Below are 144,179 nucleotides of genomic sequence, written 5' to 3'. Positions count from 1 at the left end.
TTTCAATACGGTTAAAGTAAGATAGATCTTGCAGATTAATGTAGCCAGCGAGATGCTCTTTGGCAGTGAGAAGCAGGAGAATTAGCAAAGGAGTCTCCTTGGAGCCACTCCACGTCTTTGGAGGGAGATTCTTCACCTCTCACAGGGCTCCCCAGAGACCTGCCCAGCTGTTTCATATTTGAGCACTGGGGCACACTGCTGGCCTTGGCACATGAATGCCCATGCTGCTCCTGAGGACACCAAACTGTCAGATGAAGGGGGGGAATTCCTGTGCTGGGAGTAAAGCACAGCTGACTTCAACAGGTCAGGCAGATCTAAGTTTCCCTGGAGCGGTGGGAGCGCACATTTTTCTGTGGTTGAAATTCTGCAGGTTTTAAATATTCATAATAGTTTGATTTCCTAGGATCTCATTTCCAGCTCTGTCATCAATAACCAACTTAGAACTTAAAATCTGGTTGGGAGCTGCAAATTCCTAGACACCCATCAGGTTCAATCTGGCCTCTGACAATGTCAGAGAGGACATTAATGTCTAAGAATATTGCTGGTCAGTTTTGAAACAGTGTTGTGGAATTGTTTTGGGGGATTGGCAAAGGTGAGCAGATTAAATCCTAAAATCTCAGGTCAACAGGAAGGAGGAGGGGGATTTAGCTGAGGTTGCTGTCTAGTAAAAGAAAGAGTGTAATGTTATTTTCACAAACCATTAATTTAAGTATTCATGAGGTGCCACAGTTTCCAAGATATTAAAAGACCAGAGAATTTAAAATATACTTGTGATTTTTAATTCCAAATAAAATAAAAATAAATAAAAAATAAACGCAGAAAATTAAGATCAAATGATTCTTCATATTTAGTCTTTGATACTCTTTTGGTATAAACATTTATCTTGCAAAATGGAGGTGGGAATAATGCAATAATGTAGTTATTCTGAAATTGATATATCAGAGTTTTCTTAGCTTTCTCAGGTAATAGCTATCTTTTTGTCCTGTGTTTACACATCTCCTTGTTCAGAGGGGTTGTTTTCTAGAAAAAGGGTAGGCTGGGACTCTAATTGTTGATAACCATTCCAAAGTAGAAAACTAAACAATTTTCCAGTTGTCCACAAGACAAAAATTTCATTTTCTGTCTCCAAGCTCTTAGGTGACATTTGTTTGTTTTTTTTTTTATTATAAATGTTTTCTAGAGAAGAGAGATCTGGGAAAAAAAAAAAATAAATAAATAAAAATTAAAAAAAAAGAAGAAAAAGAAAATTAAAAAAAAAAAAGAGGGAAGGGAAGGGAAGGGAAGGGAAGGGAAGGGAAGGGAAGGGAAGGGAAGGGAAGGGAAGGGAAGGGAAGGGAAGGGAAGGGAAGGGAAGGGAAGGGAAGGGAAGGGAAGGGAAGGGAAGGGAAGGGAAAAAACAAGAAAAGTGTGTTCACAGACTGTCCAGATTCAGAAACTGGATTTCTGGAGCTAAATTTTACCCTGTGAATATAATTTTCCCCCACTCCTGCTCCCAGCAGCCAGATTCCTCAAGTGTGCATTACCTTGCCACAGACTGCACACAGCTCTACAGCTTTGTTCTTCCACTTGTTACCACTGGTGCATGTCATGCTCAGCATCACCATGACGTAACCAGACAGCGCATTGGGTGTCTTGCAAAGATCAGCCCAGGAGCTGAGTGTGCTGCTTATTTGAATGTATAAACATTCGTCTAGTAAGCTGGGACAGTGAGCTCACTTGTACCAGATATATCATTTGCTCCTTAATGTGTCCTGTTATTCACACAACTGTGACTCAGATGTTTTCAGAGAAAAAAAATAAATAAATAAATATTAAGATGTGAGTCCATGTGTGTCATCTTTCAGAAAAGACCCTTTCAAAGAGGGAAGCCTGGGTAGCTGCCCTGAGGAGCTTTATTCCCAGATATGTATTATCTGTAGGGGAAGCGGTGGTGGTGATGATCGATCCATGGAAAATTTGCTATAATACCGTAGAAAAACTGTTTCTGCAGCAGGCAGCAGACACCCGAGATAGCAGAAAATCCTTCAGAAATTCCAGACGGGTCTTACTCACTCGAGAAATGTCAAAGAGAAGCCACTCTGCCCGCAGCTGTGGGTTTCACGACACGAGGCTGCGTTTGCCAAGCCCGACCTCCAGGCTGAGGAGCTCCACGTGGCAGGGCAGGAACACAGCCAAAACCGGCCAAAAGCAAAAGCATTTTCCTCCAGATGGTTTCAGATGGAAGGTCCAAAGAAGGCTCTCTCCAAACCTAGTTTATAAACAAAACCAAAAGTACAACACATTATCTGAAAGACTCGAGATACTTTTTCAGCCACACTATCCTTCCTCCCACAACAAAGATCTGGGCCCTCATCAGTTGCATCACTAGGGATAAATAAGGCTATAGGGAGAATACCCATTCCCAATGTTCCTCATTTACAAGGGAGTTTATTGACGTTTACTATTTGGCACTGATTGCCATTCCTTTCATTAATTAACATGCATTTTTCTAACCACCACGTTCTGAAAAGGTCTCATACTGAGCAGGGCTAATATTTCAGCTCTGGTTTTAGGAGACACTAACTGTGAGTCCAAGTAAGGAACTTTCCTTCTTCCCCAGTGCTTGTTGTGACACAGGACAATGAGGCATTAATATAAACTCCCCTTCCATTCTGGCTTTTTGGGCTAATTCATCCCTTGATGAAGACTAGATCAAGCCCAAAGGTGCTGTGATTTCCATTTGTTTCTCTCTCTTAGCCTTGCCACTATGACAAGGAGGAGGAGTCTGGCCTGCCTCCATGCCCATGAAGGAGTCATTGGGGGCTTTTAGCAATGGTGTCACCCCATAAATGTGCTGTACCTATCACGTAGCTTTACATGGAAACTCTTAGCCACCATTGAACAGACCTAATAAAACTCCTTTACCATCAGTCCCTGCAATGAACATTTGAAGCTAAGTTTCGGAATCTTTTTCTCTTTCCTGTCTTCTCAGGAGGGCTGTGTGCTGCAGGACAATAAACTGGAGTCTCCACATCTCAGCACACAATGTATTTCCACTTCAGATGAGGACCTGAACAGGACAAAAAGGAGAGCAAAGCAAGGAGTGAAGTGGTTACATGAAAATGGTGAGGTCATTAAAAATTTATAGAGGAGGGGATCCAAGTGCAGTAATGAGGCATCACACAAAGGCAATGGAGTACTTAGCACTAAAATCCTTTCTACATGCTATCTGGTTACCATCTTATCAACATGACACCATTAGCGTCTGATAATAGTAACTAATCAGCTGTTCTGCTTCCTTTATTTTCCTTCAGAAAATATCTTCTTCAGTGTGCAGTCCCTCCCCACAACAATATCACACACTAAATAATGCATAGGATTAAAGCCCTGTCATTCAGCCCTGATGTCACTTCCTCCTGAAATTATATGATCTACCAGGATCCCTTTGAGCCTGCATGGGGTGCTGCTCCCATCACAGACCTCAAAATAAGACTTCAGTCATTATAGGTGACTGCCATCTTCCTTCATCACGGATCAGTTAAGTTCTGGGCAGCACCAGGGTTAGTGCTGGAATATGTTTTTTGCAGGATGAAAGGAAAGCGGCACGTATGGGTTCATCCCAGTGGATGAGAGGTCCGTGGGTTTGAGTGACAGGGGGTTCTGAGCATGAACAGACTATGTAAACTCACAGTTCACATTAAAATTGATATTTCTAACCCAGGGCAAGTGACTGCCATCTGGCTGAGAAGCGATATCACTTTTATATGCTCTAAGTGTGAGAATCCAAGCGGGTCTTTCGACATATGTCAGCAATGGTTTCCAGCTATAAAAAGAACTTCACTGTTTTGTTTATTTTGTGGTTGAAGCTTTGAACTGCTGCACTGGGACGTGGGATCCTAGGCTCCTTACCCAGAACTGCCACAGACTTCCCATGTGACTAAGACAAGTCCTTTCTTCTCTGTTTCATTTCCCCATCAGTAAAATGGTGATAAATAATTGACTTTTTGACTCAGAAGCAACCTGAAAAAACAAGAGAGAAGCAAGACCGTCATGCTTAAGATCAATCTGAAATTTTTTAAATGTCACTTCCTTGAGAAGAGAAGAGAAAGAGAAGAGAAGAGAAGAGAAGAGAAGAGAAGAGAAGAGAAGAGAAGAGAGAGAGAAGAGAAGAGAAGAGAAGAGAAGAGAAGAGATGAGAAGAGAAGAGAAGAGAAGAGAAGAGAAGAGAAGAGAAGAGAAGAGAAGAGAAGAGAGAGAAGAGAAGAGAGAAGAGAAGAGAAGAGAAGAGAGAAGAGAAGAGAAGAGAAGAGAGAGAAGAGAAGAGAAGAGAATGAAAAGGGAGTTTTGTTTGGGGAGGTTTCAGTTGCATTAGGCATCTTGCCCTTTTTAAATTAACATAAGCCAAATTTTGAAAAGAAAAATTATTTCAAAATGAAAATTCCGAGCAGTTTCTCCATCAGAAAGGGGATTAGGGAGTTTTTGTTTGAAACCCTTGTAGCCATGTGGCACACATAAAACACATAGCTTTTTAGTGGAGATACATGTAATTCAGCATATTTCTGCAAATATGACACTGATCTCCCCCCCCCCCAGAAATACAGGCAATTCTATGCTAGGTTTCTATTGATTGTCTATTTAGATGTGTTGTTCTTGAGGAAAAAATAAATAAATAAATAAATATATATATATAAGCCACACTGTAATTAATATTACAGTTATCTATGTATATAGATATCAAATGGACTTCTAAGCACTGTTTTACAAAGTATAAATCGAGGCTTTTTTAAGATCCAAACCTGTACTCAAGCTACTTGTAGGCAGTGATTCTGATGAAGAATTTCAGTACAGCCAAACACAGCTCATCAATTTTCAGCAAGGTGTTGACACATGGAAATAGCCTTAAAAAAAACAGTTACCACTGAAAATGTTCTTCAGACGTTTGTACTTGCAAGGTGCTGAATATTTCCAGGGGACTAGAGTAGAGGGTGGTAGAAATTCATGGTGTCTTTTAGGACAAACAAATTCAGGAACAGCAGTGCCTTCAAGGGTGAAACCAGTGCTTGCTGACTAGGCAATGACCTCCATGCATGGCCTCAGAAATCACACAGAGGAAATGAGATAATATGCACAAATATATGTACTTCTAGTTTAAGCCTGAGGATGTGGTTTCATCACCTTCTTCTCTTCCAAATGGAGAAGGGTGCATTTTGTATCATCCCAAGTATTACCACAGACAGATTGCCAGAAATGATGTTGGAGCATTCGAAGCACTGATTGAGTCACTCTGGGACATCCTTTCCCTTGAAATCTGAGGAAGCTCAGCATCTCTGGTTTCTGATGTGCCTCTGCTCCAGTTTCACCATCTCTAAAGGGGAGGTAAAAGCAGGAGGCTGTGAGGATTAATTCACTTATATGGTAAAAATAAGGCACAAATATTAAGACATATCAAAGTGCAAGTATGATGGTATCATCATTTCCTAGACAGTATTTCCATGAATAATACCATGCATAGAAGCTATTAGGCACATTCCTTTGCTTTTACTGTGTAGCAAGCATTTTGACAACGATGAAAATGCTCCCTGCTAATGACCTGGACTTGCACAGTAACAGACAGAAGGGGTGGGATTCATTGAGGCTCATGTCAGACTCCTCTTACTCTCAATGAAGCCCTACAATGTTAAGGCACGGTTCATCTTTCCTGACAATTCACCTATTTCAAGCATTAGCTTCAGAGGAAAAAGAAAAACACCCTGATAGTGCTTTTTTTTCCCCACTGACTACAAAGGGACCCTCATGGGAGCTACTAAGGTGTGCATGTGCACATTGCAAGTCATTTAAATCCTACCCTAACAAAATCCTACCCACTCACTACAGTGGATTCCTACTAATTAAGCTTGTTTCCTAACCCACAAGCACAGTGACCACATCAAAGGAAAATAAAAAATAAAAAAATTCCAATGATATTGAGGTTCATATTTTGAGAATCAACACTTCCAGTTTTACACTTTAGTCATCTGTGCAATAAATGAAGCCGTGACTAAAGCCTGTTATCTAAATTGTAACAGGGATCAAAAGGTCACTATGTTACATCCATTATATTTCCTCATCTTTTATATGAGAGAAGAAAACAATGCATGTGAATTGTTTACAATAAACAGCATGGGAATTTAAATTATGATGTAGGACAACTAATTTAAAGCCATCACTCCGGTGAGGTTTTTAATCAAATATAATTTCAATTCAAACTTTTAACATTTACTATGAATTAACTTCTAGTAGAATTACTCTTTCTTCCCTAGAATATACTTTATTTTATTTCTATATTTCTTTATTTCTATAACTGGCATTTGCCTACAAACATAAATCTGACCAGCGTGTATGCACTACAGTCAGCTGGCTCTCTCAAAACACCACTTGAATTTAGCAATGGACGTTAATGCACTCAGGAATTTTGCTTCATTCAGCTTATCTAGCTGCGTACATCCCGGCCAAATCCAATAAACAGCCTGTGAATAGGACTAGGCAGTGGTATACCTTTCTCCCTCCTAGCCGAGACCTCACAAAACTGGCAGTTTGCCACATGTGAGCCACAGAGCCAAGCCTAACACCTCAGGTCTGAAAACAGCCCCTTGCCATATGAATCCTGAATGCACCTTAAAGAGAAGCAACACAAAGTCACTTATTTTACTCTCGCTCCCATAACAGCTATAACACAGGCTGAATCCGCAGGTAGCCAAGATTGTTTTAACAAAGCTAATCCTCGTGAGTGCAGGAGAAGTTTGCTTTCAAACTCATGACTCATCACGCCTGCCTGGAAAGTTTGCAGTTCTGCAGATGCAGCCTCTTCTGTCCACTTGTAAAATATTAATTTCCAGGAAAACAAAATCTTTTCTGATTCTCCTCAGGATCAGGAAAGTGATCCCTGGAAATGTTTACAATGCCTGGTTTGTATTGGTGGCAGTCTTTTCTCAGAATTCCTCACCAAATAAAAGGAAAACAACTTTGTAGACATATTGGCTGTTCGTACTACTAAGGATTATCTGATAATTATTGACAATGCTACACAGCTTTTCATACAATGCATATTATTGTCACTACCTCGCCTTCAGTGCAGGAGAACTGCTTTAAACAAAGCCAGGCCCTAACTCTGGTCATGCGACATCGTCCAGATGCACTTTTTGGCAAGGGGGTCACTTGTGTCTACACCACAGACTGAGTGCCCAGGAAAGATCTGGTGCACCAGGACTGTGCTAGCCCACACTGCTTAATTACCTCATTCTCTGGCTCTCTTTTGGACCACCCTAACTAGCTCTCTCAAAGCCAAAGCTCATGCCAAAGGATGATCAGCTCTCAACAGCATGAATACAGCCAATCCACTTGATTCAAACTCATTGCCAGGGAGCTGTCTGTCCCTAGCACGTCCAGTTAGGACATGGAAAAGACAGTGACAGATGAGCTGAATTATCTCCCCTTAGCAAATCTGAGTGGCAACAAAGCACAGAGCAAAGGATTGTGTAACAAAAATCACATTGATCATTTCCCATCCTCTCTTCCCCATCCAAATGTCAGATCTAAGTTTAATTTAGGCATATGAGCATCTGCATAGGACAAAAGTAGTTCTTCCTCTTTTGCAGGCAACGGGGAGATCTGTTTGTGTCTCCACCATTCCCTACATCCAGCTCAGGAAATTGGTTTTATTTTGCAACAGGGACAGAGAAAACCACATGCTTAAGAGCTTTCCTAAACTGTGTCCCCTGTGCCCCAATCTGCCTGAGACAAAATAAATCAGGATTAGTAATTATGATGGGGCAGTCACTTGATCACCCAGACATGTGACAAGACAAAAGGAGTAAAACAGGACAAATGCTGGCAAAAGAAACATTCATGGATATAAAGTCCATACTCTGGTGCTGCTCACACAGGTTTTGGATTCACTGCCCATAAATGTTCTAGCAGGGATCTTTCACAGGCAGGCAAATATTTTCCAAAAGCAACAGTTTGAAAGGAACAGCACAGAACAAACTGAGAAAAAAAAAAAAATGGAGAGAAGTTCTACCAACAATGGATAGCATTAAGAGAAATCTTGATCATTTTGCAGGTATTTCCTAAAGCAAGAAGATGATAAGGTTTGGTATCTGGAATATGAAAGGGAATAGCTGGGGAAAAGATACTGCTAAAACACAGCATGAGAGCTGGATAGAAAATGGGAGGTGATGGTCTATCTCTTAGTCCTTCTGAGAAGAGGTGTTAGTGCCCATGGAAAAAATGATGGCTATGTGAGTGGCAGTAACTCCCCAGTCATTTTCTTTTTCTATCTCAAGTACCAAGGCTCCATGTCAGCATCCCAGAGTCAGCCAGCAGTCCAGGAGACATCTGCAGGAACAAAAGCAAATGTGAAAGTGGTGGAGAGGTGCTGAGACACCTGGCCTTTTGGCAGGGAAGAAAGGGTAGACAGTAACCCTGTAAGAAGGAGGCTGGCCTCATAAAGTGGAGCAAAAAGCAAGAGGAAGTAGAGCTGAGACTCTGGAGACCTAAAAAAAAAAAAAAAAAAAAAAAAAAAAAAAGAGGAGCATATCCAACCCTTGAAACAGGAGGAGCCTTGGAAAAGGGAAATTCAGGGCCTAAAGATGCCTGCCGAAGGATCCATCCATCACGAAATGGAGTGTACAGCCAAGTAGGTATTAAGTCTGAGACTTTTTTTGTGTTTTTATCTTTTTATGCCAAAAATCCCAGCTATTTGGAAAAAAAACATGTTTTTGTAGAATTTTCAGACATTTCCTTTGAAAAACAGTTACTGTTTTTTAAAGTCCAAAAGTTTTAAAATATTTCCCCAAAAAGATGTATTTTTGCAGTTCTAAGACTTTCCTCTCACAGGTCCATTTGCTGACATATTTTTTAAATGAATATATTCAGCAGGGTGTAGCTGACAAATATTAAGCATTTCAATACTTCCAAAGTGAGTTTGCATTCATCTTTTTCATTAGAAGCTGTGCCAGACTCAGATGGAAAGCAAACCTTTTTTTGTCATGCTTGATTAATTAACTTGTATGTATCACTTCTCTGTGAGTCCACAAGAAATGCTGAGATTGGGGGCTATTCCACTCCAAGAAGTCACAGCTAGGGTTAAGGTTTCTAGAACACATCACCTCGCTCACAAATGCAGACTAGAGAGATGAAGGTCACAAGAAGGTAAGAAACCTTCTTGACTTGATCCATGCCAGATCACATCCCACATGTTCTTCAAGCACAGTACAGTGGCTCAGAGGGCCACCTTGCCTTGCTTGCTCATGTTTGGCACAGTCAGTTGATTTAATAGAGAAGTGGAGAGGTTCTCCCCCATAGCGCTATGCAAAAATGCTTTTCTAAATCAACTTATCACCAGCATAGTGCCAGATTGCAAAATCAGAACCACAGAAGACAATCTTCTGTGAAGCTCAATAAAATGTCTTTTATTTTCTGAATTGTCCCTCCTCGCCTTCATTTCCTGCCTCCTTCATAATTCTGCCTGGTTTGCTTGCTTTTCAGTGTAAAGGGGAAGGGAGTGGGAATGGGAGAAGAGAAGTAGTTTCTATTTACTTGCTTGGATTTGATGATGTTTCCACAATTAATGTCCTTAAGAATTTTCTTCTTTCCTCAGGCAGAGGCAGCAAGGAAAACTGGGTGAGTGCTTTATTCATGGGACAGCAGGACAAGAAAATTCAAAAATATGCTTTCCCGGCAGATTATTATAGGAAAAAAATAGATAATGAAACCCCAAAGTGCAGAAAAAAATGAATATCCCTTTGTTTACATGTAGAAGCATAAAAATGAATAGGCAAATTGGGAACATTTTCTATAAAGTACAGGAGGAGAAATTGCTTGAGAAATGGCTGACGCCAAGTAGTTCTCTATGCTTGATGCGTCAGCATGGTCCTGGCAGTGGCCCTTAAAAAATAAAGCACGTGTTTGTGTGCATTCAACACCCCCTTTGGGAGACACTCTTTCTTCAGACTGCTGTGTGGGCTGTGCTCAGCACCCAATGCATACCACAAGTGCAATATTTGTGTCTTACCTACCACAGAGTGGTTGAGACCCTGAACACCTTGAAATGAGCCAGGGCTGTGGGGATAAAGGCTGGCCACACAAAAATGTGAACACTTTATGACAGAAATAGTGTAACTCGGGGAAAATATAGTCCAGCAAAGTGTACAGACAGGTTAAAGTTGAGGCCAACACCAGTATGCAACAAATGCAAAGCTAAGATGGCCATAGATGTCTCCCTGGAGGGTATGTGCAGTCAAGCAACAAGAATGTAGTGAAAATTAGATAATTTCAAATGCAGTGTGAATGCTAACAAACCCAAATTGCAAAATGCTCAAATAGAGAAGGCATCTTTGGTTTTGGTGTGGGGTGAGAGGATGATTAAAATATGGTCCTTAATCCTGTAAGACTAGCGTTAGCGGTTGATGACCACAAGCTACTTAAGTCCCACTGCTCAAATGGACCTCTTACCCTTCCCAGGAAGATAGATTTCTTTTTCATCCCAATGCGTAGTGGTTATTTGCTCACATTCAAAAATGGAAGCATAAGAAGATGCTCCTCCTGTCCTGCCCACATTCACTGCTCCTCCTGTCCTGCCCACATTCACTTCTGGTGCTCTAAATGAGGAATAGCCTGGTCCTGCATGTCAGAAGTAATGCTCTTATATCATTTTATACATAGAAATGAACAGACTTCTCAGATGCCACAGCAGCTGCAAGGCGAGCTGAACTGACAAAGATGTCCTGACTGTGTCGTAGATAGTCCATTGGGAATGCCCTTCAGGACTTGTCTAAAATGAGAGGGTAGGGGATGTTGCCTTAAACCTGACCACTTTTTGACAAGCTGATCTTATACTTAACAGAAACTTGGTAAGTGGAAGCACCATTACCTCAAGTGGTAATGGCAGTTGAAATTGATCTATTATGAGTCCTACAAATGTGAATGGTTACGCTAAATGCTATTAAAATGCATGGAACCTCTTTGTCTTCAATTATTAAATGGAGTAATTTATGAAACCTAATCTCAATAACCTCACTGTCCTACTGGCCATCCCTGATGAAAGGAAGAGTAAATGTACAGAACAGTGGTATTGATCTTTTCTTAAAGGGGGGAAGAAGAGGATCAGTCCTGTTAACCCTTCATTGAAGGAGAAAGTGGTTCATTCGTGGTTTCCTTTCCCCCCAGAGGTCATGTCCTTCTTTCATTTCTGGGGTCAGGTTTCAGTCTGACAAGTGGTAATTGATTCCGCTGCTGGTTAGGCTGGGGGTGAGTGGGAGATGAAGTTTCAGTGAAAACAAATAGCACTTCACAGGTCTGACCTTTCCTCTTCAAGCTTTTGTTGTGGTTTACTTGGGATGTGCTGCTTAAAGACTCTAAACCAGCGGTGTCTATCTTATAAAGTTTCAGATAGTCACTCCCAAGCTTTTGGCCTGAAGTTAAAGCTGGCTTTTGCCTTTGGATCTGCTGGCAACCTAACCTAGAGAGTGTTTTCTTCGTCTTCTTTCCCATGACTTTACGTAACATACAAGGACGCGGTCCAGCGGTAGCCATGACACTCTGCCAATGGACTGAGGTTTGCAGAGTAGCGTTTCAGTGTTCAGCAGAGCTGTTTGGAGACAAAACATGTACTAAAATATAATGCCAGCTACTGCTTCTCAAATCAAGCCATCCAAGGAGGTGGAAAAACTCCACCAACTCCTTCCTTGCTTCAGTCCTATCCTACCAAATTATTTCAGCTTGCACACATGCCCGCCGATGCTGTTTTACATAACTAATTTACTGTGGCATTTAAAGCCAGCTCTGAATCCAGTCCCTGTTGCTCAGTGTGCACTTCAGCTACATATGCACATCTTGTCAACTGTCCTGGCTGGAAAGTAGCATGGGATTGCAGGGCAATGATTTCAGGTATGCCCAGTTAATGAGAAAGCAAAAAATGTCATGACCTGCTTGTGAATCTATATTCTGTATATAACAGAAAGGAAAATAGCTTCAGGGGCTCTGCTCAAATGCTTCCAGTTAGGGATAACATTTCTCAAAAGTAAAGCTCTTTATTTACAAGCACGTTGTTATTGCCAAAGTCAGCCTTTATTTTAAGGTGTTCTCAGAAGAGTGCGCACAGCTCAAGTCTTAGCAGAAGCAAACAAAGTGTTGCAACCCCTGTAGTTTGCCAACAGTAACAACACGTTTGCAAGGGGAAAGGTTTACCAAGTCTTTCTTCCCCCCACCCCCAGCTCAAGAGTCATGAATTTCCGAGAGAGCCCTGATTTCCCTTCTCTGACGCCTGCAGCTTCCCCTGTTCTCCCAGGACAGCCACCATTCCCAGTAGCACCAGCTCCTCCCTTGGCTGGGCTACAGCCCGCCCAGCGCTCCTCTGCACTGCTGCCAGCCCTCAGCAGTCTTGCTGAGTGACAAGAGGAGCTAGAGCCAGTCCAAATAATGCTGGGACCATCTGCACGTCAGGCTTCCCAGCCCCTCAGCCAAGGCTATGCACTCGGCCCCCCTCAGCAGCTCCAGCCCTGCCACGAGCGTGCCTGCCTGGTGGGATCAAGGCCACGTGGGAAGAGGTGGTGAGGGATGCAACATGCAAAAGCATTTTCTAGGAACCGGGTAGCAAGCTAGTGGGTGAACTTTTCCTTTTGAACATGAATGTAAAGCGCCAAAGTCAGTATGCCAATGCCAGAAGAAACAAGGAGGCTGGCAGGCTCGGTGGTGCAGCAGGAGCCCATAGGGTCCTCACCAGCAGCTCTATCCCTTCCACAAGAGCCCCATATATGGCCTCTAATTCTTCTGTTCTGCACATGAAGAGCTTCTCAAAGGCACTTCAATATGTTGAATACCTGTTCTGGGGACCATATTGCCACTTTGCTCCAAGCAGTGGGCAAAAACATTCAGCACTTCTGCTTTTGAGGATTTCTCCTTGCTTCCCATCAACATTTTTCTCCTATTGTAAAAGATAAGTCACAGACCTATGGTTTCCCATGCCCTCTTTTGGAAGACCAAACTAGGAAAGAAACCTACTCTTTTGCCAGTATGTCTTGAAAGAAAGGTCAGATGTTGGCTGGCTGTGCAATAAACTACCGTGAAGCAAAACGAGACTCATTACATACTTGTATCATTAAACTACCGTGAAGCAAAACCAGACTTATTACATACCAGACTCATTACTCCATTTACTACGTGGAAAGACAATGTGCCTCAGCCACCAACACCATGGATGGTATATTCTCCAGCCCTTCACCAGCCTCCATCTCCCACCCGAAAAAGGTCCCCACAGCAACTCTGTTGTCCTACCAGCACCACAGCTGCACCTTGGGACATGTTCCCATGTGGCTGCCCAACAGGAACACAGCAGTCGAGGGAGGGTGGTAGAGGAGTGACACTAATAACAAGACTAACCACAATACTTACACATGGGGCATGTGAAGTGGGTGTCAAGCCAAGAGAGCAGCAGCTGCGGGAAGCTGTGCTGCAGTGAGATGACACTTCCAGCCACTCAGAGAGAGCAAACAATGGGGGATGTCTGCCCAGGGGTGCAGGTCCTCGATTTGGCCCAGAATATTCATGTTACAGTAAGGTTTGATTTGATTGTCAGGAGCGATTGCAAAAAGGAGCAGGAAAGTTGCAAGACTCCTTCTGTGTTAATTTAACCCATAAGCAATTAAAGTAAAAGAATGTAAATCTCTGTCCTTTAATCTGGACAAAGCCATTCCATAAACACTGGAACATTTCTGAAATGTGGGATTGAGGCAATAATTTATTTTTTAAAGGTCTGTATTTAAAATATATTGGAGAAAGTGTAACAGCAAATGCACATATAGTAAAATGCATAAAATGAGGGAAAATGACAAGGATCTTAAATCACGAGCTGATCCAAATTGTGCATCCAGATGTGCCAGGGATATTTTAGACTAATAAAATCTGTGGTACTGTATGTATCATACAAATACTTTTATATTTGAAGGAAAGGGAACCAAAGGACATTCTGGAGAGGATAGTCATAATTGCTGGGGTCAAATCCTGATCTATTGTAGCATAGACAGGCATAAAGCTAACTGAGAAAATATTTAAATGTTTGCTATAGTAGCCATGCATACCATGGGATATATATATTTAAATGAGCTGCACCAAATTTTCCATCCTGATGAAAGAAGGATTTAATTGGATTGCTAAAAAAAATAAACAGATGTAATAGAAAACATTTCTGAAAAGGAAATTCATGTTACAAAAAACCCTTGACTAATCATAAAGTGATGCAGCTTTGAAAGGAAATACTTTGATTGCATTTTTACTCCTCTGAGAAGTCAGATGTTTGGAAATACCCAGGATTTTTAAAAAATATTTCCTGCTGTGCACATAAAAACAGATTGTAAACTCAGGAACTAGGGTTTGATGCTTATCTTTCTGTTGTTGTTTTTTGTTTTGTTTTGTTGTTTGTATGTTTGTTTGCCTTTTTTTTTTTCCTCAGGTGAACCACCTGTGTTTCACAAGAGTAACTCTATGAACCAGGACAGAAATATTTCTGCTTTTCGATCCTAGGACAGAATTTGCTGAAAAGAGTGGGTAATATGAATTCTCTTTGTCTATCTTCCTGTTACAACTGCATGGAAAATAGTACGGCTATGTCAGTGTTTAACTTCAGCAACACAATGGAAGCTATTTGCAATAGGCATTCTGAAGCAGGGGGTATTTTAATAAGCTTTTTATATGTTAATAAAATGTGTTGGTTTTTTTTGTTGTTGTTGTTGTTATTTTTGTTGTTTTTGTTTTTCCCAACTGCCCTTAAAAATAAAGGAAAAAGTGTATTCAGTACCCTTTTTCTAATCCAAGTAGAAAGCAAAGTGATGCATGTGGTGGTGTCCCATGAGTTGCCTTGGATTTACATCAATGTCATTGTAAGCAAAATTTATTTCTGTGAGTTGAAAGGAATTGCAGAAAAGCAGAGAGGAATAAAAGGATGCACTCATACATTCTCTGTTTTATATTAATATTTGTCAGGTACTATCCTTTACATGTAAGTGAAAGGGCTAAAAGTGTGTGGTGATGCCAGCTGAGGAAAAGCAGCATTACTGTCTGAGCACAGAATGGTCTACATATCTGAGAAACCTTTAAAGGGAGTAGTCCAATTATCTCATCCTCACCCACGGGTTGTATACACAACAGACATTAGTTAGCATGCCATGCTTCCTTTCTTGAGTAGTCCTGTTGATGGAACAACAAAATGGGAGCAACAGCATTTGCGAAAGAATCTGGGCTGAGCCACACTCGTAAGGAGAAATATAAGAAAATAAGCTGTCAGGTCATGTCCCATAGTGGTTGGCACTGATGTGCCTGGGGTGGGAGCTGCTTGTCTGGTGACTCCATGCCCTAGTGTTTGTCACCAAGTTAAGCTGTCCACCTGCAGAAATAACACCCCTGAGTCACATCCCACAGAGCCCCAGGCTGGCTCAGTTACACAAAGGTCTGGTCCATGCCACTTGCTAGCTTGTCTTCTTCACTGAACCCTGGAGAACAGAGAAGAGGCACTGTGCAGAGCATTCAGGCTGTGTTTCCAACACACACCATGTATCTCCTAGACCTCATGTCTTCCCTGATGGCCAGGAGCAAGCTCTTCCCAGGCTCAGCGTTGGTCAGGGAGAGATGGGAACAAACAATCTCTTATAGCCATTCTTACCAATTTTGAGATGCTTTAGCATTGCCAAAGCAAAGAAAATAAAAGCTGCAGCCTGAGAATAATTAATGGTTTAAAGAGTACCTCCTAGGAGAACAATAAGTAATATTCTTAAACTGAAAATTGAAAGGTCATTCATCATCTTCAAAACTCAAGCACAACTTACAAATGGAGCCCTCAGCTTCACACACATATTTTTCCTTTTCACTCAAGACCCCTTTTTAACAGCTTCCCTGTTTTGATGTTGACCAAAAATCCTGGAATTGCTGAAGCCAAAGAAAGAACTTTCCATTGTCTTTGGTGAGTCTCTCTTCATTACAGGCCTGAAAAAATAGAAAAAAAAAAAAATGAAATCTGGAATTAAAAGTCTGACAAATGGTAGGTTCACATGCAAGAAGTTCAGAGCTGTTATTTCCTTTTTCACAGTGTGTGCAAGGTGTGTGTGAGACAAGAAAATGAGGTAAAAGCCAGTTCTGTGGAGGACATCTAGCAGTGGCCTTAAGTAACCTTCATGTGTGCTCTTCCAAAGCTGTAAGTGGCTAAATGGAGTATCCCCTGTTCCCCTGAGTGTTTCAGTCTTCCCCATCAATAACCAAGCAGCCCAGAAGCAATGCATACAAATGCTCATGGCAAATGAATGGGAAGAGAGCCTGAAAAAAGCTCAGTGCAACATGATCTACCTCCTTCCACACATGGGTGGCCTAGGAATATGCATCTCCCCGACAAAAAGTTGCAGAAAAAGGTATTACAAAAAGTGATACCCAAAACCATCTGAGTGGGGGAAAGCAACTCTCACTAGATAGAATATGAGCCAGATTACAAAAAATGTTCATTTTTTACTTAGGTAATAAAATACAAGGCCAGGACTCCAGTGATGAAGTAATATGAACGTGTTGTGTGAGGAGCTGTTCTGGGGGAAAAAAGCCTTCAACTAAATGTTTTCATAAGTGCTGTTGGGTCCCAAGCAGTTCTGCAAACCTGAACCTTATTTACATACTTGAAGGGAGGCTGAATTCTTTCAAAAATCTGGATTAACTCACTCACTGGGTTATGAGATCTACGTAACAAAAAGTTTTATAGAGCAGCACAGCCTTCTTTGCATTTCGGGTAGCACAGAGCACGCTGCATGAGCCCTAAATGCAGCAAACTCTAATGATACTGCAGTAATAGAAATACTGAGATATCCGTTGTTTGAATGCAAGACAAGAACATAGGGTGATGTATTATGACTGGAAGATAAAGAGAAGAAAGAGACCATTATCTGCACTTAATTTTTTTTTCTTCAGGAGGGAAAGTAAAAACATTGGAAAGCCTAAATGATTTCAGGCAATTTATCACAATTTTCTCTAGAACTGAATCCTCCTGTCCTTCTACACTCCAGCAACAGATGGTTGTGTGATAACATGTCTTTTAAAGAAGCAGAGCTATACAGAAGATAAAGTATTATTCAGTGGTCAGAAACCAGTAGAAACAGTTCATTTTCAAAAAATGCTTTAATTTGTTGATAGACTATTTGGGAAGCTGTCATTTTCTTGTTTATAAATATCGTTGTTGCTTTGACTTTTGTTCTAATTTGGGGTATTGCATCAGCTCCCGTAGGAAGGGGCTGTCCTTTTTATGTCCTTCTTATATGTTTATTCAGCATCCAATAACACAGAACAGGGCGTTGTAAATGATGAACTTGGTTCTCCTAAAATAAACTCTGACAATAACCTTCTCCCATTTGTTGCCAAGGTCCAGGACACATGATGCTTGGCATTTCTTGCTCTTCCCCACACAGCGAGAAGAGCAGTTTCAGGTTCTTACTGCTGCTCCCAGATGTGAACATAGCAGTTCCAACAGATTTAATACACAGAGAGTTGGCAAAGTACTTCCCACTGAGTCAATTGCAATAAAATCAGAATAAATCAAGTAGCCTGCCGCCTGAAGTGCCAGTCATCTCTAATGTGTAAGTTGCATTCGCAAACTTGTAATTTTTCACCTTTTCCATATCTAACATTAACCAAGTGAACAAAATACAGGGGCTCTTTTATCAATAATGCCAAATTATAAAAGTAGAAACCCACCTGGCAAAGGATGTGCTCTCACTTATTGTACATGAAAAGGGTTGCAAGAAGCACCACTGTAAGTTTGATTTGTGCAATTTAGCATTTCAAAACTTCATCAAAAAACAATCTCTGTTTTTAGTATATATCAGAGATATCTACAGCTATTTGTCTACAACTCACAGTGCATAAATCGCTACAGCACAATATACATGTATTTTACCAGAAAGCTTTAGGTGGTATGATGTATTTAAGTCTTACTAATCCATAATTTAAAGTACTAGAACAGCATTTACTGGTTAGTGGACACTTCCCTGTTAACTTGTACTGTATCACAGGACTTCAGGTCTGTACTCTCATGAGTTACTGAACACAAGAGACAGATCAAGTTAAAGTTTGTGTCTTTGTGTATACATCTATGGTCCTCTTGGCCTGACAGGTGTCTTGCTACATTAACATAGGTCTGCACAGCAAAACTGGTCTAGGAACAGCTTGGTTTTTACAACTGAAATTAGCAGCTCGACTTAATGACCAAAAGGAGGCAGTGGCTTCAATGTGGCAGCTCAGCTTGTCTTGCCTGCAGGGATATCTTACCCCATGCTGGCCACATTTTAGTGAAGTTAGTAAGAGCCTATATCCTTTGCATGATTTTTGTATGATTTTTGTTGAAGTGGCAAAATACCATCCACAAGTGCTCTCTCTGCTGCACTCTTGTATTGAAGGTCCAAAGGAAAGGTCTAGGATGAGAAATACCTGGAAAGGCTTCACTTTCTGAGCATCAGTACTGCTAAAACCCAAGCAAGGAGAAGGAGCATGCTACACCAAACACCTTCAGGCAAGCCAGGAAATGAAAACTGAGAACACAAAGGCCCTAGCCAGAGCTTTTTGAAGCCAATGGAAAACACATCTGTTGATTTGGACAGAAAATCAAACATATTAAAACATTTGGGGTTAAGCTTTTAAAAGGGGAAAGTATTTTTTTAGTATTATTTGCACATTCAAATTGATATTGATACAGGCAGTAGTTGCTTGATTTTCATGAACTTGTCAGTTTGCTCACATGAAAGTTAACAGAAAACATATTTCAGGTGTACATAACCATAAATGGGGGCTCATTTATGAAAAATAGTAATAATAATAATTTCACCAAAGCAGAAGAATTGCCTTCTGAAAGCTGGACCATAAATACGTGGTCTTAGAATGATATGGTTTGACCCAGTTAACCAGCCATTCAATTTAGATAACATTTGTTCATAAGGCAATTAATTCAGTAATTTTCTGGAAAGATTCATTATTTTGCATAAGACTAATGTGTAATCTACATGCATGGGTACGAATATGAAGCCAATTTTGCCCAAGCTGGAACAAAAAAAAATTCCCCTGCAGATGCCATGCTCTGAATAGCTTAATTCTGCTTCTTTATTCTACTATTATACTTTCTAACCTTTACCTTTTTTTTTTTTTTCAGAAACAAGTAGAAGCAGACATTTAAAATGATTTACACTCATGAAATTGTTTTCTCTGCTAACTTATTCCATTTCTCTGCTATTCTTATTCCTTTTTGAGGTAAATTATTTCTACCAGAACTCCTATTTTCTCCATATTTTGTCATTATATCTGCAAAGATTTTCATCTATTTACTGATGTAAATAGTTCTCCTCTACCAGCATAGTCAGTCTTATTCCAAATTTGATTATGTAGAGCTTTTAGTTTGTTGGATAGGCAGTTAGCCTTTTTATCGGTATCTTAGCTAACAATGAATTTAATACTAAAATGGTAGATCAATGTGCTCTGACCCAAACTGGGCTAGAAACCTTGAATTTTAAAGAATGAAAGGGAATCTACTCAAACACTTTTCAAGTGATGAAGAGTATTGATCTAAATCAATAGCTAGATTTCATTTTTAAAGGTTACGTATGGCTGAAAGCAATTCTTAACATGTGATGGATCACACCACTAATCTGTGCATTTATTTTTTTTCAGGATACAAATCTCTCTACCTTTATTCTGCTACGCGTTGCAATAATTTCAGAGCAAAAACACTGATGGATGAAGATACCGAAACACCAGCTTTCTTCCTCCCTCTCCAAAAATTATGCTTTTTTATTATAAGGGCAACACTACAATGTTTTTCAAAATACAATACACACTAAGATTTTTCATGGGTTTTCCCATATTGCACAAATGACTAAAAAGCTCAACATGTACAAGGGTGGCAATTCACATGCTAACTTCATCACTCTCTTTTTGGAACATTAGGCCCAAGGGATAGGTACTGTACAAACAAATGTCTTTCAGTCAGTACATTTTTGCTTTAAGAAAATCATGCTACACCCAAGAAATACCATATGAAAGCACTTTTGCTGATCCCCTTCAGCTTGAAATGACTGCCTGAATAAACCCAGGAATACTACAAAGTAGTAACAACAATAATTTTTCAGGACAAAATCTCAGTTCAATCAACGTATAACAGTAACTGGTGACATAAAAACACACAGTTTTCAGATGTAATGTGTAACTACCTTGTTTCTCCCATGGATCTTACAGCTTGATTTTGTAAAATGGTAAATCATTTTGGTTGTTCTAATTTTTAAGTGTTCACACTGATAGACATTTCTAGGAGTTTATTAAGAGGATGAATAGTCAACATTTTCTAAATTCATATTATGTGACTGCAGACAAGGAAAATTAGTTATAGTCTATAGCCAATAATATGTCATTCACTTATTAAGACAGGGATAGAAGAAGTTAGCAGTTGCAGTAACTGAGTCTTATGTGTTACAGACAAAAATGGCTATTCCCAATACTGCTAAATTAGACTTTCTTCCAAATATGTTATTTTCTAGGAAAAACAAGACCATCATAAGTACTTAAAAATGTTTTGCAATCTTTTTATTTGTTCTAGAAGAGAATAAAAACTATCATAGCATGGCATATGAATTATAATGATATTTTTGAGACACATTGAAGTCACTAATGAATTAATACACAATGTTTTGTGGGGAAAGATTACTTCTGTCTGTGGTGGTCACTAACATCTAATGAACATCAATGTCCAATGAAGGGAAAGGAGAGGAGAGGAGAGGAGAGGAGAGGAGAGGAGAGGAGAGGAGAGGAGAGGAGAGGAGAGGAGAGGAGAGGAGAGGAGAGGAGAGGAGAGGAGAGGAGAGGAGAGGAGAGGAGAGGAGAGGAGAGGAGAGGAGAGGAGAGGAGAGGAGAGGAGAGGAGAGGAGAGGAGAGGAGAGGAGAGGAGAGGAGAGGAGAGGAGAGGAGAGGAGAGGAGAGGAGAGGAGAGGAGAGGAGAGGAGAGGAGAGGAGAGGAGAGGAGAGGAGAGGAGAGGAGAGGAGAGGAGAGGAGAGGAGAGGAGAGGAGAGGAGAGGAGAGGAGAGGAGAGGAGAGGAGAGGAGAGGAGAGGAGAGGAGAAGAAATTCAGCTCACTCTGACACTTTTGGAAAGCTGTTGGCCTTTAATAACTAACAACTTCAACTAAATAACACCTTGATAAATACAGGGAAGCCTCTATTTTTTAAAAAATTATTTCTGTTGGAATTACCTCAAGGAAATTCAGAATCAAAGCCTGTGAGATATGCTGACACTTCCATTGTGTCGTGTAAAGAATATTTCTAACCCAGTTTACAAACAGCTCCCCTTTTCCATGTCATATCTGAGTAGGAAATCCATGCACTGTGGACACAAGACTTTCTGTCAAACCATACTAACTCTCACTCAGCAGAGTCCTGACTTTTCCATACCTTCACCAAACAACTAACATTGAGCAGTGGTTAATAAATCCTGAGTGTTAAAATAAGTCTCAGAATTACAGAATCATGTTAGCAGATGATAAACATCAGTAGATCAGGTTCTAGAATTACATGCAAGTGGGCCAAGTTTCTAACAACATTTCTCTCTAGAGAAATATCAACACAGAAGCAGTTTGAGAATCTGAACCTTGCTTTTCAGAACATATTTTTCTAGATCATTTTTCATCTCCGGTATTTCATTTTTGTGCTCTGCCCTTAAGAAGAAGACGTACATTTTCTATGTTTTTCCACTGACCCTTTCCCTAGTGTAGATTACCACACAAGTTTCAAAACAACCAGAAAAAAATAAATAAAAAATAAAAAATAAAAAATAAAAATAAAAAATAATAAAAAAATAAAGAGGGAAAAATACGAGCAGTGAATCACTAACAGGAGCAGTAGTAGACCCCTCTGGGATGGTTTTGAACATAGAGAATGTAAGGAGCCCTGGGAACATACAGGATTTTAATGGAAAACATCATAGATGATGGCCAGGCAAAAGGAACAGAGAGACAGGATGCCGCTGACAGCCCAGCAGCCACAAGGGGAGGCATCGTAAGTGAGACCGGAGGCATAGACAGCAGCAAAGCTGCCCGGGCTTTTGGAATTGAATGCAACAGCTTAAGCAGAAAAATAGTTTTCCTGATTCAGGGCTACAGCTAAACTTGCCATTCCTGTGAAGGCTGTTTTACAGTTTGTTACCATGTAAAAGAAAGAGGAGCATGTAGCAATCACACCACCACACAAGGGGAACAATACAGGATTTAACATAACCCAAATTCCAGACTTGGCAGCTCTTGATATCTCTGGTTTCAGACAACTCTAGGGCAGGCTAAATATTTAAGAGATAGGCCAGAGAGTTCTGCACCCTGCTATGTCTGCTTTCCTGCTATATAAATCACTTAAAAAGACGTGAAAAGAATGAAGATCTGTTGACTGCAATAAAGCTTATATGATTTACACATCCTGAAATTCTGGTTCACTAACTTTTTTTTTTTTTCCTGATGATTGAAGTTCAGTCTTCACAGCTCCTCATATCATGATATTGTGGGACCTGATTCTTTATTATCTTTGATTTACTAGTAGTAGCAAAAAATCACTGTTACTTTCCACTTCCCATTTATATCCATGCTCATTTACAGGCAACTGGAGCAATAAGACGTTAAAAATAAAATAAAATAAAATAAAATAAAATAAAATAAAATAAAATAAAATAAAATAAAATAAAATAAAATAAAATAAAATAAAATAAAATAAAATAAAATAAAATAAAATAAAATAAAATAAAATAAAATAAAAACAGTTATCTTTCTCCCAGTCTCACAACTAAAGCTGTAGAAGAAACAGTCTTGGAAAGCAAGAGCAAAAGTGCAAATCCAGCTCCCAGGTGGGTTGCTGTCATTCATGCAAGTGGCCATGATCTACTATGATCCCAAGAAAGGTAGGTGGGATTTCTCTCTCCTCTTCTTCTCAAATTAGATCATAATTATCAGCAAAGCTTACACGTGACTAGAATCATCAAAGTTGAAACAAATTTGCAGAAGACTTGCTCTAAGTTGTTTTGTTTGTCCAGTCTAGCTATCTTCCAGGAAAACAATGGGAGTCTTTCTGTTACCTTAATGAAAGTTGAATCATCGCACATTCATGTAATATTCAAATGAAAGTTGAATCATCACATATTCATGTAATATTCATGTAATCATATGTAATCCCCCAGAGCTTTCACCTTCTGATTTTTTAGATTTCCCTAAGTCTGAGAAGAAATGATCTACTAAAACGCTACCCCAAGAATCATGAGTCTTTAGCACATTCCTTCATTGCTAGACCAACAGCACTTTTGTTGACTGGAATTGATATGAGATGTTGAGAAGTTTACAGACTCAAAGAATTTCAATGAGTTTACAATACTCACTTCGTTCTGTATTGCACATCTCAGGTTCAAGATTTAGAGTCTTAATATAACATTTTACAAGCCATACTTTGAGCAGAAGTACTAATAAAGCCAGTTTTCTTATAGACTTGTGTCTGTCGCCATCCCTACAGATCCCTCAAGGCTGCAGTAGCACAATTTCTGGTTGTATTCTCTCCCTTGACATTACTCCTTCTGCCATATCTGTGATTTCTCTCCATGCCACTAGACCTTAGATCCATCTGCGCTCCAAAATGCAATTAGTAGCTAACACGAACATGGCAGGGTCTGTAGCCTGAACTATGCAGACCAGATAGCTTGCAATCCAAACAGAGTATGTACCTGTGGAGTTTGTGCCCTGGCCCTCCACTCAGTGGGAGCGTTAATGCATATCTCTCTCCTCTACCCAGCTTTCAATTTCATAAATATATAAAGAACATCATGTGTTTAAGATCTTAGCTTTCTCCATTATTTTAGATGAAATTAACTCAGTTTTAAGGTGGGCAGATAGCATGGTTCCATGTGCTGTCATTAGGAAAGAAAGCTCAAAAACAGAACTAAAAGCAGCACTTACTCATTGCACAGGCTTTTCAAGTCTTACCTTTTGCAGGCTCAAGTTAATATTAAATACAGAACAGCTTAATATTTTCCCATGTTTCTAAACACTAACTTGGAAGTTCATATTTGTTATCATTGTAATACTTTCATTTATTTGTAAATGCTTGCCTGAAGTCCATAAGCTTTGATCTTCTAATGTGCGTATTTTCCTCTATTCAACATACACCTTTGTATAAAACAAGTAGAACATGTAGAGCATTTTTTGCCATGTCTAACACCTGACACCTGCAGCTCATTGTTGTTCTTATCAGCTCCACACAGAAAAATTGTATGCCTGTTTCAAAGTGTTACTGAGCTAAATTGTTCTTAATGTCATCACACCTTAGATTTAAATTAGAGAAGGTACATCAGAAATACCTGGTTTTAAAGCCAGTAAGGCCCAAGATCATTCTCAGTTCTTACAGGGGTTTGTCCTGAAGTCTCAGAGCTGTCACTGAAGAAAAAAAGGTAAAAACTGTATCTTAAGGCAAAAGCCTCTGTCTTATTCTCAGAGAGATCTGTAGCCCTTTTTCTCCCAGAGATTTAAGTGAACATTTACAAAACTTGTGTCCAGATCACTGAGTGACCAAAACATTAAATTTGACTCTACACCATGAAACCCTTGAGGTTTCTATTTCACACATAGAAGCTCTGAAGACAGAAATCAATAATATTTCTGTGCTAGTGGAGGTAAGTCATTCTGACCATAGGAAACTGTAAACCATTCACTATTTCATTTCCTTTGCCCATCAACACAATGTCTACATTACTTGGGTTCAGCTCAAAGAGCTATTCTTTTCTGAAAAAAGGGGGAAATAACAGGGGAAAATCTCAAAACTTTCACTGAGGTTAAATCTTATTTTAGTGAAAGAAAGGTTAAAGATCTCATAGACATACTTTTTCATGGGAGACTTCTGAGACCTTTTTTTTGAAGATATTCCAGAGGTAGTGTCACTTCACCTTTTCCTCTGGCACACATTTCCACTCACCAGCAGAACCCAGAGTTATAAGAAAATGGAAGACAAAGTAGCAGGATGATTCAAAAACCATTTGGGTTTAGTTTGAAGTTGCAAAGTCTTTGGAAGAACATACAATGTTTTCATTTTGTGTAAATCAGTTTCTCCATAATGAGCACAAAATTTCATCCCATATCATGGGTGCTAGTATCACTGTTTTTCCTTACAGCTGTCTGAGCACCTCTTTCCCCTGGTGAATAAAAACATTTGTGATAGGAAGAGCTGCTTTTCTCTCACAGAGGAATAAAACTTCTGTCCAGAAATTCTAGGAGGAATCCAAGCTCAGAGAAAGAAAAGCCATTCAAACCAGCTTATCTAACAACCGACCTACTTGGAGAATATTTACTCTGTTCGAGGAGAGGTTGTTCATTTCCTCCTGAAACAATACTATCAATAGCAAAGAAATTCTTCTTACTTAAGTGTTGTAAGAAGGATCCCACGCAATGCATCCTTATGTATATTCAAAGGCCAACACCCAGGATGGCTTTATTTGTAGAGTCACAAAAAAAAGAGTGAGCTGACTTTAGTCAAACTTCTGCATTAGCTTGGGACTGCGTACAAAGCTGGTCTTCTCCAAACAGCCCATCTTGTCCTCTAAAACCATTTGCAGTGGGGTACAAGTCAACCACTTCTTTCACTCTGTGACTAAGAGGATTCCTGCTGCATGAAGTAGCTGCTGTGCTGAGCGGTCTACGCAGCAGAGCTAAGAGGAGCTTTAGCCACCTCCTAATTATTACACCACCTGCCAGAATTGTGGGCACCATCTCACACCACATAGCTCCAAAAGCTCCACTAGCCAAGCACCAGAAAGCAAAAAGGGTGCGTAAATAACAGGGGTATTTTTGCCCCGTGCTCCTTTTAGAAAGTGGAAACCCCAGTAAACATCCCTAGGGCAAGACATGAGCAAACAAGAGGGGCCAGAGAAGGTTTGGGCACCATGCCATCCGCTCCTGCAGGGATGAGGCTGATGCCAGCAGAGCATGTACTAGGCACGTGCGTTGTGCATGCTTATGGCAATGGAGTCAAGCTGAACAGCTAGTGGCAAGCATGGGTATGAGGTGTTTACAGCCCTTGCATCAAGGAACACAGAAGTTTGTATCACGTGGGGTGAAGGGAGATCCTCACTCCATAGCGATTCAGAGATTATTTAGACCTTTATGGGTTATCACGAGGTTGTCACCCTTGGTGCCTTTACAAAATGCACTCTGCAAGTCTGCTGCTTTGTTTTCCAGACACCTTACTAAATCTCACCTGCTTACATCTATCAAAAGTCCTTTAAAATGTATTAGGCCACTCTGAAAAAAAAAAATAATAATAACTCCTTAAAATCATATGCTTGCCCAGTCATGTGGTGTGCAAATGTTGCAAAGCAAGGGATGAAGTATAGCACTCTCAGGCTTTGAGCTGAGAGGAGCGATGTGCAATAACTCACCTGTGGGCAGCAGGGAAACCTAGGCAGTGTGTGTTTCTGCTGAGATGAAAAGAAGAGGCATTATTTTGACATTCCTATTAAAAAGAGAGAGACCATAGAAACCCACCAACCTCCACTATGAATGAAGCTGCATCCTGAAGACACCACAGCAGTGCAAAGCTGCAGGATGCTTGCTTCACACTAAGTGTACTAACACACAGTACATATGAGAACAGGTCTCAGGGCAGCACAGGACCACTTGCCCTGGTAAAAGCAGAGGGCAATGAAGGGCTAACCTTGCCACTTAAACATTCCTTCCCTTCAGAGGCTTCCCCAGGCCTCAGCAGAGGCACAAGGAGGAGCTGACCTGTCCCCAGGCTATGTCCACATCCCCAGCCCTATGTCCTTCAGGGAGGGTGGCAGCTCCTGCAAGAGGAGCCCATCCCTGGCAGCAGGAACAGGTGCCCTATGCAGGGAAGGAAAGATGTGAGATTACCAGTGCCATCTCCTCTCTGGAAGAAAGGCAGATATGGGAAAAAGGCAGATATGGGAAAAGCTCGTTTTTGTCGAAACGAATTCATGATACTGGGCGAAGTGCCTGAAATGCAGGTCATTTCAGTGCTCATGCTCCTGCCGGATACCTGCAAGCTAGCAAGCTATAAATATAGCTGGAGACCTCGCTGGCCTGCCCCTTTGCTGATGGGCACCTGCCAATGCATCAAAGCCACCTCATGATGAGTGCCAGCACCTGAGCATGAAGGAAATCAGGAGGGGACCCTGAGGAGCCCATCAAGGCCATTCACTTGGAGGAAGAAGCACACACATGAAAACTCTAGTTACCTGGCTCCTCTGTCTTTTCACACTGTGCCCTTTCACATCTCCAGCACACTTTATAAAGAAAGGAAGTGTTCTTCTGCAAATGACGTTTCCCACAGTTGTGTTTAATTGCTCATGCCCTCTGGATAGGAGTTTTTATTTTTATTCTTGGCTGATTGAAGTTGTGCCTAAAATCTTGCCCAATCAAGTAAAAGGCAAGCAAATGAAATCCATGCAAATAGTCTTTTTCTGTTTTGTTATTATTTGGGTTGTTACCACATCCCAAAACACACTTTCCTATTAGCAGTGTTGGGAAAATGTCTTTTTAGCAGCCACTTGTGGGCCTAGTGTTACTTGTTTTGTTCCTAAATAGTATAAACACGTAAAGATAAGTAGATTGACAGGCGAGTATCTGTTTATATCTTTGTATGACTCCAATAACTTTTTACATGCTTTAGCTTTATATACAAAAGCAAAACATCTGCTATCATTAAAGATTAATTAAAGAAACCGACCAACAGGAAAGAAGAGACACTGTCCTGTGATAGAGAAAACAGAACGCCTTGCTTGTTCTCAGGATGTTCCCCCCAGATCTCCTGACACTGCCCTGGCAAGGTGGGTAGGCAAAACCCTGACATTTAAAGTCCCAGTACAGGAATCATATCTGCACTTACTGTCCCTGGTTTCCCTGCAGGAATTTCTCTTCCAAGTTGATCTACCAGAGAAACTAATTGTTCTTGCAGTATGCCTGTCATCCACTCTCCTGGGGTATATGAAAGAAAGGAAAGAAATATAAAACAATGCTGAAGTGCAGTTTGCTTTAAGCCATCCAGCATTAAAACTGGCTTTATAACCTAATGTTCTTTTGCCTCTTCGCACATTTTCATCTGCTGCTGTCAGCCAGTTTACAGTTGCAAAGAGCTTTCATTCCCAACGCTGCTGCTTTTCCCTCTCATCCTTTTCCTAGTCTCAGATGAAAGCAGAGTTGGACCCGTAAGTTCAGAGGGCCTAATGATCTCAGTGGGAGAAGCACTCTCCCACTCTCAAGGAAATAGTAGGAAATCCTTGCCAATGTGTCTACCAGAGGAAGGCAGAAATCACTACGCCTGCTACAGCACATCTGTCTGCAGCAAAATCCTGTTGACGCCAAAGCTCTCTTGGTGTTCCGTTTCCACAGCCACAAGGACAGCAGCATGCAAGGCAGCAGAGAGTCAGGCCAATTTCATCAGGCCATAGACACAATGAAAAGTGAACACACTGTAAAAAAAGGAGGCACAAGAAATTTTCCCCATCTTTCTTGGCTTTTTGTTTTCTGTAATGAGCCTCACCCAGGGACACCTTCAGTGATGAGGCACCAGGTGCTGTGCAAATGCATGAGTAGAGGCTCCACTTGAAACCACAGCAAGAACAAGAGGTGAAGGAGCAGGAAGCAAAGCAGAGCTGCTGAAGGAGCCCAACCTCAGGAGCTCAACATTAGCCTACTGAAGTACCAGACGTAGGTACCCTCAGTAGGATGCAACAACAGTTATATCTGCCTTCCAGAACTGCACCCTATTTATCCTGCCAACTCTGGTGGGCCAGGACACACACCTGAGAGTCCCCTGATTCTAGCTGCTAAACTTTTGAGTCATGTCATCCTAATATTCAATGTAAATTGAATATTTTGTAAATTTACATTGAATATTAGGATATTCCTTCAAGGAACCCTTGCACAGGAAAAAGCTTGCCTGGAATCACCAGGCACAGCTCTGACTTTTCAAGCAACAAAATCTGGCTTTGAGTTTTAAAGGTCTGAGATTCATCTTCCCTTCTTCCCAAACTGCAGAAACATCTTGAATCATCACAGTAGCTCAAAATTATCTTTTAGGCTCATGATCACAACTAAGATCAAGAGGAAGGAAGATTAAAGAGCTGTAAACTAGGCACATGTATGAGCTGCGGTGGATATACTCCAAGTACAAAATGCACATCTTAGGCAAGCAGTCGGTAAGGTGCAGGTTAGACAGACTAAATTTCCTGATAGGATTGCTCACTTGAAAAAAAAAAAAAAAAAGAAAAAAAGAAAAAGAAAAAAAAAAACCTTCTAAGTCATGTCACTGTTTTGTGAAAACTTTCCCTTTCTGATACAAAGTGACTGTTTATTCCATCAATGCTTTATTTATAAAGGCCCACACTTAGCCTCACAAAACTTCTATTCAAACACCAGTGACTCAGATTTTTGGGACTTTCCTGTGTCTGGGAATAATGTTTATAATACAAATGTCTAGTTAATGAAATACCATCTTCTGTGTGTCACTGACCTTTGTGTTCTGCAAGAAGCAGAGAAATAGCACCAGTCCTTCTCCTTTATTCTTGGAAACACAGAATGACAATTGCAGTGTTTCATTAGCAGATGACAGTGACAGATCCTGTTTTGATCAACACTACTTTTTCCTCACATGCTTCTGCAACCAGAGAAGTTAGCACAGCATTTTTTAAGTTAACACACTGCTTTCCCTCAAGTAGTAAGATCCATATTAAATTGAACTGAAAACAGCACCTTGGGTGCTTGGTAAAACATTCTTCAGTGGAGCTGTTGTGCCTGGGCTATACTACTGCACAGTGTTCCACTACCCAAATTACTCTTCACTGTATTTAGAGAAGCTACTTTATTTATTAGCAGCCACACCAGACTTTGGATTTCCTGTAATTTTAAGTGACAGGACAGTAAAGGTACTGACCATGGGTTTGGCCTTCTTCATGGTGTATCAAAGACCTGTGCAGGTTCGGATAAACAAATCAGAGAAGCAACATCCAGACTTCTGGAGGGTATTGCAGGCTTTCTCAGCATGATTTGGAAGCAAGGTGCAAAGAATTGATGCTCACAGATGTTAAAGCAGCTCCAGGTCCTGGCCTTAGCCTTCCAATACATGATCTGACTTCATCTGCTTTTGTAAGCAGTAGCACCTGCACTGCTTGTCTTTCTCATAAAGCTCTAAAAGGTAGCTGCACTGGCTCAGATAAAATGTTTGTTTAACCAAGTGTCTTGTCCTTGGCAACAGCCAGTAGCAGGCGACTGCTACTGGAGTATAAAACCAGAGTTGTCCCGTGCCAGCAACTCCCTGGCACACATTGTGAGCCTCCCTTGGAGGTATGGAGGCTGGTATGGAGGCTGCTCCCATATATCACCTTTCTCCCTTTGAACACAGCAAGTTCCTAATGTCACCACTGCTCTGGGACAGTAAGCCTCATGGCTTCACCCCACACTGGGCTGGGATGCTGGTGTTGGCTGTAAATCTTCCATCTGCTAGTTTAATTTGTGCTCCCTTCCTGCCTCCCGGCTTCTTGTATCAGAAGAGACAGCAGCCTTGTTAATTTTGTTTCCAGGACTTCATTGGCTTTTCCAGTCATCGATGCCAATTTTCCTTTTCTCTTAAATATCTTGGTATTTCTTCTTTTTAAAGCCCTATCTGCTCTAACCCCTCATGTTTTCTTTCGGAGGAAGGGCCTACGTAAGGTGACAATAATACTGAAAGCAACATCCGCTTTTCTTGGAGGACCTAAGATTGTCAGAAATTTTCCTGGCTATACGCTTCTCTCCACATTTGAATTGTCAGGAGGACAAAGGCAGATGTGAATGTGTCCTGGAGTGGAAAGTACAGAATGAAATCTGACTCCCTACAGCATTATTATAGCACATACAAGTGCCTGGAGAGATCCAACACCAACCAGCTCTGGGAAGAGGGCTGGCTGCTCACTACACTGTGAGCAGAGCTGGGCCCTCAGTGTGCCTGGACCAAGAGGATGTAAAGAGGACCTGTGGTAAATACAAGAGAAGAATCCAGGTAAAGCAACTATAATTGATTTATAGTGAGACAAGGCCTAGGATGTGGGACTTGTCATGCCCTTAGTATAGACCTTAGAGAGGGCAGTGATACAGCCCTTGACTTAGGCCCTTTACAGACCCTAATCCCCACCGAGGAACATGCATGTATCCATTGGAACGGGTTGCCCAGGGAGGGGGTGGAGTCACGGTCCCAAAAGGGTGTTTAAAAAAATGTTGGATGTGGTGCTTAGGGATGTGTTTTATTGGGCGACATTGATGGTAAGGTGGTGGTTGGACTAGATGATCCTGGAGGTCTTGTCCAACCTTAATGATTTTGTGATTCAATGATCCCAGAGGTCATCCAGTAAGCAGTAGTTCCTACATACTCACAGCAGTCTTTGGTTTTGCTTACATTTTTTATAATGGGCTTAAGCACAGGGCAAGGAGCTAACTGCTCCCATCCCCTGAAACTTCTCTGCCAAATTGGTTGTCACAGGCCAAAAAATTTGGGGAAAAAAAAAAATCTAGGAAGAAGATGTACTGCTGAACTGATAAACAAGAAGGTAGCATCATCGCAGAATTACAGTTAGTACAGCTGAGATGCTGTGAGATGCTGTGAGATGCTATACCGCAACAGATAGAGAACAAAACTAAACCTCAAAAGACAGCCCAAATTCACAGCCCTCCCTCTGCTGCTGGACTGCAATACAGTCACTGGCAATCCCTGGAGCATTGTGAGGATTTCCTAAAGGCAGAATACACATTTAAAATCTAGCCACTTGGTTAAAAAGAACTTCTGCTTTTAACTTCTTTTACTCCTCACACCTGATTCTGAGTCTTCCTGACAGCACTATATTTTCCTCATTTTTTGTTTTTCTCATTCTTAAATATCCCATATCTCTCCTAGTGGAAGTTAAATGTAGAAAAGAAACTGACTGTCTGATCAGTAGTCAGGGCTGTTGTGGTTTAACCTGGCCGGCAGCTAAACACCACGCAGCCGTTCGCTCACCCTCCCCCCTCCCTCTCTGGGACAGGGGAGAGAAATGGAAAGCGAAGCCCGTGAGTTGAGATAAAGACAGTTTAATAAGACAGGAAAATAATAATAACAAAAATAATAATAACAATAATAATAATAGTACAATGATGATAATAGTACTACTACTACTGATGTGTACAAACAAGTGATGCACAATGCAATTGCTCACCACCCGCTGACCGATGCCCAGCCTAACCCCAAGCAGTCCGGCCCCCTCCCCCCGGCTAGCCACCCCTATATATTGTTTAGCATGATGTCAGACGGTATGGAATACCCCTTTGGCTAGTTTGGGTCACCTGTCCTGGGTCTGTCCCCTCCTAGCTCTTGCTGCTCCCCCAGCCTGCCCGTTGGCAGGACAGAGCAAGAAGCTGAGACGTCCTTGGCTTAGTATAAGCACTGCTCTGCAACAATTAAAGCATCGGGGTGTTATCAGCACTCTTCTCATCCTAAGCCAAAACACAGCATTCCACCAGCTACTAGGAAGAAAATTAATTCTGTTCTAACTGAAACCAGGACAAGGGCAAAGAGTAAAACAAACACTTGAAAATTGTCTGCCAACTAAACAAATAAATAAATACATACTGAACAGGAAAAAGCACTTTTGTCTGCACTCCGCTTCAGTACTTATATATACCACACATAAAAGAAAGTTAAAAAATCACTACAGGCCAAATGGGCTGCTTTATACTGCACACTGTTATGAAAATATGGAGCCGTACCTCGTTCTTATGTTATCAGAGTTAACTGAGTTCTTTCAGGAGAGAAGTGCTTACAGGCCAGGGTTTTAAAAGGAGGGAGTCCCTCAAGTGTGCAGCTAGTGGTAGACAAATCTGTGTGGACACCGTGCTAGACAGCGTGCTTGATTTAATGCGTGGTTTGGGTTTACATTTCTTTCAATATGTGGCAGAGGAAAACGGCCATTAACAAACTCATAATTTGCTGGCAAGTCACCTGTAACGTATGCAATGAAAATAACCACATGGCTAAAAGCACTGAATGAATGAGGACTCATCCCCACAAGTTATTTGCAGGGTTTATTTACTATGTTCAGCATGTTATATGCTTTGTTTTCACTGGGCAGAAGACTGCTTACAAGTGCTTAAATGACAAGACATAAATTGTAAGATAAATGCTGCAGATGGAGCTGCTAGATACAAACGCTGCCTTGGCGTCCTCACAGAGCAGGAATAAACAGCTATAAAACCCTCTGGAGTCTTATGGGAGTAAGAACCCCATGGGAAAAGTTTAAAAAGAATACATTTTTTTTCTGAGGCTGTTCTCCTACTCCTGGCTAAACAATGTGCACTTAAATCTGCCAGTGTTTTCTGTGTTTCCATCAGCTTGTCTCCCATTGTTCATTATCCAATATCATTCAGCCTTATAACGTCTGAACAAAACCAGGGCAGCAGGCACGACAGTTCGTTACTGCTGGTGATTAACTGCCTGCTCCCCGCCACCCCCAGGGAAAGCGGAGATTGAGCCCAGGGGAATTTCTCTAATTAATTTAAACTCTATAGGCTCAAGATATACTTCTTCAACTGCTGTAATTTGGAAGCACAGTGCCGCGAGCCAAGGGCCGGGAGCCCTGATGTGGATATACACACAGCGTTAGCTGGAAACTTGCTTGGAGCCCTCTCAGATTTTCTCGCTACAAAGGATTTCTCCAAGGACTTTCTGACACCACCACTGATCCTTTTCGTGCCTCCAGCTCTCTGAGGATGACATTTACCCCGGGAAACAGAGCCAGGGAAGTGCTTTGGCTTCACATGTCAGCCTGCAGGATAGGTCCCGGACAGCTCCGAGTTAACACCCAGGCTGGCATCCAAGTGCCAAAACCTCCCCTCTGCCCAATGTACTCACAGCCGAGCACGGCAACATTCACACACCCACACCGAAATGTGTTACACACCCCAGGGTGTCTGGGAGGAAAATGCTGCCCCAGCACCTCCCACCCTGCCTTGAGGTCAACCCCTGCCCCTGGGGTCCCCGCAGGGCTCAACCCTCTCTAAGACATGGGGCATAGAGGCTGGGGGTGCCCAGGGTGTGATTGCAGGATCAGCCCGCAGCAGCGGCTGGGCAGAGAAGGCTGATGTTCGTTAGGTTTGTTAATTATGGGAGGTTTGCAGCTTGCTACTTAATATTGAGCAAATTGCCAGTTCGGGTCCACACAATTACTGTCTGGATTGATAAATACCTCTTTAATTGGCAAAGCTTGCATGAGATGAACTTTTAAATCACAGCATTTCTACACAATGCAGTGTGAAATTTCTTCCTCCCCCCCCCCTTTTTTTTTTCAAACGAGTCACAAAGAATTTGATTTAAGATATATTGCTATCTTCTTTTCAAGTGGAGTCAGAATGGCTGTACCATAGCCTAATATTGCCAGTATTTGGTGCCAACACTTTGATCCATGCACATGAACTGGATATAGACATAAGAGCTTACTAAACAAACTGGACAGAGTCCCAGTGGGAACACTCAAAAATGTATTAATCAAAGTCAAGCGGCAGAGCAAATTGAACCAGTTCATTAATTATGAAAATTCTCTCACGAAGTGACATGTTGTTAACTGTGTGGAGACTTAACACATTTTAATCTGTAGGGCTCCCTCCATACATGCAAAATTTAGTTTGAGATGAAAGTTCTCATTTTTCCTTCCCATTCTTCAAATTTTAACAAAAACAGCAACAACAAAAAGTAGAATAAATATCATGTGGGCATAACCATGCATAGCACACTTATTGCAGAAAATCTGTTTCCCAAAGGTGTATGCATCAAAGAGTGAGGAGGTCTGAGAAAAAAATGTTGTGTTCAGCAATTTGGGGAAGCAGACTCCTGCAGGAAAGCACAACCAACCTGGCAGCTGCACTGCAGGGGAGCCCTGAGCCCCCGTTAAGCAGGCACAGGGAGCTGCACGGCCCCCAGCAGCACCCACCCAGGCTGCTGAGCTCTCAGCACCTGCACATCACCTTTCCCTGCTTCTGAGCTCTTTTCCATGCTCAGAGGCAGGGAAAGGTGATGTGCAGGAAGATGGGCAGGGGGGCAGTGAGTGGGCAGTTGAGCACCAGGATGTGGAGAGGAAGCAAACTGTAAAATTGGCATTTCCCCTGGGCATCCCGTTAGGCTTCACATCCTTCTATCTGCCTTGGAAAGAGACGGGCTGCACCCATGTCCCTAGCAGGGACTGACCCCTGGCTGCCTCATCACATGCTCCTCACCAAGGCAATCCAGCACTGAAACCCAGAGAGAGAGCTTGTGTTAAACAACTTTGCCCATTCTGAAGCAAAACCGTCCTTTAACAGAGACAGCTACACACAGAATGGCACTGAATGCAGCTTTTGGTAAGTCACTGTGCCTTTCTGTGCTTTGGTCTCTCCTCCTGCAAAAGAAAAAGAGCAGCAGCATCTCTATAAAACTTCACGCACCCCACTGGTGACTAATGTATGTAAGAAAGCACATCATAACGCCCAGCTTTATAGGTTCCTTATCAGCTTGGGGGAAGATGAAATAAGAGAGAAAGTTTCTTTATTTTGCCTGCTAGTATACCAATTTCATAGGCAAGTGCTTTTCAGTTGCTTGTGTTTGATGGATCCTGTTACCTTTAGCAGACCTCTTAAATACAGAACAGAAACCCACAGACATGCACAGATCGCAGGCTAAAAGCGAACACCAGGCAATGCTGTTTCCCTTTCTCCCAGCAATGCAAGAGAAACGCTTGTCCCCCAGATTGAATCCTGGATCAAAGTGAATGTTTTTAGAGGAACTTTTGTTGAATATAGTCTCAGAACCAATTACAAGAGATAGCCTGAGATTCCCAAGAGGGATGCAAAGCGTATACGCTCACGGTCCCCTTAGAAAAGGGACAGTGGAGGGTAATGTAGGTGGGCATTACTGAAGGAAATTATATTGGTCTCTGAATGCTGTGATTACCAGTCCTCTGGATGCTTACCAGCCCTATAATATATAACTTTTCCTAGTCTCCTGGTCTTTAACGCTTCTGTACGTCTTGTACTTAAATAAATAAATTAAATTAAATAGCATGGTCTCAGACTTTTCCTGTCTTTCAGACCGATTCATGTAAACTATCTTTCTTGCGCAGGAAAGTAGAAACAAATGATATTTCTAAGGTACAGAACAGTGATAAATTAAAATATTCAGATAGCCTGATTCGGTGAGTTCTTTCTGATGATAGCTGGTTTTTAGTAAAATAGAGACCCTGTTTTTCATCAGACAGATACAATTTAATCAAAAAAATGTGTTTCATTGAAAGTTTTCAGATCCATTCTGGGTATTTTCTGCTTCTTCTCAAGGTTTCCTCTGAGCCTTTCCTTTTTCCATTTTTTTTTAGGTTCCCTGCTGCCTATCATGATTTACCTTGATCAGAAATATTTTTTCTTTCTCTCCTCTTCTTTCCTCGACCTCAGAGAATTTTGAACAAATAGCCACTCTGGTGTTTCTTGTTTTAGGAAATACTGTCATCAAAAAAGAGCAGCACATTTTGTTTCCATATTTTCAACATGAGAACATAAAAAAAAAAAAAAAAATAGCTGCCATGCCTTGGCATTTTTTATAAAGACTCAGCCTCGTTTCAACTAATTTCAGCCTCCCAGAAGTTAGACATCTAGTAAGCCAGCCTTTTGAGTTTCCTTTATCATCAGCAGAGACAGACACATGCCCAGGTGAATTCATCCTGCCGATGATCTGTGTCACCTCTCCCAGGATGGGATGAATCAATTCTGCCAGAGCCGGCAGGCTGGATGAACTGCTGGCTCCCATCACACCCGGACCCTGAGGCAGATGAAGCCTGGCTGAAGGAATTACACCCACTGTGAATGCACACGCGGAGGAGAACAACACTGCTTCTGACACAAAGCATTCAAGTGCATTTAAGCAAAGCAGGAGGGCATTTTAACTGGTAAAACTATATTTAGTCCAAATTTAGTTATATGAATGCTTTACTCCACACTTCCTTATTATTCAAAACTGTAATGTATCTTTTCCTCTAATCAAGTGTTTCCATCTCCAATTCAAAATTGAGTTTAAAGTTAATAATTTAACGATTTCAGTGAAATAAAAATTACTGTTGCAAAACTTTGTTGAGTATTTATTATTACTATTATTGTTATCCACTAATTCACTCCACTGGTTTCAAGACTTGTATAACTGCTGTTGATGTGGGAAATAATTCAAGAAAAGGACATGCTTCAGCAGTTAAAAAAAAAAAAAAAAAAAAAAAGAAAAGAAAGAAAGACACATTCCCAACTTATATGAGCCCAATGGTGTGGAAGTTACCATTTGAGATACAAAGCTTTTCATTGATTTATGGAGCACTTTTATTAAGGGAATATATGAGTATTAACTCCACAGGTATCTGGTGACTCCATGCTGGAGGAGAGTCACCATCCTTTTGCCTTTCCTAAGCACTAGCCATATTAAAGAGGATAGCTATCTCATCTTTCTTATGTGAACCTAATGCACTATCCTCCTGACAGCCAATATAGAATGCCATTTTCTAGAATGCCAGTCATCAGTAATTAAAGAGACCCATACAACTAGTTTACAAATATTTATGTATATACATTCTTATCCAGCACCATGGGGAAGCAGTGATGTACTGGGAATATGGATCGTGTTTTACCTGGGAAGCCACAGGGTAGAAACCTCTCAGGCTTACCAGCTCTCCAGCAGCAGCACCCACGGGGAGGCTGGAGATGCCCTGGCCAGGTGGCTCCCAACATGATCGGGCTGGCAGGTCCTCAGTGGCCACACTCAGTGAAAAGGACTGATTGCCTAACAACTTGTTTCTGGAAGGAAAATAGCATTTCCTAAAACATCCGAAGTGTTAAAAATGAAATTCAGGATTCGGATGACAGGATGACCTGCTTTGCTCAGTAGAGCTCATTAATACAGGAGGACACGGCTCACTTGTGAAAGGAGGAAAATGGGGGCTTTTTTGTTGCTAACATTTATAAACTGAGGGAAATAACTGTTTACATTACTACTGATAGTAATGTTCTCTCCTTATACCGACAAAGTCGTATTCCTAAATCTGCCAAAACGACTACTAGCGTAGACACCTAGCAACATCTAGTGACCAGATCAGGCTAATGCAGGAAAATATTGGAAATGAGATTTTACAGAAATGCACTTTCTGATTCTGAGACAGACCCCGATTTTATTCTATTGTTTCATCAAAGTTTTATTCTAGCTGAAACTCATTCAATTCCTGAATAAAATGTGCTGGTTTTAAAATAGCCTTTTTCTTCAACATGCAGATTTTATAGAAAACAATATCTCCTTTTTTTTTCTTAAAAAAAAAAAAAAAGCTTCCCAAATCCCAAACAACCAAATGGATTGAAAAATAGATATGAAATTATTGGAAGTTTTTTAATCCAATACTTGAAAAATTTGTATATCTTACCCTGCAGCACTGATGGTGTGGAACCACTGAGATCTTCATGATAACATCCAAGAATGATGTTCTATCTTTATTTAGGAGTTCAGAATTTAATATATAACCTATTAAAACATAAGCAATAAGATTTTTTAAGCAATATGTTTAACAGATGGTGACTACCCTGACTCCATGTATGGGTGCTAGAGTTATATGCAAGCAGGAAAACTGATCTTTTTTTCTTTTTTTTTTTTTTCATTTTACTTTTTAAATATTGCTTAGGCTTGATGGAAAATGTACATGGGGACAGAAAACTTACTACTGCTTTTTTTGACCAATTACACTGACCAGCTGTTTTCCATATTAACTGTATCAAAGACCCGTGGGGAAAAGTGTGCGGTTCTGTGGGTAAACAAATTACCAGCAAAGAGACACAAGTGGTAAATTTGTGACCATGTACATCAGTAATTTCAGATATGAATCTCTGGGGCCTGGTTCCAAATTTGTTAAACCCCCAAAAATCTATGAGGTTGTCAACTTTTAAAAGAATAATTCCAACTAAGCTGCCCAGTACGGTAAAACCACCACAGAGAGGATGCAAATTTAAAGCAAAACAGTCTTTCTTAGATATCACCACATGTATATAGCTCCTAGCTGAGAATAACAACGCGCTGTTGTAGATGAATTAGCTGTTTCCAATGGCAATCATCTTTTGAGGACAGCTCTTCCAGAAGGACTCCGTACACAGCCAGAATGAATGATAAAAAACAGAGGGTAGAAGCAACAGGGAGGCAGACTGGGAACTTCTCCCAGCAGAACATGTTGGGAGCTTCCTCACCAGTTGCTTGCCCCCTCGCACTCCTGGATGTGGGAGGTCTGACCGTGGTCATGGTTCAGCCTCCAAGGCACGTGCATGGCCCCGGCACTGCTCACCCTAACCCGACAGGACTGCCATGAGGCCAGGCACCCCGTGAAGCCCAGATGTGCTTTCAGCTGGCCTCCTTGGCTTCAGCTTGGCTTCAACTGCTTCTCACCTGTGCTTAAAAACATGAATGAAATGAGGAGGGTTTGTCCACTGGCTTTTCCAATGCCTTTTTTATTCTGCCAAACAAATTCTGAAGCACAAGGCAGAAAATATGTGTGAATGGAGTAACTCGAAAGGATGGACAGGCACAGGCACATCTCTGAGGGTCTTGGGGTTATTTTGCTTTTGTGTGCAAAAGAATTAAAAGTGGAGTTTCAACCTAAATGTGCTGAGCCAAGCAGTGTCCTAATGTGGCTAACATTCCTCTCCTGTTGCTTTCCTTTACTGATCTTCAGTGAATGTCTGCTTCCTCCCTGCGTGGTAATTAATTTTTCAGTCATGTTTCTCTGCAAAGACATTAAAAGACAAACTGGTTTCTCCACAGTGCAACTATTGCAAGGCTTGCAGTAGGAGAACACTTTGGAAGAGTTTTGTGTTTATTTAGCAGAGGAATGATACAAATCACTCTTAAGTTTTTGGCCAGAAGGAGCAGAGCAGCCTTTGTGTCTATCATTAATGTGAATTATACCTCTCACATGTAGTAAATACATACAGAAATTACATATGGGGGGGCTGCAAAGGCAGCACTGATAGCACTAGCACCAAGGTGAGCCCATTATCATAAGGCAAGACCAAGGCACCCAATTCTAAAGCACTACTTCCTGAGGCTCAGGCATTGTCTTGGCAAGAGACAGACAGGAAGCATGCTCCAAAACCTCTTGTCACCCTCCATCCACAGGTGAAGCACTGTTTTCCAAATGAAGTGTGCTATATATATTTCCAAAAGTGAACGCATACTCTGATTATTACCCATTTCATGAGTAATTCATGAGTAAGTTCATGAGTACCTATTTCCTGGGCACATAGAGCTACTCATTAACTAATTATTGATGTTTAAATTTCTGGGTAAATAGAAAGCTCCCATGAAAATTCATTTGACTATTTAAATTAATTTTCTATGACTCCTTGAATGCATGTTCTCATAAGTGATTTTACTGGCAAAAATGCTCACCAAGACAGCAACTTTCCAGTTAACACTGCAGGACACATCAGAAAGCAAATTTTCATCCACTGCCAGGAGCGCCTGCACCAGGAACTCATCACCAAGAAGAGGAGGTCAGGGGATGGAGCAGTCCCACTACACACAGTGCTTGGTTCTACCAGGCCCAGCTTCAGGTCTGGAGTCTGCTCACCTGACTCTGGAGGGACACACATTTTTGCCTACAATCCCTGACCAAGGGACCCCATCAACTTTTGCACATCCAGCTCCTCACACAGCAACGAGTGCCGGACCCTTGATGTCCAGCTTTGGAAAAAAGCCCGTAAGGTTCCTTCTGCACATCTGATGAGGGACCAAGTCCCCTCTCATCTCAATAAATTTCTAAATATGCTTTTAAAATGTTATTCTGAGGCATTTCTGTTATGATTTTGCTAAGAGATTTCTTAAAACCAAAGGCTAGCTAGTCTGCCAGAACAGATACAACTCCACTTCTAGAGAGTAGAGAGATTCCCCCTGGCAGTTTATTTTAAAAATCAGGTTTAAAATATAGATATATATATTTCAGGTAAAAGAAATATTTGATATCTGTGAAATTTAATTATTATCATGTATATGGGATAAAATCTCTGTTAACATAATTAATTAAATATACTACAAAGTGGTATAATCCAGCCACGTAGGGGGAAAAAAAAAAGGTGAATTGTTGTAATTCTGGGGGCCAGGAAGGTGAAACATCTCAAATTCTCCCAGACAGATTCTTTTCTGATAACATGAAGATACTCACAAACCTCCTTCCAAATGCCGTGCAGTGTCCACATGTGCCAATTTTCATTCTTTCAAAGACTTCAGAAGTCAGGCTTAGTGCATATGAGAGCAGCTGATGCCTTTGATTGAGGATATTGTTATTACTGAATGCACTTCTGTCACATTTGCTCATCTGAGTGCAACCTCTGAGGAGTTATCTGCACACAAGCTGCTTTGGAGAGTGTGCAGCACAGACCTTTTCTTTTTGATATTACATGTGTTTGTTCTCTTGAAAGGCTTTTAGCCCTGAGGTAAGGATTAGACAACAATTTAGCAGCCTTAAAAGACATCATAAAAAAATAGACTCAACTGTCATCTTCAGAAGAAAGAGGCCTCATTTGGTTTTCAGGAGTGTTGCATTGTTTTCCACACTAGGTTTACTGCTGCTTACAGCAGATGCAAAACAGAATCATTTCCGCAAGCTGAGTACTTTGAGAAAACCCACTGCTGTAATGTCAATCCGATAGTCTTTTTTTTTCAGCCAATGCTCATCACACACCTAATTTGTAGGTCACCTGAGCAAACAACACACTTTGAAGTGAAACACCGAAATGGATCCCACCGCATCACCAGTCTGGAAATCAAGACCTCTTTGCGTGACTTGTCACTCCTATGGCTCCAAACAGAGCTCCCAGCCCACCACCACACCAGCCAGTGTACACTCTGATCTCAGCAGCCCCCTGGGGAGTATTTGCCCTCTCCTAGGACAACAAAACAGTTCATGTCACAGGGCGAGAGCATAGCAGTATGATTTTTTCTGGGGTGCTGACTTTCTGCTGAAGCTGTATTTCCCTTCATGCAGCAGAGAAGTATTGCACAGCCTTCTACAGACAGTACTGGTGGTGCAAAATGTGTGCTTTTACACATTTTTTGCACTGCTAAGAGCACAGAGAACCACAGTTAGGTATGTCTGCGCAGGCAGGCCCAGTGTTTGGCGTGTATGAAATACCGATACAAAATGTTTCACCAACAGTTTGTACATTAGAAAAAAGCAATCCGAGAAAGAGAAAACATAGTCTGCTTTAAATCAATGGCATGCCAAAAATGTTGTTGCAGGTTAAATTAGTGGTAAGTGTAACTAATGCCCAGGTTTGATAGAGGTGCCTAAAGAAGCTATTATAGAGCTATGTGACTAAGCAAGTGAGAGCACCCACTCTTGGTCAAAACCTTCCCATAGAGCCAGTCCTGAGTAGAAACCATCTGGTTAAAAAGCATTTGGGACTGATATAGCACATGTAGATATTCAGCTTTATTGATCACTGGAGCTAGCTTTTCTTTTGGTCTTTTGCTGGGAATTCAGAGAAGCAATAGCGGGAAAAAAAATAATAACAACAGAAACACTCATAAAGAAGGCAGCAAGGAAGCACCAAATGCGGGCGCTGTGGCAGCATGACAGAGAATGAAAAGTTGGGAAAGTGAGTTTTTAAGGCAAACACTGTCAGAAAAGGCTTGGATCTGTTGCAAAGATGCTACCCTTGCTTGATCCAAAGACATAAGACATTGATTCAAGCTTCAGCTTCTAATGAAAAACACCTGGTGGGGCCCAAACTACTTCCTAAATGCTTCAGTCCAAAAAGGGGATAACAGGATATACTCATCAACATTTGGGAGCCTCTTCAGAGCATTATTTTGCAGAACATGCTGCTCTGGGCATCCTAGCAAAGAGGTAAACCTCAGCTAGGTAGCCAAGTTAGAAAACTAGTCTCCCTTGGATCCTCTTTGTGCTGGCATTGGGGACTGACAGACTCTAAAAAGGCTCAGAATAAGTTCAGCAGAGATTGAGACCATGATGTTCTGGTTTTTATACCACTGTGGTTACAGTCTGACATGTCATTGACAAGGTTTGCAATTAAAGATCTATTTCATTTTCATTCCTTCCTCACCAAAGAACAAGGGAAATCGTTTGTGTAAAAAATTATTTTTCTTCCTCAAAGTTCAGCCATTTGGGGAACAACTGATCAGACAGCCTATATTGCTGCTAAGTCCTTCTAGCCTCCAGCAGTATCAAGATGTCCTTGTTAATGATGATGGTTTTTACAGCTAAATATGCTGTTTAGCGTGTTCTGCTGTAATACTTCTAGGAGAAAAATGAGAAAATAGTATGTGATTTTCGAGAACCCTAGAATAATTCAGGTTGGAAGGGACCTTGGGAGGCTCCAGCCCAACCCCTTGCTTAGAGCAGGTCCAGCCAGATCAGGCTGAGATCAGGCTGGATACAGAAACCAGAATGGGATTCTTTGGTCAGCAAAGAGCCTAAACACTGCCACACAGCAGCTCTATGCAAAACAGTCCAGAATAAGGCAATACAGCAAAGCTCTACATGGAAAAATCTGTGGGGAAGTATCAGGCTAGCATAGCACAGCATATCACGGAATTCCTATTGAATTCTCAATTACTCAGACATATTCCCAGAAGGGTTTGCTCTTTGTTTTTTAACTTTCAAACATTGAACAAGAAAATAATAAAAATAATAAAGCCTCAGTAAATTCAAGGTTATCTTTCAAGCAAGTAACTGGGATTTTCATTCAGATTCTGATGCTTGGCATAGCTACACATTCTAATGAAATATGAAACACACATCCCAATGAGTATGTCTGTGTCAGCTTTAGAGAACAGGGATCATGAAGAGTACTTTTTTATTGACTTGTCTATGATTTAACATGAGAAGGCAAGCATGGAACTAGATGCTTGATAAAAGCCATAGATATTCATGCTGAATAAATAACAAAGAAAAACTCAGCACAACTGCATTAAACCGAAAACTCAAGCTTGTGATTTTGGAATGTACTAAATGAAATGAATTATGTGGTAAGTCACCACATCTTGATGAGGGCAATGTGGTGTTAATATCAGTGCAGACACACATGCCAGTACCTGCAGACAATGATGCCAGTAACCTAGAAGCTTTGGAAAGAGGTATCCTGACCTTGGCGGATATTAATCAGTGCTACAACGGTCCTCAAAAGGAAGACCAGAAGTCCAGTTTATCTTGCATCACAGTAAATGCACCATATTATTTACAAGACACTGGAAAATGGCTCGTACATCTGGGAAAAAAAAAAAATAATAAAAATAAAAAATAAAAAATAAAAAATAAAAAATAAAAAATAAAAAATAAAAAATAAAAAATAAAGGACAGGAGAGTGACTCTGGGTTTTATTCAAAGCCCACTCAAGGACATATCAAAAACCTATTTGGTGTTTCTTGACTTTACTTGGCTGAAACCAATGATAAACTTCCCTCCAAATTATGAGGTACACATTATGATTCACAAGATGAGTTTACCTGAACAGGTGATGCAATAAGAAGCCTTTGTAGACTATTCCAAAGTAAAATTATTCTACTGGCATTATAGGAGAAAATTGCTGTTATTTTACTGTATATAGTATGCTCCTTTGGAGGATTATGTTCTAAATTGTAAATTATATAAACTGAAATGAAAGTGTCAGGTGAAGTACTAAAGAAGGAATGAAAAACGAAAGATTTCTGTTAGACATATCCACCAGCTTCTCACATATTACTGTCAGAGGAATAGAAATTTCTGTGGGCTAACAATACAAATTACTATACTTAAAAAAAAAAAAAAAAAAAAAAAGACTGAAGACTGTGTTATTAGCTTGATAAGGTTGTCCAACATCCATAGTAACTACTTAAAACATAATGCTTACTAGCATATAGAGTTAATGAATTTGAGGAGCTGGTCATAATGCACTAGCTGGAGCTGACAGCCTTCTGACTTACACACCATATGGTATAGCCCATCCTTCAACACCTGAAGAAATTAGCTTTGCTCTCTGCTGTTTAAGGTGCACCCATCTTTTTGTGTGCAGATATATGTATTCTGGTATGAACCCTGCTGAAATTGGTAGGAAGGCTTTTAACTCATCTCTGTGAGTTTTGGATCAGTCTGTAGCTGACAGGAATTTAGATTTCATTGATCATATGCATTTGTATCCTATAGCTGGATGTTCATATATTTTCACAATTCAGAAAGAGCACTAACCCATGAAATACATTCATCAAATCATATATTTTCCGTGACACCATTGCTTTTATGCTTTTTTTCTTTTTTTCTTTTTTTTCTTTTTTCTTTTTTTTAATTTTGCTGATGCATTCTTCTTCTGTATGACTCAAAACCAATAAAGTAACTCACACATCCAGGTGCCAGCTGGGAGAGACCAATCTTTCAAACTCATCTTGCCCACTAGCACAAACTTCCTTGCCATCTGACCTGCACCCTACAGCCAGATGCCAGGACAGTTTACATCTAATGACTTCCATTTAATAAATCCCCTAACTAAACCAATGAGGGCTTACCTCAGCTAGGGACTGCCAAATATGGATATTTATCAGAGACTGAAGAAAACTGGATTATATTTCTGGACTCTGCCATGAGCCAGTTTCCTGACCCTGGGCAAGACAATAGCCTCACTCCCCCCTTTCCCTTGTCCTGCCTCCTCTGCTGAAGTGGCTCCTCTCCAGGCCAGTCCTTCTCTCTGTGTTTGTGCTTGCATTTAGCCCAGTACAGCAGCCAGCTTGGCTGAAGTAACCGAGAGCAACTGCTCTGTAGAGAATAAAGGCCATGGATGTGTGCTACGAAGATCTAGGAGGCCAGGAAATGGTCACGAAAGCAATAACAAATGAATTCAAGCAAATGTTTGGATTAAAAATGTATTGATGCTTTTGTATTACAGGTAACACACAGCATCCAGAAAATTAAGTCTGCACTCTATTTGTACCAGTTCAGTTGGGAAAATGGTCTAGGGGAAGAAGGGCAAATGAGGCAGCTGTCAGACCTGGCTGCCATGCTGATAGTCTGAGCTCGGAGCTGGAGGCAACCTGCTGGCAGGCTCTGCTGGCAGACATGGGCAGGTCTGCCTGCCCCCAGACAGGGCTCCTGGAAGAAGACTGAGGAAACACACCTGCATCGTTTATTCATCCCAAAGTAGGAAATATCCACCTAGCTATGCAAGATGCAGGTGTTAGTCTTTATAGAAATCTTGTTGCCATGAGCTGGCAAAACCACCATCGTTGGCTGCATGAATATTGTAAAACAGAGGTCTAAACAAAATAATACCTTTTGACTTTAAACCAGGATTAAAGTTACTTTTTCATGATTATGAGTCCTGGCACAAAGTGCTCCAGACAACATTTCAACACCTTTTTTTCTTTCGTTTCATTTATTAAAGCATCTACATGAGATTTCATCATGCATGCACATGGTAAATACAACCTCAAGATAACACTTAGGAAACAGTCTTTGTTAAATTATAATCTCTTGAGCTTCTCACTATATTCTGGCTGTCATTAGAAAGATTAAACTGCACCTTTTCTGTGCCATGTTTATTTTAGCATTCAGGACTCAAAATCGTATAAAAGGTGAGATTTACTGTACCAAAACACAAACACGTAGTGTTGTCTGAGGAAGACAATGAAAGACTGTATATGTTTCCACCGACACATTAACACTAATTTGGAATTGTCCCAAGCATTTATTTCACCCTTCAGGAACCTCCTTAATTTACAACAACAGTTACAATCCACTTGTTCTCTACTTTTTTTTTTCTTTTTTTTTTTTTTGCAGACACCTCCTTTTGAACTTCCAGCCTCCATTCAAACTATCTTGGAGGAGACAGTTCCTTGTGGACTGGCTGGGATGCCACTGACCTCCCAGCACAGAGCACATGCAACACTCACAGGGATGTGGCATTTTTTCTGGGCTACCTCTAAGGGAAAACCACTGTTAAAAAAAAAAAAAAAAAAAAAAAAAAAAAAAAGAGTTAAGTGGTGTTCCCCTTTTCAATGAAAGCATCCCATCTACCCTGGTATATTAGTAATTATCAGCATTATGAGACACACCAATGCTGCCCTAATGCTTGAGAGCTCTGCTTGCCCTCCTTTTATATGCTCTCAGAGGATGAAGGGGAATCCTTCACAGGTGCTACAAGCTTGCAGCTCCCCCTGATCCCTCTCCTGTGGCATTGATAAGGCAGGCATTGTGTGTGCACACTGGCACAGACACAGGAGGGGTGTAACAGTAAGGGGTCCTGCTACTAAAGCAGAAGGACCCTGAAGATGCTTGAGCTCATGCTGCCATAGAAATATGAGGGAGAGCTATGAAGGAACTTAAAGAATGAAGGAGGAAAAAGAAAGAGCAACGAAAGCATTGAAAACCCATGAGTGGACCGAATAATGAGGAGCCAAATATTATGGAAGGACAGAGGAAAGCAAGAGCAGATTACACAAATAAAGCTAAAAGATGGAAAGGAGAGCATATTAATTAAATATATATATTATAAAAAAAAAAAAAAAAAGAGAGAGAGAGAGAGAGAAATATCAGCAACACTCAGTGAAAAAGAGGTCTAAGGTGTGGTTATTTTAGACAATAGAACTCACCCAAAGTTGGTAGTTGTATCCATAGGCAGAGTAAATCAGTTTTTGATGAGGACTTTGTCTTTATGTCACACCCACCCAGGCAATGCCACACACTGCTTATGCAATTATATGTCTCTGAGACCTTCTCATCATACAGGTTTCCCAAGGAAGAGGCATGCACACACCAAAAGCAGCATCCACCTATTATAATCAAGTTACACAACTAGAACTGTCACCTGAGCAAGGATTCCAACGAAATGGACAATAGGATTTGTGGAGACTTGTCTTGTAGTTACGGGGCATGTTGTTAACAGCCTGACTTGAAACCACTAATGCTATTAAATCCTGGAAAACAATTTAAAGGGTCATTTTAAGCCAAATATGTATAGAGGCTGACGTGACAGAAGCCCTCTCACACTCCCAACTCTCCACCAGCAACCAAGTATCCCACCCTATGATCCTCAAAGCATGGCAGAAAGGAACAAAATCTGAAAAGGAGGAAGGCTTTGTTAACTCCCAGTTGTGAGAGAGGACCAAGAGACAAGCTTTAGACACAGTTGGTTTAGACTAAGAGGAATTTCTGCTAATAAAGAGGGGCACACCAGAAAATGGATTGTACCAACAGATAGAAGTTTGAGTAGACAAACTGCCCTTACCATGGCTGGGATGAGAAGTTCCCGTGCCACGAGCTTCTAGCACTATTACCATAGCCTGTAATTCAAAGTACTGCTAATACTAAACTTTGGTTAGCCTATGAAGTAGAAGAAGGTATTTAAAGGTCTTCTGTGGAGAAGAAATTAGTCCATTTCTCATGTCCTATGAATTGCTGTTGAAAATTAAAATGATAAAAAAATAACAGCCGCAATCGTTAGTTAGCCCCAGCTAATGGACTAGGTGCAGATATAAGCAGAACAAGGAAACATTGGGAGGTCCAGGTCTGGCTTCCCTGCGAGGCTTGGCAAATAACTGAAAACTGATGTTTCATTAAACTTCCTTTCAAACTGAAAGTTGTCCTTCTTTGACACCAGTCAAGTCCTAAAAGAAGGGTCACATAATTGCAGGATTAGTATCAGTTATGCAGCAGAATAAATTAATCCAAGTTTTTCTTTTGATCCTCATTTTTAATCATCTGGCACTGATCTTGAAGAAAATATCCTAAAATATTGCCAGCTTCTATATACAAAAAGACAACTATCTACCTCTAAAGTGACACCTTGAAGAGGATGTTGAATGAGAGGAATCTTGAAAGGAGGTTTGATTTTTTTTTTTTTATTACTGATAAAAGCACAAATCACTTTTGTCATAACCTTTACTGTTACTTGTCATAGCTCTTGTGTATTCTCATTCTGAGTTTTTACTAATAAGAATGATAAATTGTAAATAATTTTTTACTCCTGTGATATTTCAGAAAAAAATAACTGACACATTTAAAATCTGCATGCTTAGCAGATCATTAATTACTTCATTTAAGAGTTGACAGGTCTCATGTCATGCTATACACTGTTTTTCAAACTGTCACACCCACACTCTGCCTAAAAGCTGTTGAGTGTAAGCGTCGTCATTTATAATGCAAAAAGGGTATCATTGATTATGTCCTGATTATTCATCATAATGCTTTCTTTCATGTGTACTTAATCACTGCGGTTTCTTGGAATATGCAAACCTTTCAGGCAAATCTTTCTGTAGACCAACCCAAGCAGCGATCTGCACTGACACCAGCTGGGTAAATAGGGCCGGAGGCCTTGCGAACAATGCCATGGCACACACACGGGAGGGAGCCGGGCCGGGGGCGCGGAGGGGGAAGCACAGGCTGGGCTGCTGGGCCCAGGCTTGGCCTCTGCCCCTACAGTAACACAGGGCTTGGGCCCACGTGTTTGGGATGGCCACCATTTGCCCTGATTCTCCACGGGGTGAGGGCCTGGCTGGTGCTGGAGGTGACCAAGCTGACCCAGGCATCTGCCCCACTCACTGAATAGGCAGATGCAAACAGAGGCCTTCCACTAAAACTTATACTTTTTCACACAAACCTGAAGGCCAGTTGAACATAGTGTCTGCAGATTTGAACCATAGGCAGTGAACACTCCCTTTCAATTCAGAAATGGGTCTAATTGCAGAATAACACAAATAATAACTTTTTTTTTTTTGACTATATAATGCTCTAAAGTGTCATTATGAAGAGGGCGCAAAAGTTTCCATTACCACTGCACATTTTGAAATTTAGGAACCACATTAGAGGTACACAAGTGCCCAGCTGGAGGTTGGACTAGATGATCTCCAGAGGTCCCTTCCAACCCCAGCCGTTCTGTGTTCTGTGGAAGCTTGTTATCTCAGCAGAACACCAGGATGGGCGTCATTTCTGCTGTTTTCCTGAGTGATGCCAAAGAATTTTTCCAGATCTCCTTTATGTCCCATTCAGAAATAACCACCACACCAGGAAAACAGATTAGTATTTACCTGGTATCTCCAATTTACTTGGTATTTATCAGGAGAAAAGTAGGCCACTCCTGGTTCACCTGCAGGGTACTTTAAAGTCTGTGGTGTTAGCATTCTGCATGCTGGGCCAGATGCAGCCTACTTAAGCCTGTGGCCACACATATATGAGCATAAAGATTTATAGGGAATGTCTGTAATGAAATGATGACTACAAAGACTACTAGCACGGGATTTTCTAAGAAAAGCTGGGGAAGCAGCAAATTCCATACAAATTTGGCCTTCAAAGAGTATGGAATGTCAGCTAGCAGCAGTTCCCCAAGTCACACCATTTCCTTCCTGAGGGCTCCTAAAATGTCTTATTTGTAGTGAATTCTTCACGGAGTGAGCATTTCCAGTAATCTCATAGACACATGCTTAAAGAGAGATAAATTACTATGTTCTAAGGCTTTACCAAGATAAATATAAATACTAAGTACAAACATCTGACCTCTAATTAACTAATAAGGGAAAGCTACCCAACATATTTTTAACTATGACATTAAAAATTAATAATAATAATAATAATAATAATAATAATAATAATAATAACTGCACAGAACTAGAACTGTTTCTTGCTGTGTTTTTACTTTCACCAGTGAGTCTAATAGTGATCAGTATCTCCTTGTGGAGATAATGAAGTCTTTGGGGTGGTTGTTGCTATCAGTATCGTACCTGTGATAGCACAGAACAGATGCTCTGGAGCATCCATGTCCCCTCTGTGTTGATGTGCAAGGACAGGGGCTTTCTGCAAGCAGGAGCCCCTGGCCAGCCACTTGATCCATTTTAGGTTCGGACTCAGCCTAGAGCACAAGCTGCCAGAGCACAATGGGAGACTGGCCTGAGGAACTAGATCCACTGTGTTTGCAGCTCAGACTTTGCTTCTGTGAATATATTTTCAAAAGGAGGCTCAAAGCTTAAAATATTTATCAGTTGGAGAAGAGGAGCCATGCAGTCCTGAGTTCTTTCAACCCTGGGGGAAAGGCCCTGAAGAGTCAGTTTTTGTTCATCTAAAAAGGGAGCAAGAGCATCTCTAAATGCTAGCACAAGCAATGCTTCAGCAGAGAGACATGAAATTATTCCCAGAGGAGATGATTTTCTCCTGTTGTTTGTTTGTTTGTTTGTTTTTTGTTTGTTTGTTTGTTTTTTAAAAAAAAAAAAAACTTAGTTTTCACATCTGTGAGCATGAAGCTCTGGCTATTTGGCAGATGCATAATAAAGGTATTTTAAAGACAGCATATCACCTCATGGGAATATCACTATCTGGTGGTAGCCAGAGCAGGAGGAAAAGGTGTGCCTTTTCTAACAACCAGGTTGTTCACTAACATCCTGGGGATCAAGGAGCCTTGGCTTCATCCTCATCTAGACTTGCTGTCCACAGCCATCATGCAAGTGGCAGATACAGCTGTGGCATGATGAGCATCTGGAGGGCTGCAGAGAAGGAAGGGTCCTATTCTTTCAACCAGCAGGCACATCTGCAGGAATCCAAGCCATCAACCATGCCTCCCCTATGGAGCTGGAGGAAAGGAGGGAGTGGGGCATGAAAGGGTAGAACCAAGTCTTAGCACTGAGTAGAGCCACCCAGGGAACAGTGCTGAGCTGGGAACGGTCTCAGAGCTACACAGTGGACAAGAATATCTTGCAATGGGCTCATGCTCACTTGCTCACTTACCTCACAGCTCAAGTGAAACAGAACAGAAAAGGTTAAATTAGCTTGAGGGTTTCAAAAACAGCTTTGAGTACAGGTTCTGTAGGGGTCTGATCCTAGAGGAACCCCTTCAGCACTTGAGGCAGGCCCTGAAGACGGTGTCTCCACAAACAGTGCAAGGAAATGTATAGCATTTTAAAATGTTATGAAGTGCTTGTCGTATCTTTACAAAAATATTTGTATACCCTATTTCAAATTATCTTTCAATTTCTTATTCACCCTCAAGTAGCCAGGTGCCTCATTCAGGGATCAGGACTATTTTGTGCTAAACTGTGAGAGTTAGAAGTTTTGTCAGTGGGCCTCTCAAAATCAAGCTGCAAACAATTTTCTTCCTGAAGATCTTAATTAAGCATCCTGAACTGTTTAATATGTAAGACAGGCCTGCACCAAGACTCCAGAACTAATCACTCAGGACTGAGCTTAAACAGGGAAAGACAAAACAATCTAAAACAGGGTAAGGCTTTGGTGTAAAGCCCTTTCTTTGTGAATAAAGCAATTGATAATTACTTCTCAAAGTACGCTCCCTATCAACAGTGAGGCTGAAGGCCAGGTTTTTCAGTTATAGAGAGCTTTCCCCAGGCCACCCACTAGACAGCTTCACTTAATGATTTTTTATTTAAAACAGGGTTTTCAAAAAAATATATATATGAATTACTTATTTGAATTAAACTCACATAAAGAAATAAATATGTATCCATGAAACATCTTTCTACAGGCAGCTCTATGGTCCACGGAGGATAGGACAACATAGCTTTCCAGTTTTACAGAGGAAAATTGAGACACACAGAACATTAAAAGATTGCCCACAGTCATGGAAGAGAATCAGAGAGCTGAACAGACACTGCAGTTTGCTACCTGATCAGCTGGACTTCAAGCCACTCTCCGATTCTATGAAAACACTATCTTGCAGACTGCTGAAAACATTTGTTTTGTAGAGACCACAAGACAATTGGAAGCTACTAAAGGGTCTTCAAAACATGCAGGCCAAAAATTCACCACCTTTAAATGCTAAAGCTTCTCGCACACTGTCAACGTTAAGATTAAAGTGGAGAACGGTGTTACAGTTCTTAATGGCAGAAAAAGTAATGCTGATAACATTATCTGTAAGGTTAATTAATGCATAATTGTTCCTTGGAAGTCTTTTTCTTTTGTTCCAAACCAGGTTGTTTGCCAAGCAAACGCCAATGGATGTGTGAACCACCTACAGCAAATGTTCATACAATGAAAGTTTCAGAAGTGACTGGTGATATTTGCTCAGGTATTATTTTCAGCCACCTGCGCAGAGTTTACAAAGCGGGCGGGCAGCCGTCCTATCTTTTGTGTTTCCAGCTTTCGTTGCTGAGCTACCACAGCCCGTTCCCAACAGTGAAAATAAACCTAGCTGTTCTATTCCTCTGCCTGAACCTCAGGGCTTCCAAAACAGGATCATGTGCCAAAACAACACGAGGGGACCCTGTGCCTTTGAACTCTTTCATGTGTCCAGACAGAAATTGACTTCTGAAACCCAAAGCAGTGAATGGTGATCTAGGGGATGTTTTACTAAACATGTGATGAACATGAAAATTGGTCCAAACAGGAAAGTCAAAACTCTAATATGTTTTCTCTGGCTGCATCTTCCTGTAGCCTTGAGGCCTGCTCTCTAATAAGCCAATGTGATTATGTGATTTCAACAGATTTAAGAAAGAATTAAGAAAATGATTGTGAGATATTACAGGTACCACTCTTGTTAGTGAAAGCAATGGCAAACTCTCTTTGAAAGTAATCTTCAGTGTAAGTGTATGGCATGAATTTCAAACCAGGGATGTAATATCCAACCTAAGTCCAGAAAATGGTGACAGAGGAGTCAAGGGCCAGCAGTGCTGGAGGCTGGAGCTAATGAGTCAAGTTTTTAACCTACAGTGACTTGTAACAATTTTTAATACAAATGTAAGAGCAAAGGAGAAAAGAAGCCTGGAAACTGAGCAAAGGAAGTACATGGATGGAGACAGTGGCCATGGCTGATAAGATACAGGAATGTTCTCTGTTAAGAAGGGATACGGGAGAGAGCAGGGCAGCCATGACAAAAGAGATTAAATTGTCATAGAGATCAGACAAGTCCTTGCAGAACTGCATTCAATAGTCCACTATTTCCCTTGGGTCTGTGTCTCTTCTGCTTTTCAATGTGTTAAGATTTATTTATTTATTTATTTATTTATTTATTTATTTATTTATTTATTTATTTATTTTAAGCAGGCTAGCTGTTCCTTAATTTATTGTCAGTTGAACCCAGGAGGATATAAATGGAAAATCTGATCTGCCTCAGATTCAGGAAGCATCTCAGTACAAGAAGCTTGGAAAGCCTAAACTACATGCTCCAGCAGCTCAGTAGCTAGGTAACAGATCACACTGCTCAGGAAACATACCAGGCATTTGAAGGAGCTTGCTGATGGCCCAGAACGAGGACACATACTGGCCACTTGATATTCAAGCCCATTTTACTATAAATCAAATGGGATTCACAGGCTGGTTCCTATCATAACAGTTCTGACTGTCCAGAGTGTGGGCTGATGCCTAAATTGGGATGTTATACGTATATTTGTTCACATGGTCATTTGCTTTGCAAATAGACCTCAAATTGTCTTTGCTGTCTGCCCTCTGAATAACAAAAGGGTAGTGATATTGTGCAAAGTGGATCTCTTGTAGGCTACAATAATTAACAGAAGTATTAGCAAAAGTGGCCCTTTCCCTACAGTTGTGCCTTGGAACAGAGGAAAAATGCCCTAGGTTGAAAACCACCCAGAAAGATTATTTTTGAACAGTTTTCCAGACAAATTGCAGGGACATTTTGCACACTGGAGGTTGAAGCATTTCAAAAGTTTCAGACATAGCCTGTGTCCCTAGGTGCCTGCAATGGCAAGAAACCCCAGAGTGCTTCACAGCAGCAGTGCACTTGCACAGAAGATCCTTCAATATAAGTAGTAATGTTTTCTGTATAAATGAGAACTAAATTAAGGAGGCAAGCCCCCTGTTCACACACACACACACACACACACTTTTTAAATTAATTGCAAAAGACCAAAGACCATCAAGTTAAAGAATGACCAAGCTCTGACCCTGTATCCTGCTTTAGTGGACAATATTCCCCATTGCTTTTTAGGGAATTTGTGTGGAATTAGTTTTTTAAGTGTTCTCAAGGTTTCCTCTTGGACTAGGACCCAAATGCATTCAGTACTGTACAGCATAGCCCATAAAAAATCTCCCTTGCTCCAAAAAGTTTACAGCTGAAGTATGGATCAAGAGACGTGCAGGCAAGAAATACAAGGAAACAGGTGCAATTATTTGTAAGCAGCAAGGCAAAGGAGTGATAATGAGGTGGCTTGGCAGATACAGGCATCCCATCCTGTGTGTAATCTAGCTTGCAGTTAGCAGATAAAAACCTATTAAAGCTAGGATAAGGTATTGAAGTTGTTCCCGGATATCTTTGGGGCTTTTTGATTTTTATTTTGGGTGGATTTTGCTGGTGTTTTAACAGGACAATAAATTGGCCCCATATTAATATGTAGATTATAAGATGAATGACAGGCAAAATAATGCTATTGTACACTTCCAGTTAGGTTACTGTTGAGCTGACAGCTAGACACCCATTAGAAGATTGCCAAGAGGCAGCCAAGATTTTTGTTTGGACAGAAGGTGATGACCTGGACTGTGGAGGTGTACCTCTGACTCACCGGCATGAAGATTAATGTTGTGTTACAAGCGAGATTATCTTGAGAGAAGATGTGGAAGAGCATTTAACAGGTGGCAGGAGAATTACTTGTGGTATAAGAGTCTTACATTTACAGGGCATAAAATTACCAACTTCTGGCTGGTAGTGGTGCATGCAGCTCAGAGGAAACTTCAGCAGAACAGCAGCAGCTGTCTTTCTGAACCCTGTCACTTACCTGCCCCATGATCTGTTTGAGCTATTCCTTTATCATGTTTTATATTGCAGCAGGTACAGACAATTCATATGACGCAAAAAGGGAGGGAGTGTTTGTTTTGGAAAGTGCTGTGGTAAATACCACATCCAACATTACAATACCAAAAAAAAATAAAAGAGAGAGAGAGAGAGAGAGCAGTGCCCATTTGGCACTGTTGCCAAAATATGTCTAATATCTCAGAGTATGAACTCACTTTAGTCCTCATATTCTTCCCTGCCACCTGCTGGCATTCCCCTCTGCGCTGGGATATACAGCTCTCCCTGCCTCGCCAGGGAGCAGGCACATCGCACCCCATGAGAGCACGGTGTCAGCAAGGGCAGCAACTCTTCCATTTGCAGGTAGCACAGGACACAAGAATCCTTTATCTCAGAAAACCACAGTATGCAATCAAAGATCTTATCACCAAGGAGCTGTTTGCTTTTCAGAGTGGAAGCATGCAGTTATCTCCAAATACTCGAGAAGCTTGTCGCCCACATCCCTTCAGAGCTAGTGAAAACAGATGGAAACCTCAGCACGGAAGAGGCATGCTTGCTGGAGTGGCTTATTCTCATCCAGACACATGCATTCACCATGGTGCTCCAGCAGCACTGAACAGTGGGTGGTCAACATGACTCATTGCTACAACTTTGAGAGCTAGGATATTTTTTATTTTTATTTTAGCTAAATCTCAACAAGTTTACATTTTAAGGCCCCAAGGTCCAGGTTTGATGCCACTCCCAAAGACACCCTGAAAAGCACAGCATCCTCTATCCACTGAGAGAACAGGCTCTGCAGATGCTAAGACACCTGGTTAAGATGATGCCCACCATATATGTCCTAGGCCCTGTTTCTGCCCCATAGCTGTTGCATCATACATGTAACGTAAGAAGCAATTGGCTCAGGAGACTAACAAGTACAAAAGATCTTGCACACAATCAGATCTAAGCCCAAAGACAAAGTAAACCATAGTATAGCTCTCTATTACTGGCAGGAATCCGTCTCTCACCATTTAGTGGTACAAAGTCAAGAAATGGGAAAATGGCATTTGTTTTGTTGTGTTATAAAGGTCCATCCAGAAATCTGCAAAGTTAGCGTGCAGCCCAGATGTGTAGCTGCACTGGGGACTAGTCCAGTGGTCAGGTGCCAGGCAGGTGAACCTGGATAGTGCCCAAATCCTGCAGGTTTCACATTAAAACGTGCCATAGAATGGAGAAGTCCTGACAATGCAAGAGACATCGAGGTTTTGGTTTTGTGATTCACGTGCGCCTCTAGGTGTGTGCAACACCAGAGTGAAATGAAACCATTCCCACCTGATAGATTTTAACCTTGCATAGGTTGTACAAGGCAACATGAGACCCAAGGCAGCACTGACCAAAACACGGCACCTTGTGTTAATACAACTAGTCAGAAGGTGTGTTCATGTCTTTTGTGGGCATAGCCAAAGTGGCTTTCAGGTAGAATCACAGAATCATAGAATATGTCAAGTTGGAAGGGACCCACAAGGATCATCAAATCCAACTCCTGGCTCCACACAAGTCTACCCAAAAATCAGAATTCAGACTGTATGACTGAGAGTACAGTCCAAACACTTCTTAAACTTCAACAGGCTTGGTGCTGTGACTACATCCCAGGGGAGCCTGTTCCAGTGCGATACCACCCCAGGTGGCTAAAACATTCTAGTTAACTGTACAACTAAGAGGTATGGAGCTCTAATCAGGCTGTGGGATCATTAATTCCTCTTCTTGTCTGAGAACTGACCACATTCTCAGACCAGAGCTGCAGGCTACTTCCCTGCAGCTTGGCTTTGGAGCTAGCATTGGACTAGCTAGCTCAGGTGTGTTTGCAGAGGTTGCCATTACATATATCCGACATCTTGTTTCCTTGATACAGCCCCTATAAATCAGTCAAAAGTGTAATAAGGAACTATTATTGCAGTAAAAATGCTGTAAAATTCTTGTCTTTAAGACATGTCTTTGGCTCAGCACATCTGCTTGAAGACCAAGCCCTGATATCAGCTCTGCTTTGGGTGCTCAAAGGTACCTAAAGGCAGTCAGGCACTTGACTTGCACCAATTTTCTCTGGGCACACTTAGCACACCTGTGAAAACCCCAGCTGCCATGTTTTCCCATGTAACCATGTCCCCTGGGGATGCGACCACTCTAGGAAAGGCACTGGTGCTCACACTCGCGTTGTCACACCGCGCGGGCTGGCAGCACCACTACAACACACAGCCGGAGTCAACTGGCACACTGCAGGAAACTCCTTTTTTGAATTACCCTCTTGGTTTGTACACATTGCAAAAGTGTATCAGTGCTGAGGTTTTCGTGGTAAACTGGGAGAGGAGTTAACAGAATGCTGCTAGCACTATCTAACCTCAGTTGTTTTATCCCAACATGGCTGTGGTTTGGTCTTCAAACAAGCCGAAAGATAAGCAAATATCAGATGTGACCCCTCTTGCATCATGTATGTTTTATGAAAGCAAACAGCACTGTGCAATGCTGTGATTCATACCTTACCACTGAACGCTCAACAGAGTAATCATTTCACCAGAACAGGTGTTGCAAGCACTTTTATTCCTCCCCAAAGTGTGTAGTGAGGGAACCCCATGCAGAGGTCACTGGGGGCAGTGAGCATCTGCTCTTCATAGAGCCAAAAGGGCACACAGAGGATCCTGTACTAATTTTGCTCCAGTTCTCATATAGACAGGCAACCAAATAAAACACATAAAGAGTAGCTCTCAGTGGCACATGCTGGTAGATCTAGAAGTCAGCTTTTCTGATTCCCATTCCTTGTTTAATGGGGCAATCTATTTTCCTTGTCATAAGCACCCCAGAGTTACATTTCCATAACTGTTCATTTGATTTCTTCTTAAAATAATGCATGGACTACAAACAGGAGAATCTTATTTCAGTGAAGAAGTTCATTGGAAAAGCATCCTGGAAAGAGCAGAAAAAGACAAAAAAAAAACATCATTCACGTCATTAGTAGAATCAAAAAAGTCACAAACTAAAAACAATTGTGCATAGCTCTCAGCTCCCTTGAGACCTGACATTTAAATCTCACATATATTTCCTGCAATTTTTACAAGGGCTTCTTAAAAATATTCTTGTCTGCAGCTAAGTGAGGAAGCATCAAATCCAAGCCATGCACACAAAGAATCTTAAACGAATTAGTCATTACTCTTTACTATTCTAAATAATTTTAAACTAAGAAATAACATCTTGAGTAAGAGACATATTCAGCCAGGGTTGCTAATACAATTTTTTAAAACTTGCATTTAGTTCTCAAAAAATCTGAAGGAGAACCATGAGGCAGAAATAAAACACCGTTTTGTTTTGAAGATGGACTTCCAGGATTCCAAAGTACTGAAATGATACTGAAATCCACTAAACAGGTCATATTTCTCTTTTGAACATTATAGAATTTGAAATTATGTGTATTTTTAAAAGGAGGAGGACATTTTTACAGTGCCAGCACTTTCCCCTTATCCTGACTAAATGAAATTTGTAACCCAGAAAGGATTTGCCAAAGAAAAGCTGTTTGAGATTCAAATAATAAAAGCATTGAGCAATTCTTAAGACTTTCCTTAAGACACAAAGTTGGACGGTTTAAACAGACTCAGGGGACTTGTACATTTCAATAAGCATGGTTATGTAGATAAAGGGGTAGGCACTGCAAGTTTCCAGAGTGCAACCCTATCACCTGCTTATGTGTGGACCCTGCTCTGCATTTTCTGTCCTTTGGAAATGACTGCAGTCCTGTGCCAATTCATCCTTTTGTTTTAACTTTCTCACTAATTACAGTACAACAGTATTATTCAGTAGTTCTGGGAAGCTATAGTATCATTTCCCTTCATTCTGCCATGAATAATTCAGTTTGTTAGTTGAAGTTGTCTCTCAATATTTTGCAAAATCAGAAATGAGCTCTCCATCAGCGTGTGCCTTGAGCAGTATTCTAGTCCCATGGACACCTCTCAGAAATTATCTGTCATGAACTGTCTCTATTATGAGCTGTATTACTGAAATAAAATAAAATAAAATAAAATAAAATAAAATAAAATAAAATAAAATAAAATAAAATAAAATAAAATAAAATAAAATAAAATAAAATAATAAATCATGTGTTCACATTTTTAGCTACTTTGGATAAGCATTTACCATATAAGTTATCCATTCAGGAAGCAGAAATCAACTCCTGTGTCCACTTTGTGGCTTATGGGCATATAATGCAACTTTTGTAGTTCTGGAAATGGAAGACAATGAGCAGTAAAATATGCATTGGTACTATGAAGTGAGGTGGTAGTCAGAACATCTGGCAATTTCTGAATATAAAAAACATAGACAGAAATGTCAATTCCATACAAGAGCTAAGACCATTTGTTCCAGCATCCAGTCTCTGACGGCAGCCAGTAGGGAAAAGCTCAAGGGAAAAGCATAAAACATGGCATAAGCATGCTGGTCTTGTTTTAGTTTGCACCCAGATCACTGGCTCTGTCCTTGTCTTGTCCCTTTTGGAAACCAAATTCTTTTGGCCTCCAGGACATCTTGAGGCAATAAGCTCAATAAGGCGATTACGCACTACTGTGAAAAAGTTTTCCTTTTTTTTTTTTTTCCTTTATAATCCCACCAGACACCCCCTACTGCTTGCATGTTGAGAAAGAATAAATAATCTTTCCCTATCTGCCTTCCCCATACTATTCCTGATTTTATAGTCTCCTATCATAACCCTTTAGTATTCCGTTTGTCTATTTTCCCAGACCTATGAAAATTGGTACATTTAAATTCACTGTATGTAGGGATCATTTCAGTCTCTGCTCTTTGCTTTATATTTTTTAGTTCTGATGTATTTAAGAAGTGGTAACCAAAGAAGTGGGTGTTATATAATTTAAATTATATTACATTATATTATAGTATACAACATTGTACTCTAATATTCCTATCTAAAAGGTATAACTCATGAGTTATACAGTGGCCAAATGTATAACTCATGAGTTATACAGTGGCCAAAAATCCTCTATTTATTCCTTGTGCTTTCCCAGTAATCTCCAATAGCCTGTTTGCCTCTTTGACTGCTGCTGAGCACTGAACCAGCATTTTCATATACCACAACCTGACAGTCACAAGGTGATACCTGTATCCTGAAGGCAGTCAAATCCCCTGTTCAAATATCCCATTGACTTCAAAGAACAAATGTGCAATGAAGAGAATCTGTTCCCAAAGACAGGACCAAAATATGGTCTATGCACCTCTTAGCTCCTATTCGAATGCCTCGTGTTAGTAGGTGGAAGAATGGACATTTTGCATAGCACTGCACTTAACCCCAATTAGTTCGAACAGCCAACCAATTCTAGTTGGCATGAATTCAGAAAGAAAGAATCTGGTTCATGTATTTAATGTTAAAAATGCCATAAACTATGCCCACATGGCATATTGTTGCTTATTTTGACCATAAATGTTTTGGAAGAGTAGAGATCACTCCCTACTTATACTTTTGTTCCTGATGGTTTTCTGCAGACCTACATGACTCCTGAGCATGGAAATTATACTACAGAATGTGGACATATGTTGTCTGGAAGGGACACCAAGATGAATTAATTCAATTTTGTTATTAATTCAACCTGAATTCAGCTGAGACACATGTGCATTGTGATAAGGAGATGAACATTTGGAATCAGACCTTAAAATACATTCAAAATCAAACACACTTAATGATAAAAAATGTATTTTAGCTATTAAAACATGAAGACTTTTTAAAGCAACAAGCATTTGTAGAATTTCTATAGTATAAAGCATTACATAAATTTATAGCAAATGACTTAAAAAATCTGTGATAATGACTGTTTCAAATCAAAGAAGTTGTGACCTTCGTTAGAACTTCAATGTGTTTTCAAATATAATAAATGACTAAATCACAGCCCAGGTTACAGGTTTTATTTAAAAAGTTGTTTAATAAGATATTTGGCAGGCACCCAGGGAAAGCTACATGATAAACTCGTATACAGCGCTACATGAAAGCAGCCCATCATTTCTGCAGAATACTTCTGCTGTTGAAAAGCACATTGCTTACTCAGAAACAATTATTCATGTGAAAACCATGACTAATTCTGATGAAACCCCTGTGAGTATTGCATGTACTGTTCTCTTCCTGTGTGCCTTTCAGCCATATCAGTATCTTCCTCAGCATGCGCTCCTACGCAGCCTACATTTCCAGCACCGAGATTGTGGAGCCCTTATTTCCTTTCCCCATTTCTCCAGTCTCTGACCTACCAGGATGTATCTTCCAGCATTGCCAGGTTCGTTTGCCTGGGGCTGTACTAAGTCATTGTCTCTAGCTGGACCTGGAATACCAAATCCAGACCACCTTGAAATTCCCCCAAACCTGCAGGTTTTAGACCCAGAGCCCTCATTTGGATCCACCACCCCCATGCTCTTCTTCTTCTGAAGGATACTCTAATCTCTCCGTGGGCCTCTCCGGCTGGGTCTGGTATCACGCCCTGTCCTTCTGGCCAAAAGGTTTGACACGCATGTTTTGTGAAAGCCTGTGGTCATCTCTAAGGCACATCCCTGAGTCCTTGGCTCCATGTGTCAACAGAAAAGAGAAAAATGGCTCTTCATGCATTTATTGTTCTGTTGATTGGTGATAAAAATAAAGCAAAACATTCCTGAATACTCTCACACAAGATTTACAAGAAGACAACAGTAACTGCCTGCGGATAATAATTAAGCGAGGCCCACAAAACTTTGGGGGATAGAAGACTGTCACAGCTTGTCTTTAATTTTGCTCATGGTCTTGCATAGTTTTGTTGTATAATAGTGCTATTGAATTTGGAATCTCCAATGTACCATTAAGTTGGAAACTGTGAAAAAGTGACAATCAGAGCTGCAGCAGATGTGGATGAATAACTCAAGTCACGGGCTGCAGAAAAAGGTATGACTTATTGAACTCTGCCCAGCACAAACGTGAGCACAACCCTACTGGTAGGAGAGAGTGAGTTCTCATTGCAGATGAGTGAGAGAGAGAAAATACCAAGTACTATGCTGTGTTACAATCAATTTATTCCACAGGCAGCAAAATTAACAAAACTGCATTTCTCTCGGGTTTGCATCCATCATCCCCAGCAGCCCCTTCCACCAGCAGCACAGGACAAGCCACACGGTTGGGGTCAAATAGCTCACAGTCCTTCGTGGAGGGAAAATAATTTCATTCCATTTTGGTAGCAAGCAAATACAGCGTTGTTTGTAAATAAGCTATCCTTCTCCCTCCTGTGGGATTGCACTATGATTTTATAGGCGTGCTGTCATTTAAAAGGAAATTTTATGTACATATGTTTGTGTGTACATTGTACACACACAGCCGTGTCACTCTGAGCATGGTTACCCAGAGTGTCATCCATATGAATGACAGCATTTTGCTTCACTGTAGCAAACCAAGCCCCATTATCACAGTTTTCTTGCAGACAACTAGCATTTTAGGATTTCAGTCGTATAACTGAGGTAAAGCTGCAGAGCACCTCAGAGTTGCCCACAGTCTTCCCTTACCACAGAGCTTAGGGCCTCAGCTTGTGGAATCAGGCTTCTAGCTTTCATGGAACAATCATTCTTTTTTTTCTTTTTTTTTGGTCTTCTAAATCTGATTATTGTAAATAAAATTTAAATCTAGTACAGCTGGAATCCAGAAGACAAGTGAAACAATACCAAAAATCAGTACAGTTTTCTTCTCGTATAATCATACCTTATGATGAGAGGCAGATGCGAGGCCCTTAGGTGGCAATAAAGGTGCTCTCTAAAGAATATTTCAGCAATTTTGCCATTGCTTGGAAGACTTTGAACCAGTGCCAAGTTTCTCTAGTCCAGCAGACAGCAGGAGATGACAGAAGAGCAGAGCCTTGCCTGACACACAGACTTAGACAGCAGAGGCCAGCCTGGAAGTGCCTTGTTGTGGGAATAAGGGAGTGTTGTGTATATGTCACTATCGTGCCACCAGGCATTGCTGTGCTGTGTGGCTGGAAGAGCAGAAGTTTTGCAGCAATGCTGAGGGAACTCACATATCACTTTGGGGTTCACACATGCTTAGGAATTGCCAGGCTGGGGTATTCAGGACTTCTCCAGATGTAACGTTTGCAGTCAGTAACACCACCACATTCACCTTCAGGGTACAGGGACATTTTGCATGCCTGACCTGTGCTGCCAGGCTGTTAGCATGCTGCAGAATCACCAACACTGGAGGTCAAAGAACCCCATGACAGAAATTTTCTCATACCAAAAAAAAAAAAAAAAAAAAAAAAATTAAATTATAAAGTTATTGCAAGATGGGAATTGGCTTTACCACATGCTTTACATGGCATTAGGTTTTAAAATGATGAGGAGCATAGCTGTGGCATTTTAAGCAGTGTTGAAGGCAGTCAAGCTCTCAGAGTTAATACTCACCCACTGTTGGGTTCTCCAGTCCTTTATGTTGAGCTTTACTTCGCACTAGAAAAACCTAGCTCTGTGGACTTGAACCACAGTGTTAATGTAACATGCCATCTATCGCTTGTCTTGATGACCAAAAAGTGCAGGGGCAGAGGTGACTAGAGCAATAATACGTTTGTCCAATTGCAGTAAGGAAAGGTGATTTATTGCATGGCAATCTTTGAGGGAGACATTATTTAGAAAGAACACATCAGGAGAAATGCATGTCTAAATACAGATGCAGATGAAATGCAATAGCCACAGTTATCATTGAGAGGATCTGAATCTTGCCAACAAGCAAAACCACAATAAATGGCTAATAAAAACGAATCTCTGTAAAGCATTAAAAAAATGTACATTACCATTATGTTGTGGTTAATTCTCAGACAATACTGCAAAATAACAGTGAAGTGCTACTTCCTGTCATTTAAAGGAAAAGAAACCCAAACACCAAGAATTCTTCAGGCTGAGGAATGCAGACATACATCATGTCTGTGAGAATCATAAAAAGATCAAATGTAATATTTTCTTTCAGAGCAGACAACTGCTTTGAGATTTTCCATTCAGACAGCCTTGAAAACCGCCTCCAGCATTTGCCAATTACTACTGACAAATACCATTTGGTAGTGAGTGATGTTTTAAGTGAAATAAAACAGTGAAGAAAACTGAACATGATGAAAGGATTTTTTTTCTCCCTCTGAAGTGACTGTAAGTTATATATTCACAAGGTAGGGTTTACGCTTCCTGCCAGTGACAAATTCCATGTGATGTTGAGCGCGGAGGTGAAGTTTGTTTGACAGTAATAGGAAAGGAAGACAAAACTCGTTTTCATGTTCTTTTAAGCAGTCAGATATATTTTAGCTATAAACAAAGGAAGAGTTGCTAATACCCCTGTTCCACATCATTCTTCATAATATAAGTGCACTAATGGAGAGAATGATTCTCTAATATTAAAGTGGTTGGAGTGCAAAGAGGATGTACAGTGGATCTTTCTGTCAGGGGCACTTGATTTACATATAAACTGCAACCTGCAACCCGCAACAACTAGCATATACCATATTTTTTAAATATTTATTGGTCATGGAGAGCTTTGAGACGAGGAAAAATAGCTCAAACTATATGACCAGATAAGGTGTTTAAAGAATGATTTAAATAACTGACTATTAGTACTATTTTGGCTTTTTTTCCTTTTAAAAGCAGAATAGTCCATTTAGCTCTACATTTACTGCCTAAGATCAGCATGAGCATTTCTCTCAGGGCCTTGTTTCATATCTGCCTTCCTCACAATATTTAACTCTACAGCCCCATTAGAGGCAGGCAAGTGTTTATCAGGAAGGCAGCTGGCACTGAGACCCCAAAGCCCAGACTCACTGATATATCCCAATCCCGATCTCTGCCTGGCCTGGGCTCACACAGCATCACAACAGCATTGCCTGTCAGCCCTAGGACACCAAGTTACCAGAATTTTGCCTCTTCCTCCCAAGGGGAGTAGCATCTTTTTCTAACTTGTACAATGCTGCATAGCTGCAGCAGCTGTTTTCTGAATTATCCAAGTAACGCTCACATTTTCCCCTCTACTTGACATTCAACAGTTGCATCTTGTTATTGACTTAGATTCAAATCTTACATTCATCTTGAAGCAGTGGGGAAAATGGGGAAAAATCCAGAGAATGTGGGTACATCAAGAACATTTTTCATGCTGTTGTATTTTGCAATGGTCTGGGCTTTCTTTGTTTCACAGTTCACTGCACATTTTCTTTAATGAAAACATTTTATTTTGAAATTAGGAATGCTTAACCCATAGTTCTTCCAGTGCTGCTTCTCTTCTTTTGAATGGAGGGTTGTTTGTCCTCATCAGGTGATTCTCCCAAGGATTTTGAAAAACTTAAATAAAAATGGCCAATGTTGTGATAAACAACATGAATGAATGAATATACAAATAACATGAATAAATAAATTTCAATACATGAAATGGCCAATAAAAATGGCCAATGTTGTGGTAAGAGTTTCTACCAACTTTTGATGCTACAGCTGAACGTTTCAGCAGGGATACTCTTTGATTATTCTCCTTGATTATTGATATCCCTGATTATTCTTAGGGAGGCATAAACCAGAGACTCGCTTGCTGGCAAGTCCCACAAGCACAAACGTGGCGGTGGATTTATTGTGCACACGCTGCCCAGGTGGCCAGAGCATGTACAGGTGATGTGTATCAGGCTGTGCACAGGTGCAGATCTATTGCCTGGCATGTGTATGTGAAGACCAGCATGTGCAGGTCTTATTGGACATAAAAAGCCTCCACTATGCTGCTTGACTGCATACATGTGGCTGGTCAGGCACATATGTCAGTCATTGCTGCACCAAAGGAGCTCTCTGGCTTCTGGAAATCCCAGAGTAAGAACCAAATTCTGCTTTTTCTACCCGAACAACACTCCTTTGGAGCAAAACTCAGACATACAGCAGCCTACCCTCAGTGCTTCAGCTGTGCCAGGTGCTGTTCCTCTGTGGCTTTGTCTCTGTGCTGTTACTGGAGGAGATTAAGAGCTGCCTCAGGAGCAGGTAGATTGAAGCGGTGCAAACCTAGCAACTGCGAGACTCCCACCCATGTTGGGGTTTGTTAGACCCACCACAACTCAAGCACAACATGCTTCAGGACAGCCAAAACCACCCGTTAGCCAGTCCAGCCACACTGCACAAAGGGGAATTGGGGCTCACCTATACCCATACATTCAGGCTTCCCCAGGTATGAGAGCTCTGCCTACGTCTGGGTGCTTCCAGTGCAAATTGTGAGTTGACAATGGGGTCATGCTCTATGATCCTCCCACCAGGCTATAATAACCCCCCTGTAATTGCAACACATTGTGTTCTTTTCTTGACAAAAATGAAAATTAAGCTTCAACTCACATAAACCAATTGATTTCTGTCAGCAAGATTTGGACCACAACTATGCCTAATGAAGCCCTGAGGCCAAATATCAAAGGCAAGGTGTAACTCTGTTCAAGCCAGGGGAATTAAACTGACATAGTATGAAGTGATTTTTTTTTTTTTTTTATCAGAAGCAGCCAGGGAGAGAGACAATATTAAGTCTTCTGAGGTTTAGATCGGTCTGTCTGTGGTTCATGACTTGTGCCAAGCATAGGTGTTTTTCTAACTGTATCTAGAAAGGGAATGGCCATTCCCACAGGCAGGGACCTCTTCAGAGAAGTACAATCACCTCCCATTGCAAATGTCTCCAATATTGACTTCAAAACATGTTACGTGCAATTTTCTGTTTTTCTGTTGATATTTTAGCCTGGATTCACAAGAAAGGAAATCTCTGTATATCTGACCATCTCCTTCCTCTCTCCCTTGTTTCCTGAACACATTAGCCAACTTCTGCCAACTGCGACGTAAATGTATCAGACTCAAAGTAGCAGTCACAACTGTACTGTGAGTTCTGTTGGCTGTGCGCTCAAAAGTCCAGCTCTTTGACCATCCATACTGCCTTAGCCTTGGAGCACGCTCTTGGATCGTGAGAGCACCTCCTTGAAAATGCTGAAGGAAACTTGTCAGAGGGGATTGCATTTCTATCTATTTCTTCCAACGCATATTCCCTATCTCACCAGACAGCTCCACACCCAAGAGTGTCCCAGCCAGAGCAGCTCATGTCTTCCAACTCCTATCCATACAGCAAGGTAACCCCACCAGTGAACGACGGTGGGATGCATTGCATGCATCTCCATGACAGACAGGCCAACTTTACTGCCACACCAGAAGCAGCATGCCTGACAAGAGGGATTTCCCACCTGGCAACATGGAGGGATCGTTCCCCATCTCCATGTGCATGGCAGCATGGAGCAGAGACATCCCAATGGACCAGCACTGCCAAAAGGCTCCCTCTGTCAGTGTGGCTCCAGCCCAAACAGGGCTCTTTCCCTTCAGCCTTATGGCCCCTGCTCTAACACCGCAGAAAGAACAAGCCAGGGCACCAGCGCTATCCAGTTACCTAATGAACTTACAGGCAAATAAAAGGCAAATAGGAGCATGTGCCCTTCATAAGGGTGCCAAATATCCCCTGTCCAGTAGGACCACACTGTTCCTCCTGTCTTAGCCCACCTTTCCCCTTCCACCTCCACAGCCCGACCCACACTGCGCTTCTAGCAGCCCTTTAGGAGTTTCCCAGGACTCACATGGTGCTTTCCCACTCCTGACCCAGTGTCTGGCTAACCCAGCATCCAAGCACTCCTCAGAAACCTTTCAGAGAAGTGTGAGTCCTCTTGGGATGGCACAGTCCCTTCTGATCTCTCGCCAACATCCTCTGCAGGCCAGCCCACCCACACCCAAGCGTCTTTGTCCATGCAAAGCTCATGTCATGGGAAGGGTACACAAAGTCATTGGCACTTCCTTGCTGCAAAGAGGGCTGGCTTCTTAAGGACTGAGATACAGGCTCTGGAAGCTGGCCCAGGCAGGGTGGTACAGACAGGCATGGCACCAGCCCCATGCTGAGAATGTCCCTCTGTCCTCTTCATAGTCATCATTGCCTGCCAAAGGTCAAAGGAGCCAAACCATCACTGCCAGCTCCTTCCAGAGCAGCCTCAGCAGGAGGGAGCTACTGAAATAGCACACCCAGTGCCCGTTGGATGTATCTGAAAGGGATACGGTGCTCTTCTGCCAATTCCTCCAGCCCAGCTCTAGCATCCTTGTGGAGAGGTAAAGCACTGGAAACGTAGCTGGCCCTGCCAGACTTGGGATAAGTACAGGTTTATGTAAAGAGGAAAAATAATCTTACATTAATAGTGCACTGCAAATACCTGCCTCCTGCCGCACACATGGTGGTGCTAGAGCCCAACCCACTCCAGTGATCTCAAGGTTGGCATGTTGCAGTATGGTGCAGCACTGGAGACAGGGGAAAAGAGTTAAGGAACAGGAGAGTGGGTTTTAGAACACAGTAGCTTTGCAAGCAGCATTTCTTTCCAGTCCTCATTTATCTACAGGGCAACTGGGACAATCCAAAGGGACTTTAAGGACACGCAGTGTAGACACACACCAACTGCTTCAGGAGTCCCAGGGAAAACAAGAAAGACAACAACTATCCATCAAAAGTAATGAGCAGTCATGAAAATGGGCAGGGAAGAAATCTCCAGGGAATGAAAGGGACAAACACCAGCTTATTGCTATTAGACAGTAGAGAACAGACACTAAGTAGAGTCCACAGAACCACCCTGCACAGAGGAAATGTTTCAATCAGAGTTCAGCCAGCCACATCAAAGGACTACTGAAAGAGACCTGTGCGAAAGATGAATCCAGCACCTAAACTCTAAAGAAAAAGACACATGAGCAAACTTTGCAATCCCACTGGCTAAACTAGCTAATCCCACTAGGTTAAAAAATAAATAAAAATGAGTTGACACATTAGTTAGATCTAGGGTGACAGTTTTAGGGAAGAGCAACATGATTTAACTTGAGAAAGGAGCAACTGCTAAAAAGTTAAAATCAAACTGAAGGAAAATAAAAGACTATAAAGCTTTGAGTTTTGCTTGAACGCAGCAGAAAGAAAACCACATTTTTAACTATTTATCTAATACCAACCATGATGCATCCATAGAAAACTATGCAGTCTGCTATTTAAAACATAATACTGTAAATAGGATTACAATTTTATGTAGATATACTGTAATTTCTTATTTCTCTGTAGTACAGTTGCATCATCTAGTGGACAACACAGGGATTGCAGTAGTTTTACACAATTTAGATTGGGGTTCATTAAATACTGTTGCTTTCACTTAATATATAGGTCATTGCAGTGCTTTCTAGACCTTAATTCTGGAATTATAAATATTCTCTAAAACACTCAGAAGTGAATCTTAGAAATATATTTTTTCTTTCTACTCCAATTTTCAACAGACTGATTCCATGTAAGTTTTGTTATGGATAGGAATAAAATTGAGGTCTTTTAGTTGAGTTCAGTCCCTGAGCTTTTGCACTAAAATCAGACAAAATCATGAATTTCACGTGGTTCAATATCAATTGCTGGCTCAAACTCACAAAGAAAATAAGATAATATTTGTGAATCTTATAACATCTATACTTCATATTTAATGCATAATGAAACATAAAGTTTTGTTGGGACAATTTCATTCGATCTCAGTGTTCATATCTGGAGTCACTGATGCACTCAGTGCAAACAATCACTTCAAATTATACCGAAGTGTGGCATTTGTACAGGGGCACTCTACCTCTAGGTAGGCACAGGCTACATACCCTGGGAGACATCACTTCTAAAAGCTCTTTCTTTGGGAATGTCATCTTTGAAATGTTTTCACAGTGTACCTAAAAGCTTTAATTATCAGGGTATGAGAGTTGATACTCCCTTATCTTGTCCTGAATAGACAGGTCTAAAGGCACTTAGCAATGATGGATGAGCTCCACACATTACAGCTGAAGAAAACTGTAAACTAGAAGCCACTCTCTGTAGAAGATCAAAGAAAAATCCATGCCATATTTACATAAATTGACACAGGAAAGATACTATCATGAGGTTTCATGTTTATCATTTTTCAGTGACTTCAGACTGCACTGGATCAACTCCCCCTTCCCCCAGAGACAAAAAAAAAAAAAAAAAAAAAAAAAAAACTGTGCTATTTCTGTCTCACACTCTTATCACAGGAAATAGAGCTTCTCTCGTTACACCTACCTAAACCCAGTGTCTTCACTGCAGTCACTGAATGCAGTCCCATTTTAGCTCTCTTTGAGTAATACTGCACAAGCTGGAAGAGAATCTAACTCACTGCCATGGTCTATACTAGGTTTGTATGACTAATGGTAAGAAGCTGGGGTTTATTCCTACTACTGCTGAGGTTTGCAGATATGATCAGAAAGGAAATTTATACGAAGAGGGAAATACACCACGTCTTTCCACACTGGGATCACAGCTAAAATCCTTTTTAAACTAACAGATAGCCAGAGCCAAACATTAACAGCAATTTAAGTCACTAAAGCTATATGATTAAGATGTTTGAAGCTCAAAGGGGCTTTAGGTAGAGGCTGACAGTAAGCATCTTCACTCTTTAAAAACTTTATTTAGTGTTCTCTAAGAAAGCACCCCCAGTGCAGTTACTTCCTCCAGCACCCTAGCTCTTAGACCAGTTTAGGATGCTCCATTAGGCACACAGTTGTAGGTTTGATTGAAAGAAAAAAAAGAATTTAAGCTTTTGCTGACTGTGCATGTATGTATGTGTGTATTATATATGTATCTACATATATATATGTAGGCCGATTTGTTACCTATGCTCTTGCCAGTTATAAATGCGCTGCTGTTGATGTGTTACAAAAGCACTAGTTCCAAGGATTTTGTCTTTGACATTAAACACACATGGCTCTATTCAGAACACTTGGTACAGTGCTTAGGGTAAAGCTGGAGGCTTACTGCTGTGTTTACATCCAAGAGACAGACAAGCAACTCAGGCTGCCTGCTATCCTGCTCTGTCAGAACCCCTTCCTACAGTCCCTCAGGGAGCGCAGGAGTTACAGAGGTAGAGCCCATATTCAGACCAGGTGGTATAACTGTTCAGCCTATCCTGCAATACTGAAGCAAATAAACTTCCGTCAAACAAAAGGAACAAACAAACAAAACCACTATTCAGTCTTCCAAACACAGAACTGGATGCTCGCTGGGTTAAGTTAGCAAGGCCCTACTGACTACCATGGGACTACATAGCTCCACCACAGCTAGAAAACACATCTTTTCTTAGAGAATGAAAAAGATCTCACTAAAAGAACCTAAGAAGACAACCGGTTCAATGGTAATCATAAAAACTGCAGGACATGTTCAAAGCACATGTCTATCCAGCCTAATACTCTTTCCCTAGTGTCCACCACCGCCTTAAAAGATTAAGCACAAGTCACCCTGCCCTCTGTTGGGAAATGTAAAGCAACCCCACTGTCAGCAATCCACATGAGCAATCTAGAAAGCCTGAGAGTACAAGAGTCTCAGCGCACTCAAGTGAACTACATGGAAATGTATTTCATGGAAATGTTGAAGAGCCTCAACTTGCCTCAAAGCAATGGGACCAGATGGCTTGGGAACAGATGTCATCAACAAGATCAGAACATTAGTGAGATGCGAGAATTTTTGGAGATGACAGATTGTTTTGCTTAGAAAATGTATCACATATTCACATAGCCTTACGCAGATTCTGGAGAACTACACTTTAGGAACAGTTCACATGGGTGAGGTATCAAAGTATTTTCTGTCCCAAATACATTAAGGCAGAAAAAAAAAAAAAAGAGGCAGGGAAAAATCTTGGAATACTCAAATCCAAAGAAGTTTATTATACATTAACATTCTTGCTCACAAGGTACCAAAGAAACTCAGAAAGTGCATTTGAGCTTTCATATTTCTTAGAAGTTTTCACTTACTACATTTTTTCTTTAAATAATATTAGCCAAAATATCTTTACTGCTGTATACAATTTCATTTATTAAAAAATATATAGAGAACAGTTTTGTAGAGAAACAATATATTTACAAAAATAAACACTCTTTAAAAACACTATTCTAAAAAAAAAAGTCTGAAAATATTAATGAAAATTCTACAAAATGTGATTCCCCATACAATGGGAAATAATCACAACACAAGCACAATTATGAAGCTTATAAAGCTCAAACAAGAGTCCTGCTCAGAAACGTCCTCAAGGAAGCCTCTCTCTTCTAAACTACATAGGGAGCTTGACCTCCCTATTTAGGTAGGACTCATACTGACAGGCAGCTCACGAGACTATCCTCTTAAAGACAGGATGAAAATATTTCTCATTGTGATCACGAGAACTGAACAGAAACAGAATGAATTGCCTGGGTGGTCTTCCAAATTAGAAACAATTTTAAAATGATGCATCTTTTCAGTACTCATTCCCAGCAGGAGGAGTTAGAACACAAACTAGTGAGTCTGGAAGAAGCTCTGAGAGTAAAGGAGGGAAATACGTATTTCCTTAAGTTCCAGAAACATGGGCTGAAACTAAGGGAATGATTTGGGGTCAGCCATAAAAAGGCCGATGCTGATTGTGCTCTGGTCCACATTTATTGCTCCAGCAATGAATTGACACTACATGAACTACTAGTTTTTAGGTGTATGTACAGACCTCAGGGAAAAAAAGTAAATGATTAGTATAGGGCAAATAAAAGTAGCTCTGTCCTTTCCCTCTCTGTCAATTGCCAGAACTCAAATACATGCTGAGGAATGTCTACTTGACCCAATGACCCATGCCTTAGCCCCAGAGGCAACTGTAAAGTCTAGAACTTCTGGAGCCCACAAGCACAAAGCTGCTCAAATTACCTGAGGCTGTTTTGCTCATAACTACCATGATTTGGATGCGATGTGATGAAAGCTGCCTGTGCTCCTCCCTACCCTCTGGGCTAACCTTTTGTATTACTGAAGAATGTCAGCAAAGATCAAAATAAGCTTCTAGTGCCCATGTGACCCTATAAAGAAAAGTGGGCATTTTCTGATGAATTTTTCCATTCTTCTTTGTTGCTCAGGTCCATTAAAACAGCTGAGCAGGGCACATCCCTAGCAAATGAGATGCAATCAACCACAGCTATCACAGCACTGGACGGGTCAAGTTGTTGCCACGTTCAAGTTGCAAAGAATCTCTGCTGATTTTTGCAGTATCTTCAGATCTTCCAAGCGTAGTGCTTCTACCAAAGACAGGTGTTTTTTGAGGTTTTCTTTATCCCTTTTCAACTGGGAAATCTGGAGTTTATACAAATAGGGTGAAATTACTCAAAAATCACATTAGGACATGAACACAAAATTTGTGGAAAGCTCATCACACAGTATTTTATTATTTATTTTTTTTTAATAAAAGGAAACAATCATCATGTGGATATGAAGCAGAACAAAACCAAGGAGAGGATGGGAAGGGAAACTGTTTACCTGATATCAAGCTCCTAAGTCCATACTATCCTCAAGATGTAGCTCAAGACCAGATTCACCTCATCCTCAGTGCATGCATTTCCTTTGCAAAAGCATGGTTTTCAAAACCCTTTGCCATTACAGCTATCCAACTTCACATTAAATACACGTTGCTTGCCAAAAATCAGAAAGGAAGCAGAGACTGTTTTTCTAAGAGCATAACAGTAACTTGGTCTTGAAGACCTCCCTCACAAATGGCTGGCTGACAAGGGTATTTAGCTTGGCTAGCTTTAATGAACGTACTTTCTGCAGCAAATGTACTCACAGCAGGTCTGTAACATCTTATGTGTCTACTTTATTGGAGTCTACACTTCCTTTTAAGATGTAAATGAAACTTAAGAAATTCAATAAACACATTGATATTGTGGGCAGAGCAAGTTTAAATACTATTCACTTGTTTACAGGGCTTTGTATAAGCTTTGTAACATGGTTCCTCCTTCTGCTGCAGCCACAAATGCTGCTGAGCGATTTATTTAGTTGTGTCAGTCACCCTGGGAACAAACACTACACCACACCAGTGAAGTCAATTCCCCCCACCACCACTCAACCCTAAAATTCTTAACCCTGAAAATCAGACTGCCATACATTTATGCAGGGAGAGAAAGGAATCTGGGCTACCTTGCTCTTCTAACCAAATTACCTGGAGAAGGACACGCTGTGTCTCCTCTGCTAAAAAATGGCATATTTTTGCTGTTATATTCAAAGCCTGCTGTTCGTTTCTGGCTGATATTACATCACCAAGCAGCACTCTCCTCCAGCAAGTACTAGAATCAAAATGTTTGAACAACACACAATCACTCACTGTGTTAACAACTAAATATTAAACACATGGTTATATTCATAATAACATTTCAGGCATAAGGCAAGTAGGGTTAACATGCATAAAAAAGGCACAGAGTGTACAGATATAAGGATGATGAATCAAGCAAGAGAGAGGAGATATTTAATGGTCCAAAGCAGCAGTTCTACCCCTACCCTTTCAGCCAAAGCCTCTAGTCTTCTAGAAGCTTCTAGTGCTTCTAGTCTTTACTGTTATGCCATGCTGCCACCAACTTCAGCAGCACCAGTAAGGACTAAAAGCTATTCAGTCAGGCAGATCTTATTAACATATTGACACATTTCATGTGCCTAAAACCAGTGTCATTGGGATTTATTTTTAGTTCTTATAATCAACTTATTCCACTCAGCAATCAATGTCTGAAGCATAAATAGCTGCCCAAATCAAAACTAAGAGATAGCCTTTTTGATAACCATTTTATTATTATTTTTTTTAATTTACTATTACAAGAAAAGCTCGGGTAACCATTTTGTATTAAACCTGTGTGAGGCATGCTTGCCATTTGGAACAAATGATCAGAACTTCATTGATAGTCATTGGAGATGACTTTCAGCATCTTAATTGACCTTAGAATATCAGAAGCAAGCATGCAAGGTCAATAGCATATAAGAGTTCCATCAAACCAACAGAAAAATTGTCTGCAGTCTGAAACTTAAAGAAACCTCTGGTTTTTGAAATAGAAACGGAAAACAATGGAGGTGCGTCTAATACAAGAAAGTAAAAGAGCAAAGCAAGAAATAGGCACTCTTCACATTATATACTTTTCTCTGCCTTTCTTCTCTTCCCCTCTCACCTGGAGTCAATCAGACAGACACAGAAGACCCAAACCAGTCCCCAGTATCTCACACACAGGCAGCAAAGAACAAAGGGAAATGACGCATGCACATTGTCTAAATACTCAAAAAGTACTGAAACTTACAATTCATCTGCTCCAAGACTTAACAACTTGAGGGCTGTAAGAAGTCTCCAAGATGGTCCATCCCATCCAAAGGTCAAGTTTCTAAAAGGACAGAAGTGCTGAGATACAGAAAGTATAGGTTGTCTTCTACAGCCTGGTAATTTTCTTCCTGATAATTATCAACAAGAGAAGATCTGCTCTTCAGAAGTAGAGGATTCCTTGACTAACCTTACCCTGCTGCTTCCCACAACTAGGAGACAGGCTGGGCCTTGAAGCCTGATATTGGTGTTTACCACTTGTATATTCTCTCACAAACAGCAAGCAAATCAGTTTGTTAGATAAAAATGATCTTATGGTGGACTTTGGTATCAGAAGCAAAATTTGACTCCCAGAAAAAAAATACAAGAACACTCAACATGGAAACAAAAAACTCCAGATACCTACTGTAAGAAATCATGATCCTTCAGAATAGAAAGTTTTGCATCTCTCTGCTTGTCCAGTGGTGGAAAATATTTGAGGAGAATATCTACAAAAACACATTTAAAATATTTATGTAACTAATATGAAGAAGAAACCACAACCCTCAATTCTGAAATGATATTCCAACCGTATTTGTCACGTAGCTAAAAGACGAAAGATGAAAACTGCTAAATTTGGGAGAATTTGAACATAATCAAAAACGTATTTTGGTAGTGCTCACTACATCTTGAAAGCAATCAGCAACCTGCAGGATTTTATCCTTACAATGGAAATTCTGACTCAAATTGAAGTTATGAAAACCTTTCAGTAATTCCAGTTAGTGGGAATCAGAACTCCATTCTTGAAAACAATGATACAATCTAAGACATCCAGTTAGAAGCTCTATATAAATGGTGGTAAGAATCACAATTTTACAAAAGAAAGAGTTACCAAAACCACTTCCAATTCGAAAATGCCAATCTTTCAATTCTATGCAGTTCAAGGTGGTATCAACTCTACTCCACTTCTCAGAAGTACACAGAAATATTTTGATGGCAATAAAATAGAAGACCACAATGCCTTAATATGTATTGTGCATATATGTATATGCAAGCACATGAACTTCACTATCCTTTAGTTGTTTCTAACCACATCTCCTGTTGAAGACAATGTTAGCTCAGACACTCTGCAGTCTACTCTTGTACCTTTTAGTATCAAGACAATTTATAAATCCAACCTGATGAGACATAAACAGTGCTGTGAGGGTTATCAATGGCAACAAATCCATATTCTAGTAGCAGTCGCTGATTGTCATGAGGTCCATAGCAGATAAATACTTCTTCATATTTTTTGCACTGTGAATTTGTCTGTATTTCATAACTTCTTGCCTGTTCATTAAATGCAGCCTTTACCTTTGAGAAATCAAAAAGTAAAAGTTTTAGTCTTGGCAGAAGATGGGGGAAAAGGAATCAAGCCTTGAATATTTAAAGCCAACAGAACTGAACACTTCTCTAACACAGCAACAATGATAGGGTGCAAACAGATAAGCATTACAGATGTCTGAAAAGGCAACCCATTTGGACAATTTAACACTAGGATTACTCCAAAAATACTAGTACAAAGAACAAACATCAAAACCTCAGTCTACAGGATGTGCCTGCCATCCACTCTGTAGACTTACTACAGAAGCCCCAAATAAAAGTGGCCACACGCACACTTTTATGCTGTCCCAGAAATACGCTGGCACAGTCCCATCTCTGTCACCAGGTGGAACTGCTCTGTACATTCTCCTAAGGCTAAAGGTGAAGTAACCCAAGGACTGTGTAACTCAAGATTTGTCTTAGGGAGTTAAGCCTGTGGGGAGAGCAAGGCAGGGTTATATTTACAAGTGGTTCCTCCCAATAGCTACCCTGGAAGCAAATCTCAGCCAGAAATAGAGAGCTCTCCCTGTACCTCTGCTTTACTGAGTAAGAGCCTCCAGGGTACACGTGAACCATGCATGCTCAGACTGCAGGTGTCCTCCAGATAGATAACTTCCCCCCTATGAGATCTCTTGCTAACCTCCAGACACTCCTAATCCATCACATAAATGTATACTGCATTGGGATAATACATTCATAAATCAAGAAATTAAGCGATCTATTCTTAGTCTCTTACCTGAACATTTGGACTGTGGTTTAGCAAATCTAAATATGGTGCCAATGCATAAACATCTGGCTCAAGAGAAAAACATTCCCTCTGGGAATGTTTCATGTATATTGTTCTGGTATTTATAGTGCACCAAGCCCACTCTAAGGCACTGTAGTTAAAAATAGTTCCTGTGTTCTCAGCAAATAAAGACTGCAGGGAAGAGAAAAAAGCCTTGGAAGATGTGTACAATTCATGAACCATTGTTCTCTGCTCCTCAGCCTTACTTCTTAAAGGTTCAGGAAGAAGGCTCACTACATCTTGCTCCAAACACACAGGGCAAGTGTATGACTTTGGTAAAACATCAAGATATGGCTTCCACAGAGATTTCTCACCAGCATGCTTCTCTGCTATTAAAAATGTGCACAGTGCTATCAAAGGAGATACAGGAGGCTTCCATCTATTAAAAAAAAAAAAAAAAAAAAGCAGGTACACAGAGGTGAGATAGGAAATTGATATAGTAGTATTTTGTCTATCTTTTAATTCTTTGAAATGTTATAAATAACCTATTTTAAAGTTCTTTGTAGTTAATTTCCTTTTGATGATTTCAAAGGGGCTTTTGACTTCATTTTATTAAGAAGCTATAAAAGTCAGTTTGCGGTAAAAAAATCAGGTTCACCTCTTGTTGTTGTTTTTTTTAGCATAGATAACAAGTACTCATGAACCTATTACAGCAAGTCATGGACCTAGGAGGGCCACAAGGATGATCAAGGGGCTGAAGCACCTCTCCTGTAAAGACAGGCTAAGGGAGCTGGGGTTGTTCAGCCTGGAGAAGATAAAGCTCAGCGGAGACCTCAGAGCAGCCTTCTAGTACCTAAAGGGAGCCTGCAGGAAAGCTGGGGAAGGACTCCTTTGTCAGGGAGTGCAGTGATAGGACAAGGAGTAACGGTTTTAAACTAAGAAAGAGTAGATTTAGATCAGATACAAGCAAGAAGTTCTTTACTCAGAGGGTAAAGAACTGCCACAGGCACTGGAACAGGTTGCCCAGAGAAGCTGTGGATGCCCCATCCCTCAAAGTGTTCAAGTCCAGGCTGGATGGAGCCTTAGGCAACCTGGTCTAGTGGGTGGTGTCCCTGCCCATGGCATGGGGACTGGAACTGGGTGGTCTTTAAGGTCCCTTCCAACCCAAACCATGCTGTGATTTTATGATTCAACCCAACATCCAGCACAGGCCTTTGTCCTGAACTTTCTAAAATGCTTGAACTTTCTAAAAGTTCAGGTGATTACTTTGCTGCCTCATGTTATTCACCTTCTTCTATTGAAGCATACTTTCGAATTTGTAAGAAACCATTCATAACTGGCATTTAGGTCCAAGATGGCTCTAGTGGCAGGTCAAGTTCAAACCTGTACCATGCCTCCAGCTCCACCTAGCCGATTATCTGAGCATTCCACATGCAAGAGAGTATGTAAAAAATACAAGTTAGGATACGCAGTTCAAAATTCTACCACCACTTAAGATGATTTATCTACTATTGAGCAACTCACAGGAAGGGTCAGCTGAGAAAGTTGTTTTCCTTTATTGCCACATGTCACTTTTCACTTACTTGATAATGTATTCTCCTAAACAGCTGCTAAGGACGGTGTCCGTGGTGAGTAAGCATTTTTCAGGCAATGAAATAACCAGTTCCCCTGCCTTCAAGGGAACAAAAAAAAGTAAAGGTCAAGTGTAAATGACTCATATACTATGTGATTTATGAAGAGAGAGCCAAGAGAACCCTAATGACAGGAAGCAATCAGATGTGATGTTGAATTTAATGGAAACTAACATGGCTTTAAGACGGTCACTGTCCAGGGAAGGAATGACCTGCAACTAGTATGAACTGTCACCTGCAGAAACTCACCTGTTCACAAGACAGTTTGGTGCCTGGCTCCTCAGCATCACTACCTTCTGTACTATATTTTATAACTGGTCTCACAAACACTGGCTCTTCTATCAACAGAGCAGCATGGAGTAGGGATGTTTAAGGTCATGTCTACCCTGACATTGTTCAAGCTGCCATGTGTGTAAATTAGCTTTCACCCCTAGCTTGAGAGGTACATGTCCATCCCTGTAGGGAGAAGACATAAATCAAGCCAATACTCTCCTCTTCCCATTTCTCTCCTGCATTTCCCTATCCTGTTCAAGCATAGCTGAGCATAGCTCTCATTTCATTAACTGCAGACTTCCAGCTCTGTGGATGATCCAAGCCTCTGGCTTCAACTGCTGGCTCTGGCCCCAAGAACATAGGCTGAGCCAGCATGAGAACCTACACTGTTCTCCACACAGACTCTCCACTGCATCTCCTTCCTATCTCTTGCCATATTCTGTTTCACAAAAGGCTCTGGGTCTAATTTCCCAACATTTGATATGCTATTCTCATGCCAGTTAAGAAACTTCTCCAAAAATATTTTCTGAGAGGCACTCTGCAATTGGAGATCAGTCTTGCTATGCCAGTATCTGAAGGTCAAAGTATTTTTTCTATTATACCCCTTTTCTGCTGGGAATGTTAACAAAATTACATTTTTATTACTTGATTATCGACAAAGAAGAGGGCCATTGAAGGGCGGTTAAGGCTGTGGTTTCACATTATGGTTAAGATAATCTAACACCAAATGTTGCTTAAAAGCCTTGACCCCTTCCCTCCATCTCCCTCCCTGACGTGCTATTGCTCCCTTTGTACCACCTGGTCTAACCAAGGTGTGCCATTTCCAGGAGCAAATCTATCAAAGGTAAGGGAGAGTCTTCTACTGGTTTAGCTTCCTGAGGCAATTTATCCCACGAGCAAGGAAACTGCTAGAAGCCAGTGGCTGAGGAAAAATGCACAAAGCAAGAAATGGGCCTGCTCCTTCTGTTTTCAGTTAGCCACTGACTGCCTTAAATTGAAATGTAAGACTGCATACTAAATTGCTGTAAATGAGTATAGTAATGCCCTCGTCCAATGAATCCTCAGAGTATATACAATATAATTTTGCAGATATGACAACATTACGATTTCTAGTATCAGGCTAGAAATTACATTCACAATGAGGACTGCAAACACCTTGTCCAGAATTTTGAGTTTCCTTGTTGCAAAAGTCACATTCTGTGATTCAATGATTACAATTTAACGAACCTAGAGGTTAGAGGAATCTAGAGGTTCGTTTAGAGGAGCTCCTGCATTACAATCAACATTACTAACCTGAAGAGCTTTTGTTGTCATCAGTCCTCTTCCTGTATCTGAAGCAGAAACAAAGAGAATGTTTATAGTAAAATACAAGAGACTATGGTAAGCTGCAATAAATTTACAGGCCAACACGGAATAAGTCTGAAAGAACATATATCTCTCTGAAAAATCATAAAAGCCAATTATGGATTGTTCTAAATACACACCACATTTCTTTTTCTCTTTTTACTCTATTTCCCTTTTTACTTTTCTACTATTTTTCAGGACCTGAAGAAAGCCCTTTCCCTGCAACAGTTGTCCAGTTCTAGCAATTACTCAATTCCTTCTTCCCAATTTTTTCTTTAAGCACATCTTTCATCACTGGCTCCTGGCCTTGTTTTCAAAGTTTTAACTTCACTTTACAATTTCTATTTGCAACATTTTTCTCTGATTCATACTACCTTCTCTACTCTCTCTTCAATATTGCAAAAGTTTTTGAAATGCTATCTAATTGAAGAGAAAAAATATGGGTAGATATCTTTACTGTAAAAAGTAGTATATGACTCTGACCTCTAAAATCATTTACTTATCTGTATCACTAGAACTGCTGAACTAGCACAGGAAAATAAAAGGTAAAGAAATGATACCAAGGTTAGATTCCGATACTGGAAGCACTTGAGATGATACTTTCTTATTGAAAACTGTACTATTAACACTTAAAATCTCAATTTCTACAAGGAATTTGGCATAGGTTTACATGTTTTACAGCATACCTGATAACTCTCATAACAGAGTTTTACACAAAAGTATCTCCATATAAGCAACAGTTTACAGTATTTCAGGCCTCCACATACACTTGTTCGTGTTAAAATGACATTAATGTGCACTTACCAAAAGTCCTTAAAAGACTAATGGTAATTTTTATTTTTTTTTTTGCTAATATGTGTGATTCAAAGTCAAAGTAGGAATACAACATTCTTAATCAAAAACATGTACCACCAATAAATAATTAGAACATTACCCCGGAATTGTGCTGGTCTTAAATTACTGTCTTCAAACCCTCTGTCTTTCAGCCACTTCTTAAGTTTAATATATTCCAGTTTGTGACTGCAGTTGACTAAAAATGAAAGAGAGGTTTAATGCTATAAAATAGTGCTCTACTATAAAGCAAAACAAATACAAAAATGTGACTGCGTGTTCCTAAAAAAAAATATATTTTGAACTTTTTAGTACAGCATAACAGAATAGCAAGAAAGGCTCTCCTTGAACTAGCTTACTAAATTCTGGGCCTCTGGGCACTGGGAGCTCTCAGAAGCGTAGGAGTTATTCAATAAATACAAGGGACAAAGAATTTAAGAATAACATGATGCCTCCCAACAGCCACAAAGTAGAGCTCACAGTATTCTGACTGGGAATGTAATGTTAGAATACTTGTATAGGAAAATAAATAAGTAAATAAATAAATCTGAATGTTATTTGTAAAATACAAAAATGTTTGAGAAATGTGCACCATAAAATGATACCTAGATAAACAACTATTTAGCAGTACTTTCAGGGACAGTACCTCCATGCATGAAACTCTGCAAGCGTTTTCTTCTTCTCTTTCGACCTGTCCGGCCTCTGTTTCTCTTCATATTAAGAAACAGATCTCACCTTTTTTAGAGGGCCTGAATTCAGGAAAAAAGAGAAAAAAAAAATATTTAATGACCACTTCAAATGTTGTATGTTTCTTTCATTTCAATAAGAGAAATCAGACCACGGCCTGCTTAATACACAAGCTCTTTAAATTTAAGCAAATGTGCTACAAGCAAACCCATAAACGAGGGCGGGTGATGGGGTGAGAGAAGATGGAAGCCTTTATCTCCAGCATCATCTTGGCCAAGGCATGGCCATAACCGGCTAAAGGAAATGAGACGCGGGTGCTTATATGCACAGAACTAAAACAGTTTCCGAAGAGCAAATATATTAAGAGTTATGGAAAATCAACAGCCAAAAACGGCTGCCCCAGGCACCCACCCAGCTGCCTCCAGCCCACCTGCAACAAGGGGTAAAGTCCCCACCGCCACCAACCCCTTGACCGGCCCACCCGCCGCGGGAGGCGGGGCCCCGGCCGCCATTTTAGGTCCGTGCGCCTGCCCCTGGGGAGCGTGGTCTGTGGCGGGCCGCCAGGTCAACCTCCTGCGGCGCGGTGCTCGGGGGCCAGGGGCAGGCACGCAGAGCCAGAGGTGGGTCGCGGAGCGCTGGCTGCCCCTCGGGTCTGTCCGCAGGGCTCGTCCCGCGGCAGCACGGAGACTCTTGGGGACTTGGGTTGGGTCTTGGCTTGTGGGATGCTTTCTGCTTTTGTTTTAGGGCGAAAAAGGGGCGCTGGGGAGGTGGTGGGCGGCCAGCGGGACCTCGGTGTTGAAGCGGGAGGGGAGGCTGGGCATGAGTTGTCCGGCATCTCCGGCGTGATGTGGGTGATTTTTGGGAGCTGGTGAGGGTTTCGTCCTGCTAGGTGCCTGCTCGTGGTTACTTGCAAGCTGCTTTTGGAAGGGAATAGCAGTTAAAAGTGGACAAAAACTGCTTTTGGAACTTCATTATATGGGTATAATGCAGGTTTTAATGCGCTGCATCCACAAGAAGAGCCGTTTTCTGCAGTGGACTTTATGTCCGAAGCTGTCTGATGTGTTAAATGGAAGAAAAGTTGTGTGAGGGCAGTGCATGGTCCTGTGTGTATCCCTCTGAAAACACTAGCGCTAGTTCTGCTCGGCACTTCAGGATCAAGCTGCTCCTCTCCTATTTTTCAGCCCTGTTTTCCCAGTTTTGACTTTATCAGTGCTTGACCTGAACCAGCTGAATGTCCTGAAAAAAAGGGGAATGGTCATCCTATAAGGTGTACGTCCAAAAGACTGTAATCCTATCAAAAGTTAAGTTAGCGATGCAGACTAGTGACTAGTCCAACCAGTGATAGAGTTCAAACTTTTTAATACTAAACATACTTCTTTGCTAATACTTCACACTACTTCACTAAATTAATGTACAGTTGTAACGTAGGTTTACATAATTCAAAGAGAAATTCTAAATTGTATTTTTAAGAAAAAAAAAATACTTTAATCCTTTTTTAGATATCCGTTCTGTCCATCAGAGTGTGAAACTTTTCTTGTTTACCATTTGCAGTTACTGTCACTTTGGTGTACGTTCAGAGAGGACAATGTCCAGCGTGGCTGTGGTGACCGGCTCCAACAAGGGGATCGGCTTCGAAATCGTGCGGGCTATGTGCAAGCGGTTCCCAGGGGATGTGTACCTCACAGCCCGGGACCCCGGACGTGGCCAGGAAGCAGTGGCGAAGCTCCAGGAGGAAGGGCTGCATCCTCTCTTCCACCAGCTGGATATTGATGATCCGCAGAGTATCAGAGCTCTGCGGGACTTCCTAAAGCAGAAATACGGAGGTCTGAATGTGCTGGTTAACAATGCAGCAATAGCTTTCAAAGGTAGGAAGCAGACTGGGTTAGTCATATGTGGTATAAAGTTACGTGAAGAAGGTTGGTATATGCATCAAGGGTTTTATAAAGCTGCTTTTATGGGATTTTGGTGCCAACACCATGCTGCTTTTTTTGGCTGGGCAAGCTGCCTACTATCTCAAGTATGATGAGAAGGTGATGTGAAACGGCTCTTCTGTGAGCACCTGATGGGTTAACTGTGTATGTAAAGATGCTTCCCTGGAGTATTTTATTTGCATCGTGTGCAGAGCGTGCAAATACTCAAGATGCACAGTGCACTTGAGCAAAGGGATTTGTTGCCTTGGTGCACATGAGTTTCATCAGACCTCTGGCAGCCCATTATAGGTATGAATGTTGGCCACATTCCTCTGGGATCTGAGTTTTCTGTGTTTTGTGAGCCCTGTACTTTGCTCTGTGCATTATCTGCTCAGGAGTTCAGTTGATAAAAAGAACCTTCAACTCTGCGTGTTCCTGTCACCTTTACTTCTCATTACCTTTCTCAGATTATTCAATTGTCTATAGGACAGTTAATCTAAATCTTGCTGTGCTGAGCAAGAATTTAAACTTTTCATCTCCTAGTAGATAGAAGGGCAGTGAAAGTGAGGAAGGCACCACAGTTATAGGGTAGAAGAGTGCATTCTACTTGTAGATGTTTATAAAAACAAATGGAGAATCATGTTAGCTTCAGATGAAGCAAATTGCAAGCATGACTACTAGTTCATTTCCCTGCCGGTAAAAGCTTGCTCTTCTGTTTTGTTTTTTAATCTATCATCTGTTGTTTGTTTTTTTTTGTTTGTTTGTTTTAATCTCTTTGCCTGATCTGTAATTAGGACATTAACTGTTCAAGCATAGCATAAGCATTGTTTCGTCCGCTCACAATATGGGTTGAGGCAGCCTGTTAGGTAGTAATGGACCAAACCACACTTGCTGCTGAAGATGGAGCTTCTTACATAGTGGGAATGTAGCAAGAGTGTTCTGAAGTCAAGTCACTGTATATGTTTTGCTTGGTACTCTGCAGGAAGATTGCTCGTGTTAATGATCAGCTCAATAAGGGGCAACTCTTAATATAATTTGAGTGCATCCTGAAGTGTGGACAAATAGAGCGGTGCTAAAACCTAACAGCAATGGTTAAATGATTGCATCCCTGTCCAAGGTTATTGCACAAAAAGCCTGCAGGTCTCCAGGCCAGCATTTCTTCAGTTCATAATCAGGGCCCTAGCTCAACCTGCAAGTGACAACACGTTTGAGCTAGACTAGACCATAACTGCCATAGTTGAGGTACAGTGTGTGTTTCCCCTTGCTGACTTTGCTGCAACCGTAGCCTTCACCAGGATGGATACCGGGGCAGCTGAAACAAAAAAAAATAATCCAGAAATCACGCCAGCTAGATTGGCTAGGGCTCATCTATGGGAGATCTCAGGTATATTATTGTATAGATACTGGACAGATAAATCACAGAATTGTTTAGATTGGAAACAACTCTAAAGAGCATGAAGTCCAACCATCAACCTAACACTACCAAGTCTGCCACTAAGCCATATCCCTAAAGCACCACATGCACAACTAGGTGAAAATAGCGTGAGCAGTGAGGTGTCTGTTAATTCCTTTACAACAACATAGATTTTTCTATTCATATATTGCTTCCAGGCGCTTAGAACTTGACTCGTCATGCTGACAATGCACCGTGAGTCAGCAGTAGGCCATGTGATGGGTTCCTCTATCACAGCTCTTATCTGTAACTGCTATTGTGTAAGGATCTAACAGAGGTTAGAGAGTTACACCTAAGTATAATTACTTGCTCTGATCCTTATCTCATATTCTGGCTTTAATTCTTGCTTTCTTGGTTTTTGCTGCCATCCCAGAATTTATGGTCTCCTTTCTTGATTGTAGTACTGTGTGTTATTGCAGTCTGTCAAAGATTAGATTTGTCATTATATTGAATTTATTGTTCAGTTTTTGTGCTGCGCTACAGGTAGTCCAGCAAAGTCCTTAGTCCACCAAAAATGTCCCTGTATGAAATGACTGTGTACTCATGACTTGTTTTCTGGATGAGTTTCTGTGTGTCATTCTAGTAACATTTGTTAAGTCAGGGGAGGGCGTATCAATTGGATGTTACAAGGTTATATTTTGTTTGACAATGGGTGGATTTCTGAGAGTGGGGGATTTTTGGATTGCGTGGATTTTTATCTTTTTCTCCTGTTGTCACAGCTTTTGCAATAGTCTATGGTCCGGCTTTTATCTCTGCAACCAAGTGATCTGCTTGAGACTGACTTATTTACAGTTATTTAAGCAGAGTTTTGCAATAAAACCATACCTATGTTAACCAGCAAGTGATCTGTTACTGCTTCTCTGAGTTTACGTAGGTCTGGACTATGGAGACCAAGTGAAGACCTACCTATTTTGTGTAGGTGGCCTTTATCACTGCAGAGATTGAGCCTGTAGCAGATGAGGGAGAATGCTGTCTCTTTAACTTAGTTCCCCTCAAACAGGAGGATGCACAGCATATGGCTTATTGCTGAGCCAAATTGTCAGCTGATGGCACATCCTACCCCACTTTTGGTGGTGGCAAGCTGTCAATTCTGTCTGAGATCACAGCCTTAAGCAGTCCATGGAACTGCACCGTACGATTACCTAAATCAGCTTCTTGCTCTTTCCTAGCTGCTGTTTCCTACTGTTGTGCTTGTGTCAGCACAGATCTGTCAGTTTAGGGAAATGATTTATCACACTGGTATTTATCAGTGGGCTTTTTTGGACTGCAGCAGATGTTATCCCTCACCCTTTACAGAATGTTTTACAGTGTTTGTTGCAATTCTGTACTGCTCTGACTCCCAAGTCCTGTCTGAGAACCCAAAAAGACATGGCAAGAAATGGGTCAGGATATGGAAGCATTTGTCTGCCTTGGTTTTGGATCTTAATGCCAGAGGAGTAGTCAAACTTCTGCATCTTCGGTGGCAGTATCCTGGATTCAGGATCTCTTTTGCTCTCAATTGCCCCTCTTACCCATCCTCTCCCAAAATATGTCAGGATGCTGGCAAAGTGCTGCACTGTGTATTTAAGAGGAGAGGGCACCTCCAAGTTTGCTTGAATGTGGTAGTCACAGTCCATACACTGAGAACTAGATGTGAGCAGGTAGGTCATTGGACAATGATAAGATAAATTTGTTTGTTTTTGTTGGTTGAAATAACTTCCTTTCAAACAGTAATATAATTCTGTTTTGTTTTGTTTTTTCCTCCCTTGCTGCTGCCTCTTACAAAAAGTTAATGACCAAACTCCGTTTGCGGTCCAAGCAGAGGTTACCCTGAAGACAAACTTTTTTGGAACTAGGAATGTTTGCACAGAATTGTTGCCTATCATGAAGCCTTATGGTAAGTGTAACATAACAAGTAGAGAAATAGTTTTATGTGGTTTTTTGGTGCTCATTAACTGGCAAAATCCTGTCATGTCTCAAGCACACTGGATTGAAGTGGAATTTTCATGGCACCCGCAAGAAGAAATGAAGAATTCACATGTTCTTTCCATGCTAATTGTCTACATAAATTATTCTTGCTTTAGAAGGGACATTTTGATGATACAATTAGGGTAAGGAGGCCACTAAAAATAGTGTTCCTGTTGGGTTTGATGCGATACACCTGTCCTTGCAACTGAAGAAACCTTCTCGATAGGCTGTTGGTCTGTCTCTGTTTAGATCGCAGACTTTGCTGTATTTGCAGGTGTTTAGTGATAAAGTTACAAATAGCACTCAACGATGCTTTACACTGCTGTAATTTGGTGGTAGCAGGAGGAACTAGAGGAAAAACTTTACCAAAAATGGTAAATAGAATGGAGGAGACCAGGATAAAGGAAGACAGATGCATCAATAATAAACGGATGTTAGCAGCATGCAAAATAATCTGTACTCTTCAGATGACTGTCCTGCACAGAATGCTCCTCTTGTCAAAACCTAGAGTGCTTGAATGCTGCTAATATGTCACAGACAATGTGAAAGGAGGGTATTTGGATCCAATTCCTACATCAAACTCGAAGTTGTTATGCTTGTTGTTGTTTGTTTTTTTTTTCTTTCCAATAGCAGTATTTTCAAACTTGTGATTGAGTGATATTTCCATAGATATTTGGATAAGTGCTTGATGCTATAAGTGAAGTGTAGTCTATACTGACATCTAAGTACACCTACAATTTGCATGAGAAAAGGAGTAGATGAGGTAAAAGTTGGGAACTCTGAGTCCACAGGGAGGAGGGAAAGGACACAAAGTGAATTTGAGTCAGTAGGTGGGGGAGAATAAAGAGCACCAAAATTGCAATTTAGTCCCCTGTACCAATGGCAAAGAACAAGTATTTTAATAAAGTCATTCACAAAAATGATTAATTTCTGTGGCTTTTAAGGTCTAAATCCTGCATTCGTTCCTTAGTTCATTCTGTGCTGAAGAGCTAGGGGAGAAATAGCTTACTGCAGTTTTGCATGCTGGGATTTGTAGACCATCAGGTATTCTATAAACAAGCTGATACTCTCAACCTAGGAACTAGGTTGCTTTTGCTGTATTATGCATTATTCTGGCATTTGGGGTATTTTCCTGTGGCACCTTCTTAAGGCTGTTGCAGAACTGAGAATGTTTTCCACCAGAATTTCAAGACTGCATTTAAAGTCTGGCTGCCCTTAACTGAGAAAGCCACTTACTGCTCTGACTGTGCCTACAGACTGTAACAGGCTGTATCCTGCAAGCCTACCTGAAGTTCAGTAGAGAGCTTTTGCAGTTTTTGCACCTTAAATTATCCTTTCTGATGGAATTCACTAGAGGCATTGAACTCTGGGTAGACTGTGATCCTCAGAAGTTCTTCAAAATAGTCGACATAAAATATTTTACAGGTATTCACTTAAGCAGCAAACACACAACTGTAGAGCAAACTTACTTCAAGTTTGGGTGTATTTAGTGTGCATAAATGTAAATATTCTTTATTCTCTTTTTTTCTCAGGTAGAGTGGTGAATGTCTCTAGCATGGCAAGTAGCTCGGCTCTGGGACGCTGCAGCCAAGAACTACAGAAGAAGTTTCGCAGCGACACAATCACCGAGGAAGAGTTGGTGGAGCTCATGACAAAATTTGTGGAAGATACCAAGAAAAATGTGCATGAGAAAGAGGGGTGGCCAAATACTGCCTATGGGGTGTCCAAAATTGGTGTCACAGTCTTGTCCAGGATTCAAGCCCGGATGTTTAATGAGAAAAGAAAAGGGGACCACATCCTTCTCAATGCCTGCTGCCCTGGGTGGGTGAGAACAGACATGGCAGGTCCTAAGGCCCCTAAATCACCAGAGGAAGGGGCTGAGACCCCAGTTTACTTAGCCCTTTTGCCTTCGGATGCTGATGGTCCTCATGGCCAGTTTGTTAGTGAGAAAACTGTTCAGACCTGGTGATTTTATGGTTAGTGGACCCATGCAAGCGGTAATATGGCTGTAGATCAGCCTGTGCCTTGGTAGTGACACCCTGAGCAGTCTCATCCTTTCCACAGCAGTGTGAGGGTCCTTTGTCATTACGGTGGGGGTTACATTTCCAGTGTTTCTCTAACACTGTGTTTATGCTCAGAATCTTCCCAGCAGCATCTGTTAACCTCGTTAACACGTTAACCTCCGCTGAGGTGCCTGACCTTGTTTACCAGAATTTGGTCTCCATTAAGTCACTGCCAGCCCTTCACTTCTCATGCTACCCCTGAGACAGCCATGGATCTCTGGCATGGGGCTCGGATGAGACAAATGCCTTATGCTTTCTTAGTGCAACAGATCTTTTTGGGAACCACAGGTTCTTGAGTTTGTATGTGATTTCTTAAAGGAGAATTAGTTGTTGTTTTTTTGTTTTTTGTTTTTCTCAGAGCTACAATCTAACCAGTTTTTGGGGGAAGCTAATCAGATTCAAACAGAACCACTTGTATAAAAATTCCTTGTCACTACAAAATGGAATTAGGTGAAAATAAAAATTGCACTTGTATACCATTAGTTGGAAAACCTGTCCAGTGGGCTTTATTAATGTGTACGCCAATAAATGATTACTTCTGGACTTCTATTATTGTGATACTAAAAATAGATGTCTGTTGAAAATACACTTTAATTTTTTGCATCCAGACCTGTAGCTGGAATATGTGATGTTTGGAATATATTAAGAGAAAATAAACTATAGAACTGATAATAGCAAACATCTCCAGGACTTCCAGTTCATTTATTGTGCAGTCAGAAGTTTCCTTATTAATAACCCAGATTATGTGTACTCTGTGTAGTAGAGCAATTGAACTATAAATGTTATGTTACTATTATAGGGTAGGGCTGAAATACACATAATTATCAGAGTAAAAATTTTCTCTAAGCAAAATTACAACTAGGGAAAGCAGTGACGTGTAGAGCACCAATTTTTTGAGGGATTTCAAATGTTGGTTGTTGCATTTCAAATGCTTAACCTTGAAAGGGTTGCCCCTGCACTTCAAGCTGGGAGGTGCAGGCATGTCACAGCAGAGGTGTAGGGTGAGGTAGCTGGCTGCAGCAGGTGGGAGCAAGGTGGGTTTAGGTCATCCTCAGGCAATAACTGTGCAGCCTTCTCCATAATACCTGGTTTTGTCCAGCACAAAAGCCGTGGTGGGGGCTCCAAGGCCCTGTCCCATCTTTGCTGCAGGGCAAGATGCATGCAGGACTGTGCTATGCAGGAGGAGGGTGCCACCCTCTTGCTGTGGGAAACTTAAAGGGATGGGGAAGAAATGCATACAAGCCTCATTAGTTGTGAAAAATTGGTAATGGTTGTGTTGGTTCTTAATCAGGAGTCATCAAGATGATGCCAAAATGGCTTAGCTACCTGGGTTTTACACTGGCTTCCCATGGTATGGTTTGTGTTCAGGGAAGCCTGAGCTCAAAATGCACTGGGCACAATATGTGTGGCTTTAGTGATCGCTTAACAGTGCAGAACAAAGGTGTGATTATTAGTCAGTCTTTAAAGGACACAGTAGCGATTGTTTTTCATCAAGATGGAGATGTTGGCGCAAGTCGAGCCCCTCAGCCAGTTGAAGAGGACGAGTGCTGCCCCAAGAGTCCTCATGCTAATTTATGCTCCATGAAGAAGAAAATCTCCTGAGGCCTGATGTTTAAGGGCAGCAGATCAGTTACAAAATCCCTTCAAAAAGTTTTTAATGCATTTTATGTAGTAACCACAAGCCATCTACTGTATCATAGCTCCAAATAGAGCTAATAGAGTAACTAAGGAAGAAAAGTGGAAGATGATGTGGTAGTCAATTTCAGACATGCCATTTTTTGTGGTGAAATTGACAATATGATGGCTTTTTCCAATGCGGACTGAAAGAAGTAACAGAGGACAGACCTTTCCACAGCCTTTGGGTTGAGTGGTGCAGTACTGGAGGAAGGAGAAGCAGCTGTGTGGACCCAACCTCAGCGGCGGGAGGTGGAAACAGGTGTGTTGTGGAAGTAATGAGGCAGAAAATACTGCTTGTTCACAGCAGGGATCAGCAGCAGGAAGGCAGGAGATGCACAGCCCCCTGTGGTAATGGTGTGAGGGCTGTGTCCTGAGAACAGAGCTGGGACTGTGCAGGGCAGGCGTCCAGGGCAGGGCTGTTTGCCAGGAGCAGAAGGAGAGGACAGGCTGTACAACGTGCGTGGCAGGCTGGGCCTTTGGACAGGGCTTGCATTGTTCAACCATCATTTCAGTTTTTTATTTATTTCTTTTTTAGGCTGCTTCCCTGCTTCTCTCCCACGTCCATTATGTGTGAAGTGTTTTGTTGCTTTCGGGTTCTGGCACGCTTGTCGAGTGTTTAAGGGTTAGGAAAGGGATAAAATAATGACCTGTTCTACTATATAAACCCTTTACACGTGATTTACTGTTTCTATTTTTACAGCACGTCACTACCATTTTTACTTTGGAATTTATTAGCCGAAGAAAATGCCTGGCAATGCAGTAACTGGAGTGACATGGGACAATAGAGGAATTGGTTTCACAATTGTGAGAGCCCAGTGGGGGCAGTTCCTTGGTGATGCCATGGCTTGCACAGGATGCAGTCAGGCAGCAGTGGCAAAATTGGGAATGGAAGCTTTACCTGCTTCCCTATCAGCTGGATATAGACAGTGTGCAGGGCCCCTGGGACTGTCTGAAGGAGAAGTTACAGACATCAAAGTATGCTGATTAATAACGGAGCCATCACTTCCAAAGGGTTGCTGTTTGGCAGAGCTTTGCTTTGGAAAGCCAGTGACCCTTAAAGGTATGGGGGCAAACAGTAAGGAGTCTGGCCTGCTCTAAACCTTTATGACTCTGAAGTGGATTACAGACAGATAATTTCTATCTGAATCTTCTGTGACACTGATGACTGTAGTGTGGACCACACCTTTGTATCCATTATGGTTGCAGTGCAGTGTGTTTGTTTTTTAAAACTCCACTGCAGAGATGCCTAGAGAGGTTGAGGTCAGTTTACATAAAAACATGAAGAAATATACCTAGCTTAACAAATTGTTTCCTTAAAATTTCATTTAAGTGTTTTCCTATATAAAAAATGAAGATGAAAAGAACTCTGGAAATTTATGTCCACAAATAATTTTAATTGAACCCAACAATTATGGTAGTATGAAACAACATACTGAATGCTGCAGAGCTCCTCTCAGACTGAAAATATGTGAAGAAAATTTAGATTGTATATGCCCTTCAGTATTACTTAAAACCTTTAAATGCAGAATATATTTGAAACGCCAATCTAACATTAGTACAAAATGTTTGTGGCTTTTTGTCTCAAATAATGAAAAAAGCAAAGGGACAATAATGATGTTTTACATTGTTTAAATTTTTCAGTTTTCATTTTTATTGTGTAAAGATTTCATTTGAAACTGACAACAAGAAACCATCAGATGGACAACATTGTGGTCTTGTAGATTGTCTGTAGATTGCTTCACGAAGTTAGCTACCCATAGCACTTAGATCTGAAAGAATGTACCCAACTACACATTTTCCAGTTTCTTCTCCAGAAGAGAACAATTGTTCTCTGCGGTCCCTGCTCACCATGTAGAGTCACATTTACTCTGTATTCTTAAAATCCTACCCTTGCTATCTTCACGTACGCACCCGCACTCAGACACCCTGATCTGATGGGTATTGCCTGTTTTGTTTGATTGAAGTTATGAAGTTATTTAAGAGGACAAATGGCAGTAGTGGCTCTGGTTTTATTTCTGAATACATTGGTTTACTTTTTGCTAAGGAGATAAAATACTGAAAACAAGCAACTTGTTAAACTTCACTCAGTAAATAATAAGGAAGCTGTATGTTTTCATTGTAGAAATTTGAGATTTTAAATTTCGAAAAATATTTCTATTAAACAATAAGAAATAAAATCTGATAGGTGATAAACCCTTGGAGTAGACTTTTCCAGTATGAACCAAAGAGATATATGTCAACATCACACGAAGGTTAAAGTGATGTTCATTAGATTGAAATGCATCCCGGCCATCTCCAGAGGTGATTACATCAGTAAATCTACTGCTTGATCCAGTTCCAAGGGTCAGGAGTTATCATGGGCATTTCTGCAGTGGTGCATACAACAAATTGATTTATGGCCTTTCCTGATAAAAAGTACTGAATAGTAGTACAATAGGCAGGCTTTGAATTAGCATAGCCTCTGATAAAACAAACAAACAAAAAGCATTCAGAGTTATTTTTTCAACGATTTAAGCAACCAGCAGGTTTGTAAGCACCAGAGCTAAGGAGGTGGGTTGGTCTGGAGTCTGGTTGATTTTGGTGCATGCTCTGATCAAAACTCACCACCAGGCTGAGCACTTCTGTCGCCTTATCAGGAGACCTGTGCCTGCCTGTACCTTATCTGAAACAGCCGCTGCTGCTACAACTGGAACCCCGGGGAGTCTCTTTCCTCTGCCTGCCCATTTCTTTTAAATTCCAGAAGACCTCTGTCTTGTGGCAGAAATGGCAAATGGGTTCAAAAGTTGGGTAGAAATCTTAATGAAATTAATGTAGTTGCCTAGCCACGTGCAACTGGTGCAGCCAAGTGAGACAAATTTGCAGGGGAAAACGAACTTCTAAAATCATAGCAAACCCTCAGAAGCTAATTTTAAAATATTCTAAGTGACACGCTGTATGCTGGGACAGAAATGTCATGTGTTAAGAACATCATCAAAAATATGAGTTCTTTGCTCAGTCAGGCACATATTCAGAAGCACTGAATTTCATTTCCAGGAATGAAGCTACAAGTTTGAAAGTTTGAAAGGTACAAAAAAATAAAATTGAGAAATTGAAGCTTAAATTGACGGCATTGTCATTTAGAAAGACAAGCTATGTTGATGCCCATAGTACTGAACGGATCTACTGCCATCTATATCAAAGGAAAACTGTTGTATTCAAATGACCAACAAGTTAGTTTATTGCATTAGGAGGGTGCCTCTGATGAGTTTAGAACTTGCTTTTGCATACTACCACCCTATTTCTGATAATGTATTGAGAAACTGTAGCAGATCTGTAATAATGCTGTAGATCACTGCAATATGTTTTAGTGTTTTGTCAAGTCACACCTTTATCTGCGGTTATGCAGTGCTTCATGCATACATACCAACCAGAGCACTGTCAGCAGATGCTGACTTCCCAAATGGATGGAATGTGCAATTGCCACATGGGCTGTATCAAAGCTCGTGAATAATTGCCGAGATTTTATAGTTAGATAATGCATGGCCAGTAGCGCTTTTTTAAACCTTTTAGCTTTGAAGAGATGGTGATGTACACAACCAGTGATTAAATGCACACACGGAAGCTTTCCTGCCACCACACCTTGCTTCCATTCTTCTAGCATGTGCACGAAGCAGTCTCATGAACTGCCCTTAGATGTTGCTTTTATTTGCTAGAGGAATATGTCAAATAATACTACTAAAATCTAGTAAGGGGAAAGGCAGGTGGTCTCAAGAAAAATTTAGAGTGTATTAACGTAAAACTTACTGGAGATCATCGCTGAAACAGTATCTATCATAATCTTAAAAGCCACGAATGCTATTCTATCTGGAATAACTGAGCAGGCAGGTGGATGTTCCTTGAATTTTTCAGCTACTTTAACTACCAGGATTACATCCCGTCTAGACACACATGCGCACGGAGGCTAAATAGCATATACAAACACATATAATACACAGTATATAAATCCTTGTCTGGCAGGATCACGTGATTTATTTTCCATAGGTATTATGCCAGTTTATTTTTTCACCGGGAGTACTAGAAGCCGAGCATATCGGCTTCCTGTTGAGCCTTTTGAAAAGGCAGCGGGCAGAGGTCCGAGCTACCCATCTCCGCCTCACACCGCCACCAGCCGCCATTTTGGGAGCGCCTCCCCCCAGAGCGCTGGAAGAAGGGGAGACGCTGGGATGTACCATTCCCCTCACCGGGGGGGGCAGGGGAGGAAATAACCCTCTGTAGCGCTCACCGACCCACTCAGCAGGCAGTCTTCCCCAGTGAATTAAAAGCGAGTAGAGACAAGAGCTGCCTCCGTGTGTCGAGGGCCACCCGGAGCCCTTCCACACCCATCTACCACCACATCCCCCCCTCGGGCTCCATTCAATGGTACCTCCCGGGCTGCCGAAGCGGGCGGGGCCGGGCGGTTCCCCCGCGTTGCCATAGGGACTGCGTGGCCCCGCCCCCCGGCCGCCCGGGACACGTCGCGCCAGGACCGCGCCGCGCCCGCACCGCGGGACCCCAGGTAGCGGCGTGGCGGGAACGGTTCGAGGGGAGGGGGGGAGGTGGGGGGGGCGTCGCGCGGCGGCGGCCGCCATTACGTGACGGGGGCCGTTGGCTCCCCGGCCTCGCGAGGGGGTCGCGTTGTCCCCCGGGTTTAGGGAGACGCCACCTGTCAGCGACCTGCTGCTTTAAAAAATAAATAAACCTTCCATCATCTGTGGGGCATGGGCATGGTTGGGTTTCCCAAAGCTTGCTGGTGTGCGTCCAGTCAGCGAGCCCATCGCTGCTGCTGGGGATGGCAGCCTGCCGCCGTGCTGCCCTTTTGTCAGAGCCAAGTGTCCAAATAAATTATTTTCCCCCCAGTTGAAGTCTTACCGTTGTTATATTTTTCCCTCTTGAGCAATACCTTCTGCTTTATCCTCAAACTCTATCTAGATTCTACTCAGTAGACCAGGTTTTAATGCTCTGAGAATGCTTCAGGCGCGACTATCACAGAATATTTAGATCATCCTTAAGTGCTGTCGATAATGGGATTGATTCCTCTTCAGTTAGTCGATCCCTGCCTTTATTTACCATTAAGAAATGGAGAAACTGGATGTGTTTTGGCAGCAAAGTGGCTGCACGATTCTGAATGGTCTGGGCAGATGCGTTATTTATGAAGCTGGAGGTGCTCCTGGCTTGCACGGAGCTTCTGCAGTGCTTCCTAGCTCCTGCTTGCTTTTAGGCAGCATGAACGCAGTTCAGTGGTTAAGGTACCTACAGGAGCAGAGGGAAATAGGTTTTGTTTGTTTTGGTAATCTCCCTGCTGCGAGAAGTACTGCATACATCCTGGTGAAAACAGAAGCTTTTAAAATCTTTACCATGGTGGGGAAAGAAAAAAAAAAAAAGCAGCATGTGGTCTTCATGGCATTGCCATAATACTATATATGTGTGTATATATATATACATATATATATATATATATATATATTGTGTTTTTTGCTTTTTTAGAGAGGTGGTTTTAGGTTGGACAACATGAAGTGGCTGTATTAGCAATGACAGAACCCTACTATCAGGGCACTATCAAAGGCAAAACCTGCCTTTAAAATCATTTGCCGTTTTCGGGTGCATCAGCTGGCATTTTTCTGTTTCTGAGAGTTTGCTACCAAACCCTTATCTCAACGCAGTTATTGTTGTTTGTTAAAGTTTAAGGACAATACACAGTTGCTCATTTTTGTTGTTGTTTTATATTTGTTTTTTTTTTTTTTTTTTTTAAGGGTGTAGATTACTCAGACTTATTTCTGTGACCTATCAGTAGGGAACTGAATGAAGATACCTTTCAGAAACACAAAATGTTTTTATAGGACTTCATTTACTTTTCTGTCAGTGTTAGAGCACGGGTGGACCTAAGCCTGCCATCCTTAAACCTAAGCATTTGTCTAAGAGATTATTGTGATACTGTCTGTCAGGAGAACTGCTGTCATGGCTAACATAGGAGTGCAGATCTGATTTATAGTATGTAAAATGCAACCAGGCCCATTTCCTTTTGTTCTAAACCAGGTTTTGTTTGCTTTATTTATTTTTTTAACCTAAATGCATTACAGAATATGAAGAAATCAGGCCTGTAAAACTCGTTTTTTCACTCTGTAAAAGCGTGTGAATACATTTTGGTGAGCTATAGGAAGACCTGAACGCATGGCTTGACAGTCCTGCACAACACCTCGAATTATACATCGGCTGCTGACGAGTAGAGATGCTTAGTTGTGAGGGATCCTGCTGCTATGAGCCCTTTCACAGGATTCCCCTGAAAATTCATATTTAGATATGAAATGTTTCACATTCCACTGCTACAGTTAACATTTCAAAACACTGCCCAGATAAGTTATGAAAGCTATGTATGTCTCCCTAACTGCTTCTCAGCCTGTTTACAATGAGACTTTTATACTTTCCTTTCCTTTTTTTTTTTTTTTATTGTGTGACAGTTCCACGTGCATGGAAGGAAAAAAACATGTTTCATAAATAGAAAAATGTGACTGCAAAACCACAAAAACAGGCAGTGGAGAGTTGAAGTCATGCTTGTAAAATGCTTTTCGGCTTCATGTTGCAACTTGATCAGATGACCGGTTTGTTGCAATCTGTCAGTGTTTCTATTTATCTATTGTTATCTTATGATTATTTTTGGTTTGACAGATCTTAAGTTTCCTTTTCCTCTTTGTAACTATGTACATATTTTAGTTTACCAGGAAATTTCACCTTGATATGAGAACCGAAGATGGATCCAGAAGAGCAGGAGTTACTTGGCGATTATAGATACAGAAATTATTCTTCAGCAATTGAGAAAGCTTTGAGAAACTTTGAATCATCAAGTGAATGGGCAGATCTTATATCTTCCCTTGGCAAACTCAATAAGGTATGGTGTTAAAGGAAACTTTTTTCATTGATTTATTGTCTTTGTATTGTTATTAAATTTTCTGTAACTTACAGTACATAGCAAAATTGAAAAATCATTCAAGAAATACTCTTTCATATAGGAAGGGGTAATGGAAGCTACTAAATCAGAATCTTTTATATGAATATGAGAAATTCTGGTAAAACCAGCATAGGTTTCATTTGAATGGTGTTTGTTTCCTTTATACAGTTTAAGCCTAATTTAGATTTTACCTTAAAAAACCTTCAGGATGTTGGTTAAATTAGAGCAATCTAGAGCAGCTAAGTAATGCTTTATGTAGGACAAGAGCTCAAAGATTTTAGCATGGCTTTTGAGTCAAAATTCATATTTAAAGATCACACTTAGTTGACCACATCATTGTATTTGGGGAAATAACTGATTTGCTGGTGCATTTTGTATGACCATGGAAAATATGGCTGGACATGGGGAGAAAGAAAAAGACTTGTACAGGAAAACATCTAGGAAGTGTGTCTTCTCTTGCCAAGGAATGAGGTGTATGTTATTTGTGTCCCATTTGGTCTATTTTAACATAACGCTTGTCGTGAGTGTACATGGAGCAAGAGTAGTTGCATCATCAAGTAAACAGGGATGGGAGGAGACAACTTGCAGAATTCATAAGGCAGCATCTGTTGTTAGAACAGATGCCCCACATGATTGTGCTGTTGTTGCTAAACCTTAATTTTACAGTTTTCAAAGGGGAGGAGAGTCCAAATCGAAGGTTTTTTTAGGGCAGCCAAGTTCCTTCCTCTTTGTGGAGAGAAGCTGGATTTGCTGTCAATAGGAGTAATGTTTCTGCCTTCACTGTTTCTGTCTTCACTGTTTCTTTCTGATTCCCGCTGAGGGCAATAAGGAGAGACAAAGGCCTTCAGAATGCTTCTCTGGAAAGGGAAAACCACACTTAGGCTTAGAGATTACATACCTATGTCAAGAATTCGGCTTCGACCTTTTATCATGACTTAGGTAAATACACTGAAACTGATTAACACCGATCCAAAACTCTTATGCAGGTACAGAATTGCCAAAACACATAGCAGCACAGCAGAAGCCAAGCAAGAAGGCTTTTAGCTGTTACATCAGTCCATCTGCCGTGGTATTTTGTGGACTTAATCATCTTAGGAGCATAAGAGTTGGTAGAGCAATCAACCCCAGTGTTCATCTGCTTCTGCCTGTTATCTGAAAATAGGGATGACAACAGATAAGTCAGGGGAATGTGCCACCAGAAGGAAGATTGTGAAATAAGGCATCAATAGCTATTCTCTTAAATTCTATGATTGCTTGATCTATTATGATCTAAAACATAAATATTGTTGGTGAGTTCTGTTTGTAGAGGGTTCTAACGTAAAGAGCCTAATTTCATCTGCAGTTGGTTTCTTATAACCCAAAGATGAATGAGCAGTGAGAAAGTGGGGAGGAGGAAGTAGACTATCATTATTTTAGTGATAAAAATGTCTTTAAAAACATTTTTTAACGCTGCACGTGAACCTGGGTGTCAGTAACTAGAGAGCAGTGTTGCCTATTGCTAAGCAAACATGAAAATGGAAAGGGAGAGAGAGTGAAGAGGAGTAAGTTGAGGAGTTCTGGGAGGACTTTTCATGCTTTTATAAGCATAAGCTTTATAAGGATTTATAAGATTTATATTGCCGACTTCAATTGTGGGTGGTTTTGCTTATGTGCTTGTAATATTTTCTGAGGCTTTTTCTCCTATAGGTAGGCTTCAACAGTTACTTTGTACTATTGAGTCTCACAAGCAGACACCCACATCCCACTTACTGCCATAGAAGTTCAGTAGAATCACTCTTTCAGTGCAACGGCTGGAGGAATAAGTGCAGTCTCTTCCTACTTAAAGGTGAGGGTAAAGAACGGAGGGAGCAAATCCAGATGCTTTTGGCCATGACTAAAAAAGTGATCTTGGAGCTCCTGCTGCCGTTACTTTCGGTGAACAGAGACAGCCATGGTACTTCTTTCTATTACCTATTTAGCCTTCTCTACTAAGGTTAAACTAAAGGTTCTTTTTCACAGCTTCTCTGTTGCTTCTCTCAATCAAAATTCTGTTTCATGGTGACTTCTAGAACCACAGAAGCAGCAGAGAAACTGGTCAGCTTCAGTCTGAATGATCAGCCAGAGTGGTCAGTTTGTAGATCTCTCAAAAGATTGTGTTTTGCCATTTGAGAGAGGTGAACCTTATCTAACTTTGTCTATATCTCTGCTGTGGACAGCTTTACTTCGAATCACTGTCAGGCAGGGAGAGAAAGGTTTTTAGTTAGTTGTGACTCACCTCTTGCTCTTTAAAGTAGGCCAGATGAGTCCTGTCCTAAAACTGCCTGTGTTCCTCACTGACTCTATAGGGAGCCTGAGGTGAATTAATGCAGTTTTGCCTGTGTTTTTTAGCTGACCTAGACATTTGGGGTTATATCAGGTGAATCTCCCCTGCAGCATTTGAACAGAATTGCAGGTACCAAGTGTGAGCATGAATGAAAGTCGGAGGGAAACCTCTTCTAACAAAAGCTAGCATTGGTGAAAGTTGCTATCTTACTTAAGCTACACTCTGAGCTTGCAGGGGAGAGATTTTTGGTTTTAAATTTGTATGGCGTGTGTTATCCCACACCGTGGTGATGAGTCCTATCTCTAATTACATAAACGAGTCTTTTAGTAGCTGCAGCCTAAGCTACTTCATGCTTCAAGAGTGGGGTTATTCTCTTCCCATTACTGTTCATGGATACAGCTTCGAACTATTCTTTTATTATTATTTTTGCAAATTTGCATATGTTTTGTGTTTGGAAAACACTGTTCTGTCGTTAAAGTTTTCAAATCTTCAGCACAGATTGATGCATCCACAATTGATTTAGAGCTAAATGGGATTGTGCTGTTGCGGATTTTGCTGGCTTGTTCCAACATTGTAATAGGATACAACTGTATACAGCTCTGCAAAGTCTCTTTGATAGAAGAAATTTCTAGGGCTTTTCTTTTTTTTTCCCCTAACCTAGAAATAGGTAGTGGCTCAACATATGCAGGCCTGCCTGTGAAAGAGATGCTTTTAATTTTTATTATTATTTTTTTAATATCCAAAATGCCTGTAGCTCTATTCTGAATTCAAACAGAGTAGAGGGAAAGGGGGGAGAAACTACAAAAACCATTGCTGCTACACAAGTGTTATTTCAGTAGTAACATTTAATGCTACAATATGTCTGTTCTTGAGGGGAGGGAAGAAAAGGATTCTTCTGAAATGCAGAGCCCGTGAGCACAGGCATTAATTACACCAGTTACTTCATATGAGGAGTGTGACTGCCGTGCCTTTATGACAGCCGTTGGCTGAGTTGCAAACATGAGCACCACTTGCCTTCTGTTGAAGACAAGCCTTATATCTTCAAGAAAAGAAGCTTTGCCTTGTAATAGCTTTGTGAAACTTCACACCCAGTGCACAAACACAGTGTACGGGACTAGGGATATGTCTTTTTTTTTTCTTCTTTTGATATAACTCCAGCTCCTAGTTTAGTTTCCTCACTACAGTCTTTGAACTTCACACTGCTATTTTAGTAGAAGCTGGAGCTCTATTTAGATTTTTTTTTTTCATACTTATTTGGAATATGGATCAGTGGAAAATGGAATCATAGGCTCTCCTTTATCCCCTCCCAACCAATGTTGACTTAAACAAGAGTATCTCCTGATTGAAGATAATCTTACAGATGGATGTACATGCTGCATTTTTCTAGAATTCTAGTTATGTGAATAAAAATATTTACTTGATTTTCTTATTTATTTTATGTCTAGACAAATTGAGCAAACTGATCTCTAGTGGTTCTATAAAGCAGTGCAGGTTTTCTTAAAACAGTAAACGTGGAAATAAAAATACTCCTGTTTGTGTATGTGTGCCTGTGTTTGTTTAGTGCTTTAGGTCATGTATATACGCTGTCATAAAGAGTAAATAGTCCTTTCTTTCTACCCTTTATATCTCATGTTCAAAGAAACTACAAGCATGGTTATGCATTAGAAAATCTTATGTGTGTATAATATATTCTCTGGTCAGCCATAAAGAAAAAGAACCTTGAAAAAGTTGCAATCTGGATATGCCCGTGGACACAAGTCATTGTTTTGTATGTCTCATTCTATTCATTACGCCAGGAAAAAAATCCTTATTTTAAAAGTCAGTGGGAGGTCAAATGCTTCTTGGTTTTCTGGGATTGTTGGTTTCTCACTGATCTATGAAAACCAAACCCTGTGATGATCTTACCGTGTGTGGAGTGCTTGCTGACAGTCCAGGCTTCTCCAGCCAACTCTTACTAGGAGTGCCAGTGACATTTAACGCTTCTGCCATCATAGCTGCTAACGTGGAAGGCAGTTGGAGAAAAGGAGAAAAAAGTGGGTGGGCTTCAGCCCATATGTAGCTGAACACCATCAAATCAAGCTCACAAGAATCAAAAGAATGGGTGAATGGTACACGTCAGTTCCCAAGCCTGTGAGGAGAGCTGTCCATCTGCTGTTTTCTACCTAGATAATATTAAATTTTGCCTGGTAGAATATTAAGATGGTATTTGTTCGATCTTAAGATCGGGGAGAAAATATTTACCACTAGCATATTTTTTGTAATTAACTTATTTTGTATATACAGAGGGTGTGGGCAAATATATACCAACCAATATAAACAGAATGTTTCAAAGTCCAGCTTTCAACCTGGTTTTGAAGTTGCTGCAAGACAACAACATATTAAGTATTCTTTTCTCCCTCTCAAATATGAAGATAATGTAATTTCATGTGTGAAATTCTGCTGTATTCTTCAATTCTAGCTTTTAATACCTATTAAAATGCAGATCTCTTTGTGAGGAAGAAAGGAAATTAATGGGCTCCAAATGGCACTTGTACTGTATGTATTTCAGAGTGGTGTAACATTTCTTTCTGTTTTACTGTAGTTACGGACTCACAGCCTTTTTCTTCTTGAATGAAGTTTATTTAATAGAAACTCTTCCCTAACAACTGGTTTCTCAGCTTAGGCAGGGCAGCAAATGAGAGATAAAATGCAATGGTAGTGTCGTGGATTCTAACTTCTCGTGGCCATCTACTGCAAAGTCTTAAATGATACACTGCACACACTTTTAAATGTGATGGGTTCTGTCTCTTACTGCTGATATGAGTATTCAGCATTCAGTGTTCAAATGAATGCTGTGGTCATTGCTGAACTATTTTTTTAATTGAGTGAGCGTGGTTTAGCTTATTTGTCCATTGGTTTTTCAAAACCTTTTTCAGGCATGGTAGATGAACATCAAGTTTAAAGCAGCTGCACAGAATAAAGCTGTGGCTTACCCTTTGGGAGAGTCAAGAGTTTGCCTAATCCTGAAAACATCCCAAATGTCAACCTGCAGTAAAACACTTGTTTGCCTTAGCAGATGGTGATCAAAGGCTGAAGTAGCATTTACTTGCAACCTCTTTATTTAATCATCTCTTTCTCAATTGCAGAAGCACATTTAATTGCCCTGCTGAAATGCATGCATCATTTGAAGAAAAGTGTAATCTTCCCAAAGAAAAGTGATACAGCTTGTTTTTCCAGAGACCTGGCCTGTCTGCAATACTTAATTATTTCCTATCCTGAAGGTTTTTTTACTTATACATCTGTACAGTGGCTATAGTTACTAAAGCTTACTGAATATAGCCACACAGGATTATAAGTAACATCAAAGATGCTATTGTCCCATCTAACCATGCCTGCATTGGTGGAAGGGTTGTTTATTTCAGCTATAAGTGAAATGTTGATTTATGAGGAAAGATGGTTATTTAATTCTTATGTTATTACCAGACTCCTCTTGTCACTTCCCCGCTATTATTGGAGATAGGATAAGGGAACACTGTCCCTGTCCCCTCATTTGATTTCCAGTTCCAGTTTCTAGGGACAGCGAGACCAGACTTTTCTCTATTATTCATGACTAATTTATATGGAAACTCAATTGCTGGTTAAGTGTAACAAACTGCATTTATGGGAGAAAACTCTTGAATATGTTATTTAGTTCTCAGTTTGCTAATAGAAAACCTTTTTGAAATACATTTATATTATATATCATCTTTAACATTACAGCTGTTCATTCTAATCTTCTTTCTACCACAGGCTCTTCAGAGTAACCTGAAGTATTCTCTGTTGCCAAGGCGTCTGATCATCAGTAAAAGATTATCTCAGTGTTTGCATCCAGCACTACCTAGTGGAGTACATTTAAAGGCACTAGAAACTTATGAAATAATCTTTAAAATAATTGGGACAAAATGGCTCGCCAAGGAGTTATTCTTGTACAGGTAAGCTTCTCTTTAAAGGCTTATACATTTCACACCCTCTTTTAATTGACTAAATTATATTTTTATTCTTTTTTTTTTTTTTTAATAGCTCTGGTTTGTTTCCTCTTCTGGCAAATGCAGCAATGTCAGTGAGGCCTGTTCTTCTTGGTTTATATGAAAAATATTTTCTTCCTCTCCAAAAGTCCCTTCTGCCTGGTCTTCAAGCCTTTGTAATTGGACTGCTGCCTGGACTGGAAGAAGGATCAGAAATTTATGACAGGTGAGAACTAACAGTAATTTAAAAGTAATACACAGTGTTTTGCTTTCTTAGGGAATTCTCAAGGAATTTCTTTTGGCTATCAATGTAAAGAGGTTTGATAAAGGGCTTCTAAGGGTTGAAGAATGAGGAGTCCTTGAAAGATGCAATGAATAGCATTAAAAACCCTTTCCCTTTCTATTTTCATCTCAGGAGGAGGAAAGGACAGAAGAGGAAAAGTAGGGTTAAAAATAGATATGTTGAGAGAAGAGAATGAAAAAGCATTTTTAAAAACCCTTCCAAACTCCTGAATAATTAACCTGACTCTCCAAACCACTGCTCTGTGGGAAATTCTATTTAAATGTTGTAACATGAGAGAGCAGCTGAATTGTATCTTCTTTTCAGTCTTTCTATAGCAGATACTTACCCTCAGGTTCTGAAAACATAAGCAAGCGGCAACCCTTCCAGCATCTGTTGAGGAAAAAAGAATCTCACTCATTCCCAGGTACCCCTGGCAGTAATGACAATGACATTTGGTATGATAAAGTCAGGATCAATAAGCGTGCTGAGAAGAGCACCCATTTGTGTAATGGTTTTATTTCAGTTACGGGAAATGTTTTGTAAGATCTTATAAGAGCTCAACCACTGTAGGTTTCATTCAAATGTTTCTTTGCTTAAACAGTCACTAAACACTGCATTTGTAATGCACTTCCTTCTGTGTTTCCAATCTGGATGTGTTGGCTGCTCTCTGCCCTTTTTGAATGGTAAACTACATACACTACGGTTGATAAAACAGTTCTACATCTAATGCCTCCTCTTAAAAACAATTGTTAAACTGAAGACTTGTATCAGTCGCTGGAGCAGCTAAGAATAGATGGCATGTGTTCTCAGCTTGGTGAATAGCATTCAGTTGGCAACTCCAGATCTGTGGACACGTGTATACCTCTTACACATCTGCTGTAGAAAGATAAATTTTAGTATGTGCTTTTTGTCAGGCAGGCTCATGAGACACAGTGATGATACATAGTTTTCCTCATTTCCTCAACAGCACTGGTTGTTGAGGACTTGGGAAGAAAGGGAATCTGTTGGAACTAAATTTTCTATCCATCTCGAGCCTTTAAAGGAGTTTCAGCTTATTCTGAAACTGACGTTACGGACTAGTACTAATATATCTCCTGCTGTTCCTGAAAGTGGCAGAAGTACTAGTTCAGGTTGTGTTTCAGCCTAGACACTTTCCTTCTAATGCTTAAACATAAACACATGCATGGAAAAGAAAAAATGGTTTGAAGGCTACTTTATAAAGAAATGGGTAAAGGTTTGGGATGACTTTTTTTTTCCTCTTCTGTACTGGACTTCTCCCTTTTCACTTCTACATTCCTCATGTGAGATTTCAACACCAGAGTACTGACACAGTTGCCAAAGCAGAGAATGTGCCTTTTAGTCATAGGACCTCCGACATGATTGCCATTCAGTGTACCAGTTCTGTGTGCAATAACTGACAGTGTGTCACTTTATCTCATGTTTTTATTCATTCAAGACTTAAAAGTTGAGCCCGTTGGTTTGTAAGTATGAATATATGGGATATCTGCCAATTTCCAGGCTGATAAAATTGGCTTTCCAAGTCTACTGTTAGCTTAAAGTACTTCCAGTTCAGCATTACATATGTTAAATATTTTGCAATCAGAGCTGCTGCCATAATTTCTTCAGAGCTTACTGTTTGCAGATGATCACTGTAGAAGTTTCCAAAGTACGCAGAGAAACTTTTTTTCAGTGAGTAGCACAGTGACAAAGTATTGAGGCTAGCATTTTTGTTTGTTTGTTTTTCTTTTTTTTCAATCAGATGCTGGCCATCTTCATGTCAAAAGGGCAATACTGATAATACAAAGAGGATGAAATTAAATGTTGTGACCTAGAATACTAGCTTTGTGTAGAATTGCCTTTGTATGGTATAAAACTGTACTAACAAATCTGTTACTTCCTGTCAAATATATTTCTGTACAGAACAGATGCTTTGCTTGTGAAGCTCTCCTTATTAATGGGCAAAGAAGTTTTCTATGGAGCACTCTGGGGCAGTGTTCTGGTCAGCCCGTCCATCAGGCTGCCTGCTTCTCTTTTTGTTGTCAGTCATATCAACAGAGAGCTGTCCGGAAAACAGCAGAAGTACATGCTTGGCACTGATTATAAGCTCACAGTAAGTTCATCACGCTCCTTGTGGAACAGTCTTATCTACCATAATGCCAGCATGCTAGCATGTTGTGTGCCTTCTCTGTGTTGTATTAGAATGGCACACTCTTAAGTCAGAGAAAAAAGGCTGAAAGGTCTACAATTAAGAATTGCTTGATACGATTTCTTCATGTGACCATTGTGTCTGAAATGTACCCGAGAATCTCCCATACAGATTTTGTTTACTCTGCAGAATGCAAATCTACTGAAGTTTCTGTGCTTTTTGACAATCAGTACTGTATAAGACCTTAAAAAACTGACTCTGTTTCAAATCAGAAGATAAATGTACTACGTTACATATAAAGATATATCTACTTGTTCTGAATTATATCTTAGGCAAGATTCTGAATACCTTATATACAATTTATAATGTGGATTTCTCAAGTGTTTACAATCTAGAAGACAATTCTGAAATTTAGTATCTTTTTATTCAGTAAAATAGAAAACTTCAAGAGGTAGTAATTTATTTTCGTGATACAATTACTATAATGCTACCTTATGTAATTAATACCTGCATTTTGTGAGACTGGTAGCTAGTGATACCACATTGTGACATTCTGTATTGTTATAAAACCAAGTATTTTGTAAGTATTAATAATATTTTGACAACATTCCACAAAACGCTTCTTGGGGGATGGGAAGTAAATGTGTAATGTATCCTCTTATTTAAAACAATATTGTTCAATATTTGTAAATAAGATTTGTAAAAAAAAAAAAATAAATAATGTTTTTGCTTTATTTTTCTTCTTGTGATTATTTGCAGTGATTGTAGATTAAATATTATCATGAAGTAAAACACCATTGTGCTTTCTTTTCCTTTTACAGATGAAGTCTTTGTGTGTATCAGTACTGGATTCAAATGTTCTTGTGCAAAGAAACACTCTGGAAGTGATTCTCTTCTTCTTCCCATTTTATACAGCTTTGGTAAGAAGACTATTTTAATATTGTCACGTGTGCATTTTGTGCAGAAAAGTATCTTCTTTGGAACCAATCCAGCTGTTATTACCAAATGGCTGAATTTTGTCTGACTTCCAAAATCAGTAAACAGATTTTGCAGTTTTTTTTCTCCTCTGTCAATTTTAATAGGAGCAGAGAGACCTCTGTTACTCAGACCCCTTACAGCTAACTCAGTTTTGCATCATCAGAATGCTTCAAATGAAGCTGTGCTTTGATGGTGAAAGTTGTGATAATTGGAAGGTGTTTGAAGTATTCAGGCCTGAGAAGCTGCACAGAGAAAAAACGAGCATTTGGATTTGTCTGTACTAAACTAAGATACTTCTGTGAAAGGCTAGAAAAACAAATACTGCTTAAAACATTAGCTGTTCCCCATCGTTTCCTAACTCACCTAGTAGTATAGTCAGTATTTTGAAGGTACCAAGTAATTTTAAGTCTTAAGACATAACATAATGAAGTCTTCAGTATTTTTAGCTTAACTATGGCTCTGTGCTATAAATATGAAAGTGGTCACACGACTGTCAGATTCCTTTTCTTGAATTTTTTAGTATACAAAATACTGTGTTGTTGATGTTTTTTTCCAAGAACACTAATATTACCAATTTAAAAAGCAGCAACAACAACAACACCTCATTACAACTTTGACTTGTTTGAGTATTCACAAACAGCTAAGCTATCTTTGTTTTTCATCCTAGGACTGCGATGAAAGCGCTATTCTGCTGCGCAGGTCTGATTTAGTCCATATTCTGTCAGCAGCTACACAGACATTGCTGAGGAGAGACATGTCACTCAACAGAAGATTATACGCATGGTTGCTAGGTACTGCACAATATACTGCACTATTTAGTGTTCTCAATACCTAAGAAAACTGTTTGGCTGGTTAAAATGTAACATGCAATTTCAGCAGCTAATGGAAGATGATAAAATAAAATGTTGTTTAGCTTCCATTTATGAAGTACCTGTTTGCCAAATGAATGCTTGGTTTTATTGAACAGATTTTCTCTTCAGAGTTGAATTCATTTCACTGCCCTGAATCACCGGGTATCTGATGAGTTATTTCTGGCCTCTTCCACGGTTCACTCAGGAGTAGTTCAGTGCTCTGCAGAGTAGGTTGCTATTTTAAACTAGTCTATTAAAGATTTCTTTGTAGGCTTAATTGTCAAAGGAGTTGTGAAAGAGCTATTGCTTCTCCTCCTTTTTAATGCCAGAGGTGACTAAAAGTGTTATGATGAGTTCTAGCTGCGTAGTTAGTTGCTTGATGGCTGCCCTTGATGACCCATGTCTGGACCTGACTTTGGTTTTGATTTTAAGTTCAAAGTTCAGTATAACACATTTGGATGCCTCAAACTGGGTTATGGGGGCTCTCCTTGGGCAGCACGTGAGTTGCTTTCAAGCAAAATGTTAAAATTACAAATGTAAAAAATGCAGTGTTAATTTCAGTACTTGTATAGACAATATGTGTGTAGTGTTCTGTGGTGTATGTAGTTGACTGTAATGCAGTGTTTCTCTGTACCTGTGATGCCTCTGTTTATCTTGTAGGCTCTGATATTAAAGGGGGTACTTTCGCTCCAGACTCAACATCTTCTGAAGACCATGCTATTTATTTTTTTGGAAAATACTCTAAAGATCTTTTAGTTGAGGTTGGTGGTCAGTCTATACAGATATTTTTCTGACCTTTGTAAATTTCAAACTGTGTTTAAAATGTGTTAGCTTGTCCTTCAAAGCTTTCTATCTCTGAATATAGTATCCTCTTAGTGGTTACATTTTCATCTGAGTGCTTGCTGTGCTTTATTTGTCCCGATATTATATGTCCTTACAAATACAAATGGAATCTAATGAAACCAAAGGGTAGCATCTTTGATGAACTACCTGAATTATTTAAGCATGCTTCCCTGAATAAGATCAGCTCTTGAGTGTTCATGATTGGAAGATGTCATTGATTTGTCTTCCCTATATGGAAAACTGAAATTCGACTGTAGTTGGTGCTGTACAAAATCAAACTTAGGAAGACTTCAGCGCTTAATAAAATGGCAATCTCTCTTCTACATATAACATTGTGATGTTTTCTTTTTCCTAGAGTTTGGCTGAAATTTTACATCAGAAATTCTCAGAGTCTGATACAGAGGAACAGCATCAAGCCTATTTGAAACCTTTCCGCATCCTAATCAGTCTCCTCGATAAACCTGAAATAGGTAATGTTACTTGTCACATCTGTCCTGACTGCTAAAATCTGTTATAAGTTGGTGTTCATCAGCTTTGGAAGTAGGACTCTGGACAACACCCTGCAGAATTTTGAGTTTGTGTGCGTTGTGCATTACTGTGCAGGGAGACTGTCTTCCTTGCCTTTGAACTGGTTCAGAACAGTGCTCTGGAGCAAGCACCCTTCAGGTTATCTCTGGCTTTTCTGAAGAACATTGTGTAGCCTGGAAGTATTGTAACAATAACTTTCTGCTGTGCCCAGACTGCAATCTGAGGGTCCAGTCTAAAAGAAAACTGTTTCTGCCCTAACCTCAATATTCTGCTCCATTCGTTCCTTGGAGCTTAATCTTTCAAGTTTGATCCATTGGGCATCTTCCCCCTCCCCCCCCTCATCTTATAAGGAGGCTTCTACATGGAAAACTACCAGTACTGTTTCTGTTTTTCCCTGGACTTGTTTCCAGTGCTTGGCTGTGCTTGTGGGCCTTGCTATAGACTTGCTTCACGCTAGTGTTGATGTTGTTTTTCCAGACACTGTAGGCTGCAACTTCATGGTGCTACTGCTTCCAAAATGGGCAGTGCCATTTACCTGCAGCTGCTCCACCTGGAAATAACCTGTTTGGGGTGTAGGGAGGTGGGGTGTCTCTGCTGTGGGCGGTACAGTCTGAGACTTAATGACTGAGCTATGAAGCATTTCCTCCTCTTCCCTGCCTGTCACATGTCGGTGCTGTTGTGTACAAGAAGCTCCCTGAGGGTGAGGCCCTGCCAGCCCGCCCTTTAAAGGGCAACTTCTCTTTTCTGTGTCAAAAAAAAAAAAACTTAAAAGGACTAGACAGATTTTAGGGTTTCATAGGATTTTGTAAGAACCATGTACAGATAAATCTTTGCAATTATATTATGTGAATCTGATGGGTTATACATTTTATTTTGCTGACAGTGTTAAACCAAACCACAAATATGGATTATTTTGATGAACTTCGTTATACAGCAATATTCTTTCTCTTTTGATCAGCACACAAATAATTTCTTGAACCTTAAGCCAGTATGACTTTCACTTCCTTTTGAAATTGTTTTAGCAATAGAACTTTATTTTTTAAAAGTAGCAGTAGAAAACATAACAAGAATCTTTGACTTTTTCTGCTACTCTTAGTGATTTATCTACCTTTTTTTCCCCTGTAGAAATACTCATTGGAATGGTTTAAATATATATTTTTAAATTCGGTATTTGGGGTGTTGTGCATGTTTATTGTTTATACACAATTTCAGATAAAACAAAGAAGTACTGGCCATGAAAATCAGGTGTGGTTGACAGTACACATCTAACTTGAACTTCCACAAGTACATAAGTACATATCTTTTTTTTTTTTTTTTTTTTTTTTTTTTCAGATTTTGTTCCTCAAAATTTAATCTAGGCTACTATGATAAATGTGTAGTGGGAAATCTGCTTATTTTCTCATAGATACAGACATGGTGATTATTCTTGGTATGTGAATTGCAGGTTTATGGTGTGATTATGCCCACTTACAATTGCTGCAGTGTAAGTGTCTTACTGAACTGTCTCAAGTGTAGTGCAGCATCAGTGCTATTTCTTCCCAGATGTTACTTTTAAAAGTTCATAAAAATGAAACACCAGAGTGGTATTAACTAAAGTTTAGAAACAAAAACCACCACCACCACTAAAAAACTAAATAGTTAAGTTCATTTTGACTGAGATGTGTCAAAAACTGTGACATTTTAAAAAGCCACATAAACATTTTCCTCATACTTCAGGAATCTTGGTATTTTTGTTGTTGTTAATGTTTTTGTTGTTGTTGTTGTTTTGGTCTAGTAACCGCTAATTTAAATTTAAGTAAACTTTTAACTGAACTGCCTGGCACAATTACGGGATACTTTTTTTTTCTTTCGATTGTAGGGCCACAGGTTGTTGGGGATCTGTTCCTTGAAGTTATTAGAGCCTTTTATTCCTACTGCAAAGATGCTCTTGGTTCTGATCTCAAACTAAGCTACAATCAAAGTGGCAACGTACTTGCAAGGTACAACTACAAGTTTGCAATTATGAACTGAAATCATACCATATATGCTAAGCCAACTTCCTTTAAATAAGTTAATAATATTACTTAAGTTAATATTATTGTATAAAAGACCAGATTTCTTACGACTTTCCAGGTGTTTTACACACATAGGTGATTTCTCTTTGATTAGCACAGAAAAAAAATGGAGTACACTGCATGGCATTGGTGTTGATTAAATAAGGTTTGATTTCTTTCATCTTGGAGAAAGATACTCAAAATTTAGCCATTCCAGTTTGATGTAGCTCTTGATTTAAAGCAATCATTTTTTTGTAGATTGCAGAGTAAGGAGGAAAAAAGTTTTTAGAATGCATTAGTTACTATATAACATGCATGCTCTTAAAATCCTCACTGACATCTTTTTCTTTTTTTCCATTTTCTTTCTCCTTTTACACAGTGCAATCAAAGAGAACAAAAATGCTTCGGAAATTGTCAAAACAGTCAATTTGCTGATCACATCCTTAAGCACGGATTTCCTTTGGGATTACATGACCAAATGTTTTGAAGACTGTTTCAGGTGTTTGTTATTAAACAATAACATCCCTCTCCATCCCCTGAAAATGCTGCTTAACAGATATCTATATAAGATCATAAAGAAAGTTTATCAAAATAAATTTTGGTAGGGCCTTAATATATGTTAGCATGCAACATAAATATCCGTCTCATTCTAAAATAATTCAGAAATTCAATCAAGTAATCAATTGCATGAAAAAATAACCTGGAAGAAAATAACAACAAAAGAAGTGATGTTCAAAAATGGCAGCTGAGGGTGGGAAAGACTTAAGAGGGAAGATATTGTTCTTCCAATGAAGACAAAGAAACTGTTTTTGAGGAAAAAGATAACTTTTGTTTCCTTTTAAATGTAAGACATTAAGTTATACTTAAATTAATAAGATAGTCTGTAGAGATTTGATCTGAAAACTAGAAGCACTTTAGCATCTCACATACAAGCTGCCATTTAGGTGGTTTTAACAGAATGGTTTATGCTGCTGTATTAGAAGTCCCATTTTACTTTGCCTTAGAAGGCCTAGGTCAGTATTTTGTACTTATTTTGCTGAAACCTATTTTACTGTAATAAGAATTTTGATATGAAAAGAGTTTACAAAATGAAGTTTCTCTCCATGCCAGAAACAAATCTACAAAGACAAGATACCCTCTGGAAAATGTTAGTACTCCTCCTACAATTTCAGAGCTCTGTACACTATTGGTGTTTCTTCTTGACGTGATTCCTTTGGTAAGGCAAACTTGCAGTTAACTACTTAAACATCTTTAGATACTTGAAAACAAATAATTTGTATTGTGACTACATAAAATGGAAATAAGCAAATGAGCAGGCATGTGTGTATGCATGACATGTCCTGCAAAGTATAGTTGCGTGTGCTTTTATATGGCTATCCTTGCTATTGCCTAGCAAAATGAAAATTGTTTTCCTTTTCAAATATGGTGATTCTTTGAAAGGAATGAAAATGTGTATTTTTTTTTGTTTGTTTGTTCTTGGGTAAATCATTTGCTGGGACTTTGTCTCTTAGTAGCTTACTGATTATCCTAAAACATTTGGGGAATTATTTGGTTTTTATCATACAGAATAAAAGAAGAAAGAATAGCACCGAATCAAATTTTTACAGTTTAACTATTCGTGAACCGATGTTATCAATGATTAACTAGTGCTGCTACACAGCTGAATAATTATGTCTGATAACTATTTTAAACAATTCTTATTTATTTTAGGAACTCTACTCTGAAGTGCAGACTCAGTATCTTCCCCAGATGCTCAGTTATATGGTGCAATCTCTCTCAGAAAACATGGAAGTATTAAGTTTACCTGAACTCACTCATGCCTTAAGGACCTGTTTTAAGGTGCTTAGCAAAGTACAAATGCCCCCTTCCTATTTGGACGTTGAGACAGGCAGTGGAAATGGGGTAGGTATTTCTCCAGTACTTATAGACGTTATAGTTAATAGTGACAAACCTTATTTTTAAATGCTAATTCTCTAAATGTCAATGTTAAACGCAGCAGTAAAGATTTTCAAAGCTTATCTCCTTTTGCCCCTTTAAGAGCTGCTCAGTGTCCTATAATTCATATTGGGCATCCATTTCTGACTTGTTTGAATTACTTGTGAGGATGAAGGAGTCTCGTCTGAAACTGGGGCTATAATCCAACCTCTTGAGAAGAATGTGATCTTAACCATTTGAAAAGGCACATGGCGTCATGCAGTTCTTAAGAGTTGCCAGGTCAAGCCCAGCATTACAGCTGGTTGGGTCCGTAAGGCTTTAAACTGATATTTTAGTTTAACACAATGTGGTATTATTTGGGTGCAGGAGACCATGACAGCGAATGAGGAATAGATGGCATGAAGCAGTCACACAAGCACAGCCTGGCAAAGTTTTGAAGTAGAACAAAGAAATGCATCTGGCTGGAAATAATCAGATATAAGTAATACTGTTCCAGTGATGAATTGTTTTTAAGGAAACATTTCTATTTGCCAAGTATTTGTAGACACGGATCTGTTGATGTTTGATGAGTCAAGGATTGTGAGGTCTACATAAACATTTGTTACGTTTTAAATGCTATTGAATTGGACTGCTTATCAGTACTGATTTTATTAAAGTAATCTGCGTCTGGAAATTGCAGTTACTATTTCTTGTTTTTTTTCCTTTCATTGCTGTTTCTATTTGCTTGCCACAGTTCACATACTTTAAAATGATCAATGTAGTGCCACATTAACCACATTACTGTTTCTGTTTTAGAGCCCAGTGAAAAGGGACAGTGGGGATGTAACCTTGGAAACCAAGTCAGTGCTGCAGGAAGAGGATGAGACTCCGTTCCCTCCCCTGAAGTCAGAAGACAGTGGCATTGGTCTAAGCACTTCTTCCCCAGAGCTCTCTCAGCACTTAGGGGTGCCAACTGTGACCCTTGAGAGAGATGATGTCTGGAAAAAAGGGGGGAGCATGCAGAAGACTTTGCACTGCATCCAAGAGCTGCTTGCCAAGTTTGCCAGTAAATACATTTTTGGGGTGCAGTTTCAAGAAGCAAGTAATGAAAGCATCTCAGCAATGAATCTGGAGGGAAAAGAGAAAAAAGAAAATGGCTACAGATTACCTGAAAGTGCTAGCAAGAAAAAGAGTGCATGGGAAGCAAAGCAAATGACTGTACCTCAGTTTAAACAAATACTTTCAGACTTGTTCTCAGTTCGAGGATCACCGTTCAAGAACAAGAGTTCCCATCTTCTTTCTTCTGAACACAACTCTGGTAATAAAAAAGAAAAGGAAGAAGAGTGGGACTTAGAGCAAGTGATGCTTGTCTTGGGACCCCTTAGAGGTGACTGCAAGGAAGCTTTCGCTGCAGCTTGTCACCTGTTGTTGGATTGTACCACGTTCCCAGTCTACCTGTCAGAGGAGGAGATGGAACAGCTGTATCTCTCTTTGTTTCAGATTCCTGGTAAGAAAAGATTCCTTTGCTGGACAAAAACTTGCACATCTGAGAGTGCAACTAACAGCGTGAGCTCACTTACTTGCAAGAGTTGTGACTGGTAGTAACACCTTTTGACAGGGCTGAATGCAAGTTGCTTGTGAATTTGAGAGTTACCACATCAGTATGTGTTCTGTGTCTTGGAGCTGAGGGACAGTTTTTCTCAAGCTTTTTAAATGCATGTTCTTTTGAAAGCTTTCACTACTAAACTTGTAGACGAAGGGCTGAAAAGGTCTTGTGGCTTGGAGAGTTTGTGGCAGGGTTCAGGAGCTTCAACAAACCCCCCCAAAAAACAAAAGAGAGGGAGAGAGAAGTGTTGGACGCAAGCAGAGTAGATGTAAAGCTGGAGCTCCAAACCATAACAGAAGCAAGCAGAACAGTCCTTTCCCTTACCCTCAAAGTTGAAAGGAATTTGATTCAAGCTAACGTATAAGAATAGTCTTGTATAATTGGAGGGCCTGTTTGTGCTGGGAGTTTTCATTAGTTTTAGCAGCAGCAATTACTGGCCTGAGGGCTTGTTGGCAAGATGGGCTTGTAGTGAATGGAGAGGTGGGAAACTGGAACTTTGGGTTCTGTACCTCATTAAAAATTTCTGCTGTCTTCCTGGGAAAGTAGTGATATGCTTATCATCCGCATGGGTGAGCTGTCTGCTTGACATGGACACTTTCACATATTTTCAGTGCTTTCCACATGGTCAGCAATGTACTTAGAAGATTTGCTTTCATGATTATGTTCCTTTGGAATATTGTACTAGGATTATTGGTTATTTTCAAAGTCATTTTCAACTGCACAGCCTGGAGAATAGAGTAAGGTTTAAAGGCAGGAGAGAACCTATAATAAAAGGTCTGGGCTGAATGCAATGCAGAATGCAATACAGGACAGGTGTTCATTTTTTCATGGTGGTAAACAGTTCAAACATTTGGCTTTGTAGCCAGAGGTAGGAATTCATACTTGAGACTGTCTCCAGTCAAGTCCTAATAAAACTTTATCTGATTATTCGCTTAGGAGAGGCAAAAGTGACTTGACCTACTGTTAGCCATATCAATTCCTTGTGTACTTTATGGTTGCTGAAATGTTAAGCCTCAATGCTACTGCAGAGAGCATCCCTGGAGCAGCAGGCTTCTGTTGTTAGTTTCGAAAGTGACAGCTGAAAAACAGCAGCTGTAAAACTATTTGGGAGTAAACAAACTGGAAAGCAGAAATCCATTAGTTAGTGGGTCACAGAGGTCCTGTGAGAGCTTTCTGCTGGAAGAAGCAGGGGAAAGAGTATAGTTTGCTTTGAAGCAAGCTCTTCACAGTTGGATTTGAGCAATCATCTTTGTCTCTGGGCTCTGTGAGCTTGATTGAAGAATTCTTGGAAATATGACCGACATTTAGAGTATTCAAACCTTTTTTTTCTCGCTTATCTTCCAAGGAGGTTGCGATGCCAGCTTCCCTCTGTGGCTGAAGTCCTTAATGACGGTATGCTGCTGTGTGAACGACTGCTACGTTCAGAACGTGTCCATCTTCACACTGCTGGAGGTGATCAACCATTCCCAGTCGCTGGCGCTTGTGATAGAAGACAGAATGAAGCGATACAAAGTCTCTGGGCACAACCCCTTCCTTGGAAAGCTGCAGATGGTCACGCTTCCTCCCATTGCTCCTGGAGTTCTGAAGATCATCTCGGAGAAAACAGATTTCTACCAGGTATCAATATTCTTTTTTCTTTATTGCCCAACTACACTCTACATCCAGGGATGGGGTGGGGAAGGAAACATTGATATGAATGTTTGGGGCAGTATATTTATGTTGCAATGACACTGCTGGTGTTTCTTTTGTTGTTGTTGTTTGTTTGTTTTTATTGTTGTTGGTTTTTTGCTTCCATAAGTGTTTTAAAGCAATTTTATTCTTATTAATGTGCTTCGCAACAGGATGTTCAAAAGTGACAGGTTATGTTTGAATTGCATTTTGGTTTCTGTGCCCGGATTCTAAGGGTGGAGGCAGTTGATTTCTGACTTGAAGGGCTAGGTTTCCTTAGCCTAAACACTAGGCTTTGGAGAACTTTGATACCACTCAGAGACATTTTTGGATAAGAGGCAATATTAGTAGGTGAATGATAACAAGAACGTGCCCTTCTCCTTGTTTTCAGTATATCTATTTCAAAGATGCTTTCCTTATCCTGATCATTTATTGATATGAGGGTTGGTTCCAGGCTCTTACTGTTAATTACTGTGCTTACAGCTGCTGTGCCTGACACATGTATAATCTGTAATGTTTTGACCCAGAAAATAGAAGCAGAAGGTGCTTTCCTCAGCTTGTGGTGCACGTCCCTTTGAATTACCTATCCTGTAACACCAGGTTAGGAATGTTGCATTCCTTTAGGTTCAAGTGTGTGACCTGAATTCTTGCTCTTTGGTAAACTAAGATTTGGAAATCCTTTTCAGTAATGGAGTACTTTTATGCAATAGAAAGCTTTTAAGTCAGTGAAGAAATTATGTTGTTGTTGTTAATATTATTTTATTTATTGTTGTTACTGTACCCTAGAGAGTAGCCTGTGTGCTCTGGAATCAGCTGAACAAAGAGACCCGGGAACATCATATTGCCTGTGTGGAACTGTTCTACAGGCTGCATTGCTTGGCACCATCAGCAAATATCTGCGAAGACATTATATGCCATGCACTTTTGGATCATGATAAGGTAGGTTCTGTGCTCACTGAAGCCCCATCATCACTTGAGACAGAGTTGTTCCAATGCTTCCCAGACTATTTCTGGTCCCTTCCATCCCAGCTCTTCGCTTCCGTGGTCCCTCTGTTTCTCAGGAGTCCAGCAGACTCCCTGTCCACTCCACTGCGACTCCCTGGGACTGATTCATCATGAGACTACAGCTAACTTTAACCCCCAGATGCAAGCTGTATCAGTCAATGCTGGAGCGTTTTTTGTTTTGGCCCAACTAATGTAGCATCTTGAAAGCTTGCATTTTTTGTCCTTGTTTCCAAAATGACCCAGCTACACGACTAAGTCTCGGATCATTTTGTCTTGTGTTGATTTTTTTCTAAACTTCATATTTGAACCAAACTTTTTTTTTTAACATGTAGGTATGTGCTAGCAAAATCTTGACCCTTTAGTATTTAGTTCTTATATTAAGTAAGCTGTGTTTAAACTAAGTCAGTTCTTAATTACTTTACTCATCTAGTTTAATGACAAAACAGTTCTTTAATAATCTAGAATTCATTTGTGAGAAGCATCTTGCACAACAAAACTTACAATGACGTTCTTCAGTGTTGTTTTCATACCTTCTCACTTGCAATTTTGAAACTTAAGTTTGGAAATCTTTTTAAAACCTTTTAAGCAAAATTGCCAATTCTAAACACTAACTTATATAGCAGTGCATTCTTATTTGTCATCTAATTTTCAAACCTCCCTAGCACCAAACATAGTCTAAATGTTTACACGTTAGAGTCCTGAAATACATTTCTGGTGTATTGGCAGATCTTTTTTTTTCTTCTGCAAACATTGTAGCTGTTAAGTTTTGGTTGTGCATTTGTGGATATATGGCATTGGATTTTAGCTTATTGTAAAATGAACACGTGCTCTCAAACTACCTGAGAAGGATTAGTGTTTGTCTACAGAACATATTGTTTTGCTAGAAGTTTAAAAATCACTAAAACTTTACTCAGAGATAAATGCTGCAAAAAAATAATGTATCTGTCTTGTTTCCTTGAAAAGGGGACAAGGCTGGAAGCACTGTTCAGATTTTCTGTCATGTGGCATCTGACCAGAGAGATCCAAGGCAGCAGAGTAACTTCTCACAATCGGTCCTTTGATAGGTATTTTCCATTTTCACTGGTTTGGACTAATGTTTATGCTTTGTTCTGTTCTTTTTTTCTGAGCTGGAAAAAACGCTTGCTGTAGAGACATGCAAGCAAAAGGAAGATCTTCACTTGCACTATTGCTTGTGCTGAATATGCATGGTGCACTGAAGAGTGCTTTTACGTTCTTGTATGGAGGAAGTTTTTGTAAAAATAGAACAAGCTTTATGTATGAAGAGTAACTTCAAGCAGACAAGTTCCTGCTTAGCAGACACTTTTTCTCTTGGAGTGGGTTAGACTTTTTCCAAACAAAATAGAACCAACACAAAGAAAAAAATGTTATTTTCGTTTTGAGTGACTTCCTATTTATGAGATCATAGCTTTTATACAAAAATGGAGACAAAAGCAGTAAAAGTCTTTCTCAGTATATATGTGAAAGAACTTTGAAGCATGCTTTTCTTCTACAGTGTGAAAATATGTATGGCCTTGCTTCTGCAATTGCATGTGTAGTAGAAGAAAAAATGTGCATGATCAAGCTGTTGGTAGCAGAGATGAGCTATTGGCTGACGCTTGCTTGAACATGCGCTAAACCTGTTCCCTGCCACTACTTTGTTGTTTGCATTAATTTTTTTAGGGATTTCAATTGTTCTTATTCGCTCTGGTTTCTCTGTTCAGGTCTCTGTTTGTGGTACTGGACAGTCTCAATTGTTCAGATGGCGCAATTGGTGCTGCAGCACAGGGCTGGCTGATCCGTGCTCTCTCACTTAATGATGTTGCACGGATTCTTGAACCAGTCCTGCTGCTGCTGCTTCATCCAAAGACACAACGCACGTCCATCCACTACATCAAACAGAAAAATTCAGCAGGTAACACTGTTCTTGGGCTGAAACTGTAAGTGTTGGCATAGCATTACATACTCCTGAACACCTACTGAAGGTGGTCTCTGAACTGTGATGGCATCCTATTACTGAATAATAGTAATAACTGGCCTCAGTTCTGTAGGTTCCTCCTCATCCAAGTACCTCTGGGGATGCCTAAAGCAGAGTTCATGAGTAAGTCATGCTAGTTCAAGGCCTAATGACACTTTCTGTTACAGTGGCTGCTCCTACACTGTTGGTTTAGATTGCTTCTTGCTTTGCTCTGGGATCTTGTCCCACACTTCTTGTTGCCATTCCCAGATGATCCACACTGCATGTGCGTTCACTGTTCACAGGATCCCTTCTCAAGCAAAATTAAGTCTGCAGCCAAATGGAATTCAGGAGCAGTTTGGTGACTGCGTCAGTCCAGGAACTGTTCCAGTAGGCAGGATGGACAGGCAAACCTTACTCTGCCTGGTCTCACCCTAGCAGACCAAGCGCCCTCATACCAGATTTCTTTATTCAGATTATGTCTCTTGTTATTGATTCCCCTGGCATCGTGCTAACACAGTCAGACAGGTTGTGAAGCACACCTTGCTGTTTTGGGCGCGCACGCACACAACCCTAATTCTGCCAACTTCTGAAGATTAAACTGTCTTTGTCCAAAGATCATCCATCTTGATTCAAGAGGAGAGTTGACCCCTTGTGGTATACAGCTTGAGGTATCCCACAGCTAGAATGTAGAAGCAAAGAGGGGGTTTTGCAGTTGAGGATCACCTCCAGCCACCAACATTTAGGAATATGCCAGGGAGTCTTTATCTTGAGTGACTGAATTTGACAGTTAGGAGATGTTCATCTTAAGATTTATGATGAGAGCCATTATGAACCACATATGATCCTGTGAAAAATGTGGAACAGACAACTACTGTGACAGAAAACTCTGGGGAGTAGGTGGAGAACACTGAGATGTAAGTGCAGACTCAGGGTTTGCTCCAAGCATGGAGTCCTCTGAAGGCTGGCAGTCTATTCAGCTGTGGGATTGCTGGGAGCAGTGTGGATATGAGATGTCCTGCATTATATGGCCCAAGTCAAGGTTCTTTCCTGGAGCAGATCAGGAAGATAGCATAGAAGCGTCCAGTACTTTCTTCGAAACAAAACTTCTGTGTCATCTGTCTCTTTCATTACTGTTAACCTAGCTGTCTGCTTGCATAATTGTTTTTCTGTTTTGATTGGTAAGTAATTAGATGGCAGACACTTATAGCATCCAAAGGGAGTTGTTTAATAGATGCTATACAAACACAGAGCTAATATATCCCTTCCTTGTTCCACAGCATGAAAACAAGGAAAACATTAGCTCTTAAAAAATAACAACAATAACTTCAGTTCTTAACCTTCTAATTTCCTTGATCTCAACAAACATTTTATGCTCAGAAAGCATAAAAAAGATTGTCACAACTAGGGAATCGTAGCATAAGAGAAACAACACATGCTTAGGTTTTTGATCCTCTTGCACTTAGAGTAGGTCAGTACTGCTCTACCACTTTAAAAAAAAATCTTACCTCAAAATTATTTTTTTTCCTCATTGCAATTAATAGACTATTATAAATCTTTTAGTATTTCTTACAATGATTTATTCCATGTAGAGGATATTTGTATAATGGCTCATTATATGCTCTTCTTGATTTTTTTTTTCCAGAAGATATGCATGTTTGGCTTCACAAGAAAAAGGCCTCGTTGAAAGAGTCTGGTATCTCTGAGAGCAATTCTGAGGAAAACCTTCCATTGAGCCAGTTTACTACCGTGGATAGAGAAGCAATTTGGGCAGAAGTGGAAAAAGATCCAGAGAAGCCAGAGTTAAAAACTGAACAGTTTGGATTGCAAGAGGCATCACTTTCAGTAACTTCACAAGAGGTAGATGGTGACCAAGACAATAGTGAGCACACGGAATCAGCAGACACCAGCACAGGCCATGACAGTGAAAATACATCTTCTTTTTCTCCTTCTCTGGAGCTGCAGGAAGTGAGCAATGAGGACAATGACAGTGCTGCAGCTGATGGCAAAGAGGCCACAAACCATGCAGGTTCCTTCCATGCATCCCTTCCTGAAAGCTCCAAGTCTAGTGTAGCGCTAAACCTTGTGCGTGCTGACTCCGAGAGGACTCAAGCATCCGAATCTCTGTCAAGTGATGAAGAGCTGGACTTGGAGCTCCAGGAAATTACCAACTCTAAGTTGCTCAAGCAGCAGAAGGAAAAACAAGAGATGATTGAGGCTCTGTTCAAACATATGCTGTTATATTTGCAACCTTATGATTCCAAGAGGGTATTATATGCTTTTTCTGTTCTGGAGGCAGTGCTTAAAACAAACCCTAAGGAATTTATTGAAGCTGTAGCTAGCACTAGCATGGATACCAGTTCCACAGCACATTTGAATCTTATTTACAATCTCTTAGCTCGCCATCAGGAGGCTCTAGTCGGGCAGAGTTTTTATGGCAAGCTTCAGACTCAGTCCCCAACCATGTGTCCCCATTCTCTTCTAATAGAGTTGCTCACTTACCTCTGTCTCAGTTTCCTGCGTTCGTACTATCCGTGCTACTTGAAGGTTACACACAGAGACGTGCTTGGCAACAGAGACGTTCAGGTAAAAAGTGTGGAAGTCTTGATTAGAATGATGACCCAGCTGGCTACCATGGCAAAGGCAGCAGAGAGTAAGAATGTAGAGTTCATACGCAACTTACTTGGAAGATGCAAAATTCAGGAATTTGTTCTTCTTTCTTTGTCTGCATCTATGTACACAAGTCAGAAGCGGTACGAACTGCTTATGGCTGATGGAGTTCATAATGTGCCTGAAGAAGATCTTTTTGAAGAGAGTCTAATCAATTTTGGACATGATCAAATATGGAGCGAACACCCTCTGCAGATTGAGTTGCTGAAGCTGTTGCAGGTACTGATTATCTTGGAGCACCATCTTGGACAGACTCAGGAGGAGCAGGAGAATCAACCAGACCTCTCCAAGGAATGGCAGCAGGCTCTTAATTTCCAGCAGGCTATCGGTGCGATGCAGTATGTCTATCCACACCCAATAACTTCACAGGGATTATTCGTCTCTGCTGTTGTTAGAGGTTTGCAACCAGAGTATGGCTATGGGATGCATCCCACTTGGGTAGGCTTGGTCACATCTTCCCTGCCCTATTTTGGAAAGTCTTTAGGCTGGACTGTGGCACCATTTGTTGTACAGATATGTAAAAACCTGGATGAGCTTGTCAAACAGTATGAAAATGAAGCTGTGAAGACATCCATGAAAACATCTGCAAGGTAAGAGTTAGCAGTGTGGGATTTATTATGCTGAAACTTGTTTTTAAGTTCCCCTTACTACAGAGTAGTGCATAGTAACTTACTCGTTTAGCACTGTAGCTCCCAGAGTTTGATTCTGAAACCCTGCTGCATATGCAGGCATCTGTCCCTTGAGCCCAGATGAGGCGGATGCAGTACTGTCGCAGTAGGACTCACTGCAGTCGGATGAAGAGAGGAAAGGGGACCAGCAGCAAGAATGACCGGCAGCTGTGATGCTGCTTGCCATCCAAGTACAAAGAAGTGCCCAGTTCTGACAAGACTCAGGATGTTGGAGGACTAACTGGGGATAGAGACCCTGCAGAAGAAAAATACAGTGATACTGTTGAGAACAGTCAGTAAGTGAAAGGAGTAAGGAGAAATAACGTTTAAGATTTATGGTGAAGTGGGGAATTCTATTCTTAAAGATCTAGACAAGGAGTTGGGGTTGTCCAAGCATAGTCTGTGAATCATCTGTTCTGATATTCCAGAATTCCTTAACTATCGAATAGAAATAGATCTCTCTTGGAATTTTTACTCGCGGAAATGCTGCTTGGCCTGCTGAGCTCTTTTATTTTTATTTTTTTCTCCAAAGCTTAACCACTAAAAGAGAGAATGTTACGCCTGATTACCCACTAACCCTTTTGGAAGGTCTGACAACTATTGGTCACTTCTGCCTTCTGGATCACCCTAATCAAACTAAAAAGGTAACTGCTTAATGCCTACCACTTGCTTGACACCATGGCACCTGTTCATCAAAGCATGCATCCCTTTTTACTCAGAGGTGATTATAAATCAATAAAGGAGAGCTTGAACAAGAAAGATAGCCTTAAAGAAGCCTGATAACACATCAAAGCAAGTGAATTAAGTAAAAGTGTAAGGGAGGGGGGCTGAACTTAGTTCTTTTTTATTTGAAGAAAGGAAAGTTAGTTTTAAGTAAAGTCATTTATGACGATCATAGTCACACAAATACTAGTGGCATGCAGCTTGTCTGTAGTTGCTTTGTCATTAACAAAATTTTCTGGTTTTGTTTGAGTTGATAACATGCTTTCTGATGTATTCCCTACATTTTTGTTCTCATAACATCTGGCATAAAAGGATGTTATCTTAACAATTTTCAAGACAAATTGATTCTCTGTGACCCAAAATGGTCAACAGCAAACTCAATAGACTTTAATAGCAGCAGTATAATTCAGAAATAGAACAGCTGAATTATTTTTAAAGTTGTCATTACAAAAGAGTCTCCTAATTACAGAATGAGAACACTCTGTGGTGCATAATATGATGTATTTTAATATTCATATTTTTGCTTTCCTAGTCATTAGCTGAGCCTGCAAACCTGAGAAATGCTAGGAACGCCATTTTGGAAGAGTTGCCTCGTATTATTAATACTATGGCCCTTCTTTGGAGCGTTATAAAGAGGGAAGACTCTCAGAAAAGACCAACTGACTTCTTTGGAACAACTAAAGGCTCTTCCTCAGCGTACTTTAAAGCAACCAAAGTAGGAGTTCTTTTAAACTGCTGTATATCTCATCATCCCTGTCATCTCCTCCCTCACTAGTGCATTTTACATAAAGTTCATAGAAATAGCTTTGCCGTTTCCAGAATGGTACTGGGGCATAAAGAATTTTTGAAGAACTCTTACGAGCTCCTGACTTGCACAGTATCTACAGTATCTTCCTACAAAAGCAGATTTTTTACATATTCCTTCTGCCCATCCTGGTCCCTTACCTGACCTTTTTATTTATTTATTTGCATGCATGTGTGTGTGTATGTGTTTTTTTTTTCTATGAGCTTCTGTTACTAATTGCTGTAGAGCTAAACAGTTGTCTGCACTTTCTGCAGGTGGTAGAGCATCTACCTGAGGGAATAAAAATACTACAGGCTTTTCCCTTTTTCTGTAGATATTAGAAAATTATAGTAGTGAAAAGTATGTGTAGGAGAAAAACCAACACAATAAGTTTTTATATTTTGCAGTCTGTTTTCTAACATATGTGCCTCCCTTCTCTAAGAAGGACACATAACTCATAGGCAAATTAGCAAAACTGGCCTGACTGCCGAACATACAAAGAGATTCTTTTGTTATTGTGTATTTTGTGAACATCTTTGGAAAAGGAAGAATGTTTTGAGGACTGAGTTAGCCTTTACCTTCCAAAGTTAAAAGGAGTATTTTCTTGTTCTCCCCTCTATAGACATTAAGAACTAAAATACTGGACTTCATGAATCCATTGACAGCACAACTTGGAATCCAGTTAATGGCGGCAATTGCAGCAGTGTGGAATAGCAAGAAACCTCATAGGAATCAAAGTAAAATGAAGGTAAAACTAAAGATAGGAACTCTGGACTTGTTTATAGGTTGCTTGATGGTTGTTTTTTTGTTTGTGGTGGTGTGTTGTTTTTTTCTTTTTGGTTGGTTGGTTGTTTTACAATTGACAAAGGCAAATCTAAAATGTTTTTGTTTATATGCAATTCCACAAAGCATCAGGGCTACAATTAAATCTAAGTAAATAATCAGATAAAAATGACAATCTAGCAGTTTATCTGATAGTAATAACCATTTTTTATTCAGTAATGGATTGTAATCTTAGGATTACAGCTTGCCAATTTTACTTTAAATATCTTGGATCAGCTCCATTTCCAGAGAAACTTTAGAGATGTAATATTCTCTGGAATTAAGTGTGTATTCAGAGCAGAAGATCTTTTCTGCTTTTGTTTGGGCGTGCTGAAATTCATACAATCATAGAATCATCTGGGTTGAAAAAGACTTTCAAGATCATTAAGTCCAACCATCAGCCTGAGCTACCAAGTCCTATCATTAAACTACATCTCCCTTAGAGACACATCTACCTCTGTCTTAAATACCTCTAGGGATGTGGAATCCACCACTTCCTTGGGCAGCCTGCTCCACTGTTGACCACCCTTTCCGAGAAGAAATTCTTCCTAATACCCAGTCTAAGCCTCTCCTGGTGCAACTTGAGTCTATTTCCTCACATCCTATAACTTGTCACCTGAGAAAAAAGACCAACACCTTCTTTGCTGCAGCCTTCTTTCAAGTAGCTGTAGAGAGCAATGAAGTCTCCCCTAAGCCTACTCTTCTCCAAACTAGCCCCGGTTCCCTCAGTTGCTCCTAATAAGTCTTGTTTTATAGTCCCTTCACCAGCTCTGTTGCTCTTCTCTGCACACGCACGAGCACCTCAATGTCCTTCCTTTAGTGAGGGCCCCAAACTGAACACAGTACTCGAGGTGCGGTCTCACGGGTGCTGCAGATGAAACATCTCAATTTTTTTCAGACAGGATCTTCTGTGAAGCTATTTTATTCACAATTACAATGGCGGGTGTCCTGTCAATCAGGAGAGCATTTTAGTAAGCAAATCATAACCTTTTATTCTTTATTAACTGATGCCTGATCACCTGCCCTGTTTCCTCATTGGCTGGGTACTACAGGTTCACAAGCTACTTGACACTCCTCTATACCATATATGTATAATTATTTTTTTTTCAACCCTTTAATTTCTCCTTTCTTATGTTTTGAGAACTTGTGATCTTTGTTTTACTGTTCTCACACTGCTCATCCCGTTTTTCTCAAGCTTCTACCTTATTTTGTAACAGTGATGCCTTCTACTGTCCACTTACCTACTTAGCATTTCTCCTTATTATGACTGCACAACTACCTTGGAATACAGAAAAGTAATTCTCTATTGCAAAAACACAACTTTGTTTCTCACAGGATGCCATTGGCTTTCTTTGCCACCTGAGCACACTGCTGGCTCATGTTCAGCTGGCTGTCAACCAGCACCCCCAGGTTCTTTTCTGCCAGGCAACTTCCCAACCAGTCTTCCCCAAGCCTATATAACTGCATCAGGTTGTTAGAACCCAGGTGCAGGACCCAGCACTTAATTGTCTTCATGAAGGTGTTGGGAGAAATCTGTCTGTGGGGAGATTTCGCACGGTTGATTTGACTTCTGTCATTTAAGTTTTGTTTAAGTAATGATATTTGAGTTGTTACATGGAAAGCTGCTTTTCAGCTTTGTGGCTTACGTGGTACAGCGATCTGACAAATGTGGTTTTTGTTTTGTTTCATCAGATTCTTCCAGTGGCTAGCGCATCGCAGCTTATTCTTGTGGACTTAATATGTGCACTTAACACATTGAAAATTGATACCATATTACATCTAGTCAAAGAAGTAGTCAAGAAACCATCACAAATCAAGGGTGAAGAGGTAACCAGGAAGATAATTTTGTTTTCTTAATACATTGGAATAAACCTAGAATAGCATACGTTAGATGTTGTTAGAAGGAAAGTTACTTTGTAAGTGTGAAATTTGCTTTTGTTCCTCTTATGTTTTCCAGTATGTGGGTTTCTGTAATCAATCAGTGTAAGTAGATTCTTTTTGCTGGAAAAGTATTTTTGCTATAAAATACCTTAAAAAGGTATAAAATACCTATAAAATACCTTAAAAAGGTATTTTTGCTAGAAAAGTTGCTGGTAACGAAAAGGTGGAGCGTCCTCTGATATTAGAGATAATGGCTCAGTGACATGTTTCTATTCCTTTACCCTTATCTGAACAGTTAGAAGTACTTTATGCTGACTCTATTTTCCATTTGGCTTTCAAGGAAGACAGTACTGCTGTGATGCATGCCATCATGGGAGCTCATACAGCTCTGAAAAACTGTAGTGGGTATCAGAAGTAATGTGACTACTTCTAAACAGGGGTCCTCTATTAGAGCTCAGAATTCCCTTGTAGTGTTGTGTAGATAGTTGTATTGTGGCTGATCACCTGTTGGGAGTACCAGTGGCTTCTTAGAAGGGTTGTGTTTTCCAGCAGCTTGGGCTTTCTGTTCTTTTGAGAGCAAATAACTGCATTTTTGCTTTTATTTTCCAGAAATCCTCTCTTGTAGATATTCCAATGCTGCAGTTCAGTTATGCTTTCATTCAAAGGTAATTTGGTTATTTAAGATAATTTTCTGTTTTACTTGAAGTATTATGATAACAGCTAGCATTACTATTTTTGCTTTACTTTGATCTTTGAGTCACAATGTCACAGAACACCTTTGTGCAGGGAATAGTTATTGCCACTTCACTGTTAAGTGATGGATAGACACAGAATAAATGGGCTATGACATTTTGTTCCATTAACCTGTTGATAATGCCAGTCTGAAAGTCTCATTTAATACTACTAGAGCAATATACCTCAGACATCCAATTAGCAAGACACTTGTTTGAGTTCTTAGGACCTTTCTCCTTATTTGGTCCGTGTTGCCAGATGAATCAACAGAGAATTTGTACATTTCCTTCCTCTTCAGAAAGGCACAATAAAATTGCTATGGCTGCAGTCTGTGCTGGCCATTTAGCGGGTCAGACAGCTGATTGGAAATACTCTTTTAATCAAAACTTTTCCTCATACACTTGCCTTTTCTTGTATGGATTTATTAGACTGTACAATGTACTGTATGCAGTAAGCTATGGAGATAAAGTAAGCTGGCAGGCAGTGGAGTTAGCTAAACTTTATGCTTTTTATTTCCCCTGGAGAACCACCACTTTCACAGTGCTGGCATACTGCACGTGCTGCTAGCATTTACTGATGCTAGCACACACATATGGCGTGTGGCACCAGATCCTTATACCATACTGCTGGATCAGTTAGGAATGTGCAGGATTTGAAGGGCTGATATTGATGGAAGCTTTTGGGCCACCAAGTTACACATGTATGTTGTTTTCTGCTTTAACTCTTAACTTCTGACTTGGGTGTGTTTGGTGTGCTTTTTTTGGTAGACTGCCTGTCTCAGCATTGCAGGAGAACTTCCAGTCCTTATTAGGACTTCTGAAGGAGTCTGTGCAGTTGAACTTGGCTCCTCCTGGGCACTTTCTGCTTCTCAGGTACTGCATAAGAGAGAAGAAGGCTTATTGAGGTACCAAGTAGACCTATCCAATTGCTAACTCAGATTGAATTGATTTTCCCACAGTACTCTGAATGACTTTGTGACTAGGACACCTACGCTAGAAAACAAAAAAGACCAAAAAGACTTGCAGGTACAGTCTACACGTGTATAACTTTTTCTTCCAGTTCATACTTCTGGCACTGTTTACCTAAGTAAAAGTGGAGATGGCCTAATGTGTACTTTGTATCCAAGTTCACCTGTCTTTTTAGAATGTTTGAATGTGCATTCACATGTTACAACATACACCCAATAAATATGGGGAGACTGAAATATGGGAGACATGATGCATGGAGTGTCTCTAACAAAATGTTGTCAAAAATTCATGAAAATACAGTGGCAGCTGTGGACTGTTCAAAGCTGTTTTCCCAGGATGATTATATGATTTTTCTCAGAGTTTAAATCAAAACATAAATCTGCTGGTCATGAGTTCATGTCATGTGTGTAAGTATTGAAATCTCGAAACTAAAATTAGTAGCATTATTTATCCTTGCAGCTTATAGCTGGATTTGGCAGTGTAAATGACTATTGGCTCACGTTTCTGTAAAGAAGGGGTGGGGTAGAGCAAGGTTCTCTTCCTCTACCAACTGTGGTTTCACTAGAACAGTTTAAGCACTACCCATGTAGGTGCAGTTTTGGTTTTGAGCCAACCTAACACTTTTTATGAGGTGAGACAATGTTATGGCCTCCGTGTGCCAACACTTCTTTGACTCTCCACTTCTGCTTCAGAGACTGGCCAGTGAAATGGCAGTCGTTATAAAACGGTCTGTTTTGCCATCTTATCTTTTAGCCTCTTCACACATGACCTCTGCTTTCATTTGGATCCTTGGAATTTGGTTTCCCTAGAGTGACCAGCTTTTCATTTCACTTGGAATAAAATGTGCTAAAATGTGACTATGAATATAGTTTGATGCAATGTCTGTCTTACCCCTATCATAAAGAATTAAATATGGACAGATGAATTTCTATAAAATGGAACTCAGCCTCACTTAATGCTCTCTAAATTTGAAAGGAAGAAAAAGGAACTAACAGGTTTCAAAACAAGACAGACATTTGCATACCATTTCTGAGGGGCTGAACAATTCAGATCATGTCTTTGATGGATGACATCTAATGCAGAAAGAGTGTAGGGACTGATGCTGAACAGACACTGTATTAGTGGTAATGACTTGCGTGGAAAATCATTACCAAAACTTCCATGCTAATCTAACTTATTTTTTTTTCCTGCTTCCCATTTTCATGCCTTGCTTTATTTGAAGTGAGCAGTAGTTTATCTTGAGAGTGCATATTGGTAAATAGATCAGAAAAGTATTTATGTTTCTAAGAGATAAAAGTGCCTACTTTTGATCATCCTCACAAGTTCCATGTAAAAAAGGACTTCACTGGATTGCCCAGGTAACAGTAGGCTTCGTCTGATTGTCTGGCTTCATCATATTGTCTGGTTATTTTATAGGAGGTGACCCAAAAAATTTTGGAGGCTGTAGGGACTGTTGCTGGTTCTTCTCTGGAACAGACCAGTTGGCTGAGTCGTAACTTGGAGGTGAAAGCTCAGCCTCAGATTTTACCAGATGAGTTCAACGTTGAAGATATGAATGGTAATGTGATTTTATCTGACTTCCCATTGCTTTCTCTCTTCTGCTTAAGTCAGTAAAGAGTACAATGTGTCAGTGTGTAGTTTGCATGAGAATGAAGTAATACAGATGAAAAGTGAAAGTAAAAATATTCATTGCCCTCCACTAACAGTGCCAACATAAGTGGGTTTAATAAATACCTACATACTGTATGTAATAGGGAGAACTTACCACAGGTGCATGTAATACATGGGACAGAACAGCATGAGGCATGAAGGATGTCATTGTGGCAAGACGCCCAGGAGCATTTCATTGTAATACAAACATGCAAGGAACAGTTCTGTTTGGGAAGAAAATTAGCAAACCGCAAAATTTAACCATGTCATGTCTGAAGTCAAAACTAAACAATTGATTTTGCCTCTTGCAGATACTTCAGTGGCACCATCGTCAATGGTTTCTGCCTCTGCTCCTTCAATATACAGCGTCCAAGCTCTTTCACTCCTTGCAGAAGTAAGTAGGATCCAGAATACCAGTTGCTGTTCTCATCCATGGTTATTTATTGATATTATTGAGCAGAGGAATACATTAGGTTTTTCTGGTAAGCTAAATGGGAGCTTAAAAAAAATGAGCTTAAATATTTAATGAGGCATCTCACATGTGCACACATCCTATCTTGAAACATAGCATGTTTTTCCCCTTTGTGAGAAACCTACCATAGGGTTAATGAGACATTCTTTTCATTTTTAAGGTTCTTGCTTCTCTTTTGGACATGGTTTACCGGAGTGATGAGAAGGAGAAAGCTGTGCCATTGATTTCCCGTCTACTATATTATGTATTTCCTTATCTACGCAACCACAGGTGACTTCTCTCTTAGCACATCTGTGCTCAGAGACTGCTGTCCCGAATGATACCCCAGAAGAGCTTCTTTCTCTGCTCACTATGGAAGATCTAGGGAATGAGGCATAGTCAGTTTATCATGATGGTGGTGAGGCACTGGCACAGGTTGCCCAGAGAAGCTGTGGATGCCCCATCCCTGCAGGTGCTCAAGGCCAGGCTGGATGAGGCTTTGGGCAACCTGGTGTGGTGGGAGGTGTCCCTGCCCGTGGCAGAGGGGTTGGAACCAGATGGTCTTTGAGGTCCTTTCCAACTCAAACCATTCTGTGGTTCTGCCATTTGAATGATGAGCCATCCTCCACAACAGGGTAATACAAAACTTCCTTTTTGGGAGCGTATCTTGTATATTGAGTAAGTTTACACTCTGCCCAACCAAACTCATGCAGCAATAGCAGACATTGCTGGGTTTTGCACTGAGTTATGTCTCTGTGCTTTTAGAATGATTTTCTTGACCATTCTCTTTGCTGTAATGGACAAACGGAATTCAGGGTAATGCTTGATGACTGTGTTTACATTAGCAATTTTGTTAGAGCAGTAGTTTAGTTTTGAAGTGAATGCTGTGATTTGTCTCCATTTGGAGGGCCTTGACTGCATCCCTTCTCAACTAAAAGTCGTACTCCTGTTAGTTTGAGTGCCACCACTCTAACCTGAAACCTGAGTTTAGCCATGGTCGGAGCAGCTGCTGTAGCCAAGATTCCCGGGAAGGTCTTTGGTGTATGTGTCCTCTGCAGAATAAAGGTGCCAGAGGACAAGCATCAGTTCATGGAGGGTCCCTTCTCCGTGCTCCTACCAGTTTACACTTGGGCCCGTTACACCTTCACTGTTGTGCCTTACTGAGCCTATTGACCAGTTTGGAAACTTATTTTTGGGGAAGTTTTGAACCACACCTGTAGTGGAGACAGGCAGTGCTGTGATACGTCTAATCCAAAACCGTCTCCGTAGACAAGGAACACTGGAAATGTGAGGAGCTTCTGTATAAACTGTTTTGATCAACTGATCTCCTACTGCTATGAGTTATGAGCTAATGCAGACATAGCCTACCTGTTACTGAGATAATCTGGTTAGAAGTTCTGGGGAGCCCAGTTAGTTTTCTGAGTACATAAATTTAACTTTTTAAAGATTGATATTTATTATTATTGTTCTCTTTGCCCAGTACCTACAACATTCCTAGTTTCCGTGCTGGTTCTCAGTTGCTCGGCTCATTGAGTGGATATGCCTACACCAAGCGAGCCTGGAAAAAAGAAGTTCTTGAGCTGTATATGGATCCAGCTTTTTTCCAAATGGACACTTCATGCAACCAGTAAGACGTGAGACCGTAGCGCTCCAAGACTCTATTCTATGATTTGCAAAGGAAGGCTTAAAGGGGAATAGGCTAATATTGAAAATTCTCTTTAGTGCATTCTTACATAATTGATGAATGTTAAAAATGGGACTCAGCAACTTACTATACTAAATGGATTATAAGCACTTAAAATTTCTTTATTGTGCAGAAGAAAAAATGTGTCTCATTCTGATAACTCCCCTTAGTGATTTGAGAACCACATATAATAGAGCAGAAGGACCTAGAATGTAGTATGTGTTAAAATCCGTAAGATACTGCATTCTGAATACACTTTGGAAACTGTTTCCTAGTATGAAATGTTTCACAGAATGTTTTTAGGTGAATCAACACCAAAGCTTTCTCTGGTTGTCTAATTCCTTCTATATCTTATACAGTTGGAGATCCATTATTGATCATCTTCTAACACACGAGAAAACTATGTTTAAAGACTTGATGAGTAAGTACTAGCTACTTTTGACTTATTTCTACATTAATTTGAAATGTATTTGCTTTTCAGCTATTAGTTGTATTTTTAATAATGTATTGATAAAATGCAGACAGTGCTACAGCTGCATAATTGATTGTTAACAACTTTATTCTCTGCTAAAAACTAAACTAAGTTTGCTAAATTGACTCTGTATTTTGGTACCATTTAAAATATACCATAAGTATTTTTGTTCAACAGACATTAATATTGGACTCCTACAAGCACATTTGACCATAATTTTAAGTTTTTGAAGTGTGACTGTAGCAGTTGTTAGAAAAGCAAGGAGACTTTGGCTAATTTTGCATGCATCTGTGTAGTGCATAGTGCTGCAGAAATATAGTGCACCTGTGCAGCAAACCTTTGAGCAACATGCTTTGATCTCTAATTCAGGCTTGAGGACAGTGCAGAAGATTAAGTCCTTGGGGAAGAGGTGACTTAGGACCCCTTGAATTTGCCTGGAGCTTTGAAAGAAGCAGCAGCTTTTGTCCCTTTTCAGACCTTTTAAGAGTAGTTGGAGGGTTACAATGCAAAACTGTTAATTTTAAATAAGATATATAGTTTTTAACTTACTGTCTCAGTTTCTGCTCAGTACGTCTTGAGAGCGCTCCCCTCTGGATTTAAGAGGCTGAAAAGAGAAGGAGATTCATGCATATTAGGACGGAGAGGGCCTGAAAATACTGGGTAGCCTCATTTGAGCTGCAGTGTTTGCTTCATGTAATTTTCCCACTAGTGTGAGTGGATCTGGATCAATACCAATATATTATTCCAATCTGTAGACCTAAAGAGAGTTTATATTTTTAAAGTATCTCAGGACATTGAAATTATTTTAATCCCAAATCACAAGAAGTTTGTATATGGTAGATAAGAAGTAATTCTTATATGTTCTAGATATGCAGAGCAGCGCCTTAAAACTCTACCCAAGTATTGAGCAAAAAGCAATGTTGTTAAAGCGGCAAGCTTTTGCTGTCTTCAGTGGAGAAACTGATCAGTATCATCTCTATCTTCCCTTAATACAAGGTAAAATTTGTGGTCTTTTCATCTGCCTTTTTTATTCAGCTGTAATACATACATAAATTGTGTAAGAAAGGAATGTCATACTTCCGTTTTTTATAAAAAGTTCTCAACAAAATTTATAATACTGTGAATCTCTGAATTCTACCCAGAACAGTCTCATTAAGAGAGAGACAGGAATCTGCATACCCAAAGCCTTTTGCCTACAAATATAAGTGGAAACAGGATTATTTTGTGGCAGTCTACCAGCCTCCCTTGGGTTATTGTTCCCCTCAAATGTCAGTTTTGACATAATTTTGTCCAATATAAAAACCCCCTACGTTTTCAGACTTCTTCTGAACGACATACTTGTTACTAGAGTGCAAGGGACTGAAACTGAAAGCAAAAATTTTATCTTGTCACCTTCTGTATTTTTGATTTCCTGGAACAATGTGTGTTCTAGAAAATAATACTGTTTTTTTTCTTCACTTTTTGAATGTTTGTTTCAGAACGACTGTCTGAGAACCTCCGGGTTGGACAGACTTCACTAGTTGCCGCACAGATGTTTCTCTTCTTCAGAGTTCTTTTGTTAAGGATTTCTCCTCAACATCTAACCTCATTGTGGCCAATTATGGTGACTGAATTGGTAAGGAATAAGTAGTAACTTGAAACTAGTTTGTCTTTGTTGTTTGCATTTTGTCTTTTTCTTCTTCTCAAATATACCCATTGTTTGAAAAAGGAAATGTTTTCAGAGGTCTACATTAGTTTGATAATTTGGGAAAATAATTAACCTTGTCTTTAGGAAATACATTTTTGACTGATGTTGCTGTTGTTGCTAATGTAGTGTCTTGCATGACTTAACTCGTTTCAAGTCATGAAAGTAAACCAAGAGCCTGCTATTCCTTTTATTACTTACACTACTATGTGAAGCATATCTTTTAATGATTGTGTTGTATGAACATTTTGGCATCCTCATAACTTATTTATTTTTTTCAAGATTCAGACATTTCTACAACTGGAAGAAGATTTAACTGAGGAAGATGAACCATCAAAGTAAGAATTACCATTTCTCTGATGAAAGCTTGTGAAACTCGTTAAAGCTGTTAGCAATTGTGCTTGTTCTGTATCTACTTTTAAAAAATTTTTCCTCAGGGATAGGAAAGAGACAGCAGGATGTTTGTAATTGCAGTCATGTATTTCTGGCACTAGTGAATCAGTTTAGGATTTTTTTCCAGCAGCTAAAATAGTTCTAGATGCAAAGAATGGTACTTAATAGTTGCATACAAAAATAGAAGAGATGCCAAGTAAGTGTTTTGGATATTTTAACATTTTGATGTTTTTTTTTCTGAATATTTTAGATACCAGTTCTCTGCTTACAGCCTCTTTTTATATTAATCCCAGTGTTAATACGGATTAAAAAAAAAATAAGGCTTTTGTTGCACATAGGTACAGGTGCACATTTGTGTAAATGTAGATGATGTTTTCCTTTAGCTTAATGAAAAATGTTGGATTTGTGTTTTAATTGTGCATTTCTCAATTGTAACTAACGCAGAAGCAACAGCAAAATAAGCAAACATAAAGTCTCAGGTGATGGCAGTGGACCTGACATCCAGCAGAATGAGCTATCCTTGTACTTATCAGCTTGTAAGTTTTTGGACACAGCACTTTCATTTCCACCCGACAGGATGCAGTTGTTTCAAATGTAAGTCTTCTAATTACTTAAGTGGTCTCCAAGTCATGTCTGTTCTTGTCCTTTAAAGTAATTTCAGATATATTTTTTTCTAGAGTTAATTTTTCCATTTGTTCTTTTTACAAGTGCGAACACTAAAGCAAGGATAAAAGTAATTTGGGGGTATTTAGAAAAACACTTTGGTCTTGTCAGTGTAAGAGGATTTTACTTCATTTGAAGATTCCCTCACCAGAAAAATATAGAGAAGAGAAAAACAGAGATTGCTCTTTGTTTTCCCTTTGCGTACACTTGGGATTTTTTTTGAGCTGGTTGCATTTAAGTACTGACATGATAGTAACTTGCCTGTTCGTTAAGTTTGGCTCTGGTAATAGCATAACATTATACGTACGACAGCTCATTCTGTGAACAAACCAGTGCTCTGCTAAACTACATGTGATTCAAATGGAATTGTTCTACCTGTTTTCTTACCAATGTATTCCATTTGTTTCAGGTACAAATGGGCATTCGTCCCAGAGGTGGACACAGAGTCATCTGATGTGACTTCTCATTTTGTAGAAAATCATCAAGAATGCAGACCACATATAGTAAGAATCATGGATCTGCTAAAGAAGAAATACAGGGTAAAGAAAAAATGCTTTACTTGAGTCCTTTTTTTTTTTTTCTTTTGAGGCTGTTAATGTACTTTTCTAAATAAGTGGTAAGCTTATAAGTTAGGCAAGAAGTTTTTAGATATTATAATAATATTCCTGGGGCTTTTAAAAATGTATCTGCTTGCTTTCATAAATAGATCTTGAAGATGTCAGATTTCTTTTGAGTGTGGAGTGGCAATTTTCCTTGTTCCCTTAAATCTGCCCACGGGTTTGAACAATTTGTCTCAGACAGACAGGACTGGTATTTATAAAAACAGCACACTGTTCTTTGGCAAAAATAAAAATGTTTACCATAATAGCATTTTAAATTACCATTGAGGTTTAGGATTAGGATTAATCCTAATCCTAAAATTTAGCATTAGGATTGATACTTGCAGAAAAAAGGAAGAGGGGCATCACTTGGTATTTATTAGAGTTAACTCTGTATTCTGCAGCTGTTTGATAGGGGCTTCTAAAGTCTAGTCCAGATTGACAGTATTCTGAAAACGTAAGACTTCCATTTAATGGCAGCTCAAACCTGAATGTAAAAATAACTCAGTATACCATCTATACAATTTGTATTGTGATAGAGCTGTAGGCTGTGGATCTCTCAGTATAAAAACAAGCATATAGTACAGGCTTCAAATAAGCCATATTTAGTAGAATGTTGTGTCAGTGCAGAAATGTTGGTAAACCTTGGTTTGCATACTTGCAGGAAAAAAACAACACTAATGAGGGAATTTCCAAGAGGCACAAATTTCCTCTTTTGAACTTCCGCACTATATCAAGCATCACCCAGCTTATGCCCTTCTTCAAGACTCTGTGTTGTGCATTTACAACGAATGGGAGTGAATCCCAGCATTCACATACTTCTGCATCTCTCCCTGTGGACTATGTTGGCAGTAATGGCATAAAGATCTTGCAACAGCTTGAAGAGAGCGTTGAATGTGACTTCATTGAAAACATGGAAAGTTAAGCTGCATGTCAGACGCTTCACTTGTGGTGGATAAATAGCAAAATATATATATATATATACTGCAATTCTTCTCTTCTTTTTGCCAGTTTTGAAACTACATTTGGGATTTCTTCCTGCTTTTCTACAGTGTACTTCTTTCCAGTTGGTGTTAAAAAGCAGGATTCTTAAGTTTCTGGGGAGATGGGAAGGAGGAAGTGCAGTGTAGTGGTAATTTACCATAGTTACTGTATTCTTTTCCTTGTTTTCAATGTGAAGGATTAAAAAGATTGTAAATAATGGAAGAATATTTTTGAGTTGGTGAAGGTAGCAACTGTACCATTTATCCAGCAACTTCTCAAGTAAGTACTTTAAACTACTTTTGGAACTGTGTTCTGAAAGTAAATTTGAGAAAAAAATAATATTGCATGTCAGCATACAATCAGTTTGCAGAAGAGCCATTTCATGATGTTAAAGCCCCCTTCTATTATGCCTTTCTTTAACTTGTCCTAACGCTTACCAACTTCTAAACAAATAATTTAAATTTGAAGCAGGTGTATTTTATAAGCCTTTGCATTGTGCAAGTAACTGCAAACTTACCATGTTTGTAATTTCAGCTTTGTATTATAATAGCATTCTTCAGGATTAGTGATTCCTAAATAAAAAGCAAACACATGCATAAAAGGCAAACCTATGCAGTAACATTTTATAATTTGCACTACTTTGAGGGCTTTTGATTTTAATTTGTTTATTAAGAATATTCTAATTCAGTTTTTAAATGAAAGAACTTCTGTTCTTTCAGCGTCTAAGATCACTTTGCGACTTGTGAAATGCAGTTAAATGAAGATAATCCTGTAAAAATATAAATTGCTGTAGACTGACAGCCTAATTAAAGTGAAAAGAAAAATCATTTTTTAAAGGACACTTTTTATACAAATGGATGTATTTGGCTGTTCCTAGGTGTTAATGGAGGTAGGGAGGTCATTCTCAGTGCCATGACTATAGTATTGTTCCCTGTGCAGCTGCTTTTGGTGCTGCACTGCTTCCACCATCCGGGATGTGGAAGAGGGTGATTAGTTCTGCCACCAAATAGTGAGGAGGTGAACTCCACTGAATTTTCATATTTAGTGGCTTTTCTGACTGAATTTGCAATGCTGATTTGTCTAAGAGGGAAGTTTGTCATAGTTTTTGTGGTGAAAAGCTTTGTCTGCTCTTTTATTTAAGCACCTTTGTTTCTAGAGAAATGGGTTTGTTAGATATGCCTGCAGACTGGTACGTGCTTCTTGTTTTATTTGGAACAACTGAGGTAAATGTACTTGGTGTTGGACTACATCATTATTGTTTTCTTTTTTTGTTATTAAAAAAAAGGGACATGCCAAATGAATGTGTTAATGTCACTGCGTCATGAGGTCAGGGATTTTTGCAAAACTCACACAAGAAAGATGGAATGTTATTCTGCAGTGTTTTTTACCTACAGATGTATGAGTCCATCTTTGGATTATAAACTAAATCTATGAAATGCTGAACATGCTTTACTGTGATAATACTGTAATGCTGTATGAAGGTAACATTGTAACAGGCTTATGCTAAACTTAGTTTCTGTGAATTTTTACAGTAAGGAGAGTAATGGATGAGTGTAATACTGTGTAGTCAGTAGACTAGGAATGTGAATTACTTGTTTTCATGTAATTTATTAACAATCTAATGCTGTTGGAATAAGCACAAGTGCAAAAAAATTGTTTTTAAGTATCACTTGAAAGTTGGAGCAGATATTTTTTAAATAATTTTGTTCATTACTTTCATAAATATAGTGATTTTTTAAAAAAAGAATATTGCTGATACTCAGGATGACTTGGTAGTTGTACTTTCATCTTTCTGTTGGTTGCATTCCGTACTTAGGGAGTTCTTTTAAAATTCTGATGATCTGCTGCCAAATCTCCTGTTAAAAATCTAACACAATCTAACAACTTTTTGCCACTGAACCTTTTGCTTTGTGTTCTCCTATAAGCTATAAACCTGTGTCTTCACTTAGTTTCCTCGCTAACTAAAGGTGTTGAAGCAGTAACTTGGAGGGTTTTGTCATCTTTCCCTTTGAAAGGGAATGTCCCATTCTGGCTGCCTGTACTTGGGACGTGCAGGGGATCGAACATCAGTTACTCCTCTGCCCTGCCGCCCAGGCTGTGGTGGTGAGCATTAAAACTAGAATCTGTGACCTAGGAGTGTAGAACTCCGTGACTTCTAAGATGACGTTACCTTCTACAAAAATACCACCTGCTTCTTCTCTCTTGCCATTTGTGCGTACTTTTGCCTTTGTTCTGTGGTTCTGCAGATCGCTGCTTTAAATGGCCTCAGATATTTGGCTTGCAGAAGCATTTCACTGAAGCAGAATCTAATTCATCAGAGGAAAAAGTCTTTTAAAACTTACTAAATAAGCTAATCTTGTGTCATAAAAGGGGTGTGGACAAGGAGGAAAGGGTTCTAACTAAAACAGTCCTACTTGGGTGGCAGAAGCTTGCAGTTAAAGTTATCTCTAACAGTGTAACTTTATTCCTCTTCTACATGGGGCTGACTGTAGCTGTTTTAATTTTAATACTACATCTGCTAAATCCACAGCAAGGAGGAGGTTGTACTACTCTAAAACTGGTACCACCACCACAACTGTCTGAGTTGACCATGGATACATCTGAAAAACTTTAGCCTCAAACTCAGTACCAAGAGTTGGAGAGGAAATGCCTCTTCTGTGTTGTGTAGTTTTTGCTTGTTTTCAGAATAACTAAGCTTAGCTTTCCCTCTTGGATACTTCAGCTTTGGGTTAGCATAGCAGCAGTGCATGATACATAGAGGGAAAAGTATTTAAATATTCACAAGAGTTTCCTTTTCCTGAAGGGAAGAAAAATACCGTTGGTGCAACCAAGATAACTGCCAAAGAATAGCAGAACTTTAAATACAGAGCATTGAAAAATGGTTAAGTGTGTTCAATACTACATTTGAATGTAATTATTCTAATAATATTAAATGTTATTTTGAAATACCTCTTCAAATGCAGTTCTCATTTTTAGACTACCTTTACTGCTCACAGACCATCTTTATTTTTTTTCTGACTCTGTAAAAGCTCTCGAATTCGCTCTCAGTGTGTGATGGCTTAGTCTGGATCCCTACAGCTGTGTCTCTGGGCTGGCCCATGCACATCCCCACAGGGAAGGACTGTACCACCACCTCTCCAGTCTTCTCATCACAAGCCCCTCTGATGTCCCCATCATTCACATTCCTGAACTTTCCACCCTGAGATCTCAGTCCTGTGCTGCTGGGACAAGTTTCCAGGATTTCTGCACCTTGAAGAAGCAAGCAGAGCTACCTGGTGAAGGAAGTTGCTGCTGCAGAATCAGAGGATTGCTGACCAAGAGGCTGACAGGCACTGACTGCCTGTTTGGAGGAAGTGCCTCTCCCCAGGGAGTCAGGGGCTGCTGCTGCAGAGTGCATTCGTTCTCTGTGCACCACGGATTTCAGAGTTTCAGGCTCTGTGCGTTGGTATGTCCAGGTTAAATGCCCTGAAGGTACTGTCTCTTCATTTGAAAGGAAGAGAACTCTTCTGTACAAATGAGCTTGAGAAGGTGTAAGGCTAGAGAAGTATGGTTTCAATGACTTTGATGTATAAGCTGCTTTTCAGATTTCACTTTCTCCTGAGTCTTTGCACACCTTTCATAAGGTAGAGCAATGTATCTTGCACCTGAAAAGCTACTCATGTTCAGTTACTGCAATGATTTTCTAAATACCCAGGGTATGTTGCATGTTTGCTGAGGAAGGCTGTAGTGTAGACTGATTTAGTAATACTGAGGCACTGAATGCCTCCTAAGTACCTGCTTAATCAAATAAAAATTAGCAGGGCTGGTCATTTAGGTTTGGCACACCTCCATCTTTTGCAATTACTATCCCAGGGCAGCTTATCCACTTATTAAACCATAGCTGTCTCCCGATGCTCGGTTTCCAAAAATTCAGCAGGAGCTGATGGCAGCCGTGACTGCCCAGCGGACCAGGTCTCTTGGTTCTGCTCCTGCAAACAGAGCAAAGGAGTGGCAGGAGCAGGCTGATGGTGAAAAATGGTTGTTCGAAACTGACAGCACTTCCAGGTTAGAGGAGCCTGAGGTATGTTTTCCACAATAACTCCCAGAGCAGGGGCTTTCACTGCAACCCCAGGGCTGCCAGTAATCTCCTTTATGTTTATGGGAAGGCTTGCTAGGCCCCACCTCAAAAATAAAAAAAAAAAAAATCATGAATTACAGGCTTTTGTTGGAGAAAGCTTTTCAAGGTCTTCTGAAGGCTTTTCCTCAGCTAAGGGTGAGTGGCCTGTCAGGTTTCAGTCACCATGAATTGCTGTATCTCAGGCTTTTATTTTGGACCTTTTCTCCTGTGATGTGTACCTATATCTGTGGGTGGGTGTTTGTTTTTCTCTCCAACCACAATAACAGCTCCTTTCTAACAGCAGAACTATGAGATTATAGAATGAAAACCTGGGAGGATGACAAAGGGAGCTGGAGAGCAACTCCCAGCTTGATTACAATAGCCACCAGGGAGCTTCCCAGCTATAAAAGCATGTAAAACAATCGGTTATTTAAAGTTCTCCAGGAAGAAAATTAGTAGTCTGGACTCAAGGTAAGTAGCTATGTGCTGCTCAAAATACCTGCAAATAGCTGAAACAGTAACTTTGATGAAACACCTGAGGAATTTTCTGTGGGTAAATAGTACATGAAGTATGAATTCTGGCCTCTAGTCCTCTTGCATTTTGCAATGTTACCTGTATGCCACTTGATAGAATACAGGTGGTGCTAAACCTTCAATCAGGGAGGCTCGTGCTGAGCGTTTTTCTTAATTGTCTGACTTATTTCATAAGTAAAGGCACTGGAATTTGACCTCAGTGCTGTCTTTGACAAACACAGGCCCGGCCCAGTGGAAAAGGGGGAAGGGAGCTGTGCAATCTTTGTTATGCAAGTGTATCTGACAGACCAGCTGCGGCGAGCAAGGGCAATCAAAGCCATCTGATCAAACTTTTGGTCCTTATCGTGCATGCTGGGGCTTGCAGCTGAGCTTGTTCTGCTGGGCAAAAGCAAACAGTTGCAGGTCACAACTCTATTACTCCATCCCAATTATGCCTTTAGAGGGTGTGCTCACCAGCTAACCAGCATTACACTTCTGATCGGGTCAGAACAGATGCGATGCGATGCTACAGCTGCAGGAGAGAGCGTGGAGCAGCAGCGGGGCAGCCTCTGCTGCTATGAACTCTGCACTTGCAGCCTTTACCTTGGGGTTTTATAGGACTTGTTCCTTCCTAGGCTGTAGATAAGGAGCACAGCAAAACACCCCAAGGAGAGGCAACACCTGGGTTACCTGACCTGGGGGGGATCTGATGATAAGGAAGCTCCAGGCAGCATCTTTCTTTTACAATAAATCACACCTTTAATAGTAACATTTTGCTGACTCGGTGGGGTCTTTAGATCACGTGGGCGTGTGTT

At 40.3% G+C, this 144,179-nt stretch overlaps 3 protein-coding genes and 1 long non-coding RNA gene across 12 annotated transcripts; 2 read left to right on the top strand and 2 right to left on the bottom strand.

Annotated features, from left to right (window-relative positions):
* Positions 1-1,304: 1,304 nt before the first annotated feature.
* Positions 1,305-4,001, bottom strand: LOC137850188 (uncharacterized). Its single transcript, XR_011092340.1, has 3 exons — positions 3,889-4,001; positions 2,887-3,049; positions 1,305-2,248 (listed from the first exon to the last, which is right to left on the bottom strand). It is a non-coding gene; the product is annotated as an uncharacterized lncRNA (long non-coding RNA).
* A 68,551-nt stretch (positions 4,002-72,552) lies between these two features.
* On the bottom strand, positions 72,553-83,312 carry SETD4 (SET domain containing 4). 4 transcript variants are annotated; one of them, XM_068688462.1, is made up of 11 exons: positions 83,234-83,312; positions 82,782-82,884; positions 82,239-82,334; positions 81,254-81,291; positions 79,640-79,728; positions 78,066-78,495; positions 77,146-77,320; positions 76,395-76,476; positions 75,972-76,052; positions 74,855-74,978; positions 72,553-73,992 (listed from the first exon to the last, which is right to left on the bottom strand). In XM_068688462.1, the coding sequence occupies exons 2-11, from the start codon at positions 82,849-82,851 to the stop codon at positions 73,858-73,860; spliced, it is 1,320 nt and encodes a 439-aa protein (XP_068544563.1). In that variant the 5' UTR covers positions 82,852-82,884; positions 83,234-83,312; the 3' UTR covers positions 72,553-73,857. The 4 variants fall into 4 exon arrangements, with proteins under 4 accessions (XP_068544563.1, XP_068544577.1, XP_068544572.1 ...); XM_068688476.1 differs by having other exon boundaries at positions 83,253-83,306; XM_068688471.1 differs by lacking the exon at positions 83,234-83,312 and adding an exon at positions 83,031-83,227.
* On the top strand, positions 83,287-90,878 carry LOC137859428 (carbonyl reductase [NADPH] 1-like). Of its 2 annotated transcripts, none has more exons than XM_068688496.1 (4): positions 83,287-83,442; positions 84,374-84,687; positions 87,954-88,061; positions 89,665-90,878. In XM_068688496.1, the coding sequence occupies exons 2-4, from the start codon at positions 84,408-84,410 to the stop codon at positions 90,099-90,101; spliced, it is 825 nt and encodes a 274-aa protein (XP_068544597.1). In that variant the 5' UTR covers positions 83,287-83,442; positions 84,374-84,407; the 3' UTR covers positions 90,102-90,878. The 2 variants fall into 2 exon arrangements, with proteins under 2 accessions (XP_068544597.1, XP_068544588.1); XM_068688487.1 differs by lacking the exon at positions 83,287-83,442 and adding an exon at positions 84,068-84,091.
* Positions 90,879-96,259: 5,381 nt separating this feature from the next.
* On the top strand, positions 96,260-138,739 carry DOP1B (DOP1 leucine zipper like protein B). 5 transcript variants are annotated; one of them, XM_068688419.1, is made up of 38 exons: positions 96,324-96,406; positions 98,346-98,500; positions 98,599-98,773; positions 104,904-105,085; positions 105,174-105,344; positions 107,322-107,511; positions 108,369-108,467; positions 109,193-109,316; positions 110,037-110,137; positions 110,575-110,689; positions 112,606-112,726; positions 113,160-113,279; positions 113,891-113,996; positions 114,491-114,682; positions 115,511-116,201; positions 117,646-117,917; positions 118,755-118,907; positions 119,937-120,037; positions 120,695-120,885; positions 122,573-124,187; positions 124,798-124,909; positions 125,521-125,703; positions 126,395-126,520; positions 128,287-128,421; positions 129,085-129,140; positions 129,975-130,079; positions 130,166-130,232; positions 131,592-131,733; positions 132,137-132,219; positions 132,458-132,567; positions 133,757-133,903; positions 134,320-134,381; positions 135,300-135,428; positions 135,911-136,047; positions 136,399-136,454; positions 136,954-137,103; positions 137,582-137,711; positions 138,436-138,739. In XM_068688419.1, exons 3-38 carry the CDS (start codon positions 98,636-98,638, stop codon positions 138,694-138,696), a joined length of 6,873 nt encoding a protein of 2,290 aa, XP_068544520.1. In that variant the 5' UTR covers positions 96,324-96,406; positions 98,346-98,500; positions 98,599-98,635; the 3' UTR covers positions 138,697-138,739. The 5 variants fall into 5 exon arrangements, with proteins under 5 accessions (XP_068544538.1, XP_068544510.1, XP_068544528.1 ...); XM_068688437.1 differs by lacking the exon at positions 98,346-98,500 and having other exon boundaries at positions 96,260-96,406; positions 122,576-124,187; XM_068688409.1 differs by lacking the exon at positions 98,346-98,500 and having other exon boundaries at positions 96,260-96,406.
* The last annotated feature ends 5,440 nt before the right edge of the window (positions 138,740-144,179 follow it).

This window comes from Anas acuta, chromosome 1 (genome assembly GCF_963932015.1).
Source record: "Anas acuta chromosome 1, bAnaAcu1.1, whole genome shotgun sequence".
Lineage (NCBI taxonomy): Eukaryota > Metazoa > Chordata > Aves > Anseriformes > Anatidae > Anas > Anas acuta.
This window is presented reverse-complemented; position numbering and strand designations above follow the sequence as displayed.

Excerpts from the sequence above, each read along its gene's own strand:
- DOP1B (XM_068688409.1), top strand. The coding sequence starts at position 98,636 with ATGGATCCAGAAGAGCAGGAGTTACTTGGCGATTATAGATACAGAAAT. Across the intron at positions 113,280-113,890 it reads TGTTTTGAAGACTGTTTCAG|AAACAAATCTACAAAGACAA; the intron begins GTGTTTGTTATT and ends TCTCCATGCCAG. Across the intron at positions 124,188-124,797 it reads TCCATGAAAACATCTGCAAG|CTTAACCACTAAAAGAGAGA; the intron begins GTAAGAGTTAGC and ends TTTTCTCCAAAG.
- LOC137859428 (XM_068688496.1), top strand. The coding sequence starts at position 84,408 with ATGTCCAGCGTGGCTGTGGTGACCGGCTCCAACAAGGGGATCGGCTTC. Across the intron at positions 84,688-87,953 it reads TGCAGCAATAGCTTTCAAAG|TTAATGACCAAACTCCGTTT; the intron begins GTAGGAAGCAGA and ends TCTTACAAAAAG. Across the intron at positions 88,062-89,664 it reads GCCTATCATGAAGCCTTATG|GTAGAGTGGTGAATGTCTCT; the intron begins GTAAGTGTAACA and ends TTTTTTTCTCAG.
- SETD4 (XM_068688462.1), bottom strand. The coding sequence starts at position 82,851 with ATGAAGAGAAACAGAGGCCGGACAGGTCGAAAGAGAAGAAGAAAACGC. Across the intron at positions 82,335-82,781 it reads GCAGAGTTTCATGCATGGAG|TCAACTGCAGTCACAAACTG; the intron begins GTACTGTCCCTG and ends TTTCATTTTTAG. Across the intron at positions 78,496-79,639 it reads TTAGGAGAATACATTATCAA|ATGGAAGCCTCCTGTATCTC; the intron begins GTAAGTGAAAAG and ends TTTTTTTAATAG.